We start from the raw sequence: 144,179 nt of genomic DNA on the forward strand, positions 1-144,179 counted from the left end.
CCAAAGAGGATGAACTACAATTCCTAGACCATAGACTACGTTTTTTAGACGACCATTTCTGCTGCGAATATTTCCCCCACTCTGTCAAGCTCCTCTTGAACTTTAGTCCAGGTGATACACATCAGGTAATCACGCTGGAGCAAGGTGGCTACCTGGGTAGCTTGGTATCGGGCAGCTGTGAGAAGCAGGTTAAATGGGTGGAAAACTACTCGAAAAGGCAGGAGGGTGAAGGAAGAAGCAGGAATAATAATGCGGTAGTTGCGCTCTATGCACACAGCTTGTTCTACGCCCGCAAGAACGTTGCAGGGCGTTATTAGGTACAGGTTGTTTTTTCTGCTCCCGGTAAATTGAGCGCTATTTGTCCGGCGGTGGAAAGGCGTGCCACTGGAGCAGCACGTAATTCTACTGGAAGGTAAATAGTGAATCGTGTAAATAAATATGTAGGCTGCAGAACCAATGCTGCGTACTCTATCGCGATTTCATGTGAGCGAGTGTACATATGGCAAAAAGGCCGGTGTATCATTGTAAGACTTAGGGAGCATCACTTGATGTCTCCGCATTGCCGACAACTAAACCACTGCTTAAGAGAGCCATTTTGTTCAAGCATACTGAAGTATCCACTAGATTGGTCGTGCAGGCAGCCTACATTTAGCGGAAAGCTACTCAGCCTTCAATCGCGCTTTCTCAGCAGTAATTAGTGCACATAGATAGATCGATATTGTGATAATATATACGCTGTAACCATGTGTACTGGTTGTTTCCTTCACTTTGCTGAGTGATTGTCTGTGTCGCTTCCTTGGTGTGTGTATCAATAAACTTAGTTGTCAGTCAGCGCTCGTCTTGTGTTCCTTCAATCATCTGTCGCTTTTTTTTTTCGCGCTGTTACCATTATGGCTGCTTACCAACTTGCCAGTCTTTCCATATATATACGCTAGTAATATGCCTGATAAGGACATGACATATCTAATTATCAGTCATCCTGACATTTAGGTATGCAATATTTAGGTAGCGTGAATACGCGAGGCAAGGAACATAGATAGCAACGTCTCACAACTAGGATCATGCGTCAACACCAAGGCAGCGTCGTGCTCTCTTTGCAGTTTCTCTCTTCAGAAAACGTTTAACTGCTGTTCACGGTACGTGCACGCGGCGAGAGAGCACGACCATTTATATACTAAAGTTCAAAGTTTTGCTTTCTTGGTGAAGGGTGGTTAGGAAAAATTACTAGCTGTTTGGAACTTGGCCACTGTTGCATACCAAACACAGTGAAACAAAGCGAAGACATTTCGCCCTTAAGCCTGACCGTGACTCTACATTATTTAACTTTCACGCAGTTGTACTCGCCGGAAGTATTACACAAATCCAATGCTTCTTTGTTTTCATTGGCAGGAATCACATAGAGGATCAGCTCGACAAAGATGTCAACCCTTGCGACGACTTCGGTGCTCATGTGTGTGGACGCTGGAGGCCCCGCGAGGGGTTCGTGCTTTCACGCTCGCAGCTTTCTGATATGTTCCTGTCGTGGCTGTACAAACTTCCGGTGACACTGAAGAAAGGTGTTATTCACTTCCCCGTGGGCAAGAAAGTCACTGCCATGTTCAACAGATGCATACGACAGAGGGGATCACATGTTCCCATCATGAAAGACTTCATGCACGCACGCGGCATTTTTTGGCCGGAGGAGCCAGACAAACCAGTTCTTCCGGTGAAGACCCTCTTCGACCTCTCTTTTAACTGGAACGTGCATCTCTGGTTCAGCGTGAAAATTCTTCCCACCATTCCAAATAAAACGCCAAGACGGATCTTCTTTGAGCCCAACGAGCTTATGCTGCTTTGGAAAGCTACAATTAATCAGATACCGGAGGCGCACTTCCATAATGTCTACGACGGTCTTTACCAAGTATTTTCCCAGAAAACGAACGACACTCCCGAAGTCGAGGAAATTTCACAGACATACAAAATGCTTGTAGACGTCTTTGACACCTTGGTACCGTCGTGCCCTTGCAAAGCACGCATTCCGAAACTGTTCGCCTTGAGAGACATCGACTCTCTTTCTCCGTTTCCCCTTGCTAATCACATGGTGAACATGCTCAATGTCGTGATGGGAATCGATCCACCAGTCACAATGGATGACCTAGTTCTTGTGAGCGACCTGTCTCACTTTATAAATACATTGATCCTAATGAAGAAAGTGGACGACAAGGCTCTACTGCGCCACCTGTCGTGGCTGTTTGTGCAGGTTTATGCCCCAGTGGCCAATCCCACGGCCGTTCTGTTCGTCTTCCATGGCAGTGAGCGTCGTGCAAAAGAAGAGCGGCCCCGTTTCTGCGCTGGTCAGGTTGAGCCGAGCTACAAGCTCCTTGTCGCCGCTATGGCCACCGTAGTCCACTTCTCAAAAAACGAGCGGCGGCACATCAACGAGCACCTGGACGGTATCGTGCAGGTAGGGGAGGTTATACGTATGCCATTACTCCCAGAGACATCCAATAGCATTACACAAAAGAGGCCGCACCATGAATTAGAACAATAGAAACTTTCCCACGTGAGAGGCTAGCTCATAATAATGGAAGGGAAACAATTGCCTGCCTTGTGATTTTCTTTAATAACGGACTTTTAGTCCGGGAACAGCACAGGACAAAACTGCTCCTGGTCCTGTATAAATTATATGCAGTTTGAGAGACGCACGTTACCATCATTATTGAACTTTGGGGCTCCCCACTCGCCTAGACCATGACCTGGTTATGGGACACGCCGTAGTGAAGGTCTCCGGATTAGTTGTGACCACCGTTGGTTCTTTAACGTACGCCTGAATCTAGGCTCACCTTAATCTAAATCACGCATTGCTCCATTGATTATTTTTTCTTTTCTTGATTGTAGAAGCCATGCGACGGCAATTATGAAGGTTATCTAAAGGAAATGGCTATAGAGGTTACTTAAAAGGGTCGACAAAACTGGCTATTACATTTGCGCAGGTTACACTATGTATAGACAAAATCTACAAAAAGTCCATAGAGTAACCTTCACCATGTATTCTTTTAGGCTATAATAACCTACGGAGTATCCCCAGTACCACCGCTTTGATTCCACTGTCTGCGACATCTGCTCAGCTTAACTACATTTGTCGATAGATAATCCACAGGCAGCAATAATATTTCTACATTGTCTGGAATTATTTAGATTATTCACGTGTTTCCGCTACAGGCACTCACGTCTTGCCGCAAGAAGGGACAAAAATAAGTAGATGTCCTAAGTTTTGTCAATGTTCTGTGTATAGACAAGGGATATAGACTAAATGAAAAAGACATTTACCAATACACATTTTTATAGAAAAGGAATTGATTAAAAAATTAACACTTACCTTTTATTTATAGACAGTCTGGACTGGAAATCTACTAAAATGAATTAATCCCATCAATACTTTTGTCGATATTGTCTATCAACTGGGAATCGACTAAAACATCTTATACTTTGCCCATAGCAGGTCTATAGATTTTTTAGACAAAAGAATATATCTATAGAAAGACAAAGCAATAGGTATAAAGGCTTCTAACAGAATACGGGCCGTCTTTATCCATTTCTTTATTGGCGCGTCGTCTCCATCACAAGAAACAGGATAAAACTTCGTGAAGTATATAAAAATTCTATGCATGTATTTCTAAGAAAAGCTGCGCGAACTCTTGCTAGGGTGGTCGCGAGAAATTGTTGCTCTTGAACGAAGCCGCTCACCACGCATTTTAAATCATTCACTTACTCCATGTGATAAACTTTCGCAGGTTGCCGTGGAGAAAACTGGGGCTTCATGGCTCGACAACGCGACCAAACAAGTTGCCGTAGAAAAGCTGAAAAACGTCCACACCGTCGTGTGGCCTTCCGACACATATCTGACGCCGGAGGCACTCGAGGAAGTGTACAAAAACTTCACTAACCATGCGCCATCGTTTACAAAGTTATGGATCGAGACGCGTCGCAGCCAACGCCTGCTGCTCGGCTCAGAGGCAGCCGCAGAGGAACAGCTCCTGGGCGACAACACTCAGCTGCCGTACGTGGATTACGTACACCAACTCAACCGTCTGTCCCTTTCCCTGGGAGCACTGGCACCGCCTCTCTACTATGCGGAGGGCACCAAGGCCATGCTGTACGGCGGTGTCTTGTATCTGTACGCTAAGGCACTCTTGAGTGCCATTGACGATGTGGGAATTAAGGTAAGCGTACAAAGGACAGGGGCACATGAAATTGCGTGCATACGCAATTTAGACGTTGAAATAGTTCAGGTGAACGACTACGATAAAGACGCATTGAATAGTTACCGTTCTGGAGTCCTTGCGTACATTTGCACAGGACTATCAGAAATGACGCTCGGATATGGAAGGATAGCAGTGAAGAAGAGCATATTAAAGGTTTCAACGGTGACTTCTTTGTGAAATTGCTTAGTACGAACGCCTAGACGCAAGAAATGCATAAACGTCGTTAGAGCACGTGCATATATATTTCGGTATAACAGTACTGTGCAAATACAAAGAAATATTTAAACCATTTTAGGTCTGCAGAGGCAACAACGTCGACGCAATTATTTGCGGCAAGCCATCGCACATGGCAATTCGCACGTGGGCAGAGATCACATCGCTATTGATGCTAGCATGCGATAACCACGCGGTTCGCGGTTATTGTTTTTCTCATTTATGACAACAGTCTTGCAGGATGCCCGTGGTGCTTCTGGCATTCTTTCATGATCCTTGGAGTCATAAATCATTGTATTGGCGAAATTTCTTCCCTAGTTACATTTTCATCACAGCGGAATTCGGACGGACATACTTCCCGGTGTCAGGAACGCTGAGGCCAAAAGCACCGATGAACGGGAACGGCAGTCTGAACGTTCTTTGCATACGGCCCTCTAGTGACTTCCTTATTTTGTCTTATTTGACTGCCGCTTTATCACGTCATCGTCTTTAGTGCAGCACAGACGCCGCAACATACTTGCCAAGAGACTTTAAACGCTGATATATAAAGATCCCGCAACACGTAATATGCAATGTAACATTGTCGGATAACTGCGCCTAATCTGATATATACTGTAAAGGGGTGCCTTCGAGGTCATGTTACAACGCTTCTCTGGCAATGCGTGCCAGCACGAGCATGTGTGGCCCTCGCTGAAATCTATCGTTTAGGATCAGGGAGAGTGCTCTCGACTACCGTAACAATACGGACAAAGGTTTGCCGACAAGAAGTAACGGGCGATTCTGCACGCGTAAAATAATATACCTTCATTAGTATACATAAAAGCAACCTACTGAAGTAAAATAACGTTGATAACACACTACACTATTGTTACGAGAGATACTGGGATCGATACCCAGCACCTCCACCAGAATGTTACGTGTAGAAAGACACAGACGGAAGAGGCTATTTACAGGCTATTTACACTAATCTATCTACACCGGACTCGAGCCAGAGCGCAAGGCCGACATTCGCTCGCGCCAAGGGCACAGAACCACTTCGTCGTCGTTCTCGCGGCGCCTCGTCTCTTGAGTATCGTAATATCGTAATACTATGTACAATGTACACTTCGAAGGGGAAAAAAACATGGTTAACGAAAGTCTCCTTTGGTGCATGTACCCATTGGTGAAACACAGTGAGAGCTAAACTTTAAAATTAAATTAAATACTGGGTTCTTTTGTCTGAACCATGATCACCACGATTTGAATATGAGGCAGGTCGCAGCTTTTGTCACCTGGAGGCTTGTAACGCGCAATCGTGGTGCGGTACCCGCGTGTTCTTGCATTTCGCCCCCGCCGATATGCGAACGCCGCGGCCGGGATCGCACACAGCGACAGCTGTTGCTGTTCTGCCAAGTATGTTCAGCTTTGAGCAGTTCCGTTTGCTCTCGCGATATCACGCAACCCGCTCCCACAGAGGCACGCCTGCCGTGATTAACTCGCGCGCAACGCGATAAAGGCGTCGTACCAAGTACCAGTGTACCTACCTGGAAACTACTAGCTGTGATGTTACAACTCCGCATGTAGCTTCCATAGACAGTTTTACGGAGCAGCATGTACGAAACACGGAAAGGACGCTGTCCCCACTGCCAACTCACGCTGGCTTTTCCTCGTTATTTCTTTTTTGAAGGCAGAGGGGGGGAGTCTATTCAATTTAAATGTCACATTACATAACACACATTATTTGCGTATGCTTCTCGAACCTACACGGTGAGTCCCGGTTCAAAGGCGGCACGCAGGACCCGTACCTCGGCTATCAAATGTTCAGCTCTGCCCATTGTTTATCGCGAGTGATAATCTAAGGCTTATTTTGCCTCAATTCTCTTAACTTGGAACAGTCAACTGCTCACGATAGCCTGATGGTCGTCATAGTCCACGTGGAGCGTTCCTCGGGCTACCGTCAACGCGAGGGAAAGGGAACTGAAGCTGGGTGATCACACCATTCAGGTCGCGGTGTTTCACGCCCTTCTCAAGCCCTTCTGGGGCCGTCCTATTTATCAAAAGCTAAACAAATGTCAGTATGAGCAAATTTTGCTGCTTCTAGCATATTTCAGGACACCCAATATTAGATCACTGTTATCATACTTGCGTGTTACAGCGATGCTGTTAGCCTCTAGTTATCGAGATCTTTCGTGGGCTCGTGATCAACCAAGAACATTATCGCCACCTAGCGGCCGCGGCCACTCATACAGACCTCAAACGGCAGCTGGAAAATGGCTTTGTCTTTGAGTTTCCGCGTAACAGAATTATGTTTTCTCGTATATTTGAATTACAATCCGAAGCTCTCATGTCTGCAGCTTGTGTGCAAGTCGTACTTTATAAATTTTCTGTCGCAATTTACTTTGACAAATTCAATTAGTTCACTAAGGCACGTGCGCTTGGCGGAGGGCCTACTTGCGCTTCGCGAAGGGCGCCGAAGTCGTGCCGTTGCCACCACACGATCGTCGTCAACGTGGTCGTCGTTATGCTGCTGGCGTCACAGACATGTATGCTCGCAAGCCACACACACTACTGTTCAATTTACGCGAACACATTGGTCCGCTTGATGTCACTTTTCGGAAATCCATGCAACGCTACATAGCCAGGCACCTGCAAAATGCTTCGCATGACATCGATGTCCACAGTGCGTGGGATCTCTTAATTTTTTACACTAGGACGTCATCTCAATACCGCATTCGTGGCCGAGAATTGAAGCCTCGACCTAGTTTTTTTCAGAAGAAAACGGCCATAGCCACTGAGGCGCCCAGACACAACAGCAACGTTCATCGCAGCAGCTCAAACGTAAACGCTGCTTGTATCCTGAGAGTCGTGCCTTTATCCCTAAATACATCTCCTATAGCTAAAGCTGCAGAAACGCCACGTATAGTAATGGTGGCTCTTCAGGTATCACCGTATCCAGTGATTGATTGTAGTAGCCTTGATTGTCCCAGTGCCTTGTGATTTTACTATGACAGCAATTTCGGACTCTAAACTTGCTTTCCCGTTTCTGCTCTTTGGATGTACTCGACATTTGGGTATCAAACTCTAGCCCCTTTCGCAATGCGCCATAGTGAGCCGTCTGCGCTATCGTGGAGCTTTCGCTCTATTCAATTAGTGCTTCGAGAGATTGCTATGCGGGCGTGTTTTGCATGCTCTGCATGAGAATGGATTGGGTTATGCATTGCGCGCGTTTATTTCTGCAAGCCGGCTGCTTCATTCAGATTGCGTTGAAGCTTCTAAAAGTTGTTGAATACTGTCTAGGACTGCGTCGGGTGCTGTGCCGTGAAGTTCCGTAAAAGTTTTCTTGGTGCAATTGAAAACTCGTCAGGCGAGGGTTGAACGTTGTCACAATCAAAAAACGGGTGCACGCCGAAGTACAAGGAAGGAAAACGGGAAATGTTTCTGTCTTTTAGAGACCGCTATGGAACCCTTGTTCACAGTGAAGGGCAGGGCTTTGTGGTCATTTACATACGCAATTGATGGCGCGGTGCACGTGAGCATATCTGGAAAATTACCCCGTGTCCAGTAACATGAGTGTTTAGTTGTCTGAATAAATAAACATTTTAAATGCATACGGGAAGAGGGACACTTCTTAGTAGCGATAAAGATCCGAAAGCAAATGGATTCTGAAAAGATCACACAGAAACCCCTCTGCAAGCTAAGTACGCATAACCATTGAGCCACTTACTCATCTCCACGCAGCCCGTTGTCAATATATGTATGAAACTTGATCCGACCAGTACAAACGATAGCGCTGTGGCGACACGAACTGCTGCGGACAACGGACAATGTGAATAGATGACGCAAGCAAAGTAGTGCAGGTGGTGGCGCCAGGTGCTCTGATGACGTTCCGTTCCCACGGCCGCTGGATCAAAAAAAAAGAAGGTTAGGGCCTGCCGCGTGCATCGAAAATGGCGTGATCCGCCACGGCGCCACTAGTCGAGGACAGTTGTTGGGATCGGCATTCGAAAAGCCCCAGGAACACGCTTGGAACGCCGTCGCCCGTGGAAGTCGACGCGTCCTGTCCTCTATAGCTAGCGCCGTTCGGGCCAGCCAGGCAACCACAGCTGTCATGTTCTTTCCCCATTCAACCGGCCTGATGCAGCAGGCCGCAATTTTTTTTTGACCAGTGGCCGTGATACGCCGTTATCACTCTTTAGCGGCTTATCAATCCGCGTCGAACCTTTATCCAACGTTATCGACCGTACTCCGGCGACGGCTGTGTATGACGTGGCCACGCGGGCCCCATCTTGAAAGCGATCAGCGATGGGAACCAAGTGCGCCGAGTTGTCATAGCTTCGTGGGCGCTGTGTTCTCGCCGCTTAGTTCGCGCAGAGGCGAGAGGCAGCGCGAAGGTCAATTCGCTCGCTGCTGCGGGCCCTATCTTGAAAGCTGTCGCCTTACGTGACGGAAGGACGGAGACATTGACGGATGGGCTTCCTTGTCGGGTAGGCATGGAAATGCTAACGCAATTAAAGCAAACGTCAGAACTTGTGAGAAAGCAAATAAAATTATGTGCATGTGTTACTTGGCCCGTATTTGGGATTATATTTTAATATATGTCAATCTACGCATATTTACATGGTTGCTTAATTATTATTATTGTTCTGTTACGCACCGGTGACATGTTGAACTTGGCTTGTCGACTATGGTGTGAACAAAATTACGTTTACGCTCCAGATGTAAACCTACTGGACGCAGTTTGTTACCTAGCAAGCATGATTGCAAAGTCTGGGCATTGTCTAATGAAACACGGGCCAATAATTTTTTTTTGTAGATCAATGCGCGAGGCGAGATCGTGCAGACTTGGTTGAGTGACGACGTGAAGCACACCTTCCAGCAGCGCACACAAGGCTGCCTGCCCGGGAACGTCAGCATCTTCCCCGAGGTTCCGGCGATGGAAGTGGCTTACGAAGCTTTCAGGCGAAGCTTCGAAGAAAACGGCACGCAACTATCAGAGGTGGGCGGCAATGGCCGTGGTATTTGAGGTATTAGCAATGCCTGTATTTGGACATGTCAGGGCTAAAGCCCCTGCATCTACGCGCCACCGCCGCTTTCTTAAGTAGCGACAACCTTTGTTGTGCGCCGCCTTTTTCCCTCACACCAAATCCGGTTCCGGTATTTCCGGTTTAGAAATTTCCGGTTCCGGTGTTTCCGCTTCCTGGAGTTGCGATGCGGGAATTTCCGCTTTGACTGCTGTTAGACGATGGTGAGACGCCCGCGCGTGCTTAGCAGAGCTGTGGCAGTCACCATAAGAAGAATGCAAAGGGGTCAAGCTGTTGTATTCCGCTGAAGTAGTAGTTCGCGGTCACTGTTGTCCAAATGCACGAAAAACGGCAGTGGTCTCCAAGCGCCCAGGCACTACATTCCACTGTATGTTGTCGCTCGTGCCACAACCCGTCGCAGGTTGACGGGAAACAGCGAACACGAGCAGATCGCTGGTTACAGTAGGCGGTGGTTCTTGGATGGAATCGCATTCACAGTTTCAACCCCAACTCGTGCAAGTAAAGCCTCTCCAGCGGCGCGAAACTAATCAACGCTAAAAAACAAAGTGTCACTTCCACTCGGAACAGGAAGCTGCAGCTACGTAAGTTCCGCTTGACGCCGGAAGCTAAGGGGGTGAGTGGGAGAGGAGCGTGGAGGAGGAGGGCAGGTTGGCGGTACTTAACCTGGTCGGCGGAAACGTGTATGGAGGGGCTTTAGTCAGGGCGAAAGACGGACACACAACGATGAAATTATTTCACAGGACCAATTTGTGTCGTTCGCGTCATCCACGTCTAACTCATTTGTATTAATGCAATACCATTGTGTTAAGCAGAGCTTTAGCGTGCAGGTCTGTTTAGCGTGAAGAAAACCGAAGCTCTCAATATAGACAAAAAGTAAAGGACAGCGAAGGCAGCTGGTGGGTGGATGTGGTTATACAACACGTTGACGGATATATATATATATATATATATATATATATATATATATATATATATATATATGTGTGTGTGTGTGTGTGTGTGTGTGTGTGTGTGTGTGTGTGTGTGTGTGTGTGTGTGTGTGTGTGTGTGTGCGTGTACGGTTAGCCTACTGAAAGCTTACGTAGATAGGCTTGGAATGTTGTCTTTCTTGAGTCCCATGATTCAACACTCTGAAGCACGCAATTAATTAGACTAGACTCCCATCACTTCTTTGTTGTTTTTGTGCATAAGTTCGCGCACCTGCTTAATTGGCAGCGAAACTATACAGGGAAGCTTTACATGGCTGTGATCAATACACGATAGCACTAGTTTTGTACACTCGACGAGTTCACAAGCTTCCCAGTGTATCTATCGTGTGTCGTCGTTATTTTTTATGTCTTAAAGACATATTTACTTGTCTGATGCTGCTTCTACATTATATAGCAGACCTGTAGTTTGCAATGTCACAGAGCTAGTGCCCTCCGTGATATTGCAAGTCCTGTGCACAAAGGTTTTGTAAACACTCTAGTGTTGCAGATTCAGCTCATTTGCTATATTGAAGGTGCTTTTAAAGTGTTAATTCCATCGCACGCTTCTGCATGCTGGCGCAGCTCGTCTCCTTGTACTGACGTGCATAGAAGTCAGAACGTTTTCGCTTCTCAGATACTAACCCGACCCACCACCGCAGAAAAAAAAAAGCGTTTTGGAACATCAGTAAACACTTCGTTGAGAATGCATGGTTGAAAAAAAAGACGTAGGTGTTAAACACGGCAGTGCGACTGCGTTTGACACTTGTTGCCTGTCATTCCATTCAGTACAAGTGCTGCATCTGCCTAGCACCTCCATTATCTTGCGAGCTCCTATGAAGGCAATATGACATTCAAAATCTGCAGTTTGTACAAAAAGCTGCTCGAGTAGTTTCACAAACTCATACATTTATGACAATAAAATACTGCTGCAGCGGAGTGAAACCACTTATTTATTTCTCTGCGGTGTCGTGTCCAGCTGTGCACGACCAAGGGTTTCCAGTTAAAAGTTCCATAACTTCGCGATACCAAAAGTTGATATCACTGGGATCAGATTGCAAACAGCACTTGGCTCACCTTAGCGACAATTGAAGTCATAGCGTTGGATTGACACGATAACTGTCGTCTTACTTCTCCGTGTCAATCCAGCGCTATGACTTCAATTGATGCAACGAGCCAACTAGCCCGCCAATCTGCTAACCTTAGCGAGTCACGTGATGGTGACCGTCAGATAAGCGCTGACGGCTTCCACGCTGTCTGCTGACGGCACAAACGCTGCTGGGCAAGTGATAGTGGCATGAGTAGCCTCTTTCTACTCAAACCAAGCAACGCATTCTCCTGCGCACAAACTGTCGACCTGCCAACGTGTCAAAGTGGTGGCGCCTAGCTGGCCATACGAGTATGGTTGTTGATTGTACACTTAGCAAGTATGCTGATTTTCGAATGCAACGTCAGCTACATGGGACTTACGTAAAGCCGAAACCCCTGTGTTGCAGTCAGGCGACGATGGTTTTAGGCTGCCATATCGAAGGTTAGACCTCGGCTGGCTAAAGTAGGCGGTTGCCAGACACACCACGTGCTTACATGTCTTGTGCCATTTCTCAAGCGTTTGTTCACTGAAATTTGACGTATTGAGCTACAGCTTGCTTGCCTCTTTGCAAAAATTATACATAAGTTTACATTGCCGGTCTTAACGTACCTGCTTAAAACATGCGTGCCCACAATACGGCGCTCAGTGCAGCGATTTCCCTTCTGAAATCGGCCACTTCGTCGCACGAAGCCCGTTGGTTCGTACTTGTGTACTGCTTGTAACAGTGAAATGCAGCAGCTTTCATTCACCAGTCACTCAGTATATGTAAAGGAATGTTTACAGCGAACTCAGGACAAGTTACGTGTTTTTCGTACCTGTGAGCTACAATAGCGTCCCGATGAAATACGTCACTCGCTTGAAGCATTGTAGGTGCGTGCACTCGCGTTTCTTGAGACAGGTATGACTAGCTCGGCAACGGCAGCTGCGCCAGGTTGACTCGATTATCTGGCCGAACATGTCGTATACTGCAGCTTGCGAGGCCACTTCAGCACTGCTGAAGTGCTTCAGCCGTGCTGAACTGAGAAAAAAAGAGTCGCGCATAAGCAGTGCAAGGCATAAAAATACGTTCGTTTACTGTCATACGGAAGTAGTGTATGACATTCTCCTCTCCTGTGGCCTAATGTATGTGGGAAATACCTGCAGATGCTTGAATGCGTGACTGCAAAGACACTGTCGATGAAGGCACGCACTTTAGAGTGCAGAAGAGTGGAGAAAAGTTTATGGCAATGATATGCGTGCTGCAGGACTGTGTTCCATTGTCTGATAAGACTAATGTCACAGCAAGACATGCAAAACAATAACACTAGGATGATTACAGAACCATGGCCAGAGCTAGAGGCTATCGTGTCAGCAAACCATCGGCAGTCTTGTCCGAAAAGCAATTGTTGTATTTTGAATGGGCGCAGGAGTCCGCGCACCTTCTTAATATGCTTTTAGTTAATTCCTGAAAAGCTTTGAGATTTCATGGTTTTTTTTTTTTTGTATTCACGGGTGCCAGCGCATATGTCTGTTTCGTGACAACAAATTCTAGTTGGAATTCAGCGTTTGTCTCCTTCTTTCATGTCCAATTTTAGTCCGCTGTTGCACTGTTCATGCCATCATAGGTTACACTAGCCCGGTCCAACACTTTGTTTAATTTGCAGTAGTGAACGACACCTTCCTGGTGCAAGCGCGGAATCATGCCTAGATATCCCACCTAGTCCCGTTGCCGCAGGAACCAAGCCTGCATTTGCAGGGCCATTCTATGCGGCCAATATAATGTGTGCAGGTCAGAAACCCACAGCAACCTGAGTTAATCTTGCAGCAGTACACGTGCGCGGCCCACAAACTTTCTCGCGCATCCTGCACTCCTACGTGTCTATCTTTCCCGATGCCGGGGGGACCCCAGCTTGCACATAGGGTTGCTGGCATTATGTAAAAAGTCTATAGCACCTAAATGTTACTCATAGTGGGAATGTTCTGGAAGACAACATAAGAAAATGACTCTGACGCTTTCCTTTGCAGGATTTGACAGAAGAGAGAGTGTTTTTCATCACCACCTGCCTTGCCACCTGCGCTTTGACGCCCGCTGACAATCTCTACGGCGGCGACTGCAACAAGGCGGTGATGAACTTCGCACCATTCGCCAGAGCCTTCGGTTGTCCCCTGGGCTCTAAGATGAACCCGGCGACCAAGTGCTCTTTCTTCGACTGATTTTGTCACCTTCCCATTCGCGGCCGCTATTTTGTGTGTCTGCTGTTGCGCCAGTACTGTGGATTCTTCTTTTTTTGTGTGTGTACGCCTATGTTGCGTAGCGCTAAAGTACACAAGGTGCTTGACAGTGTAGCTTCTGGGAATGTCGCTTAGAGTGGTCCAGCGTTTTCTGGGCCAACTGCTTGATTTACGTACTGTTTCCCGTGGCTAAGTTCTTGGTAGAGCCATCGTTCATCATTCCATTTTGGCTACCTGTCTTTGAAGTGCTTGAGCTTTTCGACATCTCGTACAATGAGTGCTAACTGTAGTTCAAATGTTGGCGATGTTCACTGATGAATTGATTCATCTCTGTCAATCCGCCTTTGTGGGTGACTATCCAGGGTGTATGTACACTTGAGAGTTCCTTTATTTTTATGTTCCCCAACGGCGGATTCGTATCTGCCTTTTATGAAATACATTTTAAACTTCCGTTATGCAAGTAGCTTAAAAATTAGCTTGCGAATTGTAAATAACTTATTTTCGCTCGTTATGTCCTCAGTAAAGCTACGGTATTTAACTTTACAGCAACTTTTCTCGGACTTACTGGTACTATATTTTGCCCCTCCGCCTTCTTTCTTTAACTTAAGTTTCTGGTTCAAATGGCTGAGTTTTAGAAAGGAACCTTTAATATGTTCTTGAAGGACTACGGCAGCTTGTATACAAAAGAGTGAAAGGGTTTTCTGGTGTGACGTAGCTGCAGTACACGACAATGAGATCTTCAAACCGAGGAAGATAACGACAAACCCTGCTTTGCGGACTTGTCATACGAATGCTGCCACTCAAGAAATCGAGTTCGAGACCTCAAGTAGTGGTTATAACGGCACATTTTTCATATAAAATGAACTGAAGCGCTGGTATACTTACTTAGCCGGGCGTGGGCATAAGTGCACCACGGATTGCTTACATTTCTACACCTATACGTACGCATTCTTTGACGTAGGTACATGACAATAATATATAGAAACGTTCTATACGGCCACGACATGACAGCTTCCAAGTAGGAAAGCTTACGCCGTGAACCTGGAAACCTCCATAACGCTGATCGCTAAGTGAGCTTTAGCTGTTGACGGAAAGTGACATATTTCTAAAAGCCTCACAAAAACATTGAGCGCGCACCTGGTTCTGTTAAACACCAGCCTAGAGGACCTGTTCGAATAGGTCTCCTTCTACAGATACGCAGTACTGTGTCCGCTTTATTACACCTTCAGTGGCTTTTTTGTTTACCTATGCCGGAATTATATGGAAGACATTTGTTATCCTTTCTTTGAACTAATCTGATGTCAGTCTTGATCACGTACGCACAATATTTCAAGAAACCTCCAAGAAAGAAATCAAATAGAGAGGTCGGGTGACATGACGGCCAAATTACAGGCCCACCCTTCCAAGCTATATTGCGCATGAAAAGTCGCATCCAGCCAGTTTCATGCTCGGCTACTGCTGTGTGCAGGCGCCCCATCCTGCTGATACCACAGAAGTAGATGTGACAGCGGTACTTCGCTGAGAAACACATCCACCAACTTCTTCAAGTATTTCGTCCACGTAACCCTATCCGGTCAACCTGTGATCGATGAAGATGGGACCGGTTATAGCACCGGCGTAAATTCCGCACCCCACATTGAACGACCACCGGTACTGGTGCCAACTGCGCTTTACCCAGTGTGGATTGGAATCACTTCAATTGTGTGCATTATGTTTAATTTACCTGGCCATTTCTGCAAAACTTGGCTTCATCTGTGCACAGGATGTTGCTCAAAAACTCCGGTGACTCATCAGCTTTTGTGAGGACGCAATTCGAAAAATCTAGACGATTCCAGAAGTCCCTATCTTTTAAGCACTGGTGCTGGTTCAGGTGGCATGGGTGAAACGCCGTCATTTAGAATCCTCCGAACAGATGACTTGGAAAGTGGAATGCTGGAACATCCGTGCGTAGTTTAAGACTCAAAGAAGGAGTCTTACGCCGCTGTTTCTTGAAGCTGCCGGTTTGTCTCAGGTTTTCATCATTTCTTATAATAGTCAATGCGTTTGGTCGGCCGCCACGCTTCCATGACTGATATATATATATAGGCGGCCTTCCTCTTGTTGCCATTTGCAGATCCCAAGACAAGGATCATGTTTACATTCAGCTCATCAGAGAAAGACGTTGCGACTAGGATGAAACCAAACACATCTTTAAACCTTGGTACTGACGTGTTCAATTCACTTTTGTGGGGTAGGTATTGTGGCAAAAAAAAAAACAAAGAAAAAACATCTGTGTACTTTATGCTAACACAACAGCTATCACAGCTTGTTTCGAACTAACATCAAACGCGACATGTTACTCCTGCCGGGGCGCGGCAGATAAGGCACTAGCTCGATCACTATGTTTTTCTTTATTTCCTTTATTTCGTTCTGGATAACTCAGAGGGAGCCTATTCGAGGGCGTTGCTTAACGATTCGGGTGGGAGCGCAGTCATGTGGTATTCTCCATATTTCACGGGGTTTATTTATCAGCCGGGAAAAAAATTAATATGCAAGTAGTATGTCGCTGAGAATACCGCAGTTAGACGTCCCTTGGCTGTGCCTTCAAATGCCTCATTGACACTTTGGATAGTATGTCTCGAGCTAAATAATTAATTACAATTACCTAATAAAATCTCAGTAACGAAAAATTACTGGCAGCTACTCCACTGTACTGCAAACAATGTGCACTAGGTTTTCTTTGAGTAACGCATTGCTCTTTTTGTTTAAATCTAGGTGCACGATAGTTATTTGGGACACCCTGTATATATTTATCACAATTGCATGCAAGTGACGATGTTTCCATCCCTAATACTAAATGTTGTAAATTATATATAATTTATAAATGTTTTTTTTTTCATGAGTCGTTAGCATTGCTTGCTGGAAAGAGAAGCGATACTGAGACACACAACATTCACATGCATTCCACACGCCATTGATAAGACTCTGCCGAAAGGATCACTGAAGGCAAAAATTTTTTGGCTACCTCCAACTCTTTCAAAAATATTATTATATCATCGAGCGATGCTCAAGAGACGAGCCGCCGCGATAACGACGAAGAAGTTGGTCGGTGCCCTTGGCACGAGCGAGTGTCAGCCTGGCTGCCTGGCTCCAGTGCAAATAGCGTGTAAATAGCATCTTTCGTCTGTGTCTTTCCACACGTAACATCTCTGGTGGAGGTCAGCGATCCCCGTCCTCACCACGGAACTCCGAAGTGGTTGGCACACCGAGCTTGTCACCATGTCTCCCGGTGACGAGCCCGCCTCTGTAACGGCTTCGGCTTGTCCGACTGCTCCAATCGTCACGGTTGCACCACGTCGTGACCCAGGTGTGTTCTCTGGCCTGGAGGGACAGGATGTCGACGACTGGATCAAGCTCTATGAACACGCCAGTGCTAGTAACAGGTGGGACCCAACGATTATGCTCGCCAATGTCATCTTTTATCTCGGCGGCACCCCACACATGTGGCACCAAACGCATGATGACGAAATTGCCAGTTGGGACAGCTTTAAAGAAAAGCTACGGGAACTGTTCGGCGACCCCATTGGGCACAAGGCTGCCGCGAGAAAGGCTCTTGCGTCTCGTGTTCAGTCATCTACAGTCATACGTTTCCTACAACCTCGATGTCTTGGCTCTATGCCGTAAAGTTGACAATATGTCCGAAGCAGATAAGTGGCACATGTGCTAAAAGGCATCGCCGACGACGCTTTCAATTTGCTTGTTTTCGGCAACGTCCCGACTATCGACGCCATTATAAAAGAATGCCGTCGCCTTGAACAGGCTAAGAGCCGCCGTATCTCATATCACATTGCGCAGCTACCCAACACTGCTGCTACGTCGACATGCGAGGGTCAACCGCGTCAGACCACCCCCTGTGACGACGTCACCCGTATTGTTCGCCGCGAACTCGAGGCCGCCTGTTCGCCTGCCTTCTCCACGACGCCTCCCGATCCGCCAGCAACCACCATTGCTATGATTCAGGCCGTCGTCAGACAGGAATTTGAAAACATGGGTCTGAACACCGTGTGTTCCACGTCTCGACCCAGCGTTCCCCAGTTATCTAGCGGCCCTCCTCGTCCTCGGCAGTCCTTTTCTGCCACATCTCGCCGCAACCTGTGCGAATGGCGTGCCCCTGATGACAGGCCGATCTGCTTCCACTGCTGTCGCATCGGCCACGTCGCCCGTCACTGCCGCAACCGATGGCCACCACCTCTTAGGACTTACGCCGCCACTTATTCCCGCACCTTCGGACCTTCTGTACCCTATGCCACCCGCCATGAACCCACTACCGCTGATGCCCCTGCTCCGAACCTTCGCGACAGCATCTCGCCCTGACCTCGACGCCACCAGTCTCGTTCGCCCCAACCCCGCCGCTTCTCTTCGCCGCCTATCGCCTCCCGGACCCAGCCGGAAAACTAGGCACTGCAGCTTCTGGAGGTGAAGCTGCGTTGTCGACCCTGCCCTCAAATCCTTTGCTCACGTTACCTACTAACTGAAACCTTCTTGACGTTGACGGCTATCCTGTCACGGCACTCATCGATACAGGAGCACATCTTTCTATTATGAGTGCTGCCTTCCGACGACGACTGAACAAGCTCCTCACTCCAGCGTTGGCACGCGTCGTCCGCGTTGCGGATGGCGGTACTGTGCCTATCATCGGCATGTGTACGGCACGTGTTAGCATCGCCGGCCGCCACACTCCTGTCCTCTTCACCGTAATTGCTCATTGCCCCCACGACCTCATTCTCGGCCTCGATTTTCTCTCCGCCCATTCTGCTCTTATTGACTGCTCTTCCAGTACCCTTCGCCTTGAGTTGCCAGTGCTCGCAGAACCTTCTGACGCACCCCACGGCCGCTTACGCTCCACCGGCTTTCTTCGCCTGCCGCCAGTCCATAGCCTACATTGAACTGTTCTCTTTCCCACCAGTTCCTGATGGCGAGTACCTCGTCACTCCTCTGCCCGACATCCCAATACAGTATGACGTCACCGTGCCTCACAGTATACTTACTATTACTGCGAACCACACTCGCGCGCCTGTCTGTAACTTTGGATTGGTAAAGCAATTTCTACCGCAAGGTATTTGCCTTGCCACCATTGATTGTCTCGGCGACCAATACGTGGCACCGTTATCGACCAATGGTTCTCGCGAGCTTAGCATGCCCCTCGCGCCAGCCTCGGGCGTTGGTCCCAACATAAAGAAAATGGTTGCGACGGACCTGTCCTCTATGCAGGCTGAAGACCTTTGCGAAATATTATCGTCCTACGGCGACATTTTCGACTTCGACGAACGCCCTTTAGGCCAGACGCTCGCGGTTAAGCATAGGATTTTTACTGGCGATGCTGCGCCTATTCACCGACGACCGTATCGACTTTCTGCGTCGGAACGCCGAGTAATTCAAAGTGAAGTGAACAAAATGCTAGACAAAAACATCATTGAGCCTTCTTCGAGTCCCTGGGCGTCACCTGTAGTGTTGGTTAAGAAAAAGGATGGCACGTGGCGCTTCTGTGTAGACTACAGTCATCTGAACAGCATTACAAAGAAGGACGTCTACCCGTTCCCACGTATAGACGACGCCCTTGACTGCCTGCACGGTTCCAGCTTTTTCTCGTCTACTGATCTTCGTTCGGGATATTGGCAGATTGCTGTTGACGATATGGACAGAGAAAAAACCGCGTTCATCACATCTGATGGCCTATACCAATTTAAGGTAATGCCGTTTGGATTATGCAACGCCCCTGCCACGTTTGAGCGTATGATGGACTCCTTGCTCCAAGGTTTCAAATGGTCCATATGCCTCTGCTACGTTGACGTCATCGTCTTCTCGCCAATGTTCGACACTCACCTTGAGCGTCTCACAACTATACTTGATGTATTTCGAAAGGCGAAGCTGCAACTTAACTCGTCCAAATGTCGTTTTGGCCACCGACAAATTACTCTTCTGGGCCATCTCGTTGACGCTTCCGGAGTACAGCCTGATCCCGACAAAACTCGCGCTGTCCGAGAGTTTTTGGTTCCGAAGACAGCCACAGACGTTCGAAGTTTTGTAGGGCTGTGCTCGTACTTTCATCGTTTTGTTCCAGATTTTGCGACAATTGCTAGGCCCCTAACTAATCTTTTGAAGAAAGGCGTACAATTCTCGTGGGGTACGGCAGAAGCCGCCACCTTCTCTTGTCTCGTCACTTTTCTAACCTCACCACCCATTCTCGCCCACTTCGACCCCAAGGCCCCTATAGAATTACGTACAGGTGCCAGCGTTCATGGCGTAGGTGCCGTCTTAGCCCAGCGTCAGCGTGGCAAGGATCGGGTTATTGTTTATGCGAGCCGCCTCCTAGCACCATCTGAGCGCAACTGTTCCATTACGGAACGAGAGTGCCTTGCTGTTGTCTGGGCGGTTGCAAAGTTCCGTCCTTACCTATACGGTCACCCTTTTTCCGTAGTCACTGACCATGCTCTCTGCTGGCTCTCATCGCTAAAAGATCCTACAGGCCGGCTTGGTCGATGGGCTTTGAGGCTGCAGGAATTTTCATATACCGTGATGTACAAGTCAGGCCGCCTGCACCAAGACACCGACAGTTTGTCACGTTACTCTGCTGATGACTCTGACTCCTCCAATATTGCCAGTGCTTCTTGCGTATTCTCTGTATCCCAGCTGCTTCATTTCGAATGAGCAATGCCGTTACGCCTATATCAGAGCACTCATCGACTGTTTTGAACACTCTCCGGCCGATACTGCTCTACGCCTCTTCGTCCTATGCGACGGTACTCTTTACCGTCGTAACCTTCATCCAGATGGCTCTGAGTTCCTGCTTGTAATACCTAAACAACTCCGCTCCACCGTTCTAGAAGAGCTTCACGACGCACCAATGGCAGGACACCTCGGCATATCTCGAACCTATGACAGTGTACGTCGCCGTTTTTTCTGGCAGGGCCTTGCCCGTTCCGTACGACGTTACGTCGCTGCTTGTGAACTTTGCCAACGACGCAAGAAGCCTTCCCAGCTCCCCGCTGGTTACCTGCAGCCGCTGGACATCCCTGCCGAACCCTTCCATCGTGCCGGCTTGGACCTTCTCGGCCCATTTCCAGAATCTACATCAGGAAACAAGTGGGTTGCAGTCGCGGCGGACTACGCGACCCGCTACGCCGTAACCCGTGCTCTTCCGACCAGTTGCGCAACTGATGTTGCGGACTTCCTCCTACATGATATCATTTTGATGCATGGTGCTCCGTGTCAATTACTTACAGACCGTGGCCGCACCTTTTTGGCCAAAGTCATTGACGAAATCATGTGTGCTTGCTCAATACAGCATAAATTTACCACCTCCTACCACTCCCAAACAAACGGCCTCACTGGGCGTTTGAACCGCACCCTTACAGACATGCTATCCAAATACGTTTCAGATGACCACCGTGATTGGGACCTGGCTCTACCTTACATTACCTTTGCATACAACTCTTCCTGTCTCGAAACTGCTGGCTTTTCCCCGTTTTACCTCTTGTATGGTTGCGAACCTACGCTACCACTGGACACTGTGCTTCCGTCCGCCACAGCTTCAACTAGCGATTATGCCCGTGATGGAATCGCCCATGCTGACCATGCTCGCCAACTTGCGCGCGCACGTCTACAAGTGTCTCAAGACAAGCAGAAACAACGCTACGACCTCCGTCAGCGTGATGTCCATGTTGTGCCCAGCGCCCTCGTGTTGCTTTGGTCACCATCGCGTAAAGTCAGCCTTTGTGAAAAACTCCTTTCCTGTTACACAGGCCCGTATCACATGATACGCAAAGTGACCAATGCCACCTATGAAATCGTTCTAGACATGCCCACTACGTCCTCCGCTGTTACAACAAGTAACATTGTCCATGTTGCCCGACTCAAGCCCTACAACTCTCCATGCACCTTGGATATTTAACAGCACCGTGACGGTGCTTTTGCCGCCGGGGGGGTAATATTACGATATCATCGAGCGATGCTCAAGAGACGAGCCGCCGCGATAACGAGGAAGAAGTTGGTCGGTGCCCTAGGCACAAGCGAGTGTCAGCTGGCTGCCTGGCTCCAGTGTAAATAGCGCGTAAATAGCATCTTTCGTCAGTGTCTTTCCACATGTAACAATATCAAACTTTGTCCTGTGTGTATGTTTAAATATATTGTGTATGTGCATGGTGTTTACAGTGTAAACTTAAAATGTTGAAGTGACAATATGGATGAGGCAGCCGCCGCTAGTGCTTCTAGTGTGCATGTCCCCCTACTGTAAGGATTTGCAGAAATAAAGCAAAAGTATGAATTAAAAGCCGTGCACATTCACGCCCACAGTGATGTAGTGAGCTATTAGGCCCAGCAAAATTTCAAGTGAAAAGGTCGAGGAAAGTCAATAGAAACCTGAAATGATATGGGTGACAAAGTTCTGGTAATGGCCCTTTAGGTGCATGTGTTGGGGGGGGGGGGGCTTCGGCATCGCCCGGTGGGGCCTTAGCCCACCCCTCCCCCTCCGGAAAACTCCGGAGGGGGCTCAGGCCCTAAAGCCCCCCCGTAGTCGGTGCCTATGCCTTCATCATTTCATCATTGCCCCTACGTTGTGCACAGTTGCCGCCATGCTCACGGGCAATCTTGTCAAGTGAGTGAAATTAACAAAGTAGGCTGATGCTGGAGACGGTGTATGTAGCACATAGCTGAAGCAATGAGTCTCAAAATGGCCACCACATTTTAAATGAATGTGCCTTCACTAATAGGGTGTTTTGCTAAGTTGCTTGAACACTAATCGTACTACCGTCGACAGTCATCATGCGATGGTTTCTGCCGTAATTTCTAGCATGTTTTTCAAGCATCACCGGTTTCTGTGCTTTGCCTTCATTTACACTGCGCATTCTTGTTTACAATATTGTACTTTCAATTCTGCATTGTATTTAGTGCCCCTCTGCTTCGTAATGCACTACTATGTATCTCGAAGGTATTGCAAATAAATATTGTTGCCTTTTTTAGGCACCTTTGCAAGGGCCTCTGTGCAATGCAGGGCTGACCTTTTGAACCACATCAGTTCTTGGCAAATGGAAGTGCAAGCTTAGCATGTAAACCAAACATGCAATTCTACTTGTATTGGAAGCATGTAGCCTTCGGAGCAAAAACTAAGGCAGCACCACTACAAAAAAGAAATAAGTGTGTTGTGGCTGCGCCATGTATCTTAAGGTGCAGCTGTACAACATGGTATTCTCTCAGTGCACTCCATTGATCTAACACATGGATGTGGACTGTACAACTGCATTTCCAGCTTTGTGCCTCAGCTGAGACATGTTTTTTTTTAGATCAGTGATCTTTACACTTTTGCTTACAACTGCACACTATTTTCTGCAGCCACTATTGCGAAAGCATAGCAAAATCAAGCAAACCGATATGAAATAAATAAAAAATGTCCATATCAACACGTAATGATTACACGCTAATAATGACTATTAGGTATAGCAAAGGCATTTGTGTAAAATGCAAATTTGTAATAACGAGCTACGGTTGTATTTGGCACTCTTCCTTCACAATGACATGGTAGGCATAAAATTCCAGACAGCCAACTATGCAGGTGCTCAACTAAGAAATATGATACATTCATACAAACAAATAGTGTAACATTTATTTACGCCACCATAAGTTATACACTGTGCACAAGTGTCTCATTCCTCCATAATGCCCAACTTTCCACAAGGCAGCTGATAAATCCACAACAGGTGGATGCCACTCAGAGGAAGCTTTAGCCTTTTACTACCTGTTCAAATGCAAACAAAATGCAGATATGTTCTCCCTAATAAAGTGCAAATCTGATCCGAATTAAATCTGTTGCATTTGAAGGAAAAGCTCAAATTCTAGTGACTGTTGGAAGTGGATCATTATTTAAGTCCAGAATACCACTTACTATAACAAAATTTAAAATTTAGAAAATAGATAAGCATAAGATAAACAGCAACTGATGACAGTGCTCAAAGCAGGTAAATTGGTCATATTAATATAAATTGTGCACTAAATTCTTCCTTTAAAAGCATGAGTGTTAAACTACTATAAAGAATAGTAGCAGTTTTTAAAAACTACAGTTGCAGTTTTAGAAATCTGTTTATGTGGTGCAGTTATAACATTCAAACAAGATACTGTTTCTTTTTTAGTTTTGCAAAGCAACTCAGAGCATAAAACCTGCACTTGACAGTCACTAGAATTTAATGCCTCCTTTGCAATGCAGCCAATTCAAATAATTTCGCAATTCACTGGTGGGAATTATCTGCATCTCAAGGTGAGCAGGAGCTTAAAGGCCAATTGAAAAAAAATTTCACTGAGGCTGAGTTGCTATGAGTATAGTGTGAGGCCTTTAAATAACACCTCAACAGACAATGTGGGCACCCATGCTGTCTCAGCAGCAATGTACAGTGTAGCTATGGTTAGGTTCATGTCAGCCAATCTTCAGTTTGTATTGCCCATCGTGCACCGCTAATCCTTTTGTTAAGCATACAAGCGGTCGGCATGGCATGAAGCGCATTCGGATACGGACAATGAAGGGAGACCTTCTGATTCTTTATTCTGCTTGGCTGACAAAACTTCCAGCGTTCGCTGCACTGCACACAGTTGGTAAGATAAAGCGTACTGGTTAAAAGACAACACATGCACCTCGGCGGCCGCCCAATGTCAGCAGTGATCCCTAGGCACTGCGTTAGTTCTCAACACTCAAGCTGCTGCGTCATTTCCACCAAGTGGCAATACCGGCATCCTTAAAAATTTTGGTATCAAAGACATCTACTTTTGCAAGCTTTTTGCAACGCATCCACTTGCATCTTAAACATTAAATTTTGTATGAAGGCTGCTTACATGTATGCCATCTGAAACTAGGCTTTGTATGCAGTCAACAATCTATATGTAGTTGGCCTTTATGCTTCCTTGAGCAATGATAAAAAACACCACATGTGGGCATCATGCAAAATGAAGGCTCATATTTATACATTTATGTATATGCCTTGGTGTGTCCTTGACCTTTTGCTCAAGGACACACCAAGAAACTTTACATTCTTCTAGACTTCGCTCTATCACAATCATCAAGTTTATGAATCAGTTTTTCTCGCAGAGATTCGATGCATAAAAAATATTTGTGTTCCAGCCCCTGACGAAAGCCATCATGGGCTCTTCTGCATGCAAGACACTTGGAACGGTCACCACAAATTCACCATCACACTGAACACTTGGCTCTTATAGTCGGCTCTGTGTGTCCGTTACTACAACTTGATCCGCACGTGAAGGTGACAATCCGAAGATGGTAAAATGACTAAAAGGAACAGAAGCACCAACTAGAAAACATACCGATTCTACGCAACGCTCAGCAATTTGCTGTTTTTTTTCTGGCACCACTTTTACAAGTGGCTTCGAGGAATGTGTGGTCACAGTTCCCACGACAGCACAAAGAATGCAACTGTTGAGCTCGCTCTCCAGTGTGACACGTGAGCACCGTGTGACCCTCAGCAATGCAGAGCTCGGTGCATGGATGAAAATTGCGACGTCTAAGTTGAAGTCCTGTCACGCCTGATGCCCAGAGTTCACTACACCACTCAGCCGTAGCACTTGGTCTGCGTACGCAAAAAAAACACAGGAAAGCGGGAAATCAACTACACCTAGCCGAATCAATAAATATGCAGCGGCAGTAATTAGATCAAAAGCTCAATTCTACCAACACAACAAAAAATCATGCAAATTCAATGCACTGTAGGAATCCGTGCAGCGAAGTTTTGATGAGTTGGCAAGACAAAACAATCCGTCAAGATAAAAACACCCAGAGAATTTCAGCGAGAAATACACCTTTTAACTTGACCGTAACAGTCATCAGCCATGGTGGCATACCCCAGTTAGGAGCAAGGGTAAATTTCATTTAGGGATACTAGCCTCATGATTTTCATTGACAGACACGTCAATGTAAATAGCTGAAAGCATTCCTGGCACTATGTAAAAATAGCTTGACACAGCACAGCTGTCAGTGATATACACCAACACATCTGGTGCCGAGTCACACGAAACCTTGTCAAAGTGTTCGTATTTCCAACAGCGACAGTATGATGGCTAGAGAATGACAGCGTTTACTCAATGAGACAGGTGACGGCATGTTAAATCGCGTGCGGAGTAGAAGGTAAAGAATGTTTTGCTTTATTACTAATATGCTCTAGTACTCCAAGGAACACAAAGATGCGGACGAAGATTAACGCAATGTGATCAGTGGTCATCAAGCAAGGAATGTCTCTGGAGCCAATGTTTTGACAAGGGTACTTCTCTTTGCTCTGACGAAAGGAGGTCCCCTCGTAGAAATATTAGCTTCAGCAACATTCTTTGTTTGACCACTGTTGACTTCTGTGGGGCTGTATTCCACTAAAGTAGTTTGCTAAATGTGTTGGTGTGCAAGTAGCACATATTTCTAAACCAATGAAAAAGAACAATGCTAACTCAACATATGATGCTACTGCATTTGCATGGACAAATCTAGCACAACCTCGGAAGCACTTAAAGCCTCCTTACAGCTGTGCAATCTTGCATAAAACTGTCATATAAAAGGGGCTACATGCAGGTATGTTACCATGAGAATTACCACAAATTTTTTTATTCTTACTTGGGCATAGAAAAATGAGAGTGCACAAGGTTACACATAAGAAAGTGTCAGTCTGAAAACTGCGTAATGTCTAAGGGCTTTTTTTTTTTAGGATTTAAACATGCTATAATCAGTTTTACAAATATCACACAGAAGCAACTTAGCATACCGAAAGCCCCCACACCTTGCTTGTATTCTTTTGCCTACTTTCTAGCGTTCTTTTGAATGCCCATTGGTTTGCACACCCTAACTTTGGGGGCGCAAAACCTCAAACTTCCTGTTGTGTCGATAAGCTGACCTTGTAATGAACCCAGATGAACTCGGCTCTCAGTACTGAATGTAATGAACTCCGTACATGGTTTTGAATTTAATGCAAAGTGATTTGTAACGCTGTAAATCTTTTTTAAAACAAATGTACTTGTGCAAACGCAGTATTCTCTGACCGCTGTGATGGCAGCATCAACAAGTGAGATTTCAAGCAGCTGTCTTCTACCTGGTGCTGTTTCCATGGCCAAAACACGTCAGCAAGCGAATGAAAAGACACTTACTAAGTCTGGCAGCTGGCTTGGCTTTTTTGTGCGACTCCTGCACCTTCTGGAAGTGCTCCAGAAGCTCCTGGAAGTCTATCTCGGACTTGCACCGCTCTGCACTGCTGCTCTCCACAGTCCTGAGTGCAGAAAATGCAGTGGGCAAAAGTGACGATCGTTGATAATGAGAAGACGATGAAATGATGATGAGAAGACGATGAAATGATGACTGCAAATAACAGTTTCAGCACGTCTGCATATGCATCGCACTTCATGAAATACCGCATTAAAAGAGACACAGATGGCAGTAACCAAGCTGGTGTGACATCTTGTGAACTTTTGCTGAACTAGAGCACATTAGAAATATAATTTCATTGTGTGGGTGTTCTTGATGAAAGGAAATGGTAAACAGACTGCATGCTAATGATTATGTCCCTGTCAATGCTTTACATTAGAAGCTAAGTGAAATATGGTCACTGCAAATACAGCTGTGTCTTTTCTGGTGAAACACTATAGCATAAGACGATGCCACCAATGTGGCTGCTTACACCTGTGTCTCCAGTAACCTTGGTACAGTGAAACATCAATGGAACGAACATGGATATTAAGAATTATTAAATATAGTGAAATTTAAAATTTTTCTCACTGATACAGTCAAACCTTGTTACAAGGAAGTCGCACTTGACACTAAGATACTTTTGCTATACAAGGGAACCTGGTTCACATGTTTTAGGAAAAAAAGAAATGCGAGCAAAATGCACTAACCAGAAAAACTTACCATTCAGCGCCACTAAAAAATTTGACATTGAGCTGTAGTTCACAACCATGCGATGCAGCACAAGACACGAACGTGCGTCGAGCTGGTTGGGCCCAAGTGGCCAGAAACGCACACTGTCTTTGTGGTTTTGGCAAGCTTATGTTTCCGCTCTTGGAATTCAGCTTGGATCAGCAGCTTCTACCAGCAGGGCATTCTGGCAGGAAGTTTTGACATTCCCACTCAGCGCGAATCGCTGTTGGCACTAGACACGGAGGGGCATCGAGCTCGTGGGGCCTGAGAGACCCGAGACGAGGTGTGTTGTTTTCCTATTGTGTGGTGTTCTGAAACTGTGACGGGAAACCAAAACGAATTCCAGCCAACGGTCAGTGCTGGAATACAATGCCTCTGAAACTGTCGGGGTGAAACATGATGCTTACTGCGCAAACTGCAGTGGGTAACGGTGGTATGTTTGGGTTACCCTCTGTTAAAGAAATGTGCAATACGCTTCCAATGGCACTACATCTCACGGTCTGAGAAACAGATCGGAGAAGACGCTTCTCCCAATAGGGAGGGCAGCGATAGCTTTGAACGCAGTGTGCAATGACTCCAGAATGGAAAACTGACTGTGCGCCAGCATTTTTACGTGAGACAGACAGGCGAGTATGCCTTGTGCCTTTTCTTGTTTGCAAGGGGTCTAGCGGCTGGAAAACATATCATACGATCGCAGTTTGGCGAAGTACTGAACTTTGGTGCCAGAAGATCGTGTTTCCCGGAAATGTATCAACTGGCAAAAAAAAATAAGCGCAGCTGTATTGGGTCATTACCTGTTTTCTTCATCGCGAGCACTGCACCTGGGAAACTGCACATAACAGGATTGTATCAACGAGGTTCTAAGGTATATGATATTTGTTATAAGCAAACATTTGTTACATGCCGATATCGGTGATGAACTTTTAATTTACAGTCGTCACCCAATAACTCAGAGTTGACGAGGGCCTCCTTGAAATATGAATAACCAGGAATCAGAAATATCAGATTCACCAGAAAATGAGTGGCCTTATTTTACAAGTAGCTAAAAAGGTGCTGTACTGTTGGATGATCACTTTCAGGGATACAGTGGCCCTAATACTTTCACGTAACTATCACCAGAAGCATTGGCATCAATGAAAAACAGCATTTTCGGCACAGTGCAAGAACGATGTCTTTTCACAGTGCCCAGAACACTGTCACCCGTTTACACATTTGGTGCTAGAGACGCATATCACATGGAAGTGAACGTATTATCATAGAAAGTCATAGCCTGAAAATCCATTTCAGTAGCCGTTTCATGCTTACATCTACTCTAAATTAAGGGAGAGCCAGTTTTTTTCTTTATCGTTTACGTGGTTTTTATTTTACGTGGCTCATTCATTTGTAGCCTGGCGAGAAGTCAGAGAGGCGGTAACATGTCTGATGGTGTACTGGAGTCCCTAGTGTTCACAGAGCAGCTGCTTCCCAAGAGCAATAAGCACACCGAGGCTGGAGACAACACAAATGTCCCATCAGATTCAGTGGAAATATCTGTGGACCACGTTTCCTACGTCACCAAAAAAAGTAACGCCTTCCTAAACTATTACATAACTGGCTATGTGGAAAGGAAGCGGATAACATGCATCAATTGCGAATGATGCAAGGCAGCTTGTCGCATCACCAAAGACAATGTGCCCACAAATCTGCCGGCGGATGCCTCTCTGCAGTGGGACTTTGGTGGACTCCTTTATGGTTCACGCACTCTGTACGAATTGATGCAGACACTTGAGAACAAGCTAACCCATTTTTCTTTTAGCACAGCTACCTTCCGCGCCGAGCCCGTAGCAGACATGTGGCGAAAGATTGGGCAGGCATCACAGGTCGGCTGCAGTGAGCATGCTGTTAAGACTAACGCGATCTGCTGTACGCTTTTACTGTCTAACGTGGGTGCATTTCTCTTTGAAGGGAGTCAACCAAAAGGCGGACGAAAAGAAAGGCAAGCAGATTAAGCCCTGTGTTCTGTAGATTGATTTTTGCTGCAAAGTTCAAATAAACTTGTTTCCTGCATGAATTATTGATTTTTTTTCATTAATTCATTTTTTTCTTTATGCAGAGAAATCATACACACAATTTTTAGACCAGCAGCCAATGGCTCGCAATGGGTGCAAATACATGTTTCTGCAAAGGAGCAGGAAAGTTTTTAACAATGGGAATAAGTATGAAAAATGGTTTGAATTAGTTGCAGTGAGTCCTAAGTATATATAATGGGAAAAACAGCAAGACGTTGAAATTCAATGTCATTCAGTACATTGAAATTCAAATCAATGCTAAGCTGCTAAATCCAAATAAACTGTCCGGGATAAAACTTTTTCCTCTGGAAAAAGTTTCGTTAATGAATTTCTCTATAGCTGTAACTACAATGCATAAAGCTAATATATCTTTTCATTTCCACTTCTGATCAGTTATTTATTCTTCAGCAAAACGTGCTTTCGGAAAAAAATACAGGTGGTGCACTCAACTCTTGGCTAAGTGTTACATTGGAATCATGGCGGAATGTAAGAAAGTTTCGTGTTCCAACATTTCTGCACTTGAAAGAAAGATCTGAACAACAAGATCCAACTTGATCCTAATGAATGTGGAGCTCTCCGATGTACTTTCTCTTCTAAATCAGGCGCTCTTTTGCAGGGTCGAACCACGTCATCAAATCCAGTTTCTTGTTGGTGTGCACTACGTCTCACTCTGATTCCCTCTTGCTGCGCATGCTTTCACGGATGTCAGAGAAGAACAAGCTGCATGATTAGAGTCTAGTATATGTTTGTGCACACACACAAGAAAAAAATGCTGAATGCTCAAAACTGAGGCGCACGAAGTAGCGCGAGCAAGATTCCTCAGGCGCGAGTAGTGCTATGCAGTACACCGTATGCTCCATTCTGACGGCGTTCTTCCGGACAGCATCACTTGTGGCACTAGTGCGCTTTGGGGACTGGTTTCTGTGGCTGCTTTTCACACTTCCCAATTCTAGCAGCTTGGTAGCGTACATCGAAGCAGGCGGGCCTAGTGTTGCCATGGTTGCAGCTACAGCTGCCAGTGGATCTGTGTGCGAGAGCGCTTGTTCGAGACGGCAAGATAATCAAAATGGCGGCGGTGGCTTTGATAACGCTGTTTTGGATTTGTGGCCGTGGCGAAAAGCCAGAAAAATCAGACTGCAAAGAGTTCTCTCATCCGAAATTTCAGACGCTCCTATACACTGACTCTATGGGTCATGTGGTGGTGCCACGAAGACTTGCAAATTATTGGGCATGTTCGTAAAATTGGCTGTCTTGAAGATCTGTCGTTGACTATTTTTATTACCCAACCTTTTCTTATTATTTAACAAAGTAATTGCGTGACAAGGCTTTAATTTAACAAAGTTTTCGGCTATTTGAAGCATGTACTCGGAGCTTGAATGGCTGAAAAATTCAGCAAAGAACTATAAAACGTCGGCTGAGGACAAAGTTATTTGCACACATCGTTTCGCCTGAAAAGTTCGAGAGGCAAAAATGCCGTCAATGCGGAAGCGCGCGCACTGGGACGCAGTATGCAGGAAACAGCACTGCCCCATTTATCGCACAACAACTTGCGGAGGCCGCGGGGCAGTTTGAGGAAACACGACAGCTGACGGTTCCTTCGGTGCATTGGGGGGTGGGGATGGGGCGAGGCATGTGATCAAGCACCTGCTAGAGAGGAGAGGGGCAGGGATTTGCACCTATCTGTCCTCTCCCCTAGCGCGCATGTCTCCTCTCTAGTACCGTTGCTGTAGCTGCGCTTGGCTGTCCACATGTGGGCCACGCGCTGTATCTTGGAGGTAATCTTTGGTAAGTGCAAATGCAGAGCTGGGATGATTGGTGCTTTCATGCGCATTGTGTTCCTGCGTGTCTAGTGTTGGCGGTCACGTAATCTCAAGTTTTTAAGGCACAGTGTGAAGAGTTCATTAGTGTTGTGACGACAGCAAAAGCTCTAGGTTATCGCGCGATCTTTGCCTGAGCATGTGTAACACCGATAAAACTATGAACCTTGCTTCATGTAGTTGTCTATTTGCTACCGCCATTAATGCTCCGCTTTTCTGGCAAAATTGTGATATATTTTGTTTTCTTGAAACGAATATCTGTATCTTTTGGCACTTTTGTTTTTAATTTGAAAGTGCCATCTGATGAAGGCTGTAGGCACTAGGTGCAGTCAGTCATGCCGTCCAAGATTTACGGAGCCACGTGATGCAACACGCTAATCTCGGACACTGTAATTCAAGCCGATGCATTGCTCTAGGTGCAATTAGCAGCATGTGAGCTGGCACTCATAAGCATGCTATAGCCGACCTTCTTGGAATTTGTTTATAAGTGATTGCTAACAAGATAATATCCACCAGGGATGTTCTGGGAATTTATGTAATGATTTTGGAGCACTGCTCTTAGGCACCCGTTCCTGTGGCGAGTTTCGGCATTGTCCCTCGTAACCATACGAACGAGTACAGCAAAGCATGAAAGCGATCGCGGAGCGCAACAGGAGATGAAAGAGGGCGACACCAAAGAGAATGCGATGAGAAAAGTGGAGGAGGAGGGTGCAGGAGAATGACGAGGCAGAAAGTGGAGGAGGAGGAGGGCAGGGTGAAAGTGTGAGAAGAAATGTGTAGTGTTATGCAAGATGGGCTTTGCGGCAACAATGGCTATGAGATGGCGCCAGAGTAACGCGCGTGGTCTGTATAGAAACAAAGCGCTGTATGAGCACAGGTCTGTCTGTAGTGGCTGCTGTGAATTGTGACCGCACATCACCCATGTGTGGCCATCACCCATGTGTGATCTCCCAATTAGCAAGGCAGTTGCGCCAAACTTCGCTCCGTTTGCAACGTGCTGAACGAGACAGACAGCAATTTTTTCCCTACGTGTGCAGCCGTGAAGTTTGCAAAACGAGAGCTTTTCAGCGCATCGTTGTCGAAAACACTGTGCCAATTCTACAGTTCAAGTGCCAGTGTTCGCACGCTGTCATGTCCATGCCATTGACAAATGGCTAGGAACAAATTCAATGACCCTACCACGTGTATAGACCGTTTGTCTAAAGTCAGATGATGCGAATCAGGCATGACTGGCTCGAGATAATCTCTGGGGAAACACCAGCTTGTGTTGACCTGCCATGTTGACAGCCTGACTCTCTGATTTTTCATGGCGCTCTGATTTTTCATGTTTTCGGCAAGTTTTCAGTCGATTTGCACCGTCAAAAGTGCAACGAAGCTAGTGGTGGTGTTTTATTGCGATGCAGGCCGATTATGGCGAGCGGTAAGCAAATTTCTAGATCAGCTTCCCCAACGTAGTCTTCGTGATTTGTTAAAGTAGCTCCTCACGTCGAACATGGCACTTATAATCAGAGGGACACTTCTTTTGTGCTCTTTGGCACATTTTCGCGCCAGAAGTACCCTTGAGAGCGGTAAAACTTTGCTCATCGAGCGCACCACATAGAATGCTACGGCGCAAGTCTGCCGCGGTCTTTTGGCCACTTTTCAGCCTCCAAGAGATTGTGATTTTCTTGCATCACAAAGCGTCAGGAAAACTTTATTTTCATGTAGATTCTATCATGGGGGACACTAGCGATGTGGTCGCTACCAAAATGAACGGTTCAGGCGCGCTGCACCATAGAATTTGACAGCTATCATTCGCTCCGCAGTAAACAGCTGGGAGCACTCGGCACTCGCTTGGTACCCGTTACTAGGTGGTCATGGGTTTTGGTACTTTTGTGGCCTATTTTTTTTGCTTGGATGAGACTAATTTATCAGCACCATTAATTTGACACTGTATGCGCAAAAGTGTGGCCGCCGCTCGGCGGCGGCGATGCCTTTTCACCATTTCACTCGAAGTGGGTCAGGCTCTTCGTGCGCTTCGAGTAATGCGGCTTAAAATGCATGCGTTTGGGTCCGGATCAAAAGAAGTTTCAAATAAAGTGCTATTTAGAGTAAAGCAATTTCGTTATAATGAGGGATTAGTGTACCAGGCATCCTTGATGAGGAGCTCTGTCAGTAGTGCAGCACGCGTCACACCTTGCTAATGCAGGACACGAGACCGGGAAAAAAAAACATGTTGATGTTTACCATTTGTTCCGCCGTTCCACTCAGACCACTGCAGGCACCACAGTGTGGTATGCACCCCACAGATGCACAGCAGCAACATTAATGTCCGTGCAAACAATGCTCAAGCCAGCAATGGAAGGGAAAACGCGGCTCTGGCTTCGCTGCAGAGCCAGCTGAGCACTGTGTGACAGTGCGCCTACTTCGCTTGTCATTTTTGCAGTCAAACCACATCTCCTTTCCCACAGACCTGCCTGGTTGGGTTTGCAATGATGTCAATGTCTCTTCCCAAACTTTGATATCAAGCTTTACAGTCTCCTCTTTTCTTCTTGCACTCCTTTGTTTATCAATTTGCGATGATGAAATTATGCATGGGAGGTAGCCTTAGAAATGCTATCACATCTTATATCATCTACCTGTATTTGCTCTCAAATCCGCAACACCGTCTTCCTATCTTTAACCCTATGCCTACAATTTTTAGTTTGACAGCTTGTTGGCAACTCCTCAACTTCTCAAGCTTCTTCGTTAGCCTCCCAGTTTCTGTCCAATATGTCAGTACCGGTAGCATACGTACTATTTGTAAGCCCCAGTAGGTAGCAATGTACGAAGTGGACAAGCTTGGGTAAACGAAAACAATGGAAGTATCTAACAAGCACTCACTTGCGAATGGTGGTTCCGGTGTCCATCTGCTGCAGGGATGGGTGCGGCAGGCAGGCGAGACGGGTGCGCAACGTGTGGAATGCCTCACTCTGGGGCAGCAGCATGAGCAGGCCGTACAGGGACTTGACCAGGTACGACTGCTGCGGGCTGTCCAGCAGCTGCAGGCGCAGGTCTGCATGCATGGCCAGAGGCGGCCTGGTCAGCCCCGTCAAGTAAATGAAACCCCAAGACTTGACCATTTCTGAGCCAATAACCCCTACAGGAATCATAACGTCTTGCAGAAGAAACAATAAAACCAGTATTTTCAGAACTGTGAGTGTCGACAATGCTACTTGCATTATTTCCCGACTTTGCGCCGCAGGTAAAAATGGTTCTCAATAAAATTTCATGAATGTCCATGCTTAAACTAACTCTTTTCTAGTCTTATCACATTGAGGTTAGGCCTCTGTGCTCGATTTTCAGAGCCTGCTGCCTAATGCTTATAGCCTGCCTAGGGTAATGCAAAAGTGGTCCTGAAATAATCAGTGGCCATGTGCCACTACATTACAATTGCAAAATAAGAAATTAAGAAAAAGAAGAATGAAGAAGGAGCAAATGCTGTGTACAACACCGGGTTCTCGGCATTTTATGAGAAAAACTTCAGATTTTTTTAATTTATTGCCAAGAACTCCAGTCGGAGTTTCTTTTTATTTATCGTTAACTTTTATCGTTAGGATGGATGAAACATACACATTTCACTACATTACAAAAATTCAGACCAGGAAGGGCTAACCCTCCAACCATTCCAAGCCCGAACCATACTCATGCTGTCAATGTGTACCGATATCATATAGGTCAAATCTTACTCATATAAGTAGAAAAGTGCTTTTGCATTCTGCTGCCATTGTAATGTTGCACAGCTGGGGATTGAGCCTGTGACTTCATGATCAGTTGCAGGACACCAGAGCCGCTGAGTGACCATGAAAGTATAATCATTACGGTGTGCAAATAGCGAATGGTAGATCTTGAGTTGAATAATAAATTGAATCAAGCAAAAGAAGCCGAATATCAAAGCGAATATCGAATATCAGAAAATTTTTCTCAAAATGTAATGTTTACAAATTTAGGGCAAGACGATATGGTGCATTGTTTAACAAGAATGTAGCAATCTAACATTAACTTTGGTACATATTAAAAACCAAGATATGCAGGACGGTCTACTCTTATTAAACAGACACCAATTAGTATTTCAGCACTTATTACAGCTCAGTTCTAGTATAATAATGTCTGGAAAATATTTTTGTATCAATAGGAATTCTGTTGAACCAAACCGAGTGCTTTTTTCTCTCTGAAACTAACAAACTCGTGACATTCTGTTGTACTGAATACTAATAAGGTTCTCAGTGTAACAGTGAACTGTGTTTTGTGGCAGTCTTTAAATTATTGCATAAAAATAATTTATTTCCAGTTTTTCTGCAAAATACAGGTCTGAACAAAATTTACGGCTACTGGGTCATTGTAAGGCCAATCTGCACGACAGACAAAAGGTCTGAGCATCATGTGACTAGATCACCACTCCATATGTAGCTGGTGCCGTCCGCTCTGTTTCATTGTCAGGTTCAGCATGATTTGCCACCTGTCAAAGAATCAAAAATTTCCAGAGTCATGGCTAATTCGCGCGACACTCGCTACACCCCCTCTGCTTCCCATCCTGTTTATCCGCCGTCTCTCGCTTTCATTTGCGAGGCAGCTTGTTGGCTTTCCGGGTGTCGCGTGGCTGCTGCAAATAGATGTGCATCAAATGGGCACCAAACTGTAGCTTTAGTCGCCAACACCCAACGAAGCAGCATCGATCAGGCCTAGTGGCCTAGCAGTGTGGCAGTGACAAAAAATTCACCAACAATTACGATGCTCCCTAACACAAATTTTTAGTGCCGCTGTTAAAGTGTTTTGGATTCACAATATATTGTGGCAAAGAATTTGATTCTGAATGGCAGGCTTCTCTCGGCAGTGGCACGGAGCCTCTGCTCGGGCTGCTCGTTCAGCAGCAGTGGCACACGAAGCATTTCCACCAGTTGCATCGCTCATTGTTCAGAAAGAAAGTGTAAACACGTGGCTCGTGTGGAGCGTATTCTCTAGCGGCGGCAACGCAGGCGAAGTAGCGCATGCACAGTGGGTCCAAAGCCCATGCCAGCGCTTCGTTTCCATATATGGTATTGCTCGACGTGCTTGCCGCATGCCTGGTCGCTGCCGCTGAGCACGACTCGTGTAGCCCTCCACCTTCTTCCTCACCCTTTTGCCATACTGTCCTCTCCCACTTTCCTCCTTATGCTCTCTTCGCTATTGCTGTCTTTCATCCCCGGCTGTTTTCCACGTTCTCTCTTTCATCCTTCTCTGTGCTCGTTCGCTAGGTTATGTCGACGCTCAACGCAGGAACGGGCATCTAAGAGCTGTGCTCTAAAATTCGCCCCTGGCCAATGTGGTAACGAGATACAAGCCATCACTGAATGCATGACATAAGCATATATTTCGGTGCAAATTAAACAAGGACGAAGAACACAAACAGGACGGGCGCCACTGCTAGGCTTAAATGACGAATCTGTACCAACTAGCTCCCAAACCAAGCTGAACGCTTGCCACTAATATGTGCGTACGGGTGGTTCAACAGTGATAGTTCCAGAGATAATGCATGTAGGTTAGATTGCTGGCTATTGGAGTGACCTGAAGTTCATGGAAGCATATTCAACACGATGTGCCTGCCCATCGGCAGCTAATCGGCGCAATCTTTGCCCATGCTTTCAGACTTCCCGAACTATGTGCTGCTTGTGTTGCCGTTCCCTCTGTCCGAGTCTCGTTATCATTTCGATCGGTCCCGTGCTGCTTGTGTTGCCGTTCCCTCTGTCCGCGTCTCGTTATCATTTCGATCAGTCCTGTTGACCTGGCCTAACCTTGTATCGACAGAGGTGGCCCCTACCGATACGGTGTCGCTCTGTGAAGCACGGCATTCAGACGCTGGTATGTGTGCGATCCCTGCATTGGGCCAACTTTGGGAAACGCTCAAAGTGACAGAGTCCACTGCTGCGTTAGTCAGGGTAACACGCTTGTAGCTTGCTCAGCTCTCATTTTGTACAGAAAATGAAGTGAAACGCTAGCTTGGAGCACAAGTGGCTCCATGGCGCATGCAGAATTGCGTGGTTCTCTACAAAGAATATAACTGAATATTTGAAAATTTCAATAGTAGATATCCGATTCGCAAATCAAATAATTCGAACATTCTCGATTCGATTCGGTGATATTCAATATTTGCATACCCCTAATAATTATAGTATGTTTAGTATACTAATACTAACTGAGTGTAATGAAAGGGAGAATGCCACTTTCATAGTCTCATCAAACTTGGTAGTCACAGACAGGTACCCATGATCTGGGACAAGCTAAGCCAAGCTTCCATATTTATATTTGCATACCGTATTTACACGATTGTAAGTCGAGCACTTTTTTTTAAATTTGAAAATCTGAAGTGGGGGGTCGACTTACAATCAAAACCGAAACATGGCACCGTCAAAAAAGCGAGAACGACGGGAGCTACAACGTAGTTACAATTTTATGTTTGCTCTATGGCTTCACCCGTAGCTTCTTGCTATCCCGCGTGTTTGTTCGCTTTTCGGAAGAGTTTTTCAACATTTTTGAGAGTTTTACAGTGCACACAACACTCATGAGAGGGTGCAGATAGTTGTTGGAAGCTTCGCTGTTCCATTCACGGCGGCACCATAGGCGGCACCATGGAGGAAGTGGGCGGTACCCTTAGAACGGCGACGCTTGCGGGCAGCAACGGTAGTTCATGGAAGAGCAGACACCGCTCGCGGGTTTCTCTTTGCCTGTTGTGCTTAGCTTTCTTGACGAAAAGTATTGGTTTGACGCATTCCACTTGACTGCCGGCTACGTGCTACTTCTATGCTTCCTCAGTCGTCATTAGTGCTCCAGGCCCTCTAATCATTCGGCACTCGTTCACAGCAGCGTTCAAATGGGCTGCCATCCTTTACGCCGAAGAAACAAATCGCTGCGCAGCTGGCCACAAGTTCGATGTTTCTGAACAGGTGGTGCGAGAGTGGCGACTGCAGCGAAGCGAAATTTTCACCTGTGATGGCAAGTGAGGAATTTCCCACGTGCCGAAGTCTGGATGCTTTCCGGAGCTGTAGGCTAAGCTTGCGGCGTGTGTCGCTGAAGTGCGCGATCGGTCCCTGCCAGTGAAGTGCGACATGGTCATGAAACAAGCCCGGATCTTCGCCTTTTAAGGACCTGCTCCGCCGTAAGTACAAGTGGCTGGCGGCAGAAGACCGCGAACTTGCGTTAACCGGACTTGTCAAAAGAGCCTCCCTGATGGCTGCATGTGGTTGGGCGCATTCGGCGTGGGCTGCTGTTCTACAAGATGTCGTGGTGCGGTCGTTTGCCAAATGTGAAATTTCATGGGACAACGGCGCGCTGTGGGAGTGCAGAAACGATGACGATGGCAGCACTAGTGAAGACGAGTGAGCCACGAGTCCAGTGAGCATGTCAGCTACTAATAAATTTTCGTTACCGAATGTGCCCTCAGGTAAGCTCTCCTTTTTTTTCCCTGCTGCACGATATGGGGTGTCGACTTGCATTTGAGTCGACTTACAATCGTGTAAATACGGTATTTCCCATATGCCTCCAGAAAGTCAAACATACATTTCTTTATGTGGTCTTGGGGCAACTTAGCTGTCTCGTGTTACAAATATTTTCACTCTGAATAATAAGGCACCCTCAAAGCTACAGTGCCTTAGCGATCAGCCATATGCATTCACTATGCTTCAAAACACGAAGCAGAGGATAGTCACATGTGTTACCACAAAGCCAAACACAAAACTTCTGCGATAAGGAAGACATCAACAGTTCCTTGTCCCTAGCTGGAAATCAAAATCGCACACACCATGCCTCTTTAAACCATTTCCACAGAGCTTCACTTAACGTAAACTCCAACAACTGCATTCAATCTGCCATAACTTCATTTTTCTGGTGAATTCGATTTTTTTACCCATGTAACTGATACTTCTGGGCTATCCCATTTTAGTCTAAGTACTAATTAGGTGCAGTGCAATCTAGATATCAAAACAAGAGAGGGTCACTCACAGGTGAAGATGGGTGACTCAATGAGCTGTACCAGCTTGTCGATTTCGGTGAGAAACTCGACCGTCACCTCCATGTCGCTGCTGTGATGCAAGCTGCAGCTAAGGAGGGAAGGCGCGCACTAACATTGCACAGTGACCTGCATGGTTATTTCAACTTCAAAAAGTTTTACACTAGTTGCCTTTTCGCTGCAGGATCAAATTTTGCGAGACAGGATCATAGCCTTAGTCTGCATTGTTGAATAAAGTGCATGGCAAATTCGCTTGCCTGGCTTGTCTGGCAAAATGTAAAACACCACCACCACGCACGCCATCATCTTGTCATTAGATAAGCGAGTTTCTGCAAAGGTATGGACAACCTGTGCTGCTCGTTCTAAAGTAAGCTTGAAAGTGCTAGTGAGACAATGACCACACATTCTGTTTCATACCATACACAGGAGGTAATGCACGAAGGCTGCTGAGACTTCTCTCATTGCTCGTATTTGAAACAAAAAAGTTGTGTGTCACTACTCAAGAAAAGCTATAGATATGCATAATCTAACTTAATGTACAGTCGAACTCTGCTGTATCGAACTCGAAGGGGATTAGAAAATAGTTCGATATATTGATAATTCTAAATATAATAATTATGGGTGGCTTTGCTATCGCAAACACCAGATACCAGTAGAGCTGGGGAATGTTAAAGCTTCAGAAAAATCCATGCCCTCTTCCTCTGTTGGGGGTTTCGGTTGGGACGGTTAAGGTGGCAACCGCTGTGCCTTAGCTCTGATGCATGCTGGCTCCGACGCCGTGTAACTGGTAGCTTCTTGAAATCCATTGAAGCGAGTGCGCGGGCTTTTATTAGAGAGCAATGACATCACACCACCTGTGTCCCCGCTGCGCCGCTCCTTCTCCCCTGCTAAGCTCCACCCACCCTCGCCGCGTTGCTACGGTGCACGCTGCTGTTTTTATACTCTGCTTTTACTCTCACTCAGCTCTCTCTCCTCCAGCTTGGAAAATTTTTTTTCATGCGTGCAATGCTATTTTATACTTTGCGAACGTCAAGAGAAATGCAGTGCAATTCTAACAGCTCCACTGTAAAATATACCTACCCGAAGCTTATCTAAGACCTTCAGATGTCTCAGTCAATTTCTTGAGATCGCGAAAAGTGAGAATTTACAGATTTGCTTTTTCGACACTATGTCATATGCACAAAAGATTATTTATTTTTTGCACGCAAATGTCGTGAGTTGCAAGCGCTGTGGCATGGTCTACCAATTGCAACACTAACCCTAAAAGACTGCATCACCCAAATTAGTGACCGTACTGCAGCTCACGCACATTAAAGTGCTTTTTGCACATTTTCATTCAAGGTAAGGTAGAAATGGATGCAGTGCAGAAGAAAACCATCCTGTATGGATATGCTCTGTGCTGCCATCAGCACAATCGTATTGCTAATCACGTACGAACATGCCAGGCCCTGTGTACGCTGTTTAAATGGCCGATCGACACTCGTCGGCAACGAGTAATCCATTTAGAATGTGGCGTCGAGTTTCGGTATTGAAACAGTCCTTCTGTTGGAATCAGCCATACTCCCTTCTCGTTCACACTAAGTCCACCTGTCTCTTCTTGTGTGCCCCTTGGCACTCCGGCATCTCGCGGTCCCTTAGTTCTCGGCCCTTCCGCTCTGGCTGCTGCGTCAATCAGTTACTGCCAACACTAAACAGACACTGCTAGACTCTAAAGTAGCTTTCAGCTTGCAGCATGCTCTAGTCCATTCCCACGTAACCTTAGCGAGAACGAATAAAATTCTTTCAGCACAGCCCAAATTGCACAGCGTGCACGAGTCCACTTTAGCTCCGCTTTGCAAACTAACTCAGCCACACGAGCCGCGGATCTTGGCCCAACATTGCCAGTTGTGCTCCAAATCGCGAGCCCAATCTTCTGCCGAGGGGTTGGCACGACGCCAACAAGATCTCTCCCACTCCCTACTCTCAGCGCTGTTGCTCGTAGGCCAGCTGCTCTTCAGGAAAATAAACGATGCGTGGCCAGAGACTGCTGCGCACACGCTCTAGTGCGAGAGAGAAATGACATCACTATCGGCGTAGCCAATGGCGCACCACACCTTCCGCTGGAGGGTTTCTGTGGTCGAACTGCGCGAGATAACCTCCGTTTCGGGAGATATTGTAGATAACTGGGTGGATGACGCCAAGCTTTGGTCACAGCTTTAGAGAACATGCAAAGGCGCCTTCGGAGCCCATTAAGCTATGTCCAAATGGCGCGAGCAGCCTATATGGTACTTCTTTTAAAAGCGAGGCTAAATATGTATCCCAATTAGGCTATCCAAACTTTACGCTCAGGAATTTAATCAGGATTAGTGGGTTTTGCTCTTCGTTGTTTATTTGGCCAATATTTAAAAGCAGTGGCTTGCCACATTTTTGAATCAGTAAATTTCCTCGATGCAGTCACCATCTGATTATTTCCATCCTATTCACTCGTGGGTGTGCTCAGCTTCAATGTATTTGTTCTTGCTGCACAGAAGGCTTGAAATGTAGCTGTTTTCACACAGTAATACCTTGTAGCAAAGATGTATATTCGCCAGTAACTGGCTTGCTCTTATGGACTGTCACAAAACATTGAGTATCGGCCATTTATGCCCTATCGGTGTAGTCTGTCATTCATTGTGCTTATATGATTCAAGTGTATGCCCATTCACTCATAGACAAGTTGGTAATAGAGTGGGCATAAGGTTCCGTCGTGCCAGTTGGGGTAGATGTGTGCAGACACTGTGCGCGAAACATACTGTGACAGGAAGCTGTGCTACTCCCTTTGTCATTGTTTAACGAGCGGTACTCCCTCTTGTCAACATTCTGCGGCTGAAGCATTTTCTTTGAATGTTACCAATACAACGCTGGCGAATGAGCGAATTTATCTATACTCGAGGAAAATCGTACATCTCGAAGTGCCGGTAACATGTTCAGACAGTTGCAGCAGCAGGCCGCAAACTTGGCCACAAAGATTTGTTCCATTCCTTAATATGCCAGTCACTATATTTGCAGCCAATTACTGTACACGCCTTCAATCCACATGATTCAATCCCACATGATTGGAGCACAGTGCGTTAGCGAAAACTCAGTTGCATTTCTGATAGCTGATCGCACAGAAGCAAGGTGGAAGCGATAATGGTTTCGTATTCATGCGCTGTCGCTGATGCCACGTGCGGCGCATCGCCGACAGCGCCATCTTATGTCTCTAGAACAAACTGCTTCATGAAAAGAGTCAATACAGGTTTGCAGTAAAAATATGCAGCACCAGCCGCACCAATGCGCTAGCGCCACTGCTCCCGTGTTCGTCATCGTTGTGTTCTTCCATAGTTGCCTCCATTGTACAAAAAACTATCATCCGCAATGGCTCGAGTGTCGCCGTCTTCCACAGATGGCTCCGTTGCCACTCATCATTCCAGCATAGAATTTCACTTCTTTCGCCGTAATGGAAAGGTCGCGTCTACGAGGGTATGAGCCATTGCTTAAGGGGTTTCTATGGTCGGACCACAAGCATTTTGCCTAGACATGTACAACTTCACTGTAAAATGTGTCCAACTGGTGGGTAGGGGTCAGATTCACTTCGGCCATCTGCAGAAATTTAAAACCAATTTTTTTCAGTGCAAGTGATGGCATAGCCATTAGGAGAAGTGCACTTGCAGGGGCCTGGTGCAGCACAGTGTTCTATATAAAGTCGAACTGCGAGATAACGAACAAGGACATAATGAATTATCCGATACAACAGAGTTAGAAAAATGTTGGTTGGCCAAGCTTTATTTCATGGGCTAACCTACGGCTATTATGCAACCAAAAGTGCAGGATCCACCGCAACATCGGTTATAGCAAAGTGAATATTTGACAATTCACAGTTAAAAACATGCTTCTCGGGAGGCAGGCATTCTGGAGCAGTGTTCTCGGCCAGTCATTTTCAGGGTACTATTGTATTTGCGTGGCTCAGCACCATGAGCAACAGCGTTCCTGGCACAGTGCCAAGATAGTGTGCTTGTCACGGTGCAAGAAGCGCTACAGTGAAATCTCGGTATAACAAACTTCAGGGGACAGTGGCAAAATGTTTGTTATTTTCAAAGGTCGTCATAATGAAAGCCCCAAAACTGACCATAACAATTACAATTCAGTAACGCAGATGTCCTACCTTTGCAACAGTATGTCGAACTCATTTCTCACAAAAATGCAGACGTGATCATCACATGATGTGATTTCGTGATGTCAGATGATGTGATTTCGTGATGTCACATGACATGTGATTGTCAGACAATGCATGTTTATTTGAAGTAGTCCATGATCTTTTTCTGATGGATGCAGCACAAACAATGCTACACGAATGATCTCAGATCGTCTATATTCTTAAGAACTGCTTCGGGTGGTGTGCAGTTTTTTACCTATGAATATGTGGAGCTTCTAAGTAGTGCAATAAATCTGCGGCCAACAGGAACTCGCAGCAATCTTCAGGTGCTACAGCAATACCATCATAAGTCAACATCACAGACCATGTCATCGCTGCTGCCTTCCTCATCCTGAATCACCATGCCCTGGATGCTCTGCCGGATGTCATCAGTGGTCAGCTCCGCAGATGTCAACGAAGCCTTGTCACACTGGACTTTATCATCAAATGTGACTGAAGGATCGGTGGCTAGCTACTTGCAACCTTGCTCCAGAGCTTCCTTGAAATGCCCCCTGTTGCCTATTCCTCATTCTGTAGTTGGGCATCTGCTTTCATCGAGCCTGCTTTTTTCCAGCAGTTTTGGATGGTAGTCGATGTGACGCTCTACCATGTGCCAGTAAACATTTCCACAGCCTGACGGATGTGCTGGAGGCACAGATTTATAAGGAGCTGCTGAATGAGGCACTTTCGAAAGTGCAACATAGCAGTCCTTATGATGCCCTAGTCCAGTGGCTGCACTACAGATGTGCAGTTCGGCAGCAGGTACTCTAGATACGCATTTGTAAGTCATAAGTTGACAATGCGCGACAAGCAATTATCAGCAATCAGAATGTTCGGCCCTCCTTCCTCATCTTTTTGTGCACCATCAGCAGCCACTTGAAAAACAGCTTGCGGGTCATCCAGGCACACTGGTTAGCCCAATACTCACACAGCAGATACACTACATTCTTCACGCTGTGCAACTTTGAAAACCTCCGGATCACAAGAGGCTTTAAGTTTTCTGTGCCAGTCGCACTGCAGCAATACCGCATGGTAACTCAAAGTTTCGACTCCTTGTCACCTTTCTTGTCTTCCTCCTTATAATGCATAGTCTGGACTGGGAGCAGCTGACAGAAATAGGCCTTCTCGTCTGCATCGAATATATCAGCCACAGTGTAAGGCTCGACCATTTCCTGGAAATGTTCCTCCCTCCACATGGCTGCTGCTTCTGCATCTGCTGCCTTCTCGCCAGACACATTCTGCCAGGTTACTCTGTTTCATTGGCAAAGACGGTGTAGACAGCCAGAAGACACTTCGAAGCTGGTCACATCCAGAATTGCAGCGAACTGGTGCACTTTCTCCAACAGCATTGGGCCTGACATGGGCACATTGTGGGCTCTCACGTCTTTAAACCAAGTTAACACCACTACATCGATATTTTGGAAATCACCAAGCCGCAGTCACTTCCTTGGTGGGGCAAGCTGTGATACGCGCTCATGCTTCAGCATGTTGTCCTTATCCTTGACAATTGTGGCGATCGTCAATTGCGCCACTCCGTGCTCTTTAGCCATGAGAGCTTGTTTCTTTCTTTCCTCTGTTTCGCCAAAAATGTCCACTTTCTCGCTCAAAGCAAATTGCTTCCCTATTTCACGATAGGAAGAGCTGAACTCATGGCAACATGAATGCCGGAATGCACTTCCAATACACGTTGGTACGTGCTGCGTCACGTCTTTCCACAACAAAAGAAAAAGAAAACATCTTACTTAAGCATTTGCTTTTCTGCTCCCACATCGTCTCAATTTTCCGAGTGCATGCTCCCTGCTTTTCTGGAAACAAAACCTGTTGCACTGTTGCATCCGCCACCGAAAGAAACAAGTCACCCGCTCGCATTTTTCTCCTCCCGCACCCTCTCAGGTTCTTGTGGGAAGCAAGTTGCAAGGCATCCGTTCTTTTCCCTGCATTGTCTGCTAGCTTACAGCTCTCACTGCTATGACAGATAAACTAAAATTTAAGAATCCCCGCATTTCAGAATACGAGTTCGCAGCACAGTAGACTTCCATTATATTGATTTTTCAGTTTATTCAATCCCGACCGAAGGTCTCGACAAGCAGCCATGCTTTTCTATTGGCCCAAACTTCTGTTATTTCGATCCTAAAAGTGGCCTTCACCGAATAATTCGAACTTGACTGGTCAGCTTCACCGCAAGACAGTTGTGTTATGTGGCGAGGCATAGGCAATTTACTGCAGTGAAGCATACTACGAAGAATAGGGGCGACTGTCACGGGACATAGAATGCATTTGTTAATAATACAGGTATGCAAGCACCATCTCCAGTCATACGACAAGCAACTAGATGCCTAATAAGCATACTGGTGGCCATTCAGAGCTGTTTCTGATGTTGCTTTGGCGATTTGAGCCCTTGCTTTGCCCTCCATGCATGTCTCCTATATGAGACTGTTAATGGAGCTGATTATGCATTACTTAATTATATGCGCACGCATGCACCGTGCACCGAAAAGCAGACGAAAACCATCCGTGCTTTGGGAGCGCTAATGAAAAGAAAGGCAGTAAAATGGAAAAAAAAATGCTCAAAGCCAAGGGGAGGTATATAGCAAAAAAAAAAAAAAAAAAAACAAGCAGGGATCTATCTAAAACTCTGAAGGCCTGTTAGTAAATTCATTACTGTTATTAGGCGTATCGGCGCTCGTACTGTGACTGGAGAGAGCATGTGTGTGTGAGTAAATTAAGGATCACATGCTATGTCCCGCAACAGCAGCACTTTTTGCCGTTTAATTTGCTTCACCACATAGAAATGAATTATTGCGGTAAAGCTAGCTTTATAGTCAACACTACCAAATAAATTAACAGCCTGTTTCGGCGCTTTTTCTGCCCTTTGTTTAATTCAAAGTGCCCACTAATTCAACCAGTTTTATGGTCCAGCTAGGATTGAATTAAACGAAGTCAACCGTGCTGAGGTGTTATCAGCATTCTGAAAGGTTCTGTATTCTAAAGTTCGTAGTTTGAAATATTTTTACATTGAAATTATGAGCAGTTGGTGCAGAATTTCTTAAATATTCGTTAATCTGAAATGTTTGTTAATGCAGCATTCTTTTAAGGAGGTTTGACTGTATCCCCTCTAGGCGCTGATGTTTACGGGTGATGCTAAGACACTGTCCTTGAAGCCAAACAAGACAGAGTGAAATCCAGTTTTGCCAAACATTTTTGTGAACCCAAACAACGATCAAGCCGAAGGGGCAAATTTGAATGGGTGCCTTGCTATGCTAAATATGCAAAGTTCACAATGCTAAACCCAGGCGATAGTGGGCATATGTAACCCGCAACGCTTGCTCTTCCTGTTCATGTACACTGTTGAGCTACTATATGCTATAATGCACCTAAGGGCTTTGTGTGCACAGTACTAAACTCCCGCATGTTATATCCAATGGAAGACACTTCCCAAACAAACATTGTTGTTATAATGCTGTTGTGGATACAAGAGATGCAGCAGGGAGCAGGTGTGCTCGTAGTTCTGGGTGAGCAGGCACAGGGATATCGTGGCAACCGGGTTGTGGCACCAAGACCGGTACAGGCAGCAAAACAGCGAGCAGCTCTCCTGCACACAAACACAAATAAATTGAAGTGTGGCATCTACTTCAGTGCATGAACTTCATATATGAGAAATAAAATTCAATACACTGTGACACCCAAGAAACAGCAGAGCAATAAACTAGTGTACGAACACCGAGTAGCAGATTTTGAATCACATATTGAATAGAATCGCGAACAAAAAAATGTGTGCAGCTTGCACTAGTGGTGCAAGGCTGGACTCAACAGCGGAGCTTGTGATCACCTAGCTTTTACGTGGTGTGCCTAAGTTGTTTGTAGGTTTTGCGAGGTTATACCAGGTTTTGCTAAGTTGTTGTCTCGGCGGGCTTGACACCAGAAGTCTTTGAGCAGTTGAAGGTCGGGATCGCTTTCTGAGTGACGTCAAGCAATCAGACGCCGACTCTCGCGTTCCCTGGACTGAAATTGGGTATCCTCAGCACGGCATCGCCTCTTCTCAGCCGCACCTTCGGTGCAGTGTTCCAGATCAGCTCAGCAGCGATGCATCGCTTCTCACTTGGCAGTACGGCGCTCTTCCTGGTAAGCCACTTCTTCTTCGGGCGTCCGGCCTTTCTCCAGTCTTCCCATGGCAGTAGCACGTACGCATGGAGTAGAGGAGGCGAGAGGTGTTACTCGAGAGCTTTTACTCGCCTGTGACGTCAGGCGTGTTGGTGCTTATTAGGCGTATCGGTCCTCGTACTGCAGCAGGAGACGGCGGGAGCATGTGTGTAAATTAAGTAACAAATACCGCGTGCCATGATAATGGCCCTTCCCACTCTTAATTTGCTTCAACGCAATGCTTTGCATATGCTTCACCACATAACAAAGTTGTACATAGGCGAAGCTGACTTTCGGAAACTGGCATATGCACTGCGTTGTGCTTTCTGAGCTTCGAAGCCATTGACGAGGATTACAAAGGCAGTGTCAGCACCATTACTCACAGCGGCGAATTCTTTCAATGAAAGACACAGCACCAAACAGCAAGAAGCTTGGTAGCAAACATTGAAATGGCTAGGCCTAGTGTTGTTGTGGTGGTGGCTATGGCTGCCAGCGAATTAACGTGCAAATTTGTGTACAACGCGTATCCAATTAGGCCTAACTAGCTAGACAGTGTGGCTAAAAATCTGGCCGTGACAAAAATTCGCAGCTGGCCGGTGTGATAATGGGCCACAAACCGCCGCAAAAAGCTTGTCGCTAATGTTCCTACAGGTGACTTATCAGTGATCGGTTACACAATCATATGTACGGGTTAGACCAACAGGCATTGAAGTGGAGTTCGTGTCTGTGGTCGACCAGCTGGCAACTACCGCAAGCTTGCATGCAATGTCTGTCTGTCTGCTCGCACGTGGGTAGAAAACTGCGATCTGGGCGATTCTGCATGCATGAACACTAAACTCACGTATCCGATACGATCAGCACATCTTCCTGTGGATAGTTGGCCCGATCTTTACATGTGTCCGTGCTTTCCACACGCGCTGCTTTTGTTTCCTCCATTCGCGCACGGTAAAACCCCATTAATTCGGATTTCACAGGACCGGAGAAAATGTCAGAATTAACCGAATGTCGAATTAATGAGGTTTCGACAATAATAACTCAAAAAATGCCTAAAACATCAACATACCTTTACTTCATGAAATAACTGGTTATTGTCACTTGTTGCGTGCAAAAAATTTGCGCAGAAAGCACAATTTTTCGGAGTTCTTGTAGGTGGTGCAGTCCGCGCAGATTGTTGGGAGAAACGACACAGATGTCCTCCAGAACTTTAAGGGCATCATCGGCCCCTTTAGCAGTGCGGCGCGACGCTAAACTACTAAAGTAGCAGCCGCACTGCTAAACGCATCCATGCCGGTGCATTTTCGCTATCAGAGTCGGGCTCTTCATCGCCTAGTACATCTAGTATTTTGTCATCGTTGAGGCGACCGGCAATGGCACCATCGATGTGGATGTATTTGTCCAGCGGGACGTCCAGAGGCAGAAGTCTATCGAAGCGACTGTCATCTTCCTCGGCATTTTGGCTAACATCCGCATCCCCGGCTTCCCAAGAATCACCGTCATGGACAAAGCCGCTGTGTCGGAAGCAGTTCGCAATTACTGCGGGCAGCATGTTGCTCCACACATGCGCCACCTTGTGCACTGCACTGAGCAGAGTTACATCACATTTTTTCTTTGCCTCCATACACAGCAACATGCGCTTAAGCACTTGTCTTCTGTATTGGCCTTTCACATACTGAATGGCTTCCCTGATCCAGAGGCTGCAGGGAAGCCATTCTGTTAGGCGGCAAAAAAAGCAGCGGTATGTTTGTCAGCCCAACACATTATTTCGCGCACTGCAGTTATCTAGAACAATAGGCACATTGTGCGATTTTGCACAAAAGCACTAATTATTCTAGATAGCTGAGGTTATCCACGCCTTTCAATTCGAGCGATAGTCTACGGGAAGTTTCTTTATGCTTTTGAAGCATCTCGACTTTTCTGCTTTGTCGATTATCAATCCGTGCCAGTCATGTTGGCAGCCAGCAAAACTGTTACAGTCGAATTTCGCTACAACAAAACTCACGGGATGCGCGAAAAATTTCGTTGAAGCGAAAATTTCGTTGTGGCAAAATTTGCCCCAAAATACTGTCAAATTTTACTACACACTAACAAACATCATTTATTTCTGGATAATGTCGGTTACCTTTCGTTGTGACGAAATCTGACCCAAAACACTGTCAGATTTGACTGCACATTCAAAAACGTCATTCATTTCCGAAAAAAGTCGGTCATCTTTGTTCGCTTCCGACCTCTGGTCATCATCGCCTTGGTGCGATGTTCGCACTCGGTCAGCAGCTGCATTGCGACGTCGTCATCGTGGGTGCCAATGAAACTACGAACGACGTCAAAAGCATCCGTTGAATCCAGTGCACGAGGTGGGGCCGATGCATCTTGTTCGCCGCACAACACTTTCGCAACGATGTTGTGTCGGGCCTTGAAGCAGGTCAGCCAACCTGTGCTTGCCTTAAAATCATCAATGCTGAGCATGCAAGCATAGTTAAGTGCATTATGCTTCAGCACACTTCCGCTGATTGGCATTTTCTTGGCATGCATGTCGAGGAATCATGTAAACAATTCCTTTTCAAGATCCTCGTGTGCAGCTTGAGTCAACTTTTTCCGGTTGGTGGACACCCTCGCAGAAAGAGCACTGGTGATCGCGTCCTTTGACTTAAAAATTGTCGACGGTGTGCTGTTGGAGATACGGAACTCTGCTGCAACGTCTCCTTTCTTTCTGCCGCTCGAAGCTTCGCTGATGATTCGAGCCTTCACCTCCAAGGAAAGAAACTTCCGCTTTGTTGCCATGCTGGCCTCGTGCACAAGCACAAACGAAAATCTGCGTCGCCGCGTTGCACAGTGATCGCGTGACCTAGGATGGATATGGATTGGCTGTGGCTCCCGTTTGGAAAAGTGGGTCTGCGCCTTGTCGTAAGAAGGCTAGCCCCATCGTCATCACCACCAAACAATGGCACCCCTCCGTGAGTTTGTTTATCGGCGACAGTGCAGTGGGTGCACGCTTTTGGTGAACCTAAGCAGCGAGGATGCACAAAAATTGCAGACGATTGGGGTTATGTTTATTTTATCGCAAAAGAAATTTTAACGCTCAGCTCAACCGAACGAAAATTTCATTCAAGCGAAAACAAGCCTGAAAAATTGTTCGTTGTGGTGAGAACTTTTTTTGCATTGACTTCTATGGCTAGCTGACGGGGAATTGGAAATATTTCGTTGTAGCGAAAATTTCGTTGACGCGGCGTTCATTGTAGCGGGGTTCGACTGTATTCTGTCCTTGCTTTGTTTACTGCCAATGGGAGGGTCCCCCTTAAATGTGATGGTTTTATCTGGCAGGGCTTTGTAGAAGAGGGCCGTCTCATCTGCATTAAAAATGCCGCAGGCAGCATAATCGGCTACATGTGCAAGTAATCCGGCCCTCCAATCTTTGACGCCTTCATTTACAGCCCTTTTCTCTCCGCACACGCTTCAGAAGACCAGGCCGTGTCTTTTCTTAAATTAGTTGAACCAGCCTTCCAATGCCTTGAAGTCTTCGATGCTGAGCTTCAGCCCGCACTTTTTGGCCTGCACACAGATAAGGGGGCCACTCAAAAGCAGCTGTGCGTTGCGCGAATTGGCAATCCATCTTAACAATGCTTCTTCAAGTTTCGGGTGCGCTGCCGTTCGCAGCCTCTTCCTGTTGTCAGCGAACTTGTTGCTGTCGTACGCCTGAAAAATCTCCGCTTCATTTTTCACATACAGTCGAGCCCGGCTATATCGAACTCGCAAAAAAATGCCTATCAGTTCGATATAGAGCATAATTCGATATAAGCCTGCTAAATAATTGGGTGTCATGAAAGCACGTACCATTTATAAGATCACTTTATTGATTAAACTAGCTTAGTTTCGCACGAAATAGTACTGTATTTTCTTCTGCTTTGGCAATTTCGCTGCCTGCGACGCACGCACTTTTCCACATTAAGGAGTCGGAGCAGCTGAGGCCGCAACTTTCCGCATTCGCGCAGAAGCACCGGACTATTGCGAGCGCACCAATCATTTCGGAGGATGTGGGGCCGTCGTTGCTATCCTCATTGTGCCCACTTTCACTTGTGCTCGGTACGATGTTGGCAATGTAGTCTTCGTTTTCGGGCTCTCCCGTGGTCGCGACAAATCATTTGCGCTCACAAACTCATCCACCGTTGATTCGTCAACAGCTTCCGGAATTTCTGACAGTTCGCTCCAAACTTCGGCAACACTGGCAACGGCTTCGTCGCATTCATCAAAATTTACGGTCATCACCGAGCACGCGGAAGTCGGCACGGCTGAAGCAATTTCAGATTAAGCACTCGTACGCGGCCGTGCGTACGGGTTGGGCACCACGGGCACCGGGTCGCGAGTTTGGACGCTTTAGCCCTAATCTCCCCCTTATTCTTCAAGATCGTGCCGAGAGTGCTCCTCGGAACCTTGTGCTCTGCGGGGACATCCGACTTCTCACTGCGTTCGACACGATTTATGATCGCGAGCTTCACGACGAAAGGCAAATTCTGCCGCTTCATCACGGCAACACTGCGGGAGAAGGCCTACAAAGCGCACACAAAAACAGCAAGACAGGTCGCACTTTCGCCATCTTGCACGACAAGGGCACAAGAGCATCTGATTGGCTGTCTGAGCAAGTGCTGTGGGCGGGCCAGGATCATTTTTTGCAGGGGTGGTGCCGACGGCTTGTCTGAGGCAGCGCGGTCGGGCGCGGTCACGGTAGGGAGAGCGGTTGGATGGAGCCGCGCAGCCGATTTTTCTCCGCCACCGCGAGGGAAAGCCAACTTCCGGGGGCACTTTCCGCCGCTTGACATTCGATATATCGGGTGTCGCTGCTATTTTTGTTTGATGTAAGCGTAATTTTTACGATATATACTCATTGTAACTATATCGTGTCCAGAAATTGTTCGATATATAGAATAATTCGATGTAAACGGGTTCGATATAGTCGGGTTCGACTGTACGTGCTGAGTGTGTTTCTCTTCACGTTGAATTTATTCATTATGACTTGCCAAGGCACCCCTGCCTTCACAGCTTTCAATATTTCTAGTTTCGCTGCCAAATCCTTTGCATCATACTTCGCCCGCTTCGGTGGGGCATGAGAGCACATGGTGGCGCGGCAACAAGGCGACAGGTACATGCACGATGTCAAGAAAAAACAAAGTATAAACAGAAAAAAGAAAAGTGCAAACAAAATTTAACACGCACACAAAAAATGTTTCGCCGTCCTCACACATGCACCTGACACAAACCGATAAACACGATAAAAATGACAATGAAAAAAAGCTGCACAACTCTGCAACCACACAACTGCACAAGCAAAAGACAACGCTAGGAAATGGCGGACAGCAATACAAAGAAAAGACATGTATGTATAGATTAGGGTTGCTAGCATAGACCGATAACTACTGTGCCAATAACCATAGCGATGCAGAGGTAGTGCCAAGTGCCAAAAGCGACTGCATAGCCAGAAGTACGTCATTGCCGCCATGTTTTTTTTAGACGTAGGTTTGTCTATTATGTAGCAATAAAGTAAACATGGCTGCCTTGACATATTTCCGGCCTTTCGGCACTCCCAGCAGATGCAAGCATGGCCTTTGAGATCGGCGCATGCTAATCGGAGATGCCATCGCTGGTGGTGCGATTTGAACACCCCCTAGTGCCACCCAATCCTATATGCCTCACATGCCTCTGAGCTCCGTGAACTGTCCAAATTAACTGAAGTACGACCAAATATGTCCGAATAAACGGGAGTTTTGTGCCATAGGGTTATATACATGTTTGACGGTATCAGACAGCGCCTCCGAATTAATAGAATTTCCGAACTAACTAGGTTTTACTGTACCATTCATGATCTCGATTGGACCGGTCTACCTGGTCGAACCTGGTACTGACCAATAGATATCACTCGCCCTGAGAACACTGTGCATGTCAAGGCACTGACCACGGCAACATCATTCCCTGTGGGTACTGGTTATTAAAAAAATAGAATGATGGTATTTGGCTCTTTTTTCTTGATTCAATTCAAAATCTGCTATTCAGTATTCGCCAACCCCAACTTGTAACACAAGCCTTGGCTAAAGCCAAACAAAAGCAGGCGTTTACATGCAGGGTGCCTAATGAAGCAAATGTGGCCTCCGGTGTTTCTTGGCGTCACTTTATATGTAGAGCCCTGTGACATCATTGGCCCGTGACTCTCATGTTCACAACATTGAAGAGGGATGCAAACAGGTTGCTGCGTTTGTGCAGAGACACGCATCAACACACCACCAACCTTGGTGTTGAGGTCCTTAAGCTGGTTGCGCAGCTCAAACAGTTCGGTGGAGGTGAGCAGGATGGTGTTGAGGGTCTGCACCATGTGTGCCGCAAAGCGCAGGTCCTCCCGGCCGAGCAGGATCTCCGACAGGGACTGGTAGATGTCCTCCGCACTCAGCAAAACGCACAGCTGCCTGGGCCATGCATTAAATGCGCACAACAAGGCGGCAGTCTGGGAAAGCACTTTTATAAACAGAGCTCTTCCATTGTACAGTTGCCAACCAATTTTTTGGATGCTTGATTTTTCGGACATGCCCACAGCACCGCCATCTTGTTCATAGAACCAAACCAATGCATCACGGCAAGACGAGGTTTAATTCGGACGCCGTATGGTGCCTCGCTCTGTTACAAATCGAGCTCTGGGATTTTACATGCCAAAACCAGCCGTTCATGTTGAGGCAGCCGTAGCGGGGGACTCGGGATACATTTTGTGCCTCGCTCAGTTTTTCAAAAATGATTCATGCACATCAATGATGGTGCAAAAACGGAGGTTGTAAACAAAGTCACGGATCATTCAGATTGTCGTTGTACACTCCCTTTTGATTGTGAGATGGTTCTTTGGTTCTATGAGTTTAGAACAGCCACTGTGAACAGAACCAAACCAAGACTTTGCTCGCTAGCAGTGCTGGTTAGACCTAATTGCCTTGGCTGCGTCCATGTGAAGAAAATTTGCTGCTGATAAGCGTGGCGGTGGGTGGCAGGAAGTTGCAGCAAGCTTGCCGCTAATATGTCTGTACAAGTGGCTTATCAGTAGTCAAGCCTGAGATCACATGCAAAAGCTAGACTGATGGCCACAGAAGCCGTGTTCGGGTCTGCGGGCAATTGGCCAGCAATTATCTAACGCATGTGTACCTACCATGCTTGTCAGTGCCTTTCAAGTGAAGTCTGTCAATAAACAGAATTAGCACCATCCTTTGAATCTTACAATCCTTCGAACCCCATGCCGGCACTCCACCATTCTCCCTTCCTCGTGCATAAAAGCTGTGCGCTTCCTCCTTCCTAATGGACAACCGTCATCACGTGACAGTGCATATTTCCTTTTTTTTTGCTGGAAAGAAAAGCGCAGCTCTCTGATGTCATTCACGTTGCAGTTCGTGCATGTGAGTGTGCACACCGCCCGAAATGGAGGGCTTTCTGGAGGCTCCTGTTGTCCATGATGAGCAGCCATGCATACGGTTGTCAGAAACGCTTTAGTAAAAGAAGCATTTGTTTTGCATTGCGGGTAGCAAGGCGTACAGTGAAAATAATTCGGATACACTGGAGTGACTGCAGAAAATTTAACAGATCACCATACTTGGACAGTAAAACCCCGTTAACTCGATGTTGTAAAAACTGGGAAAAACTTGAAGATAAGCAAACTCACGAAAATACACGCCCCTGGCCATGCAGCAGCCATTAAATTTCTCACAAAAGCTCAATGTACCAGGAGCGGTACTTTTGGCAGATCACTTTTGAGAGATATTGTGCGACTCGGCACCCGACACGTTGGGCGTCTATGGGCAACAGCGAAGCTTGCACAGAGCCAAGAAAACACTGTCGCATGTACCATATTTACACCATTGTAAGTCAACCTATTTTTTTTTATTTGAAAATCTGAAGTGGGGGGGTCTACTTACAATCGAAACCAAAACATGGTACTGCCAAAAAAGTGAGACCAACGAGATATCAGGGGAGCTACAACATAGTTACAACTTTATGTTTGCTCTATGGCCCTACCTGTAGCTTTTCGCTATCCCGCGTGTTTGTTAGCTTTTTTGGAAGGGTTTTTCAACATTTTTGAGTTGTACAGTGCACACAACACTTATTGGGGGATGTCGATAGTTGATGAAAGTGCCGCTGTTCCATTCGCGGCGGCACCCTAAGAATGGCGGCGCTCGCGGGGAGTATCGATAGTTCATGGAAGACCAGACAGCACTCACATGTTTCTCTTTCCTTGATGCGTTCGACTTGACTGCCAGCTATGTGCCATTTCCATGCTTTCACAGTGGTCATGCATGCTCCAGGGTCACTAAACATTCGGCGCTCGTTCACAGCCGCGTTAAAGAGGGCTGCCATCCTTTACGCCGAAGAAACAAATCACTGCGCAGTGGGCTGCAAGTTCGATGTTTCTGAACGGGTGGTGCGAGAGTGGCGACTGCAGCGAAACAAAATTTTCACCTGTGACGGCAAGTGAAGAATTTCCCAGGGGCAAAGTCCGGACACTTTCCGGAGTTGTAGGCCAAGCTTGCGGCATACGTAGCTTAAATGCCTGATCGGTCCCTGCCAGTGAAGTACGACATGCTCATGAAACAAGCCCGGGTCTTCGCCTTTTAAGGACCTGCTCCGCCAGAGTACGAGTGGCTGGCGGCACAAGACCGCGAACTTAAGCCAACCGGACCTGTCAAAAGATCCTCCCAGACGGCTGTGTGTGGTTGGGTGCATACGGTGGGCTGCTGTTCTACAAGATGTCGTGGTGCGGTCGTTTGCCAAACATGGAATTTTGCTAAATGACAACGCGCTGTGGAACCATAGCAGCAATGATGATGGCACAAGACAAGTAGTCCAGTGACCATGCTAGCTACTAATAAATTTTCATTATGGAATGCACCCTCGGGTATGCTCTTTTTTTGCCCCTCACATGCGATATGGGGGGGTTGATTTACACTAGAGTCGACTTTATCATCATCAGCCTGGCTACGCCCACTGCAGGGCAAAGGCCTCTCCCATACTTCTCCAACTACCCCGATCATGTGCTAATTGTTGCCATGTTGTCCCTGCAAACTTCTTAATCTCATCCGTCGACATAACTTTTTGCCGCCCCCTGCTGTGCTTCCCTTCTCTTCGAATCTAGTCCGTAAGCCTTAATGATCATCGGCTATCTTCTCTTCTCATTACATGTCCTGCCCATGCCCATTTCTTTTTCTTGATTTTAACTAAGATGTCATTAACTCACCTTTGTTCCCTCACCCCAATCTGCTCTTTTCTTATCCCTTAACGTTACACCCATCATTCTTCTTTCCATAGCTCGTTGCACCGTCCTCAATTTAAGTAGAACCCTTTTCCTAAGCCTCCAGGTTTCTGTCCCATACGTGATTACTGGTAAGACACAGCTGGTTATACACTTTTCTCTTGAGGGATAATGGTAACCTGCTGTTCATGATCTGAGAATGCTTGCCAAACGCATGCCAGCCCATTCTTATTCTGATTATTTCAGTCTCATGATCCGGATCCGCCGTCACTACCTGCCCTAAGTAGATGTATTCCCTTACCACTTCCAGTGCCTCGCTACCTATCGTAAACTGCCGTTCTCTTCCAAGACTGTTAAACGTTACTTAATTTTTCTGAAGATTTTTAGACCCACTCTTCTGCTTTGCCTCTCCAGGTCAGTGAGCATGCATTGCGATTAGTCCCCTGATTGACTAAGCAAGGCAATATCGTCAGCGAATCACAAGTTACTAAGGTATTCACCATTAGCTCTTATCCCCAATTCTTCCCAATCTAGGTCTCTGAATACCTCCTGTAAACACGCTGTGAGTAGCATTGGAGTGATCGTATCTCCCTGCCTGACGCCTTTCTTTATTGGGATTTTGTTGCTTTCTTTATGGAGGACTACAGTGGCTGTGGAGCCGCTATAGATATCTTTCAGTATTTTTACATAGGGCTCGTCTACACCCTGATTCCGTAATGCCTACATGATTGCTGAGGTTTCGACTGAATCAAACGCTTTCTCATAATCAACAAAAGCTATATATAAGGGTTGGTTATATTCCGCACATTTCTATATCACCCGATTGATATTATGAATATGGTCTATTGTTGAGTAGCCTTTACGAAACCCTGCCTGGTCCTTTGGTTGACAGAAGTCTAAAGTGTTCTTGATTCTATTTGCGATAACCTTAGTAAATACTTTGTAGGCAACGAACAGTAAGCGTATTGGTCTATAATTTGTCAAGTCTTTGGCGTCCCCTTTCTTATTGATTAAGATTATTTTGGCGTTCTTCCAAGATTCTGGTAAGCTTGAGGTCATGAGGCATTGGGTATACACGGTGGCCAGTTTTCTAGAACAATCTGCCCACCATTCTTCAACAAATCTGCTGTTAGCTGATCCTCCCCAGCTGCCTTCCCCCTTTGCATAGCTCCCAAGGCTTTCTTTACTTCTTCCAGTGTTACTTGAGGGACGTCGAATTCCTCTAGACTATTCTCTCTTCCATCATCATCGTGGATGCCACTGGTACTGTATAAATCTCTGTAGAACCCCTCAGCCACTTGAACTAGCTTATCCATATTAGTAATGATATAGCCGGCTTTGTATCTCAACGCATACATCTGATTCTTGCCTATTCCTAGTTTCTTCTTCACTGCTTTTAGGCTTCCTCCGTTCCTGAGAGCATGCTCAATTCTATCCATATTATACTTTCTTATGTCAGCTATCTTACGCTTGTTGGTTGACTTGGAAAGTTCTGCCAGTTCTATTCTATCTGTAGGGTTAGAGGCTTTCATACACTGGCGTTTCTTAATCAGATCTTTCGTCTCCTGCGATAGCTTACCGGTATCCTTTCTAATGAAGTTACCATCGACTTCTATTGTACACTCCTTAATGATGCCCGTAAGATTGTCGTTCATTGCTTCAACACTAAGGTCCTCTTCCTAAGTTAAAGCCAACTACCTGTTCTGTACCTTGATCCGGAATTCCTCTATTCTCCCTCTTATCGCTAACTCACTGATCAGCTTCTTATGAACCAGTTTGTTCCATTCCTTCAAGTCTAGGCTAATTCGAGATCTTACCATCTTATGGTCACTGCAGCACACCTTGCCGAGCACGTCCACATCTTGTATGAGGCCAGGGTTAGCGCAGAGTGTGAAGTCTATTTCATTTCTAGTCTCACCATTCGGGCTCCTCCACGTCCACTTTCGTTTATCCCACTTGCGGAAGAAGGTATTCATTATCCGCAAATTATTCCGTTCTGCAAACTCTACTAATAACTCTCCCCTGCTATTCCTATAACTCACGATTGTGTGTCGACTTACAATCATGTAAATGCGGTAGGCACCGACGTGTCGAAAGCCCCATCACGTGAAATATCGTGGATGTCACTCAACATCAGCGATTTGCACTGCTTAGACATCGCCATCATTGCATAATTCTTGAGGTACAATGGAACCCTGGTTATGCGTCCCCCAATTTTGCGATGGCCCGGGTCTACTTCACACGTCCATTGCCGAGTCTTACTAAAGTGAAACTATCTCCAAAAGTGATCACCTGAAAATACTGCCTCAGCACAAATGGAAAGAGAGAAAGCAAGTGTGAGGATCAAACCGATTAGCCATCGGAAAGCATGCAGATTATATTGGATAAGCGTGTTCACACATGCAGTTTTGAGCTTTATTTATGTGCGAGCACACAAGACTTCACAAGGGTCTGGCATTGGGTTTCCGGCTTTGCGCGGTCGTCGCGGCATGCCAACACTGCAATTTCCACATAAACGCTTAACATGAACGCTAGTGCACTTGTGTGCAATGCTCATGCCAACTGTGGCAACATCGCTTTCCTCGCTCTGCTGACAAATTTGACTGAGCAGAGCGCGAGAGCACGTTTACGTGCCTACTTGGCTTCTGGGTAGTTTTGCAGCCGAGCTGATAGCACTTCACTCACGCCTCGGCAAGTAGACGCGAGCAATTTACACCGACAGTAGATGACAAAGTATCATAATGTTACTACAACCTGCTATCTGTGACAAAGAAGATACGACAGCATGATGCTTTCAGACACGTACATCCAAACACAGACATGTGCACATACATGCACATACTTACTTAAACAGATATGCATACACACCTGATGATGAAGGAGCCCCTCTCTTCAAGCAGTTGCAGGTCAGACTGGAACAGGTCGAGCAGCGAAAGCATGAACTTGCCGAAGTAGCCATTGGGCACAGCAACTGCATCACCGGCAGGCACACCGACTCCACCCCCGCTGCTGGCAGCCCGTTTTGTGGCGCCGCTGCCGCCGGCTGCACTCGACGACGAGATTTCTGCCAGGACCTCAAGGTCCAACAGGACCACCTGTGCAAACATTGAGGACGGAAACACTGTGCTACAATCTCACGCCGCTAGAGTAATGAGCAAAGCCTTAAGTAAGAGAGTGGCGAAGTATATTCAAAGAAAACCTTGTTTTCATTCATTCAGCACAAAAAAGTAGATCGTCCAGGCAGAAAATTAAGGCCGAATATTCCCTCATTAAATTTGTGACACCACGGATCTCAAGGTGTCTTCTTGTATTCAAGCTATTTTGGCACGAGAAAAGTTATTCAATCTTGTTACATTGAGTGTGCAGCTCTTTTAGAATGCAATGCCTTTTATAATGCAAACATTGCCACTCATTGGCAATGTTTGTGAAAAATATGTACCCTTATTAATCATAGAAGCTGTAAGAAACAATGAAAGATGTAAGTTATACAGCTGAATCTCGTTAATTCGAACATGCCTAATTCGAACTTCCAGTTTATTCAAACTGACACTGCGGTCCCATCAAAGTTATGTGTATTCTAATGGACGAAAACGCCTGTTAATTCGAGCACGCAAGCAGGTGTGATGGTTAATTCGAACATGCCGCGCTTCGGCAATGTTCTGAGCAGTGCACCAAATCACGTGGTGGCACCTCCGACCAGCATTGCTCTGATCTTGCAATAGAAGAAAAGCTTAGGAGAGACCCCTGAACACTGCATGCGAAGAAAAAAACTATGTAGAAGGAATTTCACGCTCTCTCAAATGGCAAGGTCGCCATTTCTGCATCATGCCGTAACGCCCCAGCAGCACTAGCGGCAAGACGTGTGCCGTGGGAAGGACCGGTCCTGGGCCAATTTTTAGCAGCTTGCTTGCCGCTGCGACGAACCGCGAGCGGAGACCAATAAGAGTGGCCCCTGCAGTGATGTACATGTGGGAAACTAGTGTCATGTGGACCCGCCCGACCACTCTATTCGTACTTGCGTCTGGTTCAGCCAGGCCGCTTGTTTCGCTCTCACATCAGCTCTCGGTCGCGCTTGTTTTGGTTCGCTTCGTTTGGTCTCGTTTGCGCTTGTTTTTTTACAATGACAAGTCCAAACCGAGACGTCCCGACGAAAAGGTTGTTGGAGACAGGGCGCCAGCTCCTATTCTGTAGGACAAGAGAGACCCTGAATACAAGGTCGCGAAGGCGACACGCAGCACCTCATCCTCCTTGTCTTCTGAACGCGGCAACGCCACAACAGAAGGGAGCGCATCAACATTGTGAGCTGTGGGAATGACTTCCTCATATTGATAAGACATTACTCTTGTTAAGAATGCAGGACAAAGAATGTAAACACAGCGCTGATCTGACAGCAGACGAAGGAAAAAGCATGTGAGAACGCAGAAAAAAGCAGCAACAAAGGCCCCATCTGGCCTCAGCAACTCCATTGCCATCAAGCTGGCAACAAAGCTAATCTTCCTCTCTACTGCCTTTCATTGAAACTACACTCCCATCACCTTCCCTCTCAACTCCTCTCACCTTCGACGGTCTCCGCGCCGGTTCCGCCAGCCCCGCCGGCCTAGCATCAACTTGCTCCTTGAAGTTTCATTTTCTGCCGTTATCGGGAAGCGAGCAGTGGCTGGCGTGGGCAGTTTCATTGTCCTCGCTTGCTGCGAGGACAACTCACACCGTTCGTGCACCATGCTATGGTGCAAAGAGTACTTCAAGAACAAGTAATCCTTTTAATTCGAACAAATTTCCGGGCCCCTTCGAGTTCGAGTGATCGAGGTTCGACAGTATTATGGGTTTCGATATCCTGAAACTGCAAAGTGCATTATGAGGGATGACACACAGCTGAGGACTCTGCATTAATTTTGACTATCTGTCCTTGTTTGGTGTGCTCCCAAGTCTAAGTGAACAAGCATTTTTGCATTTCGCCTCCATATAGATGTCACCATGGTGGCTAGGAATGAAATGAAAAGTAATGCCGAAGAAATAAAAAAGTGTGCACTGTACACGCCATATTTGCACCACTCTAATGCGCATCTTTCTTTCAAAAAATAAAATGCATGTTCAAATTTGTGTGCGCGTTACAACTGAAACTAATTCTACTCCAAATGAAAAATGAAACCACTTTTTACTACAAAGAAAGAAAAAAGGACAAAAAAGCTTTATGCAATGTAGCTAGCTACACTGAAATCGAACGGACGTTTTTTTATGCCTTGGTATGTGGTAGCAATGTTCCAGTTTGCTGTACGTGTGGCATTTCTAATGCATTAGACCGAACTGAAGATGACTTTCTGTGGTCAGTAGACAGCGAAAAGGAGCTGTCGTCGGACTCCAATAGCCACTAGCCGCTAAGATTCAGCTGTGTGCGTGTCTGGATACCTTTGTACGTTCCATAAAATTTCTTCGACATAGTATGCGTTGACTCGGTTTTTGTTACTTGATGTGTGCGGTAGAATTGGCACCGAGTTAGTGTTCTTTATATTTGGCCGGTAATATAACTGTGCATTACAAACGGGGGTGTGGTAGAATCGTGCAAATATGGTAGCTTAAATAAAAACCTAGCAGGTACACTGAAAACAATTTCACTCCTCGTGTAAGGAAATGAAAATGTTGTCTAAGCACGTTATTGCTCCCAATTCGCATGTGATGCCTCCCGGTCAACCCTTGAGTTAACTGCTTCATGTGCCTAAAAATGATAGCTTTGTTTTTAACAAGTGACTCTTCACGTCCCAGCACATTTTTCATTCCATACTTTGTACGTTTTGCTCCTGTTTCATGCTGTTTCTGTGAAGCTTTTCATGTGTTTGATAAATAATTTTGCACATTCGCACAGGTCTACTGAGAGATCGTGTAAGTGCTCTTCACGATATCTGAGTTGAGGAAATCAAACAGCCACTTTAGCTTCGGGCTTTCTTTTAATACAGCTTGGTATCGACAGTGATACTGCATGCGACGCTTGACATCAATTTTGTGTAGTGCACGTTCATGTCAAATTCCAGTCAGCATACGGTGCAACACCAGACCGTAGAGAGTGCCCTTACCTCATCCGAGGGATCCGAAAGCGTCTGCAGCAGCTTCGGGAATATCTCTTCCACATGGACAAAGATCTAAAGAAAAAGAAAATGGCAGCACAGTGTGAAGTACTGAATTCGGCTGCACGCTTCAAGGATATTGAAGCTTCGATTAAATCTCAGATGGATCTCACCATTCGAGATTTCCTACGTGCTTGAAAGTTTGACTGATTACTTGTTCTGAGGCAGGGGTTCCCAAATTAGGTTTACAATAGAACCCATGGGTTCTGTTAATGGCATTTTAGGACTCTGTGAGCGGTCAGAAAGAATCTGACCCTACCTGTTTTTCCCCCCCTCTCTCAGACACAATAATTTTCATTAAAATCGACCAAGAGATAATCTCAGAAAAGCACTTCCATGTTCCCATGTATTTAAATAGACGGCATCGGAGTTCGGCCCAAGCTAAATCATAGTAAGCATGTTTATGGAACACCGTGACATATAACAGGCTGGCCATGAAGGCATGTACAATTATTTTACCATTTAATATAAACAAGTCTTTCATCCCACAAAAAAGCTCACTCAGTGTAGTCTCCAACAGCAAGTAAGGCATAACGAAGACTCAAATGCAACATTGGGCACTCTTAGGCTGACTCGAAAGGGTGCTGATAACTTTGTTTAAATGATTCAGTAATTTGTGCACTTTTTGTTAGCATTTCTACATAATATACAGTCTGCAGCCATCTGGTTTCTTTATTGCGACACTTATAGTGAGTCACTGCGTAAGCACATCAGTGGGAAGCGGGAGAAGGTACTGGTTTTGCAGCAGTGGGAAAGCTGGCGAGGTATCCAAAGGCCAGATGAGGACCCCGGTTCCATGGTATGAACTGCCTTGGCAATCTTTATAACTGATGCTCAAATGCTCACGAGCCTGTACGCCTAACTCACGTAGAACCTGTGTAAAGCGCTGTGCTTAACAGAGGTTCTACAGGCCTTTTCATCTATCAGTGCCATCTCTGCACCATAACTAAACAGTACACAGAGGTGTACTGCTGCCCTTTTTGACTTAACTGTTAGTGCCGTCATGAAATTAGTTTGCTGGTGCCACACGGCTTGTGAAGTTGTGCTTTCCACCCTTGCTGTCTTTTGCAGAGAGCTGCTGCCGCAGAGTACACCATGTACAGAGGCTTTCTGTGCTTTGTGCGTACAACGTCGCTCCAACGCCACTGCGAAAGTTGCAAGTGTTACTGAATGCAACATTCCATTCATATTCTACGCGAAAATATAAGGAGTTTTTCACTGCACTGCACAGCCGCATCTGAGAATGGCTTCACTTTTTAATAGCGCTGTAATAATCGGCCGCGTAACCGATCTCCTTGTCAACTGCTTCCAGAATTAACTGCTGTTGACTAAGAACCAGCAAAATTCATATCTATTATGCATTAAACATATGCATTACATGGCTTATTCCGTTGTGTTACGCGTATGCATTCACGACTCCCAGATGGCGCTTAGGACGTCACCCATGGGTTCCATTGTTCGCACATACTATAGATGTTTGTGCAGTGAGCTCTTGGTGCTTCAACGCCATATAAAATGTATGCTAGTGCTATTGACTGAAACATTTTGTTCACGTTTTGCATGAGAACACTGAATCAAATGGAGTGGCAATTTCTCAATGCTCCCAGTTCTGCGTAATTTATGGAGAGTGGTACTGATGGCAGTTTCCTTTAGTTTTGATATCTCAAAGACCTAGTCTCGCAAGTGCTTTGTAACACGTTTGTATTGCATTGACTGGTAATGGAAACGTAGAATTTTACAGGGGGACTACTACATCTATACTACCTGAAACTAGGCCTTTTACACAGTCCAAAATTTCACTGCAGTTTCCCCATTAAATCCAAATGAAAGCAATATACAATAAAACCCCGTTAATATGTAGATGGCAGGGAACATGGGTCAGGTACGCACTAAAAGATGTACTAATTAACCGACAATTGCACATGAGTGGCTATACACTAACTGGTTAAAAAAACATGTTAATTCTCACTCAAACACAAATGAAAACAAGTTTTACTTGTGAGCAGACAGCAAACTCCACATTCATTTGCCATCGTGGTGGCCTTCCAACAACTACAGCAATCTCAAGCTCAGCAAGGCCGTGAGCCAGTTTCTCCATCAGGCCCTACTTTTCTGCGGACACACTCACGAAGGTCAACACACAGCCCCATCAGACACGGAAAGGCCATTCTCCACGTCGTCAACCATGACAAGGACGTGGAAGCGCTAGAAGCTATGGGAGCAGGAAACATGTTGTGGCATGTCACTACTGGTGACGAGTCCGGGTCCGTGCACCACAGTTTCACTACTGACAGTCACCTTTCTTTTAAATGCTCTCCTTTCAACTGAAGCCTGCTCCTTACTCTTTTCATAATACACTTAAACCTCAATATAACGAAGTATTTAACTTCTAATGACCTCTTGTCCATAGAACATCGTGTATTTAGAACCTCAATATAACGAAGTGCACTTGCATGCGATTTCAGTATAACGAACTTTCGCTGCCACCGCAAAGAAATGCTGAGACATTAAATGGAAACTTCCACATATGTAGACGCTCAAATGATTGAATTATAAGCAGCTGCTTGCAAATGCACCATTCAAATCGCATGCCACGTGACAAGAGCGACTGCCGAAGTGGAGCTGCATCATGTTCCGTATAAAGCTCAAGTGTAATAAGATCCTATCGCGCCAGGTGCACTGGGTGCTTTAGGTGCCAGTGAAAGTGTGTGAGGGTGAGACAAGAAAGATGGTGACATTATGAGTGACGCCTTCCCATGCGAGCAAAGGGAAAGAGGAGGAAGGGAGCAAGCTTGTGGTGACGTGATCAAGTGCGCGTGAGGGGCCAGGGAGGGGAGGGTCAGAGTGGGGTTAAGTTGACGCACATCTCGGCCGCGGCCACGCATGGCTGTAAGCATGGCTCCGCGCACAGGCAGCCATGCACCTTGCTTTAGAGGCAATCTGCCGAGTGTGCAAAGAATGGGCGTGCCGAGATGGCGTGGCATCATGTAAGCTGTCTTCCCGCAGGTTTAGTATTGGAGATTGCGTAATCTCAATTTTTGGTGACCCATTGGAGCGAGAGGCAGACGAAGCATTTGCTCCCCACTGATAGTGCTTTCAAAGATAGCGTCATTACAGCGTGGGCAACGCTATTAGCCGTGGGGGCGGAGTGCACGCGAAAGTGTGGCTGGCTTCGCTTAATTCGTACTGCCGATGCCGCATCATTCGCCTCCGACTCCCAATTTAATAAAAATGAATTTCTTTCTCACTGAAATTTGCTTTTATCGATTCCCGATAATTTGGAAAACTAAACGGCCCCTTTCCATGTAAATGCACTTATTTGCATAAAAGCTCAAATTTCAATACAATGAAATTTCGACACAACGAAGCAAATTGCAGATTTTAACAACTTCATTATATCAAAGTTTAACTGTATAGCAGATTCCAATATGCAGCTGCTAACGGCCAATAGCTGACATCAATCAAAAAGGATGTTTGGATCAATGCGTTTTTTCCTACTGTTACTGTGCGTATTTCTTGACAAAGTTTAATAAACAGGCTGAAGTAAGCAAAAATCTGCTTTCAGATTCTGATAACAATTGCATACTTCTGGAAGAAGCCGACTATCATCTGCTCATGCTCGGCCGCAGCCACCCGTGCAGGAATCAAACTTTGGTCACTCTGCTTATCGATGGCGTAGCTGTCGGGTCTTGCTAATTTCGACTGCCGTATTTACTCACATAATGATCGCACTTTCTTGTAAAAAGAACTGACACAAATTCAGGGGTGCGACCATTGCATGAGTTAAATTTCCCACGAAAAGAAAAGTTTTTTTTTCATCCCGCATACAACAGGCCAACAAACAGGCGACTGCCGCTTAACAGTGTGGGACACCAAAACAAAAATGGCGGCCAGCAGGGCAAGCCGAATGCACCGAACGAGATTCTTTTTCTTATTCTTCTCATGAGTACATTACACGCATTGAAACAGTTTCTTCCAAATCAGTAATGAATAATATCGTTAATATTGGCAAGTTTGCGGCAATAATGTAGCCATGTCCACTTTGAGGGGACAAAAATGGAGATGGGCGCACTTAGCTGCCAGTGACAGAAACACATAGCAGGCATGCTGCAAAAACTGCGGCATTTGTCTTCACTACTATCCTACTACAATGCTACTACTATCCTACTAATACGGCACATTTCCGCTAAGGGTTGGCGAATATCTTAGCTGTGTTACAAGTGTCAGCATATGAATAAGGTACACTTCTAACGTATCAGTGTAAACGTGGGTACTATTGTTTCCGCTCACGATTTGTTGCGTGCCCACGAGTGCAGACGAGAAGAATCGAAAGGCGGCTTTTTTGTTGTTGTTGACCACAACCATTACAAAGCCTACAAATAATAAAGCCAAGGCAAGTTTAGTTGTAGCCATTTTTTACATGGAAGTGCAGAAAGTGATGAAAGAAATGAAATGGGTCATCTGCTTAAGAATGTTTAGTGCACGCAGACCGCCTGGTATGTCTTCAAGAGTCGTTCGCATAGCATTCGACAGCATTCAACAGATGGTAAGCGCGATCATTAGCTAGACTAGGCACACGACATATCGCTGCGGCAAGGTCGGGGTGCGATCATTACACGGGAAAGAAAAAAATAGAATTTTGACGACAAAATTCGGGGGTGTGATCGTTACGTGAGCGTGATCGTTATGCAAATAAACACGGCAGTTTTGAATGCTCAGCTAGCCTCGAACCCCTCGAAACTTAAGGTCAGACCATACTCACGCTTGCCAGTGGCACTCCCTCCTGGACGCTCCTAGTTGGATGCCTTGGCAGACTACACATAGCACTTAAATATTCGCAAGTTGGACGTCGCTATTATGCGTTGGTCAAGATGGTGCAGGACAAAGTCAGTCCACACTACGTAGCACATAGCACTACGTAGCACATTGTGCTACGTAGTGCACGATGTGCTACGTAGTGCGATGTGAGTGCGAGCACGCACTGAAGCCCTGTCGTGCACAAAGCAAACGCTGCACATACGCACTACACTTGCATGTAGCTGCGGTCTGCTACATAGCGTAGATACCATGGCCGCCACAGGGTGCCACGACGAGTCCACTGGGTGAGTGCATTGGGACTCGCTGAGGACAACCGTGTTTTTTGGCACATTGTAGACACCAAAATCGGAAATAGCGTTGTCTACGTGAACATCCAAAATCAGATTTGAGCTGCGTGCCATGGTGACGTTCTGTAGGCAGATTGTTGCAGGCATGCCCTGCTCCACCATAGCCTTTGCAGTGCAAATCATCAGAGGAGGAGGGAAAGCATTGTGAAGGGCAAGCTTGATTGCAAGTAGCTCCGCTTCTGCAAAATGCATCGAAGTACTTTTTGAGGCAAAGTATTTCTGAAGTGGCCTATTTTAACTTCAAATGCATTTCTCCACTTCAATAAAGAATGGTTCAGGGCCACCTTAAGCAACAACGGCTTAAGTGGTCAGCCAGTACATTACGTTCAATGGTGACAGGACGGGGGATTCATCGCGACTATATAGTTATGGAGCATTGAGGCATGGTGTGACTATGAACAAAGACAAATATTTGGCAGGGAGAGTGTGCGGCTGGTTCGGGCAGCCATCTCGTGTACATGGTGTTGCCACATTTTGTATATACCTTGTAAATACACCTATGCATTGCAAATTCTGCTCCGTGGCAATATTTAAACCCGAATTACGCATTAATTAAGCACGTGCATATTAAGCTTGTTCAGAGTGTCTACCAAACTGACATTTCCAAATTCTTTGAGTTTTCCAGGTTTTGCCCGAGTGCCTTTGCAAAATTCCCCTGAGCGACACAGAACTTTGTTTTATGTCACGACTGCCCAACACCATGTCGCCTGATGCTGTCACTTTCTAATAAGCATACCAAAAATTAAAAAAAAACGACTTAATACAGTTTGAATAGTAAAGAGTAGCATTTATATTCAAGAAGAAATCAGAAGGGAGGGGTTAGTAAAATGCACATCGAATAAAATATCTTTAAAAAAATGGTAAAACTCATTGCAAATCAAGTCGAACACTTTCAAATACGAATAAAAAGGAGATGCATACAGAAACAAATATTTTAAATATCCCCTTCAGTCACGAATTTTCATCGACTGTTGATATGTGTGTGAAACATAGATGGTGTTTAAGACTCCACTGAAAGTAAATCAAGAGGGTATAATGACTCTGAGCATCTTATGATGAGACATCATAATTACAGAGTAACTAAATATTTGAATATTGTAAAGTCAGTCATGCTACGTTTCTTCATAAAAAGCATTGAATCCCCCACTCGAATTACATGCACAAGTTATTCATTAGCCTCAAGCATTTTAAGAAAGAAAAAAGAAATATTCCGAGGTTGCTACTGACACGCCCCATGTCAAACATCATGTAAAACACAGTAATGCCTTCACCAAAGCAGTACTCTGTAATGATACATATCCCTCAACAGTAAAATGAAAGTACTTTAGGTTATCAGAATGTTCAATTTACCCTAAGCTTAATGTTTGTGTTCTATTCCTTGCTATCACTGCACAGAAGTGACAAAAATAGGTTGCGTCTACAAATGTGGACGCTGTGATTGATGGGGACATGAGCTTTTCTATTAACTGATAGCAAGTTCATCAATATGATGCCTGAACTTTGTCACAAGTGAGATTCTCTCTCAATAGCTGGTAAGTCAACCTCAACTGTCCTGACCTTCATCCCATGCACAACGTCTCAGTGTTGCCATTTCACTGCTTTAAAGAGTTTATTTTGGTTTGGATGAGGGTCAACTGCATCTCGGCGTCAGCCAACACTTCGCTTTTTTGAGCTCAAGCTCCTTCAAAAAAGAGGCAGCACAGTTCCTCTTCCTATCATTCCTCAATGCGACGGTTCTTTCTGTTCTCGTCCTCGTTCTGCCGCACGTTGACCCCACAGACCATTTGAATCATTTTCTTGGTCAGTTGTACAGTCAAAGTCCAATTTTTTGGACTCCCTATGGGCCGCGAAAATGCAAAAAAAAGACAGTTTGAAAAAATGAATGCGTGTCTTTTACTGCCCTTAAGGGCTCAAATCGCCACAGGCACATACGAAGAGGCCTGCCAGTACACTTATTAGGCATATCAGTGCTCGTACTGTGAAAGGAGATGGCAGGTGCACGTATGTATAATTAAAGAATGCATAGTGCGTCCCATGACAATTGCCCCTTCCCACTCTTGTTATGCTTCACCGCATAACAATGCTGAACTGAGGCGAAACTGACTTTTGCAAACCAACATTATGCAACGCGCCGTGCTTTCTACGAAGCCAATCGCGAGGACCACAAAGGCGGAGTCGGTGCCATTGCTGACAGCAGCGAATTCTTTCAATGAAAAACACGGCGCCGAACGGCAAGAAGCTTAATAGCGAACGTTGAAGCAGCTAGGCCTTGCGTTTGCCGTGGTGGGGGCTACGGCTACCAGGGGATCTGCATGTGAGAGCGCCGTTTCGAGAAGGCGAGGTAATAAAAAAGGCAGCAGTGGTGGCTTTGATTAATGCCATTTCGGACCTGCGGTCACGGCAAAAAGTATGGCAAATCGGACGGTGAAGGATTCTTGCCTCTAAAATTTCAGACCTGGTGGTGCTGTGAAGCCATGCAAATGATCAGGCGTCAAAGACGATTCGTTGCGATCCCTCTCTGTTACTCGAGCCAGCATTACCACGACTTTCGTTCCATTTAATAAAATTACGGCTAATTTTCCCTGATAAATGCATAAATTCCCCGAGTTTTCCCTGAGTATTTCCAGACTATTCAAAACCCCTGAGAATTTCCTGTTTTCCCCGTGGGTAGACCTTGATGTTTTACTGTACAGGGCATATTTCAGCACTCTAAAAAAATTCAAGCATTTTCAAGGTCTGGAAATGGCATCTGGATACTCAGATCGTACCTGAAACCCGGTTCGTGCGCCACCTACCTTATTAGGTATCTTGGTGAACAGGTGCAGGAACCAGCGAAGCACAGCAATGCGAGTCTGCATCGACACGTGCATCAGCTGCCGCGTCAGCACATTCACCAGGGGCGTCAGCTCCAGTTCAGTCACAACTGGCATGGCTGTCACAGTGACGCCATCCTGCTGGAGGTCGCCCGCAATTCTCTGGTGCGCGCCTAAGCGGCGTGACGTAGGCGAGTCGCTCTCGCTCGCCGCAGGGCTATGGCACGGCTGGTCATCCTCCTCGGTGACCAGCTGCATCAGCCGCGTGTTCACCGCCTTGGCTGTCTCACGGATGTCTGGGTGGCAAAGTGAACCCCTCAAGTGCCGATGACAAGTCAACTTGCCACGACAAAGCTTGCACTGTCACTTTAAGTTTTACACATAAATAAAAACACAATGTTTTCTTGCTATTTTTTTCAAAAAGAGCAGTAAAAAGCACTGTGAGCATTCCTGGTGCTATGGCCGTCGAATTAATTGTGCAGCATGCCATTCGTTCTGAGAAGTTAAATGTTCAGAACTCAGAACGAATTCATTTTATTGTGCTATATCCAGAACATCAATCAATGACGACACTTTTGAGAAGTCATGTTGTTAAATCTAGGTAACGTTTGCTAAGTAACACTCACAATGTGATACCACTTCTAGACATGGACGGGGGAAAGAGCACAGGACATGCTGATTATCAACTGGATTTATCACACTATCATTCTGACACTCAAAAAGATTACTTTTGTTCACAATGTACCGGAAACCATCAAACCGTGAAAGTGCGAGAATAAAAGAAAAGTGAATGCTAGGGTTTAACATGCTAAAACGGTGATCTGATTATGAGCCATGCCGCAGTGGGAGCTCTGGATTAGTTTTGAATGCCTGGGGCTCTTTGACAGGCACCTATGTCTAAGTACACAAGCGTTTTTGCATTTTGCCCCTATCATAATGTGGCCACCACGACCAGAGGCTCAGCATCGCAAATGCCATAGCCACTAAGCTACCGCAGCGGGTGGCGACAGCTACGATACAGCATATAAACTTGCAACGACTCATGTTTAGGAAGAAGTTTTTTTTATTATCTTACTCTTTCCAGAGCCCCAAGTTGGTGGGGGGAAAGAGGTTGCCCTATACCTGGAGTCAATTTATGTGCAGCAATATGTGGGAGTATTCTGACATCGAGTGCAGACAGTCACGTCCCGTGTCGCACAACAGGCACCAGCAGTATAACATCCAACTCACCTGCGGCATGGGCGTGCGAGGGTGACTCGGGTCGCCGGGGGTCATCATACGAGAGGGTGGGCAGGATGGCCTCCAGGATGCCCGCTGCGTGTGGCAGCAGCGTACGCCCCGACAGCGCCACAAATTCACGCATCCAGCTGATGGCCGTGTACTGCACCAGCTCCTCTGTGATGAGAGATGCGCGTCGACTGTTGTGCATCACAGAAGATGACGGCTGTAACTTTGAATACGCAGCACGAGCTCCCTGAATGACTAACTCAACTCAATTATTGCCAGCGCTCTAAAAGTCAACCTTGCCAAAATTCAGCCGTGTTATGCGGTGAAGCATACCAAGAGTGGAAAGAGGCCACTGTTGCAGAACATGAGGCCACTGTTGCAGAACATTAGTACATGTCCCTTAAATATAGGGGGGTGTGAATGCCGAATGGTAGATTTCGAATCGAATATTGAATCGAATCAAGAAAAAAAAGAGCCCAATATTGATTTTGATATCAAATATCACCAGATTTTGCACAAAATTTCCAGCTACAAGTTTTGGGCGATAAAATATGGGGCTGCACATGCTCGGGAGTCTCCTAGCATTGCATAACAAAAATGTAGCAAGCTATCATTAACTTAGGTACATAGAAATCAAGATGTACAGTAGGGTCTACTTTTATTAAAGGAAACACCGAATCAGTATGCTAGAACTGTTTACAGCTCAGTTCTAGTTTATGAAGGTCTGGAAAATAGCTTATCTTCATGAACACAATTTCTGCTGAATACCAATCAAGTGTTATTTTTTTCTCTGAACCAAATGAATTAGTGACGTATGTTATGCTGAATACCAATGAGGTTCCCAATTTAATAGTGGACCTGTGTTTAGCAGCAATCTATTTATTGCATAGAAAGTTTTGCTTTCTTGTTTTCCTCCAAAATGTGGAAGGCCTACCCAAATTTAAAGCAGGTGGATTATATTAAGGGCAATCTGCATGACAGACGAAAGAACTGCACCTCACGTCACTCAATCACCACTCAAAGCGTAGCTGACGCCTTCCGTACCGTTTCGTTGTCAGGTACGGCATGATTTGCCACCTGTCAAAAATCTGAAATCAGGAAAGTCACAGCAAGTTCGTCCGACGCTCGTCACCCCCCCTCCCCCCACCTCCCTCCTTGTTCATACGCTGTTTCTCACTTTCATATGCGAGGCAATTTGTTGGCTTTCTGAGTATCGTCCAGATACTGCGAATAGATCCGCATCGATTGGGCACCAAACCGTAGCTTCAGTCACCAACACCCGATGAAGCAGCGCTGATTGGGCCTAGTGGCCTAGCAGTGTGGCCGTGACAAAACGTCACCCCTGGCTGATGTGGTAACAGGCCGCTAATATGTTCATGTGGGTAGCTCATCAGCGCTCAGTCCTGAGATCATGCGTGCGGGATAGTTTGACAGATATCAAAGTTAATCGAAGTTCGTCGGTGCGCAGATCCAACACAATCTGCATGCCTATCGGCAGTTACTCCGCTCGATCTTCGCACATGCTTTCACACTTGACGAAATAATTCAACGATGACTGCAATTATTCACATAAAAGGTTGAATTTCAATGCTGTGAAATTTAATTATACAGTAAAACCTTGTTAAACTGTACCCGCCTAAACAGTAGTTTCGTTTTAAAAGTAGTAAAGTCCAATCGCCGACTCGGCAACCATTTAACATAATGCGTTTTGTATTCATATAAACCATACCAGTTTATTACGTACATATTGGTTACCATGCATTGTTTCCACTTTTCGTTGCGTAATCATGGCGGTAGGTCAGACCGGCAGAACAACGAGCCTCAGAGATCAGAACTAACTCCAAGTGCAAACTCAGAGGGCGCTTGGAAGGATGAAGCCACATTATCATCAGCATCATTTCAGCACCGTACCAGAGAGCGCTGTGGCCTGTGTCATGGCATCGCGCAAGCTTGGACGAAAACTGGGTACTGAGCATAGATGAAAAATTAAGACATCGTGCTATCAAACGAGGCACGAAGAAGTCGGCACTGGCACACAAGAGCGATCCTACTGTTGACTAGAGTGTGTGGTATTTGGAATGCGAAGAAGTTGCTCAGCAGTGCTGCTGCGACCACCGCAAAAAGATGTCGGCTACGAAGTTCGACTTTTTCGAGGTTCGGGTTTTCACCATCTTTGCCTCTGTAATTGCCGAAGTGTCGCCTAACGACAGTGATGAGGACACCATGGTAAGCAAGAGCATGGGCGATTCAGGCTCGACAGTGGCAAGAGCTGTGTGTTACGTCGGTGTCATGCGGGTGTTTGCCGAGAAGAGGGGGCTGGTGGAAAAGCTGGCTCGCAGCTAAATTAAGTGAGTTTGATGCTGCTGTCATCACTGCTGGGACGCTGTGACATCAAACGAAAATAGCAGACCTTTGTCGCATGAAGTGAATAAATACTGCATGTGTTTTGCTCTTTCATACCAGTCTCTACGAATTCCGTTTCTGAGAGAGAAGCTGGCGATATGATACTATTTCGGTCAAGCAGTACAGTAAAACCTCATAACAACCTCATAACAGTAAACAGTAGTTTCGCTTTTAAATGTAGTAATGTCAAATCCCCGACTCAGCAGCCATTGAACATAATGTGTTTTATATCCGCATAAACCGTACCAGCTTATTGTGTAGGTATCGGTTAACATGTAGTGTTTCCACTTTTGGTCGCGCAATAACAGCGGTGCATCGTCTTCATCAGGCGGCCCGGCAGAACAATGAGCCTCAGAGATCGGAACAACGGCTTCCAAGCGCCCTGTGCGTTCGCGTGTGAAGCCACATCAACATCAACATCATTTCGGCGGCATGCCAGAGAGCGTTGTGGCGTCGCGTAAAAAGCGAGGACTCGCGTCCATGCTAAAGCTCGATAAAAAACACGCTGGACGCTCAGCATAGAAGAAAAAATTAGAAATGGTTCGTGCTATCGAACGTGACACGAAGTCGGCGCTGGAACGCGACAGGGATCCGTTGTTGGCTACGGTGTGTGGCATTTGGAATGCGAAGAAGTTGCTCGGCAGCGCTGCTGTGACCGCAAAAAACATGTCGGCTACGAGGTTAAACTTTTAGGTATCATTGCCTCTGTTATTGCCGAAGTGTCACCTAGCAACAGTGATGAGGACGACGTGGAAAGCGACAGCACGGGCAATTCAGGCCCGACAGTGGCAGAAGCTGCGTGTTATGTCGGCCTCGTGAATGCATCATCGTGACGAGAACAGCACCCCGCAATGAAAAAGGCGCCCCGCGACTTCTGCAGCGCTACCATGCGCATGCATGGAGAATACGTAACGCCAACGAGGAATCTGCCATGCGAGTGCTTGCTGAGAAGAGGGGGGCTAGCTGAAAAGCTGCCTCGCAGCTTCAGTAAGTTTGAGGCCGCTGTTGTCACTGCTAAGCTGCCGTGGCATCAAATGAAAATAACACTTTTGTTGCGCGAAGTGAATAAATACTGTGTGTTTTTTTTCCCCTTTCATCGCACTCTCTCTGAGTTCCGTTTTTCACAGGTAAATGGTCGATCTCATGTTATTTCGGTTAAACAGTACTGCCGTTTAGTACACACTTTTTTCTGAGCTCTGACAAAAATACAGTTTCACAAGGTTTCACTGTGTTGCAGTAAAAATGCGGATTTTACTGATTTCCTTATATCGAGGTTTAACTGTAGCTCAGGTTTCTTAGCTTTACACAGTCTAACAGGTGCATATAAACAACTATGATAAATAGTACAAACTCGTTCATACGTTGTTGAAAAGAAAAAGAAAGGTGGGGAAAAACGTACTAACTGGGAAAACATACAATCCAAAGTAGCTAAATAGTTAGACTCAACTATAGTTGACACCTGCGCAACGCAAAGCGTGGCGTGTATCACTGCGGCACAAGACGCCGACACATGCCGAGCTGGTGGAGCCTGAGGCTCGTTTTGTTGTTTTTTCTATTGCGCGGTATTTTAGGCAACGAGAAACCGAAACGAAATCGAGCTAGTGTGAAACGATATCGAGCTAGTGGACGACACCAAATGCCGCCGGTGCGAAACGTCACACTTACATTTTGACACTTACAGAACGGCGGCGGGTTTGGGTTATCGCCTACTATAAGCATGCAGTACGCTTCCAATGGCACTACACTCAATGCGCTGTAAGACAGAAAGCTGAAGACTCTTATCACCATAAGGTTTGCAGCTATATCTGTGGATGCGACACGCAACAAACCGGGAGGAGATTTGCTGGTACTGGAATAAGAAACTGAGTGCAAGCCTATGTTCTTACGTGAGATCGGTGGGCAAGTATTGTGAGCAGCTGATGCGACGGGCTGCTATCGTTCTCAAAAAGGCTGCCTCGCGCCTTTTCTTGCTTACATGAGATCTAGCATGAGATCTTACAATCCCAGTCTGCAGCAGGGAACGTTGGCACATTTAGGTTATCGCCTATTAAAAGCATGCAGTAAACTTTCGATGGCACTGCGCTTTGTGAAACAGATAGTAGCCGAAGATGCTTATCACATTAAAGTCAGCGGCAACAGCTGTGAATGCTGCTTGCGATAGATCTGTTGGTACTGGAATAACAAACTGAGTGCGCGCCGACGTTTTCGCCCGAGATGGGCGGGCGAGTATTGTGGTGAAGCTGCAATGGCAGGCAACTACTGCTCTCGACCGCACGTGCCTCGTGCCTTTCCTTGTTCACATGGGACCTAGCGGTCGGAAAACATATAATACCAGTTTGCCGACGCACTGAATGGGGGTGCCAAAATTGTGTTTTCCAGGAACATATGAACCAACAAAAAGTAAGCGTAAATAAATTTGGTGATTTTTTGTGTTTTCAATCGCAAACGTTGGCAGCAGGAAATCATACCTGACGGGATTGTATCAACGAAGTTCTGCTGTACAGTTAAACCTTGTTAATTCGACCCTCGTTAATTCGGAAAATTGGATCATTTGAAATCGCCCTTTGGTCACGGCAGGTGTATGCATTATTTAATGCAATGAAACTCTCATTAATTCGGACGTATTTGGCCACACATCGGTTAATTCGGACACCTGTCGGGGCTCCGCGAGTGCCGGAACACCGCAAATGTGCGACGCAAAAGAGCAAAAGTGGCATTAACGTTCATGGAAACAAAGTGGTGGAGTCCGCATCGCCATAGTCATCAGTGCAAATAGCACGTGAACGACATCAATGCCAGAACGCTTTGTGCTATTTGTGCCTCCTAAGCCTTTATTCTTGCGTTTACTGCCCCGCATAGCACTGCGTTGGCCCTGTGCCTTCATGACTGTGTAGTTGCTATACATGATTTTGTCGACAACGGCTGCAGTTTCATCTGCAATGGTTGCAGCAAACAGTACTTTCGTTTTAACAAGGTTTCTGAGGATGAACAGCACCAGCTACATCGCAACGGATCGTGACCAGCTCACTGGCTGAAAAACAATCAGGATGTGTGTGCGCATGGTAGTAAAAAACCTATCTCACATGAAGACGGGTGCCGTGGCCGCACTGTGAAGGAAGTCACGAGGCTTTCACCGCTGCCAGCGCTAATCAGCCACGAGATGACGAGAACTGCAGCTTCCGCACTGCTTTTGTGCAAAATAGAAACAGGATTGGCTCATTCATTCAGTAAATAAAAGCGTGTTGACGTAGTAAACATTTGTTTATTGCTTTCTTGGTATCCTCGATAATTCGACATTCGATTAATTGGGCCACTTTTCTCGGTCCCTTGTAATCCGAATCAACGAGGTTTTACTTATACGCCTTTTATGCAGAGTTACGAGTATTTAAACATGGTGCATAAATTATTTGTGTAATAAACAATGTTCCACATTTCCTATAAAAAATGCTACCACCTAAAATCAAGCACCTGGGATTCTACTTTAGACACATGAATTCTGCCATGTCTTCTCATTCTGCCATGTTCACGTTTTGGGTGAGTCGGAGACGACGTAGCTGCTTTGTGAACAAATCAAACCTGACAGGATAGTGAATTCGACAACATGATGGAATTTGACAGTATCCAGAAACGCACCTTTGCACGCAAAAATCATTCGAATTCAACTTGTTGTTTAAAGTGCAACAAACTTCATCTTCCAGTGCTTCCTCAAAGAGTGTTCCAGTTTTATGTTGAGAAGCCACTGAGCAAAGAATGCATGCTAGTGTCCCTACCAGAGGAATGCGAGTGGACGATGAGGTTCCGGATCATGGCAGCAAAGTCCACTCGGTCAGGGTGCTTCACTATGTTGCGCAAGAACTCGCTCAGCGTTGTCTCGCACCTGCACACCGGTAAAACAAAATTATTCAAGCACTGCCACTTGAGAAAGGGCCACAATTTCCACAGGACAGACCATGAAAGCATGGGGCACCTCCCCAGGCCCCACAAAAAATTTTGGCTGTACGCTAGAAGTTAGAAAGAGCCATCCAGTGATCGCTTTGTTCTACAGCAAGAATTTTTAGAAAGGGCATGATGGAACATCAACATTTTGGTTTAAAGTGAAGTCGAAGCAAATAGTTCGAATAGTTGAAAGCCTTGCACAAAACCTTGACACAGAGGCACAAGTTGACAAAAAGAAAACATGGAGGAGAGGGGCAGGAGAGGGGGGAGGGGGGGGGCATACTATCTGCGACATATAGAAGCAGTTTCAGGTCCAAAATTAGTTTAGCTTCAAAGTGTTGTTATTTAGATATTTTTGTGCAAAAAAAAGAAATCTGACAATTTTTTACAATCCCAGCAGTACAAAAATTCGTTTAGACTTCGCTCAGTGTTGTGGCACAGGCAACTTGAAATTTCATAATGCTTAAGCCGTGAAAGCATTTCGCATTTGCTCGTCGTGAGGGCTAATGTTTGTCGTGCAATGTTAGGGTGCAGGGAACAGTGATTTAGAGCTGCGCAAGCACAACCACAAACACAAGCACCTAGCTTATGTCACATGCTGGCCTTCAGATTCAATGTCTTGTTCGACAGCCACTATGAAAACAGTGTGGTTTCGTCGACACTGTATATTTCCAATGACACAAATAGGATAAGTGCACTTACAAGGATCAGCACGGTGTTCAACATATAGAATGTGGCAGTGAAAGAGAATTTGATACATGCCTAGTACGGCACAATACTTTTACATGGCATTTCCAAAGGTATGCGCACCCGCCGTGGTTGCTCAGTGGCTATGGTGTTGGGCTGCTGAGCACGAGGTCGCGGGATCGAATCCCGGCCACGGCGGCCGCATTTCGATGGGGGCGAAATGCGAAAACACCCGTGTGCTTAGATTTAGGTGCACGTTAAAGAACCCCAGGTGGTCAAAATTTCCGGAGTCCTCCACTACGGCGTGCCTCATAATCAGAAAGTGGTTTTGGCACGTAAAACCCCAAATATTATTATTATTATTATTAAAGGTATGCGACAACTAGAGTCAACATTCAATTTTTTTTTACTCCTAAGGTACCCAAAAACATTTTTTAAAAAAACTAACGCATTCAGAAAATGCACCATTTTATTGGTATTTCTCGGTTGGAGAGGGTCAAGGATTGAATATCAGCTTTGAACAACTCTGCCAATTGATAGTTGAGGTGGCTTTGCAAAGAGCCACTTATAAAAGTTTTTTTTAATCTAACAGCAAGTAGCCAGTAAATCCGTCAATGTAGCCAGTGCTATCTTCAGCTGGGTCGAGGCTGCCTGTTACTGCCTTAGCAGCACGAAAAAATTGTTGATCCTCTTTTGCATGACATTCTGCTTGAACGTGATGATGCTTGCTTCAATTTCAGCCAGAATCCTATTATTGCTGTACGCTGTTGACAGCATCCCCAATGCTCGCATCAACTCTGAGCTCATTGGCTGTGCAGGTGCTGGCTCTTCACTCTCAGTGTCGGAGATGTCCGAATCCACCATCCCTTAATGGACGATTTCGTCGTCTGTTAACTCCGCACAGAGTTTGAAAGTTTTCTCGGCATCGGCGAATCCTTCAAAGGTTATCCCGGCAGTAATCGAAACGCCAGCGGGGCACGCGCTGGTCGTCGAACACAATGTCTGTGGAAGGAGAGTGATCTCACATGCTGTCATTTTCTCAGAGTGAAAGAGCCGTTTCGGTGCCAAGTGTAAAGCATGCGCGGCGAAAGCAATTGCAAAGCATCTCTCGTGTAACTGCCTCTGTCTGAGCGCAGCACCAAGGGGCTGAGCAGGTGTAACCAGTGCGGAAGCTCCAGGTTGCGGATCACGCCTTGATCCATCAGTTGCAGGATCGCTGCGGTGTTCGGTGACAGAAATTCCATCTGTAAAAACTTTAGGTCTTTGATGTTGCCACACGCAACGCAGCTGTCCACAAAAAGCACAACTTCTCAATTCTGCTGTTCAAACCTTCTGTCCAACTTGCGAATGTACACTTCGAATAACTGCTATATTATCCAGGACTTCTTGTTGGCCTCATACTGAACAAGTAGGGTTGCCCCCTTAAAAGACCTTAGATTCTTCAATTTCCCTATGACGAGTATCAGAAGCTTCCTGCTGCCCGACATGTTGCTGCCGATGAGGACGGTCAGCCGTACTGCGCTGCGTTTGCCACTATGGCAGGGGTCACCAGCCAATGCACGCGTTTTCTCTATAAGAGAAATTTGTAGAACAATGCAGTTTCGTCGCAGTTTAAAATGTTCGCAGGCATGAACTGCTGCAACAAAGACCGTAGCTTCCCATTCTGATACAGTCGAACCCGAATATATCGAATTCGACAGGGGATTGGAAAATAGTTCGATATAGCGAATATTCGATATACAGGTATAGGCCAAAAAAGCACTCGCGATCATAAAAAATTGTGGCTTATCGATTGGAACAGCCGCAAATCACATAGCATGTGCACACAATATGAAAGCGCTTTATTTCACGGAAAAAAAATCACTAATTTTGGGCTGCTTTTTCCTCTGGGAAATGAAGTTTAAAACACTAGTCTCAATCTTCTCGAGACTGTCCAGGTGCGAGAGCCCAGTGCCTTCTATTTCGCCGCAACAGCGCCGAATCAGGCTGAACACTGATGCCAGTTCAGTGGCTGTGCACGGACGCGTTTCTTCGAAAACACAGTTGCCCTCGTCGTCGCTGGAATCCCCGTCTTGAACGCCAGCTATTCCGGCCCCAATGTTCTCATCAGCGAGGTCGGCTACCACTTGAACTTCGCCATCAGCGTTAATGAAGTCATCAACAGTAACTTCGGACGGGACGGCACCGGGAAAATTGGACAAGTCGCGGAACGCGTCCTCCAAGCACTCATCGTCATCTAAAGCTTCCGGACATTCATCTCCGGCCACTTCAAGGCCTGCCTTGCCGAAACAGTTGGCTACTGTGGCCTGCTTCACGTCGCCGCAAGCGCCGGCAATCATCTGGAACGCACCGAGCAGGTCAATCTTGAGATCGGTTCCCATGTGGAGGTTTATGAGGAGCCGTTGAATAAGTCACTTCCGATAGCCTACCTTGAATGCCTTTATGATACTCTGGTCGAGGGGCTGCAGTCTCGCTGTGGTGTTCGGCGAGAGAAATTTCAATTCGATGTGCTGCAGCTTGCAAGCCGTTTGATGGGCCAAACAGTTGTCTACCAGAAGGCAAACTCGGCGGCCCGACTTGCCCAACTCAGCGTCCCAAGCCTGCAGCCATTCAACAAAAAGTTGACGTGTCATCCAGGCCTTCCTATTACAGCCGTAGCAGACGGGAAACTGTTTACAGTTCTTGAAGCAGCGCGGTGACTTGCTCTTCCCTATCACGAATGGCCGTAGCTTGCACGAGCCATCCATGTTGGCTGCAAGCAGCACCGACACACGCACTTTGCTCATTTTACCGCCGTGGCATGAGGTTCCACGAAGAGCCATCCAGTGATCGGTGATTCGCCAGTGATTCGGCAACATTTGCCAAAAGAGACCAGTTTCGTCTGCGTTGAAGATTTCTGCAGGCGAAAACTTCTCAGTGATCTTCGGCCACTCCTCAGAAAGCCACTGCTGCATTTTCCTACAATGCCATGGCGGTTCTTAAACCATTGCAGCCATCCAGTGCCACCGCAAACGTTCTCTTCGCCAAGAGCCGTAGCAAACCATTTGGCTTTTTCGATTAACATCGGGCCATCCACGGGAATATTTTTCGCTCGGATTTCAAGAAACTACGAATAGAGTGCCTTCTCCACTTTGTCAAAAGCAGCAGGGTGCACACGACACGCTCCCGAGCGACTTGCCTCACCTGCTTTAAGCTTGATGTCCTGCTTGTTTTTTAACAACATACTTAAAGTACTCCGCGGAATGCTGAGTGCAACTGTCACAGAGGACTTCTTTTCTCCATTCTCGACGCGCCGGATTACTTCAAGCTTTCTTGCAAAGTCCAGATTCCTTTTTTATGTCCGCGGATGCCATTGCTCACCAGATGACCGCAATCACACACGCTACACACGGCACGTTGAAACAGAGGTACGCACAACAATGAGCGCAATGCGCAGATGGAGCAGTCCGAGCGAAGCCTGTTCGAGCGGCAGTCAACGGGGCTGCGAAGGAATGACAAAGGGAAAAGAAAGAAGAGAGCGGGGAAAAAGATCGGCGGAATATGCCGTCGAAGGCGCTGTGTTCGTTTTTTGAGCCCTCTCTGGCTCTCTTTACTCCCCTGGCCCATGAGCGACCATGCCGACCCCTCACTCTCTCTCTCTTTTCCCGGGAATCGTGACTTGGAAACGTTGCCGCGTCTCCATGCCGCGCACTCTCTTCGCTGAGCTTCAATGCCCTTGCCCAATGCACACGCCGGCGGTAGAGGAGGAGCGAGAGAGCTCGCACCGGTGGGGCTCAAGAACGGGGGAAAGACTCTGTGTCTCCGTTGCTAGGCGATCGCCATGTATGCCGCAGAGGAGGAGCCTGCTGACTGACTCTGCGGAAATGTTTTCCCCTGAGGACCAGACACGAATGTCTTTGGGAAAAGCGCACCTACCAAAGCCGCGGCGCGGCGTGGCGTTCAATATATCGAATGTCCGTCGAAAATGGAATTCGATATACTACGCAATTGTCCTATACTTTTACACTGTATTTTCAAGGGGGTAATCTGTGTGTTCGATATAGCCAATAATTCGAAATATGCGGGTTCGATATATCCGGGTTCGACTGTAATGCATGACAGCTGAATCGTCGACAGCTCCAATTTCCCTTCTTCTTCAACTTGAGGTCATTGCGGTTCTTGAAATTTCTCAGCCACCCATCTCTGAACTTGACATCCTCAACCTTCATTTGAAGCGCGAAAGCCTTTGCTGGTTGCTTCAATACGTGACTTGAGACCAGGATTTGCTTTGCGATCATGGTATTTTGCCACACGAGGAGCACTTCCTCAAGCTTCGGGCAAACAACCTGACTTGCATTCTTTTTTTGAGCCCCTGTTGACTTTCCAGCCACTTCCGAAATTTTCGACTTGTTTTTGAAGAAAGCCAAAACCGGTTGCTCTGAAATTCCGAACTCCTTGCCCACGTCGGCTTGTGACCAACCGCTTTCAACTTGCTTGAGCATGGTGGCTTTCTCTCCCATCGTCAGCCTAGAGTAGGACTTTGTGCACTTTGAAGCCATAGGCGTAGCCAGCACCATTGCTGTTAGCGGTGAATCCGCTCAATGAAAAAAGCGCAGTACCAAACAGCGGGCAGGTTTTAGCAAACATCGAAGAGAGTGCACAGCAGCGCAACACGATAGCGCCACCTATCACAAAGCTAAACAAACAACATGCGGACAAATGCAAAAGGCTATGGCCATAGCTTAGCGGCTGGCTACAGCTGCCAATGGATTGGCATGTGAGAGTGTTGGTCTGACGATTTGATACGATACAGTGGCTGTGGTGCTACGGCTGGCTATGGCTAGCAGATCAGTGTGCAAGAGTGAGGGGTTCGAGGCTGCAAGATAATCAAAATGGCGGTGATGGATGCCGCTTCGTGCCTGCAGTTAGTGGTTGAAGTCCAGAGAATCGGACAGCAAAGGACTTCAGCGTCCGAAATTCAAGACGTTTTTATGCATTGGCTCTACATGGTACGTGACGGTGCCGCGTAGGAGTCCAAGTTATCGAGCATGTCCAAGAAATCGAGTGTCTGAGAAGTTGGACGTTGACTGCATTTGATATAGACAATAACTCAATACGGTCGGGTTTGATATATCTGAATTGACTGTAGCAAATTATACAATAGGGTTTCGACATAGCACTTTGTGTTTTATGCTTGCATACAGTGCCACTGTAGCTAAAAGGCACACCTGCAATGAGGTATAGACGTAAAACACTGTGCTACGTCAAGAAGATGTGGTGGTGGTGTTGTCGGGATCGACTTTCGCATGGTAGGCACTCCGACGCGGTGCCTACCTCAGCATCTGCTGGGTTTGACAGGTGTGGAAGCAATTCAATGTGTGGGATTCTTATTCTACGGTTTTACAACAAAGGAAGTGCAGTAGGCCAACAAACTGCATTGCACCCAAAGAAGCAAGAGACTCAAATTTTCGTAGGTTTCCGGTTTATGAAAACCGTTGCCGACAATGGGCTGCCGTGGTAGAAAGCAAGAGTTGCATTCCGATAACCAGCTCATCGATTAGGCCCCAAGCATTTCACAACAGTTAAGCTTCTGCATTATTTCAGATGGCGTGCCTTATCCAACAAGGATGCTTAGGATCGTTAATACAGTAAAAGCTTGTCAATTCACAACCAGTGAATTTGAAACTTTTGATAATTCGATATAGCTACCATGGTACGTCCAACAATATAATGAAAGCAATTATGTAACGCATCCCGCTAATTCATGCTGAATCTGCACTGCCACCGATAGTTCAAACTCCACGCCATTGTGTATGGGGACAGTGCTAGTGCGAGGGAGCAAGTTGGCGAAGCTGGTGTCACCGCACAGGCCACGCAGCTTTGCTCTTTCCATCTGCGGCCCCTTTGTGTAGGCCTGACTAGTCGGAGAGAAACACACTTGCACCTGGAAAGGCATGGCCAATGCCTCTGCTGAAGATCGGTTCTCTCCTTCTCTCAAGACCTTCAAGATAAAAACACGGACGCTGTGCTGCGCGTTTCTTTTTTTTTTTTTTCTTGTTACATCTTGGAGGCTATGCTCTTTCTCTACGAGGCGTTCTGCCGAAAAGTGACATCAGGTAATGTCTGAAACATGGCTGCCGTGACGTTTATCAGAGCTCGCAGTACCAGAAAAGCATAGCTTTTGACATTCATGGCTGTTACTCAAAGGAAAGCATCGCTGGAATGTGTTTGACACCACCTATGTGTATTGTGTAACTCAGCAGCGTGCAGCCAGTGCAGCTACGAGAGTACAACGGAGACCAGCACCGCAGCAGGTTCGGTGCGTTTCGCGAGACCATTTTAGAGTGCAGCTCTCATTCCTGTGGTGAGCGTCAGCGGTGAAAGGGTGCGTTTATAGTCCAACAGCGCGTGTCGCTGGCCGCCAGTCATGCTATGCCACCTGTGCTGTGCCAGCCGAAATGCCATCCTCTCTAATATGCACGTTCCGTCGGCTGCTCTCTTCATAGCATGCGCACAACAATCGCCGACCTGCGTGCTGCCTTGAACAGCTGTCTGCGACCACCGGCAAAGCAGCGTGTGTACCTTTTTTCTTTGCGTCATGCATTGTGGGTTGGCGCAGTCGGCGAGACTGAAGTCCCCAGATATTTTTCGCTCTTTACAAAAGCGGAAAATCTAGGGACTTTAGACACGATGAACGTGTGGTTGGAGCAAGAGCCATCTCAACGTTGGGCACGTTGGACCGCATTGGCCGCGTCTGGTTACGTTCGCTTCACTAGTACATCAAACTATAGACGTTATTCTTGCCAAAGTGACGTAGCGTGTGCGCACGTGTGTTCATGCTATGTCGGACTATATATGCGCCTTAACAGAGCGATTTTTTCTCTGACTTTCATTAGCTTGAATTTCACATAATTTGAACTTTCAAAGCATCCCTGTGGAATTCAAATTAACGAGCTTTTACTCTAGTGCGTCATTACAATTTCTTACCACACTGTGGGAAGGCTAGATTAAAATTAGCCTTGAATGTAGATTGAGCTAGCACATGCACCTCAGAGCACGTCGCATTAGCAGCATAGATAACCTAGCACACGTTCACATACGCAGGCAGCACGGTCACAGCTGCATTAATTTTAGTGTGGGTGTCATAAACACACACAAATTAGCTAACGAATTTCCACATGCAAAATAAAATGTACAGTATTGATACAGATTCAGAGCAATCGGATGGCCACAGCCAACAGCCTAGATTGCGCGGGCCCACACAGCCGGCATTACCGTAGAGCCAGTGCCCCGTCAGTCCTATCATCAGGCCGAGGCGATTGCTCCTATCACAGCTCACTCGGCTAGTTTGTTTTTCACATGAAATAGTACATAATTGAACAAAATTATGTCGAATGTGCGCATGTTCCATAAAGCAGCACCCATACTAAACCACTCTCGCGACCGCGAGCAACAATCTGACGGCATTTCGTCTCGCAGTTGAAAAGTAAACACAGGCCGCCTCAGCAAGGCGGCTCGGCTACTGTGCAAGTGGCATGTTTCATTTACTATTCGCACCGACAACAACGAGAAAACTAATTTATTTAGGCTCACGCTAATCATGCTGTCAAAAATAAGCGCACTAAACTGAGCTTGTGGCCAGATCACAAGCGCCGTCGGTCGCACTGCTTGTGGCGGTAAGCGAGCTAGGCCTACCATCGCGTTCGGCCATATTTCGATGGGGGCGAAATGCAAGAACGTGCGTTGGGTACATGTTAAAGTACCCCATGTTGTCAAAATTAACCCGGTGCCCTCACTACTGCGTGCTTCACAATGAAATTGTGGTTTCAGCACGTCCCCGTACCCACACCTCATTCAAAAATTAAAAAGAGGCATTCTAGCATACAAGCGAGAGTGGTAAATGTTGGCGGAGCCTACGTGACGGTGCTATAGGGCCTAAAATATATCAACGGCCCCTACTGCTGTTTGCAAACATGGTGTAGGTCTCCAAAGTTAAAACAATATAGCACTTTGTTCACAGGTGTTTCATTGTTAGTATTGCTTCTAAGAATTAATACAAGCACAAATATTATTGCAGTAAAACATTGTTAATTATGAATTCATTGGACCACATAAAATGTCCAAGCTATCCACATGTTGATCATTCCAACGGACCAATACAACAATAAGAAAATAAGCACTGTATCAACATGCTTTTATTTATAGGAGAAATAGCATATTACCCATGTTTCTATTCAACAGAAAACCTGCATGCTACTTAACATACCCAATAACTTGCACTAGCACATCATACACATGCCACAGATACAAAATAATGTATAGAGCATGAATGGTGATGAGAATGCTTTACATACAAAATATATTTATGTTTTCGCACATACGCTGTTCTGAACCTCTGTTTTGCTCACAATCAACTGAAAGAGGCCGACTGTATGCTGAGAAACCCCACATAGCATTAAAACCACTTTCACTGCTCTAGGGACAGCCAACTGCAAAAGTTAAAAGGTCATGGTTTGACATAAACTTACATTTTCTTGAGTTCAACCGAGGGATCTTCAAGTATGTGGAAGAGGCCATCGAGGATCTCGGGCAGGAAGATGAGCATGTCAATATCAGGCACCGAGTTCATCACTGACACCTGGAATCAAGGAGACGAGACAGAAATGAAGTTTGTTGTCAAAATGGCTCGTGTCAGCGTAGATTAAGTCAAAGTGCTTTGATGGTTGAATTTTATACTTCTCACAAAGTTTGCAGGGAAAGAAATTCATAAAAACTTGAAATGCCTACTAGAAGCGACTCTGTTTCTAGGTAGCTCTCAAACATGCAGATTGTGCTTCAGTACAGTTCATCCACATGAATGATGCTGGTGATGGACGCATTACAAAAATCAAACCTTGTGCATGCTCGCAAGCCATATATCCCACTACGGCATATTTATTTATTATTTATATAAAGATACTGTCACCCTCTCAAGGGCAAATGCAGGAGTCGGTATCATACAAATTTAATAACACACAAACTGCAATAAACACCAAATACAGTGAAGAAGCAGAGAGTACAGAAACCAACCAAACAGAGATTCAAAAATGAATGCAGTTAGACCTAGACATAATGAACTTCAATTTAACGAAATTCTTGATATAGCAGCTGACCGATTTTCCGGACCTCGTGGGGACTGAAAAATAGTCCGACAAATCGAACAGTACGAAAAACTTGTTCCGCCAAAAAAATAACGTTTATTGAGCTTAGAGCAGCTTTAAAAAATCTCTAATAATGCCCTGCCTCATACTACCCTTGGAGGCGATTATATTTGCATGGTGCAGCCACCTGGCGGCCAAACACAGTAGCAGTAACGAAGTGTGTTCTTCTTTGCTGTTGGTGTACATTTTTCGCAGGAGCATAATCGGGGACACATTGTTTTTGTAAATGTTTAAGATGTTTTACACTTGGTTAGAGCAACATCAGTTCTTTGTTTGGCTCGCTAAGCTCTGCACCACCAGGTGGCTGATACTTCCTAACCGATCAGGCGGCTCACGTACGTCTACGCTAAAGCTCCTTCCTCAGCTTGAGTTTATGCCTCCACCCATCCACTGAAATACACAACTCGCTTGCGGTTACGGGAACACCGGACATGGCTGGCGCTGTGACAGAATGCTCGCAACGTACACAACTTCGATAGCTCTCGCTTGGGGTCGACTGCCAAGCAGCTGGCAAAGAGGTTGGAGAGGCTTTGCAAGCTCGCTCCTAGACAACCGGAAGTAAACAACACGCTGTGCCATCATGACGCAGAGCCAGTGAAGGTGGAGCTTAGCCCCGATCACTGAGCGAACAAGTTGAGGAGAAAAAGCACAGCTATGGGGGAGGGTCACTTGTAATCGTCCGTAGCTCTCTTAATACGAGACACTTCACGCAGACTGTGGTGCTGTAGCTGTACCGTACACGTCTACAAAATTTGCCTGAACCATTTTAGGGACCCTTTAAGCAATGGCTCATACCCCCGTAAACGTGGCCTCCTCATTACGACAACAGATACGAAGTGAAAGTCTAGGCCGGAATTATGTGCGGCAACAAAGCCAGCTGTGGAAGAAGACGATGAAGTGTGAGCAGTGGCACTACCGCAATTGTGCAGTTGGCGCCATGAATTATTTTAACGCGTATTTTTGAAAAAAAGTACAAAATAATTCTTCAAAAACATCTGTTTTTACTCTTGTGCCTGGGACCAATTTGGGTCCCAATCTGTTTAACAAAACTAAAGATCAGAATAAATATAAAGATTTTAAACTTTATCAAAATCATTTGAACAAGGACTTAGCAAAAGTGCGACATGAATATTTTACAGATCTTCTACATTTTAAAACAGGATCTACAGATGTCACATGTAATAGATTAGCTTCATTAATGAATAATAAGGCCTCCCTAAATGTGATCCAGAAACTCATCATAAATGGTACTGAACTAACAGAGAAACCACTTGCAGTTAATCTTAAGATACAGGATACCGTTCATAACAATCCAAAAAACCTTCGATAAGCAAGGCTGAAGTATTTACAACAATAGCTAGCCTAAATAACAGTAATAACAACGATGTCGATGGCTTTAAAACTAAATGTCTTAAGTATATCGCTGATCTCCTTGCACCAGTTATAAAACGTATTTTTAATCTTGGTCTTAGTCAAGGTGCCCTTCCGCATAAAATGCAGCTTGCACGAGTAACTGTTGTTTATGAAAAGGGAAACAAAAATGACATGAACAATTATAGACCTATCTCTATTATACCTATTCTATCTAAAGCATTTGAAAAAGTTATATTAAGCCGCTTTAACAAATTTGAAGCGAAACACAAGATAATAACTAACTCTCAGTATAGCTTTCGGCGAGGGCCAAGTACAGAATTTGCCCTTCTAACACTAAAGGAACATATTTTAATGCATTTCGAGCAAGGTAATTTCGTACTTGTATTATTCTGGACTTTTCCAAAGCGTTCAACCTCATTATTCATGAAATATTATTTCGAAAATTTGAGCGGTATGGTTATCGTGGCAAAGCCTTAAGTTTAATACAGTCTTACTTGGAACATGGAAAAAAAATTGTTAAAATAGCTGACTCTATCTCCGAACAACTATAAGTTTCTAGCGGTTCATCTATGGAGCGGTCCATCTATCTATGGAGCTATGGAAAGAAGAATGATAGGTGTAACGTTAAGGGATAAGAAAAGAGCAGATTGGGTGAGGGAACAAACGCGAGTTAATGACATGTTAGTTGGAATAAAGAAAAAGAAATGGGCATGGGCAGGACATGTAATGAGGAGGGAAGATAACCGATGGTCATTAAGGGTTACGGACTGGATCCCAAGGGAAGGGAAGCGTAGCAGGGGGCGGCAGAAAGTTAGGTGGGCGGATGAGATTAAGAAGTTTGCAGGCACGGCATGGCCACAATTAGTACATGACTGGGGTTGTTGGAGAAGTATGGGAGAGGCCTTTGCCCTGCAGTGGGCGTAACCAGGCTGATGATGATGATGATGATGATGGTGTACCTCAGGGCAGTATTTTAAGCCCATTTCTGTTTGATATGTATATAAATGATATTACAAACATTTCTTCTATAGCACAATTTATTATATATGCCGACAACACGAGCACTCTCCTAACAGGAAAAAATATTGAAGAATTATTTAACTCCGTAGAATCCACACTGCTTGCTTTACAAGAATGGACTGTCTGATGGACTGTCTGGACCTTGTCTGATGATATGTGTCCAAGATGAAATGCATATTGTTCAGGTCAAAGGGAAGAAATATAACTGTAAATAGAAACATAACCTTATACTTTATTCCGATCGATATTGTTTCTACATTTAAAACATTAGGAGCAATTTTCTGAACAAACCTTATCATGGGATGATCATATTAACCATCTAGAAACAAAACCATCTCAAGCTATAGGCCTCACATACCGCAACCGTAGTATTCTGGCACGGAAGATTATGCTGGTAATCTATTACACTCTGTTTTCCTCAAGGTTAAACTACTGTCAATTAGTGTGGGCGTCTACAACGAAGGCAAATATACAAAAGCTCCATACACTTAAAAAAAGGTTTCTTCGTACAGTAGAAAACTTGCACAGTCGTTTTCACATGCACGAAATATTTCCCAAATACAACGTTATGCCTATTATGATGATATACGATTACCGACTAAGTAGGCTTTATAGAAAGGAAATAAAAAATGGCGGCACGTTCTTAAAACAGTTATGGAAAATGGAATTCATTTATTAGGGTGTATTGTGTACTGTACTGTGTATTGTCTTTTTTTTCTTCTGATGTAAGCAATGACTACTGCTGGCCTCCAGTGTCATGTACCCTACATGCGACACAAATAAAGTTATTATTCACCTGAAAAAAAAATAAGTGTGACAAGGGCAGTTCAAGGGCGTGTTACAGGTCCTCGAGCCCACAGGGGTATGTGCCACTGAGCTTGGACCCTTTCTGCACTAACACCAGGATCAGCCCACATGATGATTTGTTTTTGTCGACATTTTCAACACTCTTTTTTTCAGACCCTAGCCATAGGCAGGTTCGCTGTAAAAATGACTGTAGTTTTCTGCTGCACTGATGACAAACGAGAATAACAGAACAAAACAAATGTTATCAAATATTACTGTATCATAATTTACCATAATGACCAGCTGACATTTTTTTATCATTTCCACCGCACACTAGCGTGCTTTCTCACAGCCAAAGGGATTGTCGCCAGTTTCAGTACAATCACCTTGCTGCAGCTCGTCCTTGCACCACTATGACTTCCCTTCAAACGTTTCCGTGCAAACTGTATGATGTCACACACATTCTACTCTCCCTGGCATGCAGTCGCAAGCGCTTTTAACATAGACACTGGCACCTATGATGTCATGGCTGCCATGACCTGTTTTCAGTTGTTGCAGTCGCTTCTGGCGCCAAGAAGTATAGTCTTCGAGGTTTGCTTTCAAGGTAACCGTCGCAAGGGGTGGGATTAGGACACCATCAATTGCTTCTGTCCAATGCAGCATCAAAAAGCATAGTCTTTAAGATTAGTTAATTCCTGGCACTCAGGGAGAGCTGCTGTATGCAACCTATAGAGAAACTCGAGGAGCTTTTCCGATTATCCAGCCCTGGCAGTCCTGGACTGCCTGAACCGGTGATTTCAGCCAATGAGTATTGTGTAGGAGCCATCTCGGGCACTCCTGGAAAGCCCGGAACAACAAGCCAAAGAGGCCCACTGACCATACGACATAATGTTTTCATCTCCTGGATTTGCTTCCGCCGCTTGCAAAACACAAAAGCATGGCCTTTGAGGTATAACTTTCGGGCTGTCACGTCAATCAGGTCATTGCAGGGCGTACGATTTGGACACTACCTGCACCAACTATCACCTCCAAATGTAGCCAGAACGTAGCCAAGTCGCCAACCAGTAATGTAGCCAAAAATAGTCAATCTGGCGAGAAGTCACCAAACCTGGAAACCCTGTTCCATTGCCCTAAAGTAAGTGTGGCAGAGCACAATTTCACGTGCAACACCACTTGCCAGTGCACTCACCCAGGAGACCACAAATGCCCGGGCAAAGTGGTTCTTGGTGTAGACCCGCTCCCGCAGCAGCGGCATGAAGGCCACCAGGTCGAATGACGAGCTCTCCGTCACAATATCCTGCACAGAGGAGGCGAGAGTCGTGCTGTTGACCCCTCCTGGTTCAACTTCTTCAACATCTCGGTGACCAGAGCAAGCAAACAAGCGACGCTCGAGGTTTCAGTGACCTCCTCCACAACAGCTAGTGCACCTGCAGACTTGCAGCATTCACGGCACGTACGGTATCAGATTCTGTGTTTGAAAAAATAAATAAAGCTGCTTCAAATAAAGTGATATTTCGCACAAAGTGAGTTCAATATAATGAGAGTTTAGGCTGGAAGCAACTTTGCTCTGAGCTGCAACCAATCAGAAACAAAAAGGGCACTCCACATGGCTGAGTAGAACCTCATTGATACGTTCCCATTATGCATGTTTTCCCGGTGCCAATGTTCATAATCGAGAACACAACATATGACCCAATAGAGTTATGAACATTTTTTACAGGTTCATACATTCCCAGAAAACACAATTTTTTGGCACCAACATTCAGTACGTCGCCAAACTGTGATTGTATGACACGTTTTCCAGCTACTAGAGTCCATTCAAACAAGAAAATGCGCGAGGCACGCACGATCAAGAACAGTATATAGCTGCCCACCGTGGCAGTTTCACCGTTATACTTGCCCGCCCATCCCACATGAAAATGCCGGCGCACACTCATTTTTTGGCACTCATTTTGGCACCAGTAAATCTTCTCTGGGGTCGTCGCATGTGGCTTTCACAGCTATAGCCGTTAACTCTATTGGGATAAGCATCTTGGCCTATCTGTTTCACAGCGCGTGGTGCCATCGGAAGCCTAGCACACACTTTTAAGAGGCAAGAACCGAAACGTGCCACTGTTCGCTGCTGCAGACTGCGATCATAGACGTCTCGCAGCCACTAGATCTTATGTGAACAACAAAAGACGCAAGGCAAGCGTGATCGAGAACAGTATATAGCTGCCCGTCTCGCATAAAAATGATGGCGCGTACAGTTCCGTATTCTGGTACCAGCAAATCTCTACCCGTTAACCCTGTATTGTGTGCCACATTCACAGCTATCGCCACTAAACCTATACAGTCGAACCCGGCTATATCGAACTCGCAAAAAAACGCCTATCAGTTCGATATAGAGCATAATTCGATATAAGCCTGCTAAATAATTGGATGTCATAAAAGCACATACCATTTATAAAATCACTTTATTGATTAAACTAGCTTAGTTTCGCACGAAATAGTCCTGCATTTTCTTCTGCTTTGGCAATTTCGCTGCCTGTGACGCACGCACTTTTCCACATTAAGGAGTCGGAGCAGCTGAGGCCGCAACTTTCCGCAATCGCGCAGAAGCACCGGACTAGTGCGAGCGCACCAATCACTTCGGAGGATGTGGGCCAAGGACCGTCGTTGCTTTCCTCATTGTGCCCACTTTCACTTGTGCTCGGTACGACGTTCGCAATGTAGTCTTCGTTTTCGGGCTCTCCCGTGGTCGCGACACATCATTTGCGCTCACGAACTCATCCACCGTTGATTCGTCAACAGCTTCCGGAAATTCTAACAGTTCGCTCAAAACTTCGGCAACACTGGCAACGGCTTCGTCGCATTCATCAGAATTTACGGTCATCACCGAGCACGCGGAAGTCGGCACGGCTGAAGCAATTTCAGATTAACCACTCGTACACTGCCGTGTGTACGGGTCGGGCGCCACGGGCACCGGGTCACGAGTTTGGACGCTTTAGCCCTAATCTCCCCCTTATTTTTCAAGATCGCGCCGAGAGTGCTCCTCGGAATCTTGTGCTCTGCGGGGACATCCGACTTCTCACCGCGTTCAACACGATTTATGATTGCAAGCTTCACGACGAAAGGCAAATTCTTCCGCTTCATCACGGCAACACTGCGGGAGAAGGCCTACAAGGCGCACACAAAAGCAGCGAGACAAGTCGCACTTTCCCCATCTTGCATGACGAGGGCACAAGAGCATCTGATTGGCTGTCTGAGCAAGCGCTGTGGGCGGGCCAGGATCATTTTTTGCAGGGGGGGTGCCGACGGCTCGTCCGAGGCAGTGCGGTTGGGCGCGGTCACAGAAGGGAGAGCGGTTGGATGGAGCCGCGCAGCCGGGTTTTCTCCGCCACCGCGAGGGAAAGCCAACTTCCGGGGGCACTTTCCGCCGCTTGACGTTCGATATATCGGGTGTCGCTGCTATTTTTGTTCGATGTAAGCGTAATTTTTGCGATATATACTCATTGTAACTATATCGTGTCCAGAAATTGTTCGATATATAGAATAATTCGATGTAAACGGGTGCGATATAGTCGGGTTCGACTGTATTGATAAGCATCTTCATCCATCTGTTTTACAGTGCGTGGTGCATATTACAATCAGTAGCGTACTGTACACTTTTAGTTGGTGATAATCCAAACACGCCGCTGTTGCCTGCTGCAGGCGACGTATCACATTTCACTTCGTCGCCATTTGGCATCGCCCACCTGCTTGATTTCGCTTCGGTTTCCTGTCGCCTTCTTAAAACAACATGCTATAGGAAAAAATAAAACACCTCTCGGGCCACCAGAGCACCACTAGCTTGACGTGGGTGAGCGTCTCATGCTGCAACGATCCGTGCGACATTTCGCATTATGTCAACAATAGTCGAGTCTGTCAAATTTTTTTTACTTCGGATCGTACATTTTCCCTGTTAGTAAGTTTTTTCTCACGGTCTTTTTTGATATGTATCAATAAGGTTCTACTGTACATTGATTTCTTGTGTTTCACTACACTACTGCTGCAGCAAAGCATGCCGGTAGTAGTAATCATTAGCATGCTGAAGGGCAATCATGTTAAGTGTGCGGTATTTGTACAACAATAAACCCACTTGCCCCCCTCTCAAGGTTGAAAGGCAGGGAGGTGAGAATAATCTCCTGTATTCAGAAATGCACCTTAACTTGAAGCCCATGCTTGACTTGGTCAAGCCCGACTCAAGATAACACCTGACGTGAGTGTGCCCAAAATGCTTATCACTTTCTTAGGGTGTGTTGATGTTAAGCATTAATTTGAGCCGGACTTTACTGATTTCAAAACAATACATCAGAGAAAGAGAGAAGGGAGGAAGTAAAGGCAGGGAGGTTAACCAGACTGAGTCTGGTAACTTTCATTATAGACTTCGTTATACAGTCAATCCTCGTTACAATGGACCCTCATAATCTGACAAAAAACGTCCGTTTTATCCGAAGACCATAATGTTCAAGACGCCTCACTTCCAAAATTTTCATCATGATGCCTAACAACTTTATTGCAAAGAGTGAGTGAGTGAGTGAATTAAGCAAGATAAGCGTGGCAGCAGCAGCGAGCGGGCGAAGTGACCTTCGTGCTCTCTCACTTCAACGCGAACTAAATGTCCAGAGCACAGCACATACGAAGCTACCGGCACTAGGCGCAATTAGTCCCCATTGCAGATCGCTTTCAAGGCACCCGCGTGGCCGCGTCATTAACAGCAGCCACTGGAGTAGAACACCCCCCCCTCTTTGATTTGCCAACGTCCCCTCCCCCCATGCCTTGCATGTGATAGACGGCACGCTTCTGCCCCGCTTTCCTCCCTCTCTTGCACGCAAGATAGTAGAGAGTTATAGCTCAGCGAGCCAGTGGACGCAGCGGGCCAGCGTAGACACCAGTGCACATGCGCGGTACAAGTGCAGTGGCATCTACGCTGGGCCCATCACTGAGTTATAACTCTGCATTGAGCGGCGATCGCTGGCTGACCCTCGCAAGTGAGTTGCCAGCCTGTGTCGACACAGCAAAAATCCATTTTATGCGCCCGATTTTGACAAAAATTGGTGCTAATTACGTCTGCTGTAGCTGGTAGTCCGTTGTACCGCAGTCCGTTAAAAGCAAACTTCGTTGCACTGATAAAAGAGGTAGAACAAACTAAGGCTGAAATATAGTCCGTTATGTCCGAAAGTCTGTTGTATACGGGTCCATTGTAACGAGCGTAGACTGTACCTGCTACTTCATTATACCGACCATTTCCCTTTACTGCAGCGTATTCCCAATGGTGTGCACAACTTTAAACATGGAAAGAAGACTACGGCTCCGCAGCCCACCGAACCGAGACGCAGCCGTGTATGTGGTGAAATTTGAATAAAACAATAGCAACAGACCCTCCGGCACGTGCAAGACGCGACTTTTCAACTTTACGATAGCCTCCTTCCGTTACAATGTGATAGTCTTTTGCTTCCGCTTTCCCCTTGGCTCACTTCCATTGTTGTGAAACCAACGAAATGCCGACGCAGTTGAAGGGCACAGCGAGCACACTGTGATGCAAACAATGTCCATCGTGTTTGAACAGCGCGTGGCACACAATGTGGTGCGCCGACTACGCAGCTGGGCTGGTATTCTTGGGTGACCTCAATGGCTTTCGGAGGTAGCTTCACCATCACGAGACGTCGTGAACCCATCAAAGTGTACAGCTGATAGAGCTTATCAGAGTGCCAGAAACAATGTCGGTCATATACATGAATGTGTTCAACATGTGAGAGCAAAACAGTCCTTATCAGCCGTTCTCTCGTGGCCTCAAAGCTGACGCTGCTCCACTGCGTGAGCATGCCAGTTTGGCTTAGCCGGTTCGTGCCGGTTTCACACAATCTTGTAGGTCACCCTGAGCTGCATCAGCCAGTGTGGCACACCGCAGAGAAGTAGAAGCACTAGTTTTTTAGTATGCCACTTGCAAGCATCATCATTTATGTGTGGTACGGTGCAGCTAGGCATTGCCTCCGAGATTGCGATCTCCGAGGGTGTACCTAGCTTCACCAGCTACATACACTATAGCTGCATGCTGCAGCAAGAGAGAGGTTTGATAAGATAGAGGTGCTGCTTGTGCAGGGCTACTTGCAGCAGTGATAAAGGCCGGTGTTGCTTGACAGTGTTTTTGATGGGCAAATTTTGAACTATCGCGCTGAACGAGTGCAGAACCCAGTTGAAAGCAATATGCTCAGTGCACAACAGTTGATATTCTTGGTTTCAGGGACCAATTTAGCTCGTTATATCCATCGTCAGCACAACAATTTTAGTTCATTAAAATGAGGTTTTATATATGTGGATCTCTATGGGGATTTCAAGGGAAGTTGCATTTACTTTGTTATCTCCATTATTTCGTTAGATCCTCTCTCGTTTCAAAGAGGTTCAAGAGTACATCAGGGTCACTCTCCTGTCATGCCCCGAGCTGTACGATGAAGCAATCATTTGCCCTTCCTGTATGGCCGATCATAAGACATTGGGAGTGATAAGCCACCTATGCTGCTGCATCCACTAGGCGCAGGTTTGGTATAGACTCTGCTAACACCTTCACCTTAATGAATTCATTTTTTTTTTCAGAGTTCAGATATTCACCTTCACCTTCAGGCGTCAAGGTGAGGGCGAGCGGCTGTACCGAAGGTTCAGAGCAGGAGCATCAGCGGCAGTGGATTCATGGCGGGTGGTATAGGGAACGGAAGGTCCAAAGTTGCGGGAATTAGCGGCGGTGTATGTCCGAGGAGGTGGTGGCCATCGGTTGCAGCAGTGACGAGCGACGTGGCCGATGCGACAGCAGTGGAAGCAGATCGGCCGGTCATCAGGGGTAGGCCAATCGGATGGGTTGTGGCAAGATGTGGCAGAAAAGGACTGCCGAGGACGAGGAGGGCCGCTAGAGAACTGGGGAATGCTGGGTTGAGACGTGGAACACACGGTGTTCAGACCCATGTTCTCAAATTCCTGTCGGACGACGGCCTGGATCATCGCAATGGTGGTTGCTGGCGGATCGGGAGGCGTCGTGGAGAAAGCTCGCGAACAGGTGGCCTCGAGTTCACGGCAAACAATACAGGTGACATCGTCACAGGTGGTGGTCTGACGAGGTCGACCCTCACATGTCGACGTAGCAGCAGTGTTGGGTAGCCGCGTGATGTGGTGTGTGATACGGCGGCTCATAGCTTGTTCAAGGCGACCGCATTCTTTGATGATGGCGTCGAAAGTCGAGACGTTGCCGAAAACAAGCAAATTGAAAGCGTCGTCGGCGATGCCTTTTAGAATATGTGACACTTTATCGGCTTCGGACATAGCATCGTCAGCTTTGCGGCATAGAGCTAAGACGTCGAGGATGTAGGAAACGTACGGCTCCGTAGATGACTGAACACGAGACGCAAGAGCCTTTCTCGCGGCAGCCTTGCGCCCAATGGGGTCGCCGAAAAGTTCCTGTAGCTTCTCTCTGAAATTGTCCCAACTGGTTATCTCGTCGTCATGCGTTTGGTGCCACACGCGTGGGGTGCCGCAGAGATAAAAGATGACATTGGCGAGCATAATCATTGGATCCCACATGAGCACTGGCGTGTTCATAGAGTTTGATCCAGTCCTCAACATCCTGGCCCTCCAGGCCAGAGAACGGACCTGGGTCGCGATGTGGGGCAACCGTGACGATTGGAGAAGTGGGACAAGCCGAAGCCGTTGCAGAGGTGGGCGCATCACCGGGAGGCATGGTGACAAGCTCAGTGTGCCAACCACTTCCGAGTTCCGTGGTGAGGACGGGGATCGCTGACCTCCACCAGAATGTCGCGTGTGGAAAGACACAGACAGAAGAGGCTATTTACAGGCTATTTACAGGCTATTTACACTGGAGCCAGGCAGCCAGGCCGACACTCGCTCGCGCCAAGCGCACCGACCAACTTCATAGTCATCGCAGCGGGTCGTTTCTTGAGCACTGCTCGATGATATCGTAATAATACATTTCATCAGCTGCCTTCAAGTAGGAATAATTATTCTGAAAGATTGTCTGAAAATTTTATCAGTGGGGTACGCATCTTGCGGATAATACATACTACGGATACAGGCAACACGCCTTATTGGATTACGGGCATCTGTTGTAATGAGGTTTCACGGTATTTTTCCTATTTTTCCAGAGTAAAATGAGTTCGAAAAAAATCTAGCACACAGAATACACTCTTGTGCCTTAAGGCTTCAGATGTTACACCATGCAACATGAATTTGTGCTCCTCCAACCTTGAGAAGGCGATCGAGGAGCTCCGAGCCATTCTTGACATTCTGGTCAGAATCAGCAGCCAGCTGGTGTGCAAAGAGAGAAACCAGGCCGAATAAAAAATTTTAGTGGCATGACACGATTCAATGCAGTACAAATTAGACATACAGCTTGCACTTCATTTACTTCACACATCCTCACAGCACATAAATGTACTACAGCAGGGAGTAGAACATAAAACTATGTAATCACATTTCAAAACGGAATCATCTTTAAAGATAACGAAAAGAAGACACAGTAAGAAGTGATTTTAAATGCACAAAACAACAACAGCCAAACGTAAAGACATGGATGCAGCCGAACATCAAGAAGACGAACAGAGCTAGTATATCATGAAACCATTGCGGCTCAGAAAAAAAGAGCATGAAATACTAACACAAGCAAACATTTGAAAATGACAGCAACAGTAGAACTTTTAAACTTTATTCCGTAGAGGCAATCCAGCCTTGAATGGTCACTGCCTACACTAGACGAGCAAGCCGACGTGCACTGAAATACCCCATTTGCATGATTCTACTGCACTCCCAATGCAACGCAGTTATTTTACCACCAAAATGCCAAGAAAATAATTACTTGGTGCTGATTCTACCCCGCACATAAAGTAATGAAACCTGAGTCGACGCGTAACATGTTTAAACGATCTCATGGAACATACAAAAGCGCACAGACACGTACACAGCTGAACCTTAGCGGCTAGTCACTTTCAAAGTCCGATGACACCTCATTTTCCCTGTCTCCCGACCACAGAGAGTCATGTTCAGTTCTATGTAATGTATTGGAAGTTCCTTTGTCACTGCTAATTGTCGACGCATGTCTCAGGAACGCTTAAAACATGCAACCCTACACGGCTGCCCTATTCTTCTGTCAGAAGCGTTACCATACGTTTCAGTGATGCCTTGTAATGAAAACATATTTTTTACATCCTGCCACTAGACGACCTCGACAAAAGGCAGCTGAGCAGAAGCGCTACGACAGGCATACAGCAAACTGGAAAATGGCGACCGCAAGCCAAGGCATAAAACAACATCTGTTCGATAGCAATGTGGCTAGCTACCTTGCAATTAGGTTTTCTTTTCTTTAGTTTCGGCATTGTTTTTGAGCAGAAAAGAAATGGCGTAAAAAAGAAAAGTAGAGTAGAAATGGCTCTGATTCTAACACGCACGTGAATTTGAATGCACTTTTTATTTAAAAAAATTGGAGGACGCTTAAGCTTCGCCTTCAAGAGTGGAACGCGACAGCGTTCCCGTCGACCCGCCAAGGGGTGTAAGACAATGGGCTACGGCGCAGCGACTACGCGCCCCGCATCGGATGCGGTGAGCGTCGAGCAACGCAGCGTTCGGCGCGACAACGAAATGTGCGCCTGAGCAAGCGACGCACGCCTGAGCCTTAGAAACAGCTCGTTTCTAAGGCAACACCGCGTTCACTAGAGGCACTTTTGTACCGTTTTGAAGCATCGAACTCGTGGCTCAGTGGTAACGTCTCTGTCTCACACTCCGGAGACCCTGGTTTGATTCCCACCCAGCCCATCTTGGAAGTTGCTTTTTATTTATGAAGTGCCTGCCATGATTTATCGCTCACGGCCAACGCCGCGGACGCCGACACCGACGCCGACGACACCGGCTTTTCTGCGACACGAGCTCCTTAACGCTATCGCGTTAATACGTGAGTGTTAGAATCATGCAAACATGATACTCATCTTCAGGCTCCCATGTCTAGGATGTCAAGAAACAAAAATTTCTCAGAGCATGTGGCCTTCAAACATTCGTTTGAGACTGTACTACATGAAAAATAACCTCACTAAAAAACAAGATGTTATCTGCATTTGCATATTTGCATTCAGGAACAGAGCTTTCCTCTACAGCTTTTCACAGTGGGAATCGCCTCTAAGCTATGTTTTCGCATTTACTCTGCTACCGCAGCCAATTAATCCTTTGAGGGTAAATGACATAAATATACGGCGCCGCGAAAAAGTCCAAAATGGTCGACACCATATATTTATGGCGCCGTCTGTACATTTTAACACTCGCGCCAATTTCCAAACCTTTTCTTTTTTGGCATATGCTGCCACTATGTGGGAGTACGGGGAATTTTTTTCTCGCGCCTCCCTTTCTTGGTTTTCATTGCACGGTTTGTTTTAGAGCTAGTTTTCTCGGGTGCGTCTATATGCTACCGCTCGCGTATTCGCGCGCGAGCTGTAGCATATAGCGCTCACAAAACTGATGGCTACCTCGTTACTAATCGCTCAAAGGGTGACCGCCTGTTTCTAGCTCGTTTAGTGCTCACAGAGGTGTGCATAAGAAGGATGCCACTGTGCATGCGTTTCGTATTCTTTTTTTGGAGACTCGCAAAAACTAATTGCCTCTGGTTGGCGATAACATGAATATTACCAGAAGTTTGTCACACGTTTTGCTTTTCTGACGGGCACACAAACACAGTTTTCTTGAGTGCGCTCACCTACACAGTTCAATTATGCTATGGACATAAATATTAGTGTAAGAGGAGGAACATTTGACACTTGCAAAATATTCTCGTGTGCACATTTTCTAAGCCTTATGTGCATCAAATTTGTAATTCTTATACATTTATTTTTTTTATTGTTGTTATTCACAAATAAACAGTACATATATACCAAAGCAAAATATTTTTTTCTCACTTTACAGTCACTCTAGAAAAATTACGGTAAACTTTTTCGGAAGAATTGGAATTTGCAATAAAAAAGAATCGGCCCTGGGCAGTCGCATATGGCGAAAAAAATTGACCCTCAAAGGGTTGAGCGCTTGCGCATACTGAAACCCCGGGAACTGAACTCTACAGCCATGGCTCGATAATGTGACTGCTTGCCCCGATCAATCAAGGCACCCTTACTTGCTCTCCACCCACTTTCCTCTTCTCGGCACTGCCTTTCTCGCTGTCTCCACCCTCCTTTTCACAGTCCAACCATCACCCCTACTATACCAACCACAGCATGTACCACAGCATCTACTACAGCATCTAATCCCATCCGACTCCACACTTAGAAAAGCTTTGCCTCAAGAAGAAAGTGAGGCACTTTTGCAGGAACCTCCCTTGTCCCCATCCTGGCGACAGTGACACACCTTGCTGAGGCAGTCAAAGATGTCATTGAAGTTGGGGAGGACGGCGCCACGTGCAACCTTGACAACATTGTAGAGTGCCTCACAGGCGTAGTACCGGACACGACTCTCGGAGTCGCTCAGGCATGCCAGGATTGGCTTGACCAGTTCGTCCACGTACAGCGCCGAGTCCTGCGAGCAGGTGCATTGCGCACCAGCACCCGTGCAGTGTGGTGAGACAGAGAGATTTGCTTCCCAAGCAGTTTGACATTTTCTGTATAAATGCATTCATTCGCTCGAAGTACTTGACTGTCTGCTACCAACCCACGGACCCCCAAAAGTCCAGCTTTTCCCCATGCATAGAAGACTGTGGGAAATCGATAACCAGAATCATTCTCCACTTATTTGAACTGACTTTTCAATTGTACTTGTTGGCATTGTGTCCTCATCACTTCAAATTTGGTTCATATTTGCCACACATATTTTTCCGGTGCCTTACAAGTAGCACAAAGCTTTGAAAAAAAAAAAAAGAACAGACCATTCTATGTGAACAAGGCAGTGCATTTTGTTTGGAATCCTGTTGAGAAACTACCAGTAATCTTTTAGTCCCTGACATCCAATTATTTAATTAAAAATAATTATCTCGTTTTTTGATTGCTGCTCTAATTGTCCAGATGTCAATTAGGGAGTAGTATAGAATCGTATGAGACGTCAAAACTAAATGTTCCCAGCAAGTTAGACATCATGTATACATCTTTTAGTTTTGACAAACAGAGATAAGCCTTTGAAGTATGAAAAATACTGTGTCACTAAGCACACATGCACATGGGGTAGCAGCACCATCAAACAGTTACCGTGGGAAACTTGTGGTTCATCTCAGGCCTGCCACTAGGGGCAGCACACTTAAAATAACATAAAAGGAAGACATGCTTGCAAAGAAACCCAGTGCAAGTATAACAGTATACACAAGTGATACTGGACAAAAGAATTGGTGCATGTAGTAGAAAAATTTGTATTTGTTACAAATGTTGTGCCTCTGTAACCCGTGCATTTAGAAAATTTTAACATGGTATCCCTATAACTCATGGGCTTTCTCTCTTCAGCAGAAGAAAACAGAGTTATGGATCAGCAGGTTTACGGGACAGTGGGCCCAGCAGACGAGTGGAGACGACAGCGAAGTGTCACACGAAAGTAACAGTTTTTAGCTCAGCGATCACTCGCTCAGTTGAACGGAGTGCTTTGCTGCACCACCTGTCGAACAAGGTTGGAGTTATACTGAGAAAAGATCAGCATGCTGACTTCAGGTTCTCGATCGCGGTCATCCACTTTAAATCCTCGCCAAACAGCCTCATTGCTGAAACTTCTAGAAGGGGAGAGGATACCAGTGAGCAAGCAACCCACTCCGTAAAAAACGCTGGCCACCCCCAGCATAGTGCACATGCGCAGTGGTGCCTCCGCTCGCCCACTGGCCCACAAACCCGCTTAGCTATAACTTTCTAATAAACAAGCGATAATAGCTTGCAGGAAACCACCTCATTCTGACCTCTCAAGATTTTTACAACTGCCTAATTACCATTCCAATCATTAGAACAAATAAAGCTTAGCCGATTATTTTTCACTAAAATTTATTTCCAGTTTCTCAACTAGAGTTCACTCCGAACAACATACACTTCGTTCTCTTAGCTTAGAGTGATCCGCATATTTTAAAAGCTTTGTGTATGACAGCCGGCATGCCCTGTGTATAAATCTCATGTGTTACTACAAACTACAACTTTTTCTGTTAGTACTATGCTCCCCCTCAGCTACATTACTTCACTAAACATTTTTGAACTCATATTGCCCAGCCTTGCAATAGCTTCTTCCGTGAAGCTGTAGTACACACGAATAATAAAAGAACAGCTCGGTTCGTCCACAGAAGCTTTCAATCTCAAAACAGACGGCTTGAGCTTGTGTCTGATATGTGCCTCTTCACTGCTGCTGCTGCCAGGAAGTCCAAGAAGAAGCACAGAAAGGCTTTCATCTGAATTTTTAGCTGCAAGGTATAACATTTCTCTAAGGTTTAATACCTTGCAGAAATGATTGTAACTGTGCGATATGCACACCACGCTCTGTTTGCAATGCCCAGGGAGCCGCTTAATGTTTCCTTGTAAGCCAACCAGAAAGTGGAATGGGCTTTCAGATTTTGTTTGACTAAAACTAAACCAGTTCGATGAATTTTCAAAAAGTACTCATGAAACTAAAGGGAGGAAATTATTTTCTTCAACAAATTTCCTTCCGCTACTTCTTTGTCTACATACAGAAGTAACAAAATTTTCAGCATTCGATTAGAAAATATTGCTATCCGAATACCCCTTAAGAATCATGTGCTGTGCAGATAATCTGAGAAAACTTCTGAGCAAAGTTGCACACATCATTGAACACACTTCTCAGCTGACCTTGCCTAGGGCAATGGCCATGGCAGCAAGCCCAATGAGACCTCCCTTGCGGCTGTTGGGATTGTGTGCCAGTGTAAAGTCCTGGCCGAGGAGCTTGAGCAGCTTACGGATCTGCATCACGTTGTCCTTGCTCATGAAGTCCTTAACCATCCTGCGCAAGAAAGCAATATTGTCCCATGACTGTGTTATTCTGAATGTCAAAAGAAGCCTTCGTCAAGCACCCTCTTGTGGCCATGCCCTGGCCTCAACTAGATCAGATGACGTCACATGCATGCAGTTGACCTTCATCACAGGAGACTAGACTTTGATGCTTGGCTTGATGGTCACCTCACTGAGAGCTACCAATGTAGATTGCTGAAGCCAGCCTGCATTTGTATACAAATATAATTATACATGGTCTTTTTGCCATCATAAAAAATCACCAAAGGCGTGGGAGTGTTGGTGTCGATTACCTTAACAATGAAAATTAGCTTTGCAGCTGGATTGCAGAATACCTAGGGACATCTGCACAAGCATTACTGTTTTTTCACAATTATTTCCATGTTACTATGCTTATAATTCGAACTCAGCATTAAAAATTTAGTTGATTGTTTAGCAATATGTTGTTTCTTTTTTTCATCTTCTTCTTGTTGTTAAGCATGTAATACCTCTGTCACACAGCACGTGTAATGTCATTCACAGTAAATGACATTCATACCGAATGTCATGGCGGCCTTGCGTTCCGTCGACACGGGTATACAAGATGACATTCGCAATTGATGGCAATGTTTATCGGCACCTTGTGCACGCAGGCACTCTGCAATCAACACATACACCTTAAGGCTGCGCAAATAAGTGAAGTGGTCTTCCCATACTCTCAGCAGCGCGCGTGTCTCGTCGTCGTTTCGATGTGCTTTTCACTTCTCATTCTCCACTGACAAAGCAGCCGAGTTGGCTTCCGTGGTTGGTGTATAGGCTTTAGCACATACACTTTGAAAATACACTTTGAAAATAATATACAGCAATGAAAAAAAAAAAAACTCACGGGCGTTTGTAAACATGGCCGAAAAGAAGGTGCTATCGTGCAGTCGGAGACTCGGTACAAGAATATATTTGTACAAACTACTTCAACAATCATGCTGTATGTCATAAAATTATTTACAAAGTTCATGCCCTTTACTTTGATTACATTTCATCTTAAATTATTGATTTCGTAAACTTTTCTGAAGGCCCTGTCATCGAGATTAAACAAGTTGCGCTTGCATGAGTTTGGGAAACTCATTCAACTGGCGAATGCCATTAGCTGTGAATGTCCCTCACTATGCCAGTGTAGAAGCAACAGAAATGGCATTAATACATAATCTCATTTGCTGAAAATGACATTACACATGCCGTGTGACAGGGGTATAAGTTAGCTCACGACCATCTTGGAATGCTCAATGTTTATAAAAAACACATTACTATTTTTTATTCAGGAGTGCTAAGTCTGACACAGAGTCCAGTTGGCAGTCTAGAAACGAGTCATACTTATTTTTGGAGTCCTATCTTGCCTGCACAGCCTGCTTAGTTAAGAAAAGTGCTTTTGTTCTTGAGACTATTGTTGGAACGATGGGTGACATGCACTGCTGCGAAATGTGCGTCTTGCTTTCACTTTGTCCTTGTCAGAAAAAGAAATGGCAGGTGACATAAAAGTGGATAATGTTATACTTAAGAGACCATGTGAACTGTAATTCGTAATGCTTAGCAGTTTGGCAATGACTTCTGGAAAATAGGCACTCACAAACAGCACGAGATCTTGCCGAGACCTCGCCAATGGCCTACACCTAGCAAGTGCACAGGCCCACTGGAGTACTTATTTGATATTTTAATGAGAGTATGTTGGAAAAACTTGGAGAAAAGAGTGGTAGCTTAAGAAAAATGTTAACTGACTGTGGAGAGAAAGAACCAGGAAACTAACTAGTAAATATCCAATTAATGGTGTGGACAGCGGCGTGCACTTATACTGTATCTGTGATAGGGAAAGGTGAATGAATCTGCAGAGGAGAATAATGAAAGGTGGCTGGAATATTGATGACATCAAGGTACAGGGAACACATAAAATGAAAAGGCACTGCATTTCAGGGCAATAACTTACTCCAGGATTTGACGGTTCGTCAATAAGAATCGCATATCGATGAAATTTGACACAGCACAAAGCTGAATATTGTGAGCATGGACAGGATGCACATATGTTGTGTCCATCCAACTTGAGGACAGCAGGCACATTTAGGCCCCGTACTTAATGTGGAACACTGAAATACCATGTTATCAGAGGCTTGAATTTCGAATTTCAAAATTTGCCACAGAGTGAATATTACATTGCCCCATACAAACTTTAAAAAGCACATTAAAGAAACAGAAGAAAACAGTGCGAGGGTCTGTGCTATGCCTATTTTGATTGGAGTCTGAAATTATTTTTGTCAGAGTTCCTCTCGCAGAATGCTTTCCTGCAAAATTTTTCTGTCAGCAAGAAAAAGAGATCTACAAGCGCTTGCACAATACCCTCATTTGGAGCTGCAGCATTCCCCCTCAACATCTATTCCGTGTGGCCACGGCTATGTCATGCCTCCTAGGGCACAATATTGTGCGGTGAAGTGAATGTTGTCGACTTCTGGTTGTGTTGAACTGAGCATGCTCCCTCGTTTCTTACCGACACATTTTTTCTCATTCATCATCAACAGCCTATATATACGTCCACTGCAGGACGAAGGCCTCTCACAGCAACGTTCAATAACCCGTCTTGTGCCAGCTTGTTCCGTCTTGTGCCAGCTTGTTTTACCTTATGCCTGCAAACTTATTAATAACAAAACTACCTACTTTCCTGCCATCCTCGACTGCGTTTCCCTTCCCTTGGATGAACGGTTATCTGCCCTACACATTAAGTGGCCTGCCCAACCCCATTCTTTTTTTTTTTCTGTTAATGTCAACTGGAATATTGACTACCCTCGCTTGCTCTCTAGTCCACACTGCTGCCTACCTGTCTCCTACCGTCATGCCTAACTTTTTTATTCCACCACTCGCTGCGCACTGCTAAATGTTTCCTCAAGTTTCTTTGTTAACCTCCCATTTTCTGCCCCATATGTTAGCACAGGTATAATGCGATGATTGTACACTTCTTTTCAAGGATAGCAGTAAGCTTCCTGTCATGACTTTGGTAGTGCCTGCCGTATGGACTTCAACCAATTTTGATTCTTTTGAAAATTTCTATCTCATGGCATTTCCATCGATGATTCGCAGTCAGCCTCTAGAAACTGTGCAAGAGTAGGTTTAGCAAGGTCAATTACTCACAGGGTACCCTGATCATGAGAAGGAAAAAAGCTTTTTTCTTCTTTTTGTTATTGCGGTGATAATGGCCCTGAAATAAAGTTTATGCGCAACGCTCACATTTTCTACAGCATGCTCCCCTAAAAAATCCGAGCTACTTCTTCTGCCATCCCACCGGGGGGCCGGAAAACACAGGTCTAGTATAGAGGTAATCCTAAACCACATCCCCGTTACTAGAGTGGACAGGCTCCGGGTGCTCGGTTTACACATTCAAAGCAACCGGCTCAACACATATACCCTACATACACTCCACACAACAGTCGATCACACCCTGCGTCTTCTAGGGCGAGTCTCCAATAAACATGGCGGACTAAAGGAGGCCGAACTTCTCCGCTTGATTCAGGCCTTCGTTATCAGTAAGATTACATTCGCAACACCATATCTACATTTCCTTAAATCAGAATCAGATAAGATCGACACTCTTTTACGCAAAATATATAAATTCACTCTGGCAGTCCCCATACGTACCTCCACTGAAAGGCTAATGCTTACTGGAACTTTCAACACACTTACAGAACTCACAGAAGCCCACCTCACATCCCAATATAGCAGACTTTCTAACACTGCAACAGGTCGACACATTCTACAAACTCTTTCTATCACTCCTGCACCCATCATCAAGACTAAATACACCATTCCACATCACATACACGAGAACCTCTGCATCCCCCCACTTCCTAAAAACATGCACCCTGTGGATCACAAACAGCACAGGAGGCAGCGAGCAAAGGCTCTCCAAAAACAATTCTCCACCTCTAAAGACGTGCTCTATGTTGATGCCGCCGAATATTGGAACAGAAATCATTACGCAATATCAGTCATTAACTCTCACGGCCAGGTCGCTGCGGCCGCCTCCATTCCTGGCTCTTCCTCGGAGGAGGCGGAGGAAGCGGCCATAGCCCTGGCCCTCACAATTCCAAATTCATCAGTTATCGTTAGCGACTCCAAAGCAGCCATACATAACTTCGGAGCGGGTAGGGTCTCTAAGCTAGCCCTTTCTCTCCTCTTGGCCCATCCTTCCCATCAAACTGTGGCATTAATCTGGACTCCCGCGCATGCGGGCCTTGCCGGAAACGAGGCGGCTCATGCCAGTGCCCGAGGATTTACAGTCCGGGCTCAGGCATCAGATGTGTCGGACCTCGCCACGGAGGAGGCGCCGTTTACAGCGCGGGATCGACTTATTACTTACCACGACATCTGCACACACTACCGATTAGACCGCTTAACCTTTCCGCCACTCATGGGCAAATCCCCGCGTAGGTGTGAAGTTCTGTGGCGACAGCTGCAGACTCGCACCTTTCCGTCCCCTTACCTCCTCCACCGCATTCATCCCGCCATTTACCTTTCTCCCTCTTGTAAATTCTGTATCTCTCCCAGAGCAGACTTAAACCACATCATGTGGGGGTGCCCTAAGCAGCCCCTTCCCCCTTTCCTCAAGCAATTAATATCTAGTGAGGAGCAGTGGGTGGCTGCCTTGCGCAGCTCCAGGCCCGATCTTCAGGAGGCCATCCTGGAGTGGGCCGAGAGGATAAAGGAGGCCTACTGTAAGTAGTTCCTCCTCCCACCCTCTATTCCATTGCCCCCTTCCCTTTAAAGAGGGATAAATAAAGTTTTTCATCATCATCATCTACAGCATGCAGTCACTATCGTTTACTCCCTGCACGCATCGGTGATGCAGGAAGGTGAGCGCAGTACAGCTATATTATCAATCATGTTTCTGCTGCCAGAAGGAGCCATTTTCTCCACCTCTATTCATGGCGACATAACTCGTCTACATCCCACCAGTGGTGGTTGCCGCTCTGCTTTCATTTACCTTTGTTGAGTTCTTCATTACCCCTCACCTTTGAAGTTTGCTCCGAAAAGCCCAGCTTTTCGGAGCAAACTCTTTGTTCCACACCTTCCCTTGAGCATGCGCGCACATATGCATGTGTATAGACAACAGCTGTAGCTGACGATTTGCATTCTCAGGCAGAAGTGAGCCAGAAATTTGAAGAAATGTCTACACTTACTTGTGTTTTGCTTATTACAGGTATTGAAATTACTACGCATACATATGCTATTACAGAGAAGCTTAACGGAGCAGCACGCTTTATGTATTCTTACGAAATCAAGTGGGAAGCCAGTCCGATCGCTCGCTCAAGTGACCTCCCTCGCCCGTTCTACGTAGAATGGCCAGACACGGCTGGAAACTATGGAAGTGATCCTGCTGTGATCTGTATCGATGCAGATGTTTAAAGCCTAATAATAAGTGAGACGGTTTACATAGGGCACCTACAATAGGCTCTTAATGATCACGAGGACCCAACCTATTGACTCGGTGCAATTGTACAAAACCGTCAAGACTGTTTCTGGGCTCCTTTAAGCTGATTGATTATATACTCCTTTACACTTAGTTTTCGTTGATCCTGCTTCTCGTTTACAATATGCTAGTGCTGTACAGCATACTACTGTCTCAAGAAAATTAAAGCCAGACTGGCATTTTCCAGTTACTACAGTTTGAAAATGTGGAGTTTCCAAATGGCACTGTGAATCTGGTCTTACTAGAAAATGAGCCAACAAAAACCTTTTCTTAGGATAACCTTTAGTTACAGTTACTCGCAAGACTTCAGTGGGTCTAGGTGTCTATGGATTTTGCTGCAAGAGTAACTTGCATCTTAAGATACACCATACTTGAAGCATAGTATTAGAAACGCATATTCATACAAGTTTTGCCCATTGTGTCGGCCATTGATAAAGATGTACACAAAGAATATCTTAGGATAGTAACTAAGATACATTTATCTTCGTTGCTGCCCAGCCATTTTTCTTCACCTTTCAGATCATGTTCGGGCTGTGTGCAAAAGACGTGGGTAGATTTAGTGCGTTTAGGAATGTGCTACATCATTTTAGGCGCCTGGTTTAATCCACTTAGCAGCTAGAGGTTTCTTCCAAGACATCAGGAGAATTCACGATAACGCATCTCGATTATAGTAAGTGAACCACGGTTGGTAGTAAACTGTAGCATATCTAATTGTGCGCCAGAGTTATGACAGCCGAGGAACCTGTTAGTTTCACGTGTTTTGCAAACGCTGTCAAAAAGCTGTACCAATCTAAACTCGATTCTTTTCTTTGTATCATCTAGTGTATATTTTATGTTAATTGCATGTGTTTGTGATACCTTAATTGTTTTAAGTTTCATTACTAGGAAGTAGACATGTACTAAATTTTGTACCTGCTGATATATGCATATTCACTATCGGCCCACACTAGCCTTTGGCTACGGGCCCAACAGTTTTTTGTGCAATTCATGTAACAATGAGAAATAGACGAATGAATGAATGAACCTAGAACGTGAGTGTAATGCCCGGAAACTCACGCAGAGTAAATTTTGCGCTTAGCGGCACTGCTGGTTGGCAAACGCAGTAATGACACTAATCGGCCTAACTGCTACAATAAAGCGATAGCACTGCGACAGCGCATGTTCTTCCCGATCTGCTGAACTTTTGAATTATCATTACGATGCCATTGTCACACAGCGATTTCGCGGTATGATGGCCGGCTGAAAAAACTGTAGAAGAACCATACTGTGCCTCATTCGCTTTTTCCCCAATAACAATCACTGCATAATGATCGCACGAATGTTCTTTTTGAGCGCGCAAACAGCAGTGAGCTACGGTGATCGAGGGTCCTTCGGCAACATGATCAAGCGACACTCCGACTAATTGATGATAGGCAAAACAGACTTAGCACTTTCATACTACGGCTGTGCGCTCCCAACATCCTGGCATCAAATAACACCGAAGGAAACCGCTGCCCGAATAAGCTAAACGAGAACCACTGGTGCGACCGACGAGCAACTCCCATATTTCTACCGCGCTCGCAACTCACTTCTCAATCTCCAGTGCTGCTGTCTTGCGCTTCTCGTACAGCTTGTCGTTCAAGGCCCTCACGCAGGCCGCGCTCAGCGGTGCAAAGTCTTTTTCTGTCAAGTTAGCCATCGCGAATGAAACTTGGGAGCGCTGCTCACGCGCGTTCTATTGGAGCCATGACACCCACGAGCCATTCCGAAAGTCCAGAGCCGGATTGACTTGGATAGTAAAATTTTTTTACTAGCTTTGAACATTAGTAAAAAAACGGTGGCAAAAGAAATCAAGAAGTGTTATGAAATTATCATTGTTTTATTACGCGTTGTTGAATGCGACAAAATTTTGCTTATCTTGCTTGAGTTCTGAGATTTCAGTGTTCCGCTGTTGCTCCGCGCGTTGGGCATAGATCTCGAAGGCCATGTTTTAGACAACCTCACAGACAAGCAGACCGCCCTGCATGAAATGTGCAGTGAATGTAGAGATCCTTCTATTGAGGTTAATTTAAAGCGTCACAGGGCGAACAGGCGTATCTCTAAAATATCGTCAGCATGGCTTAAAATTCTTTCCAGCACCTGCAGTAGCCAGAAACAGGAGCTTCAAGATTTGCTTTTACCATTATGGGGAAGAAGCTTTCCAGGAGAGTGACACGACAACAGCGGCCATTCTTTAGCGATCAACGCCGACGTGTAGCGAGTTACAAATTAATTCGCAGGTCACGAAGAACTGATCGTTTAATTTCTTCGCGCTTTGTTTATCGCACGCACTTCTGACGTTCACCCCGAACATTTTTTCATTATGCAAAAAAGGTGAGGCGTGCAGGCAGGACACAAGAGAAGTGGACAACATGAACGCCGACTATTAACTGAAGGAAGCACTCAGACGAAAAAAAGAAGAAAGGAGGCACAAAACTGATCTGCGCAAGCTCCGGAATGGCATCACCACGTGTCAGTCGGGCACATGTACCGGTCTACGTGAGAGATAGCTGTTAAGGCACTTAATCTCTTCCTTATGTAAAGTAATCGAAGGTTGACTCACTCACGCACTTGCACCATTATAGATATGTCATGCCTCGACCATAAGACGCGTATCTTCATTGTTGTGCCTGTACAATATCGCGCATTCAGCTAACTCTGGCGTGCAGTTACAATCTTGGCAATGTAGGGAAATATTAGCTGTGGCCAGTTTTACGTAGGGCAAACGGAGCGCTGTATCAATCAGAGGCTAATGGAACATAAAAGGTCGTTAACCGGTGGAATAGTCTTCTAATCTTTCCCTACATTGTCAACATTGTAACTGCAGGCCAGACTTAGATGAATGCGCGAAATTGTACAGGCACAAGAATGAGGTTACGCTCCTTATGGTAGAGGCATGGCATACTTATAATGGCGGAAGTGCGTGCGTGAGTCAACCTTCGATTAGTTTACGTAAGGATAAGATTAAGTGCCTTAACAGCTATCTCTCACGTAGACCGGCACATGTGCCCGACTGACACGTGGTGATGCAATGCCGGAGCTTGAACAGATGAGTTTTGTGTCTTCTTTTTTCGCCTCAGTGCTCCCTTCAGTTGGTAGTCGGCGTTCGTGTTGTCCACTTCTCTTGTGTCCTGTCTGCACGCCTAACCATATTTTTTTCTTTTTTTTTGCATAATGAATCCTTACCAACTAGCTCAGCTTTCTGTCGTTCTAAACCGAACATCTTATTTAGTGTTTGTTGGGGAGTAACGCTAGCTTATTTTGAAGAATGCACCAAACAATAAGGAAAAGCTTTAATTAGCTATGCTTTGTTCCGTTTCTAGGCCACAGTCACGAAATTCCGCGCCCTGTTTGCCGACGCATGGAGCACCGCACAGACTAGAGCAGGGTTTTGCATGTTAATCTTCAGAATGGTAATTTCAGTCAACAAAAACAAGCATTAAATGAGGACAAACTTAGTCGAAAGCTTGGAGGGAATAGCTTGAGAAGAGCTTTTTTATTTGCAATGGAGGCCTTTTCTCTGTTCGCCAGCCGGCAATTCGCATCTCTTGCATAAAAATGCATGCCAGTCACAATGACGAAATGCCGCATCTGGCATGTAAAAGTGGCCATGGGCTCTGCACATCCAAGTCGAGCAAGGTTTACCAATGCCAGATCGTCTGGCACGTCCTAAAATAAATCCCCCAAAAAGGGACTTTGTCTTAAGGCAATAGAAACTGCTTTGTTTGCAGTATTTGTAAACAGTAATCATGCCTTTGGTGGGATGCTTTAGGCACCCTTGCTTGAAGCTCTTGTACACCGTAAGGTATGAGTCACTGCCAACAACTGGTACTGAAGAGCTGATATGTTCCATACAGGAAGGGCAAGTTGAGCTCTTGGAGAATTTGTGCACCTCATAATTTTTTTTATTGAAATGAATATTAGGAGAGGTTGGCGCCTGTATGGCGGCACCGGCTACACCTTGTCACTCAGCAAAGGAAACAAGTATGCGCAAAAAGGGACAATAATGACACAAAATATGGCACTCAGTAGAACACCAGATTGATAAAAACTACACAGTCTAATAGTACATGAATCGCAAAGACTTGTGCATGACTTCAGTACACATTAGAATATACAGTGAGATATTTTGAGTAGCCAAACACATATGTAATTAAACTGCAAGCACAGAACACACTCATACACTGCGTAAGATTACGATCATCATATAAATCAACATTTAACCAAGAACAGCACTCATATCACTCATTTAGCTTATTAAGCGTTGGTGTCCTCAAAAAACTTCTTCAAAGCAAGGAGTGCTCTTTTCTGAAGGCCCGCACTCGGCCATGGACCAAGTATCATTTTTAGAGTGAATGATCTTCTAGCTAGAAGCAACAAATTTGCTGGTAATACCTTTCGTTGTGGATCGTACTTAGTCAACACATCTACCTCTGGATGGCCACAAAAACACTTCGGACTAGAGGCACGTTTTATCCTGTATAAGAAGTGTCTCGTAAATGCAGTTCGAAGCCGGAGGCGGTGCACCAATGTTTCAAATTTTCAGTTTTCTCTTAGATCTTCCGGAATTTATAGGTTTATACATGGGTCTATAAAGTATAACTCCGAGTTCTTAGATTGCTGATCCAACCAGGTAGTTTTGCTGAGACGACAGGAAATCTGTCTCAGGAGCAGACGGACTTCAGTACGCAAAAGGGAAAGATTGATTGTTTCTGCGTTACTGTGCGCCCAATTCGCAGCTGCGTCCGCTGCAATATTACCAAGAATATTGCAGTGTCCGGGTATCCACTGAAATGCAATTACGTGATTCATTGCGCTTGCTTTTGTATGTTCTTTGAGCGTCTCATATACAATAGCAAAGTGTTCAATTAATTTTTCTTATTGCTTTGTAGCAATGTGAGAGCGCCTTGCGAATCGCTAAAAATAACCGATTTTTGCGAATTCTTTTCTTATGTTATGAGACGCAAAGCACACATGATCGCAGACATTTCTTCCACGGTCGAAGATGCCTCTCGGGATAACTTAAATGTTTGCTCTAGCGCCAAATGTGGAATGACGAATGCTGAAGTCGAGAAATTTTTATGACACGAAACATCTGTGTATACGTGGATGTACTGGGGATATAATAAGTAAATTTGGAACGCATTTTTAGGACACGGAACACCTGTATATGCGTGGATGTACTGGGGAGATAATGAGTAAATTTGGAAGCACACCGTCGGAAGCAAGCTCGCCTGCATGAATCGATAGAGTCCAGAATGCTCGAGTTAACTTCTGAAGCTGACTAGCCCAAAAACAGAGACAGGGACCACATTTACTCCAAGGGAGAAGTGTATGACAGCATCTTATACTACTTTCAGGGTTGTGTACCACATAGCCTGTGAGGAAGAAACCGTTCAGGCACCATAAATGGATGGATGGATGTTATGAGCGTCCTCTTTGGAACGGGGCGGTGGGTTGCGCCACCAAGCTCTTGCTATTATACTGCCAGGGGCGTAGCCAGGGGGAGGGGGACTTATGGGGCTTCAGCGCCCCCCCCCCCCCCCCCCGAAATTTCTTTCGTGCTGTCCATGCACCACCGAGAAAAGCAACCCCCAGCGTCGGAAATCATTCTGGATTTTGTCTAGAGCGTCTTTGTCACGCTCGAAAAGCCATTTCACCGCGAAAATTGCGAACTCGGGCTGAATTTCGCGGCAACGCCAATGCACCGGGAGTCACATAACGCAAGCAGCCCCATCCGAGCACAAAGTTTCAAGGATGTTTTCATGACGAACGGGCTCGCCGCAGCATCTCGCGGAGGCCGCGGAATCTACACTGTATCATGGAATTTACGGAGCGCGTGGATATCAATTCGAAAACTTTATGGGTATAAAGTTCTCATGAAATTTTGATGTGAAAGGTGCATTGACATTTTCAAACGTGTGCATTAGATTTTCAATTGCGGAGCTTTGTAAGTTTATTGCTCCCATAAATATTTGACGCAAAGGCGCATTGACTTTTCCAAAGTCGTACATCGGGCCATACAACGAGACAAGCCAAATCAGCACACTATCAGACAAGTTGACAAAACCCGCAGCGAGGCCCGGTGAGACGAAGCGTTGTTGTGGTTCATTCGTGCCGTCATGTCACATAAAAAAATATCAACATTTTTTTTCACCTTCGCCAAAGGATACCAGTGAAGACACTAAAGCCAGCCAAGGTAACTACCTTTTATTTATTTTTTCTACTTTGACTTTTAATCGCGAGGACACATTGAGCCTCTTGAATTTTTTTGTTCTCGCTCCCCTACCCGCGTGCTGCCAGAGCCAACCAGAGCGCACGCGTTTTTCTCGTCTTGCCCCGACCACCGCGCGGCGCACTTCGGTGCGCGTTCGGTTTTCGATGGCCGAGTGCATTTCCGCCTGGCCGAGTGCATTTTCGCCTGGCAGAGCTTTGGACTCTTTCTAGCTAGCAGACGAGAAAAAGAAACAATGGTCGCTAGCCGCCATCACTGTGTGGACTCGACGGATTGCAGCGCGTTCGCTTGAGCGCAACCTCTCCAGAAAGTCTTGTCTCGCCTGTGTAGGATACCGAGCAGTATGCGTATGGTTCTTGGTGGACCATGCGTCTCGTGTTTTCTTCGATATTCCTTTAATAGCCACATTAGTTGCCCAAAGTAGGCATTCGACTGTTATCAACATACTTTGCGTTTTTTTTTCATTACGGGGCCCCCGCCTCACAAAAGGAAAAAAAAAAGGAAGCGTTGTTGCGGTGCAGCGAATTGTCGCATGGTGAAAGTGCTATTTTGTTACTTCTCTTGCGGAAAGTAATGGGCCATGGGACGCTTCAGTTGTCGGATATGCTTATTATATTATTGCGATAGCAATTATATGGACACTGTAGGCGCATTCCTGCCGTCGTCGTCGCCCTCATGCTCCGCATAAAGTCCAAGTGCGATAACATCGTGACCCCGCGCCGCATGCTCTATGTGCGAGTGAAAGCGTGTGGGGGGTGGAGGAAAATGGGTGAGCCGACGATGGTGGCTCAGTCTTGTGTGCGCAAAGGAGAAAAGCGGGGAGCAAGCGCGCCGCCTTCCGTCGCGCGCGATACATCTGGGGGAGCGGATGGAATGGAGGCAGGATCTAGGATTCTGTGAATCTGTAATTGACTTGTAATTGACTTGTAATTTGACTTGTTTGACGCATTATATACCATGACTTTTTCTTAGATACGTAGATTTATTGGAGACTTACTCATCCGTATGTTTAAATATCTTGTCGCGAGGTTTTGTGTTTACGTGCAGTGAACTTTGTTTCCAGCGGCACTTCTTTGCCCTTTATCAAGATGTATCTTCGCATTTGTATACTCCATTGTATCTTCGCATTTCTAATGTACGAGGGCGAGTCAAATGAAAGTGAGCCTACCCACCCCGCGGAATTATGGTTCTGTTCATTATCTGAAAGGCCTGCGCGTAGCACACAAGTGGGATGCTTGTGTGCCTTCACACGCAGGTGTGATGATAAACGTTCTTTAATGCTCTCATACACTGGGTTGAACATGGTTGCGTGCCGTAATGGACTCTCCAGAAGTTGAGCAGCATGGTGCCGTCAGGTTTTTGACAGCTGAAGGTGTTTCCCAAAAAGAAATTGGTCACCGTATGGCTGTCGTATACATGGAACATTGTATTTCATTGGCCGCTGTGAAGCACGTTGGAACAAATGGTTCAAAGAAGGACGTGAAATTTGCAAAGACGATCCCAGACCGAGCCAAAGCCATCGTGCAATCACCCCTAACAAAATTGCAAAGGTTGATGAGTGGAGACGCGAACAGAGGACAAGTATCGACGAACTGGCAGATCGTGTGAACATCAGTCATGGTTTGGTTCACGCCATAATGCATGAACACCTCGGTTATCGGCTTTTGTGCGCGCAATGGATGCGCAAGATTTTGAACCACCGCCAGAATACGGAGATGATCGGTGCTGACTTTACTCATCTGATTCGGTATCACAATAAAGGTGACGATTTCTTGTCTGCAAATGTGATCGGAGACGAACCATCATGCCACTACTACGAGCCTGAAACACGACGGCCAAACTTACAATGGAAACATTCAAATTCACCACCCCCAGATAAAGCAAAGGCCGTCATTTCCGCCAGAAAGGTGTTGTTGACTTTTACTTTTCGATCGTCAGAGGCCATTACTGATAGAATTTTCTAAATCTTGAGGGACTATCAATTGTTTCCAATATTGTGAAACGCCGCATCGGCTGCGTGTCGCAATCAAGAACAAACTAGGTGGAAAATTGACGAATGGGGTCATCTTGTTCCACGACAATGCCCGTCCCCACGTCGCTGATGTGGTTAATACAAAACTGGCAAAGTTCAAGCGTGAAACGCTGCAGCATCCGCCATACAGCTCAGACCTGTCCCCTTGCGACTTCCACATTTTGGGGCAACCGAAAAAACAGCTCATGGGAACCAGATTCGTCTCGGACAATGTCGTGAAAGTCAGTTGCAGATGTTTCGAAGCACCAACCCAAGGAGCTTTATGAGACGGGAATTGCGCTACTCGTTATTCAATGGGACAAATGTCTAAATGCTCATGGGGGCTACTTTCAATTAAAGTACCCCGTTGGTCATATATTCGCATTGGCTCACTTTCATTTGACCCGCCCTCGTATATTCTGCAGAACTCCTGCTTTCTATACCTGCTCTCTCTTGCAACTATAACTTTGGTGCAATTACTCACGATACACGACCGGTGACAGCTGCTGCTGCGTAATACATTGGAATAAATGGCGGCGTCATTGAGATTTTTCACTGGCCGTTGCATATGTAGAAGAATGTAAACAAAGATCTTGAATTACAAAGTGTCATTAATATATTTGCCCTCAACTTGTTCATTTCATGGCCTTTACATTTTTCATATCAGCGGCATGCACTGCTTTTCTGGCTTCGAACTGATGTAGTTCTAAAGTTCGTGTGCTATTTTCTTTACTTATTAAATAGACAAAAACATGGAAGCATTGACATCAGTTATGTTGGGCACAATTTTTGGCACATACGAGTATATTCTTTTATGAAAAAATACATATTTTACTTGTTTTGACAGTGCGTAGCGTTCAGCAATTCGTTTGATGCATCTTTGGCAATGCAGTTATTATTCGTGTATTTGATCCCTAGGCAAATTGTTTAAGAGGAAGCTTAAGCTGGGGCCGAACTCCGACGCGGCCTATTCAGATACATGTAAAACGCCGAAACGCTTTTCTGAGATAACTCCTGCATCGCTTTTAATGAAATTTGTTGCATTTGAGAGAGTAAGTTGAATTCTAGTGTCTGTTGGAAGCGGAATTTCGATTTAGGGCCTGAATTTTGTTTAAAATATTTTGAAAAATTCCAAAGTTCGAAAAATATAGTAGCGCGAAGTTTACAAATTAAGAGCTCTGCATCAAGAACAGATATCGCGGTTCTGTAAACGGCATCCACTGCACCATTCAAAGCGGACAAATTCGATATGTCAATTTGTATTTTACGTGAATTTATTGTGTTTTGTACAAGGGTTCTGCAAAAGCCGTGTTTCCATAATACTTAATTTTTTGAGACTCATGTGTAACATTTCAATTTTGTCCGGTGTAGACGTACTATTATGTGCAATTCACAGAATTGTGATATCAATTTTCATTGCCGATTTAGAGAGTTGTAAACTTAATTGTTTCGTTTGCTGAAAATTTTCGATTTTGCCACTTTTCAATAAAATATTGACGACCAAAATCGAAAATTCAAAACAAACAGTCAGTAGAATTTCAGTTCTTCTTTTAAATGCAACAAACCTCGTCAAATTTGGTGCAGTGGTTGCCGAGGAAAGCGAATTCTCCTTCTACATGTATTTAGATAGGAGCACCCGACCTAATGTTTCCTCTTAAGGAGGAGGCCCATCTGCAACATGAGCCCCCCCCCCCTCCCCCCGAACGAATTGTATACTGCCTAATGTCCTACCTAGGTTAAACAATGAAAAAAAAAAACACTATGAACTACCACGCCCAAATTTTCTGATCCCCTATTGCGAACTGTGCTTTTGTACGTCTCCGTCTTTTGTCGTTTCTGTACTTTTCTTCCACCAATCCTCCAATCTCCTCTTACTAATGCCTATTGTGGACATGTTTGCTTTACCACTTATCCCGCTGAACCCGAGGGCTTCAAGGAGGCTAGTGGTGCCTAAATTGACCGCTGGGTAGACGTCTTCACATTCTAATAAAACATACTTCCTCGTTTCCCCAGCTTTACCGCAGCAAGCACATGCTTCTTTTTCCTTCTTATATCTCGCTTTACAGGTGCGTGTTCTAAGGCATCCCGATCTCGCTTCGAAAAGCAATGAGCTTCCCTTTGAGTTATCATAAAGTGTTTCTTTCCTGATTTCGTTTTTTCTCTTGAGTAGTTGCTCAATGCAGGTTACTTTTCCATTTCCGCCATTCTTGAGATTATTTCAGCCCCTCTGACTTTCCGTTTCGGCTTCTTTGTTGCTGTGTTGCCCACCCTACAGGGCGCATACTTGCTGGTACGCTTCCTAGCTCTTTTCCTCCACTGTGAATCAATGTTTTTCCTGTACAGATACCCGAACACTCTCCCAGCCCATTTACGTTCTTCCATATTCTTCAGCCGTTCTTCATACTCAATTTTACTGCGAGCTTTCCTCACTTCAAAACTAGTCCAGCCCATATCACACTGCACAGCTTCATTTGTAGTCTTCCCGTGAGCGCCCAATGCGAGGCGACCCACTGACCTTTGGTTCCCGTCGAGTCCTGATTGTACCCCTGATTTAAAGCAAACAACCGCATTTCCAAAAGTAAGTCCTGGAACCATTGCACCTTTCCATATACCTCGAGGACCTCGTACTTATTGTATCCCCATAGCGCTCTGTGCTTCATTATGGCTGCATTTCTCTTCCCCTTTACAGTTATGGTTTTTTCCTGCGTTTCCATATATCTATTACCCGAGGTATTTCTTGGCCCTGTATCTCCACTGTCTGTTCACTGTTTTCATTGAATACCATAACACCCGATTTTCTAACACTAAATTTCAAACCTAAATTGTTGCCTTCCTGTCCAAAGATATCAGCCAGACGTTGCAAATCACTTTGCTTGTTAGCTACCAACACAATGTCATCCTCATAAAATAAACCTGGGAGTTGCTGCTCTACTACTGTACCCGCCTGTCTGTATGAGAGATTAAACCCGGTATTACTTCCTTCTAGCGCCCTCTCCATCCTCACCATGTACATCATAAACAGCAGCGGGGATAAAGGGCACCCCTGCCTCAGTCCTTTGTTGATATGAACTTTCTCCTCGCTCCTCATCGCTTCCCATTCAACGCAAACGCTATTTTCTAGGTAAATCCCTGTCAAAAGCTGCAGACAATCGTTACCTAAGCCTTCCCCTTCCAGAATATCCCACAAAATGTTGCGGTCTACGTTGTCGTACGCTCCTGTAATGTCTAAAAAGGCCACATACAGCGGTCTGCTTTCTGCTTTTGATATTTCAATACACTGAGTAAGAACAAACAATTTATCATCCAAACGCCTACCTATTCTGAAGCCATTCTGAAGCTCTCCCAAAATGCCATTATTCTCTGCCCATGCTTGATGCTTTAATTTGATTGTCTGCATTACTAGCCTGTATATTACCGATGTAATGGTCAACGGTCTATACGAGTGAATTCTGTCTTTCTCCCTCTTACCTTTATAAATTAAATTCATTCTACTTTGTCGCCAACTGTCTGGTATTCGTCTATCTTTTAAAGTTTTTTCCACTGCTTTCACCAGAGCGTCCTTACCTTTTGGTCCTAGTTCATTTCTCAGCCTAGCGGGAACGTTGTCTAGCCCTGTGGCTGTGCGCTTAGGAGTTTTCTCTTCCGCTTTCTTCCAGTTTAAATTTGTCAGCACCAGCTCCTTTCCCACTTGGGTCTCTCTCACGTTCTTTTTTTTTCTTCAAACACAACCTCGTCATTGCCTTGGAAAGATTCGACTGTTACTTTTCGGATGTAATTTATTTCCGCTTCTCCTTCAAGTCTGTTTTCATCTTCGTCTAGGATATGTTGTTGACTTCCTGCCTAATAATTTTATGTGGTTCCAAAATATTCTAGGTGCGGCCTTCTTTTTCTGACGTATTTCTGACAACCAACGTTCACTTTCACCTTTTAATTTGGCTTGCACCAGTATTTGAACCATAGAATTTTTCTCCCGATATATTTCCCATTTACTGGTTACTTCCTGCTGCGGCCTTCTTTGCCTGCCTGTGCTCTCGAGATGCTTTCTGTCGTTCGGCGATCACTTCTAGTATCTCCTTGTTCCACCAGCTTTTCGGTTTCTTTTTTCCTTTCCAACGAACATGTTGTTTCTCTTTCCGTATTTCTGTCGTTATTACACTTAGAAGCTCTCCATATTGTCACGTGGTAGTGATGTTAAAGAACACAGTAGCAATACTGTGAAAGACAAAACTAGCTTTTATTGGGCGCACCTGGGCCCACAAAACAGGCTACACTTAAAGCACAATGACAGCGGCGAACACAGTCGGCGATTGTCGAAAATATAATCAACTGGTCAAGCGCGTCGGCTTTTATACATCAATCAACGAATGTTCCAGACTTATCGCTGGGACCCGCGCGCCTTCCACAAAGTTCTACATTATTCACGTCGCGCGCACATGCAATCAGATTACACAAGTTTCGGTCACAGACAGTGGATGGAACCATCGATAACATTCCAGAAACTTCCCACACATGCAAGCGCGTCCTGCGCTGTGCGATAACATTTGTTAGGCGGTGAAACGTGTCGCCCGATAAAGACAAGTACATGTGTCAATATGCCCACTCTTTACTTGGCCATTTACCAAGTTCTTCCTCAATTCTAGTGACTATATTTGCTATTTGTTCAGCGTTCATGTTTGGACTGGCCATATTGCTCTGCCCTCTTTCCCAACTACATATCCCATTTTCAAAATGATGCGTTTATGGTCACTCCCTATGCTGCTAAACCCTTCCTCAACGATGACCATTTCTCTCAACTTATCATGAATTCCTTCTGTCATCAGACAGTAATCAATGGTCGATTGCTGGTTTCCCACTTCCCACGTGATCTGTCCTTCACACTTAGGCCCTGTAATCACGATAACGAGGTTATCTTGCTCACAAAGGTCTAGCATTGACTTCCCGTTATTGTCGGTATAGCCATCTAAATCCTGTATGTGGGCGTTCATTTCACCTGATAGGACATTTTCAGCGCCATTCCCGAAACCCTTAATATCAGCGCTTATGCATTCCACTAACTCTTTATTGTTTTCTGTGCAATTTTTTCCGGTCCCCAAATACGTAACGCCCAGCCAAGTTTCTTTCCCACTCACTGTACCTGATAACCAAAAATGCTCTTGACGTTGTGAATTTACTCTTTTCCATTTTGCTTCCTGATGGATGAGCATTCCGACTCCCCCTGCCTTTAATTCTTTCCGACTTACCTCTGTTGAACCCTTCCCAAAAATAATTCTCAACAATTGGCGGCTCTTCTGAGTCTCTAAGGTGCGTTTCTGTAACCGCGTACACCCCTATTTGTTCTATATGTAACTGCTCAATCTCTGCCCACTTTTTCTTTCTTCTGCCGCCCTGCATGTTTATGTAGCCTATTGCATGGCGAGCTCTTTTTCTTGCTTTCCTCTTTTTTTTTTGTTACCGACGGCGATGCTCTTCTGTTGTTCCCCTAGGAGACCTTCTTCATTACTATCTACTCTGACCTCCTGAGCGCCCGTGGGCCCCCTAAAAAGCAACAGCGCGACCAGCAAGTCGCCAGCCCACTTCTCATGGAAGCCTGTATTTCAAGTGGATCACATCTCTTTCAAAACCACCACACCTTCTCACCTCCCTGTTTTCTTCGATAACCTCGAAACCTTTCTCTCTACTCATTTTCCATATTGCCTCATTAGCAGCCAATACGGCTCTTTGTACTTGACTGTCACGTACAGGCACCTCCGGCACCGTGCACACCACGATCTACACCTGAGTGGATAGCTCGCGCAAGTCGTCCACCCCCTTCGCCGAGCGCTGTGCTAGTCCTGGCCCTTTCCTGTTTAGGACGTCATTTAGCCCACCTGCTACTGTGACAAAATTGCGCACGTGTGTATTTTCCGCGAACTTTTCTTTTGCTCGCTCCATGACAGAACGCAGTGTCCGCCCTGGAAATGTCCCTACCGCCACTCTTTTCTCGTCTTTCACCCTCTCCACAATGGCTTTTGAGCACCCAGAAAGGTTTGAGTCGCCAGCGATAATCACCCTTTCACTCCCTCCTACCTCGCCCTGCTTCCTTTTGTCCTTTTCCACATGATTCGGACTCGACAAGGGGCATTGTCCCCTGGGCTCCTGCTTTTTCCGCGTGGAGGCCTCAAGGTAGGTGCCGCTCTTTCCAGCTAACCCTTCATCACCCAGCATGCATTCCACGTATTTCGCTCGCCCCTCGCCTGTCGCGTGGGGGTTCTGTGTTCCATTGTTACGTACATTCTCGTTCACAATGGAGGCCCTGTTCAGCTTTTCCTCGACTGCTTCAAGTCTCTTTTCAACTACCTTCCGTGCATCACGCTCCCTGTTTAGCTCATTTTTGAGCTCTTGCACCTGTTTGAGAAGCTCTTCCTGGAAAGCCTCCATTTCCTGCAGCCTCGTATCGACATCACATTGTGCGCCGGTTGATTGGATGCCCTCTCCATTCTCACCGTAAAGCGTAGCGCTTTGCTGTGCCACCTGTCGACCAGGGTTGGAGTTACTGTGAAAAGATCAGTTCGCTCGTTTCAGGTTCTCGATCGCGGTCGTGCGAGAGGCTTCAAGAACATCGCCAAACGGCCTCGTTCTTGAAACCTGTTGCAGGATAGAGAGGTCCCCTTCAGTGGTGAAACACATCCGAGGCTTTTTCGCCTGCAGGTAAGCCAGCGCCGCGATCGAAGACGACGCCGACGACATCCCGCTGCTCGTGCGTGGGGTCGCCATGTTTTTTCACAATAACGCTGGTCCGCTGCGCGCGCTCTGCTGGGTAGAGGCAGTTGGTGTTGGTAGAGGAAACGAGCGAGCGGCCCAACGACCTGTTGGCCACCCTAGCGTACCGCACATGCGCAGTGGCGTCTCCATTAGCCTGCTCTCCCGTAGACCCGCTGATCTTCCGTTTACCAAGTTTCGTTAAGGCTCGTGGCCCACAAGAACGTCAGCGGCGCTTTTGTGGTGCGTAACGCGCAGGTGGTGCGTTGCCATGGGCCGGGAATGCGCCGCAGTTCTAAGCTCGAGTCCCGTTGCAGGTGTAATGCCACCTTCAAAGGCTGTCTCTGACGCGCAGCGGCAGAAATCGCACAGAACATGTTGCACGTCTTCAGGGGCGTTGTATTCAAAGCACATTGACTAGCGAGTCCGTCAGTTGAATCTTACACTTCAACTCAAAGAAGTCGCACCATGGACCACACGGTGATGAGCCACATGACTGATCGACGTAATACGCTGTGTGCTGCAACAAAATGACGTAAGAGACGACGTCTGATACCGTCAGTGCAGCAGCCTGCACGGTCGGAGAATTTCACCGAAAACGGCCCTTGGCTGAACCTGTGGCCGAAACGCTTCGGAACTGTTTGTCGAAAAAGTTCCAATTTGGATTCGTTTCTAAGATGGCGGAAGCAAATTGGTTAGGTTCAGTTCAGTGCAGCTGAAAATAACGGTTAAACTCCAGTTTTCGCTTCAGGTGCAGTTCGGTTCGACTCCCTGCATGATAACAAGAGGTATTTTTCTAAGGCCGGTAGATGAATTTGTTGTTCGACTGAATGGAATTGCTTTGTGTTAGGATTTGCAGTGTTCTTTGATATGCCGTTTCATTGGGCGTTTGGTGCCTGCATAAAAAAATTTCCCTGCTAAATTTTTGACGTTCGGCGAAACAACGTACCACTTGAGCTGGATGATTCCACCACATGATTTCTTTCTCATCGCGCGCATTTTTTTCGTGAAGTTTCTTTATTTGAAGACCGAGAGCTTCATGTGTGGGCAGGTGTTCAGGCATACTTGCAACGATTTAGATGTCCGATACCTAAAGAAAGGTTTACAGATCCAATGCGTGCATGTTGGATTCCTCGATGAAGCGAGGCGTCAGTCAAGTGGTGTGTATTAATAATATAGAACTAACGCTGACACGTTCAATTGCACTTACTTTTATCCTCATCGCATGTAACCTCACTCAATGCTTCTGTTTATGCACCAAGCTGATTACAAGTTTAATCTCGTGCAATATTTATGCTTGTGCAGTTATAGCACACATAAGCGGTGCCGAAATGAAAACACCGAACAGTGATACAGAGCGATGCCACAAGTACGAAGCTCATATGTGTATGACGCTTGTCGAGGACAGATTGGCGACGGCAGGTGTAGGCACAGCGAAGTACGATAGATATGCTGCTACATTTAGGGATTCTGTTGTGCTTGTGCCCCGCACAGTGGCACACACCCGTTCTGGAGGATTGGCCGAGAATAGGTGCACACTCACATACGGAATGGCTAAATAAAAGAAAATCAAATATGTCACGGAATTCCTGGTATATAACACGCTATTTTCATTAAGAAGTTTGTGTGCTTTAGGGCACCTATGAACCAACATATACAGGGTGTCCCAACTATCATGTACCAAGATTTTAAAATATGCATATTCCACGTAGCCGGACAGACCCAAGGTAATATTTGGGGTCGCTAGGAGGTACATAATTTTTTGTCCTCCGCCTAATTAAATAATTAACCTTAACTGTTGTAGGGCACAGCCGGAACGTGAGTCAAATCCCCGAATATTGGCATTAGAATCAGAAAATCGGAAATAAAGGCAAGAACTGTCTGAGCTCAGGGAGGCTTTCAAATCCTTTAAAGAAAGGTCCGAAACGACCCGTAGTCAGATGGAGACAACGGCTCCAAAACCCTTGGCCGGCAAACCTAAACGTAAAGCCCCCCACCCTGTTCCCATTAGCGAAACAGAGGAGGAAGATTTAGAAACCTCTGAGGCAGAGGAGATGGGAGAGAGTGAGGCACCCCCCAAACACAAAAAAGTCAGAATAGCCGCAAGGTTAGCCACAATAGACAGGACTCTGGCCAAAATCATGGAGCTCATCACTAATCTAGATGCTCGAGTGGGTCAACTAGAAAGGCCCAAAGTTAAGGCAAAGGCAAGCGCAGCGGCTGCATCGGCAGTCCACGGAGGCACAAACGTTAGCCAGAGCGCGGGCTCTAGGGGTTCGGGTAGTCAAGCAATGGTATCATAATGTCTTCAAACGACAAGAATAACATTAAAATATGGCAGTGGAATTGTGCGAGTTTCCGAAGACGCAAGGCTCCCCTGCAGCAGCTCATTAGATCGGCAAAAGTTAAGCCGCACGTTATTCTCTTACAGGAAACACTAGCTAAGGAGGATATCTCTCCACCGGGTTACAACTCCGAAACCTTGACCATTCCAGGGGGTCGGGGAATAGCGACTTTGGTTCGAAAGGGTACCTCCTATGAAACTCACGAGGTTGGTCTAGAAGCACAAATGATCGAACTCATCCTGAAGAACAAAAAAGCAGCTAACGTGTATATAGCTAACGTTTATAGCTCTCCGCAAGATAGGAAAAGGAATTTTAAGACCCTCTTGGGCCGCATTTCCAGTAAGGCAGATACAGCCCCACTCGTAGTGGCTGGGGACTTCAACGCTCCCAACAAAGAATGGGGCTATGGTCATCAGAGCGTCAAGGGTACTAATTTAGCAACCACGGCAAGTGAATTAAAATTTGCTCTTATTACAGATGTTAACTTCCCCACGAGAACTGGTACCTCCAATACCAGAGATACAACCCCGGATCTAACATTCCATCGGGGAATTGAAGGCTCATGGGACAATCTGCAGGAGAATTTAGGAAGTGATCATTACATAATTGAAGTCATCTTACAGACGCAACCACGACCACTAAGGATATATGAGTACGTGGACTGGGATCTCTTTCGTAAGTTGCGTAAGGAAACCAGCATAGATGACGAATCTTATGAGGAGAGTTTAGATCAACTAAAGGCAACGATTAGGAAAGCTACTAAAGCAGTCTCAACAGAAATAGAAGTCCCAAAAAGGGACTCCAAGCTAGCTCACATGCTGGAAGCGAAAAATTCCCTTCTAACCAGATGGAAGAGTCACAGACTCAATAGAAGACTTAGAGCCAAGATGGCCCAAGTTAATCGTGATATCGAAACATACGCGGCTCAGCTTTCACGTCAACAATGGGACGAAACTTGCTCAGAAACAGACGGTAGATTGCGCAGAGGAGGCAAATGGAATCTATTGAAGAGCCTACTTAATGACAAGCTCTCCAGAGGTACTACAAACCTCGCCATAAACAGACTCGTCAATAAACAGATAACTATAGGGCGGACAGCAAGAGAGGTCGCAAACGACCTCGCACACGTGTACCTGCCACTTAAAAATGAATATGAAAAGGAAGAAGAAATAAGCCAACCTTACTCCGGAATATCGCAACCGGACTTGGACAGTGACTTCACTGCAGCTGAGATAAGGAATGTACTTTTTAATTTAAATGGGAGATCTGCCCTGGGTCAGGATGGCATCATAAATAAACTTTTGCGAAACCTGGACGATGATGCCATAGACATAATCACGGTCAAAATTAATAGTCACTGGAGATCCGGCATTGTCCCACCGGAATGGAAGGAGGCCAAGGTGACGTTTATACCGAAACCCGGCAAACCACTAACAAAGGAGTACCTCAGGCCCATATCACTTACATCCTGTATTGGCAAAGTAGCCGAACATGCTATTCATAACAGGATAATAGAACACATAGAAAACCAAGAGCTTTTCAGGCACAATCTCATAGGCTTTCGGAAGGCATTATCCACACAGGACGGCATGCTCATGATCAAACGGGCTATTATTGACGACCCTAGCAGGGACGTAAAGGGCCTCGTGGGTCTGGAGCTTATCAAAGCATTTGATACGGTTGCACATAAACATATCCTACATGAAATCTCAACCTTGAACCTGGGAAGCAATTTTTACAATTAGGTGAGGTCCTTTCTATAGCTAATCGGACAGCTCGGGTCAAACTCAGGATAGTCACAGGCGGTCCATACAATTTAGGCAACAACGGCACACCACAAGGTTCAGTATTGTCCCCACTCCTCTTTAACATTTGCATGCACAGGCTCTCGGAGGAATTGTCCAAAATCCCGAGCTTGGGGCACGTCATATACGCTGACGATATCACAGTGTGGGTCCCAAGGGGGTCACTCGCAGCACTAGAGCAGACACTACAGGCAGCGGTAGACACCACAGAATCCTTCCTTAAGGGCACCGGACTCAGGCTATCACCTAGTAAATCTGAGCTGCTGCTCTTTAGACAGGGGAGACAAGGTGTTAGAAACCTTGCGCCTTTAGAAACTCTGCCAATTAAAATCACAGACAACACAGGACGGGTCATACCCAGAGTAGAGAAAATTAAAATTATGGGTCTTCTCATTGACGCAAGGAGCTGTAACGCTACGGCCCTGAACCGTCTCACAGGTCAGGCCAACAGTACTTTAAAGCTGCTGGACAGGGTCTCAAATCGAAATGCAGGCCTCAAGGAGGACAATCTCGTCAGAGCATATCATGCATTTTTCATCAGTCATGTGACGTACATTGCATCATACCTGAACTGGGGGAAAGGAGAGAAGGCTAAGCTAAACGCACTTATACGCTCCGGACTCAAAAGGGCTCTGGGACTCCCGCACGGAACGAGTACCGAACTCCTCAACAAGTTAGGACTTCATAACACTATAGATGAGCTCATTGAGGCACATTCGATGTCACAAATTGCAAGACTCTCCAACACTAAGCCAGGGTGTAAAATTCTAGATGAAGCCGGAATACTGCCTCGAGGAGGAGACGTCTCTAAGTTCAAAATACCCAAGGAGGTAGGGACACAATTAGTTGTAGACCCCATACCAAGAAATATTCATCCTGTCCACAACAAGGGCAGAAGGGACGCCAGGGCCAAATGCATTCTGGATAAACTGCACCAACAACACAGCTCAGCTCTTTTTGTCGATGCAACTAGTTATGGATCGGGCAACCGCTACACTATGCCGTGGTCGATGAGAGCGGTAAATTAATAAGCGCGGCGTCACTAAGAACGAGCTCCATTCATGCCGCCGAATAAGTAAGCATAGCACTTGCAATTACAATGAGGAGAGGCTCCACGATTTTCTCCGATTTCCGTACAGCTATTAGGAATTACTCAACTGGCTTCGTCTCAGTGGAAGCACAAAAGTTACTTATACACAGTATTAATACTCATAATTACGACCAACTGGATAGCTCACACCTAGTCTGGTTTCCGGCTCATCAGGGCCACTCGGTCAGCCCCAATGGCTGCAATACTAATGAGCAAGCTCACTCTGCTGTGCGATATCTCACATGCCGCACATCAGATCAGGAACTGCTCCAGGATGACTGCGGCTCCTACAAAGACCCACTTACTACTTTTCACGAGATCACCTCACACTATAGGGACGGCAGGAGGTCTTTTCCTCCCCCGCATCAGAAGCTCAACCGAGCTCAGGCAGTCACATTAAGAATGATTCAAACTAAATCTTATCCCACACCTTTCGTGCTTAACAAAATTGACCAGGATTATCCCGCGGAATGCAAAAGTTGTGGACACACTCCATGTCTATTTGATCATATGTTCTGGCTGTGCCCCAACCAAAGGGCTTCGGATCTCAACAGTGAGGAGGACTGGAGTCGACACATAACCAGCGAAGTCCTCCAAGATCAACTCCTGGCCGTCCGGAGAGCTCACGACATCGGGAAAGCCTTTGGCCTACCGGTGCCTACGTGGGCGGAGCCACCGACTTAGCCTGGGGGCTTGTGCCCTCGGATCCTAGTTTCTCTGGACTAAAATAAAGTTCTTGCCATGCCATGCCATGCCTAACTGTTTATGAACTTGTCAAATAGTTAGATAAAAATCGCTAATGATCAATTTTTGAGCAACATGAAACGCTCCTGATACAACTTCTTGTTGCTGAATACGCGCTACACAAGAGTGTTTTTCCGAGCTTGGGAGAAGCCCGAGAATACCCGCAAATTGCCTCGAGCGGCCAGTCGCACGGTAATTTGCGATAGCAATTGTTAGGATATTACACGAAGTGTAAAACTCGTAGCTGTAGTGGCAGGATGAACTGAAGTAAACGTAAGCTGAATAAGCTGTTGTGCGTAAGCTGAATGAGCTGTCGTGCTAGTGGGGAAGAGATCACGATTCCTAGAAAAATATGAGCTTAGACAACACCACGCACTCCTGCGAAACGCTCGCTAGGCATATTAAAAGGTCAACACATGCGCGCGCTCCCCATGCTAAGGTTTAAAAGTGACAGCTGTATTAACAGACGCTTTTCTACTTAAAAGGTCAAGTACACATTTGTCGGGAGGCAGTATTACTTTCTAGGGAGAGAAGCCAATTTCGCAGTGACGATAGCAGCGATCCGCGCGACTTGTGTGTCCCGAGACTATACAGAATGAATTAAAATACAGCGAAATAAAGACACGTGAAGATATGAATTTGAAAAAAAAAAGAATTAACCGACGATTACGATACTCCCTGATGCGACGTTTGAGCGCAGCTCTATACGAGTTTTCATTTTGCGATATATTGAGGCAACGAATTGGACAGAGAGATGTAGCAGAATTGGCGATCGTCGAACATCTGATCTGCAGGTCGATCACGTCGGCTTTTATACATGACTCGTCGAAGGTTCCGATGTAATCGCCGGTGCCGCGTGGCTGCCAGAAAGTACCACACAATTCGCGTCGCGCATGCAATCAGATTACAAAACAATCGCAAACCATGACAATGAAAACAAGCGCGAACGATTCCAAACCAAGCAAGCCAAACAAACGCGAGCGAGAGCTGACGCGAGCAGACGACAGTACGAAACATGCGGTCGGGCTGAGATCCGTTGCGAGTTGGGCAGGTCTGCATGACAAGTTTCCCGCGCGCAGGTCACTGACGGGGCCGCTCTCATTGGTCGCCGCCGTTCGCGGCTCGCGTCTTTCATATCCCGCTCCGCGTTTGCTCTTTCAACATTCGCTGTGCTCGTTCGCTCGGCGCCGCTGCCGCCGCCGACGCTCGCCGTAGGAACGGGCGCCTGTTACCTCCGAGAGCTGCGCTCTCAGAAGAAAACATAAGGATAAGGTCAATATGGCTTGAAATGCGCAAAGTACGCGTTTTGTCTTATAGAAGAGCTTTCAGAGGGGGGAAACTTGCATGACAAGATAAATGCAGCCCATGAATGCCGCAAAGAAGCTGAAGACCGCGTGATTCCTTAATGCAAAACGTCAATATGAGTGCAGACGTAGGGTTCCTTCTTTAAAGAGCGAGCACAAAATTTACATCAGATGCTCTTATAAGGTAGCCCTGACCTTATCTTTTCTAATAGGCACGGACGGTGGATCGCAAGGATCTGCAAGACGACCCCGCAGTTACTTTTCATGGTCCCTGTTCCAAGTCTCATGCGTCTCGTAGAGATGAAGAAATCGACGTGTTGTGGGACTGCGACTTCATGTCTGTTGTTGTTTTACTATTGTGATGACTAAGAGGTTCCGATCAATATTCGCTTTAGTGTGGTTCTTCGGTCTCCTTCCGGCTGTACAAAGAAGGCAGTGTACAAAAGGGGGAGTACCGTAGTGTTATCCGGTGCTCTGCATGCAACCAGTGACAAGACCGTTCGCTACGAGCTCATCAAGAACGCACCGGGAACATCAGCTGCAATTTTGCGTACGTCTACGGGGGCTGCAGTCCGTGATGCTAATCAAGAAAGGGCAAAATGCTTTGTGGAAGGCACCGTCTCCGGGGCAAAGAATCTGGCATGCGCCTGTAAAAAGGGCTGGAATGGGCCGGACTGCTCCGTTCCCGACGCTGTGTGGTTTACAGAGGCTCTCGAAATGTGGTACTCGAAGGGTCTCATTAGACGCCGATCGAGGCCACGCGATGTATTCAATCGTCTTCAACCACGTGCTAGACCTCCTGGAAGTCCGCATAAGAGAACTGAATAGTGCTGTCGTCTACTTCGTTGTAGTGGAGTCGACGTACACTAACTTCGGCGCGATAAAGCCCCTCTATCTTCGGTCGTATTTGAGTGCGGTATTTATGCGGGAACATGCGCACAAGACTGTCCCGATAGCGGTGGACTTCTACAACTATACGGGGGCGATCAGTGGGGTCCCGAAAACTACATACGCACTTCCGTTTGGTACGCAGGTCAGCGACGGCTCAAGGACGTCTGAGGTGACGACCTTTTCATCATGTCCGATGGCGACGAGATAGCGAGCCGAGACGTGGCGTCTTTTCCTGAAGCATCATGACGGAGTAGCAACAGCTTTATTTGAGCCAGTTGGTTCGTCTTGAGTAAGACTTGAAGAAGTGCGAAAACCACGACGAGAGTTATTTTAAAACGAACGCAACAGGACGGGCGCTGTAATGCCATCTGCAAAATTTATTGAAAGATCGACCAGCATCTATAACATGTTCAAAAAAAGAAGATGCAAACAATAACCAAAACGGTTGAAAGGCGTGCGTACTGCCGCCAAGTAGAGGTGCTTATCTAGAAAACTTATCTCAGGTTTTGTTAGATTGAGTGACGCGGTGTTAACACATTTATCTCCTGCTTTGGTAATGTAATAAGCTTCTACCCTGTTAGGCAAAGGTACACCTTTTGAGGTGTATCTCTGCCACACAACGATAATCGTCATCTGTGTTGCTTGCGTTTTCTTTCTTGAAAACGCCGCGCCCACTACTTTCCTGTCGGGAATGCTATGTCATGCTAATAACGAGCATGACGTTCGTTACTGGGAAGTACCGGGCTCGCCGCGTCAAAGAAAGGAAATGCGGACATGACAGATGAAGATGGTCGTTGTGTGGCAAAAGGGTGTCATTTTGCTTAAGAGTACACAATTTCTATTTCTTTTTTGCTCTTTCGAGCACGGATAGCCTGGTGGCGCAACCCACCGCACCATTTCAAAGGGGACGCTCATATCATCCATCCATCCATGCATTCATCCATCCATCCATCCGTCCGTCCATCCATCCATCCATCCATTCGTCATGCAGGCGCTGACGATTACAAAGAAAACAAAATGCAACATAACAGTTTTAATTAAATGCACGAGCTATCGACTGTTGCTTTAATCGGTGTCTTTGTCTTTGGCTAAGATTTTCGTTGACATTTGTACTTAGAAATTCGGTGGACGTCCATGCGACCGGCCGCTTCGCCATAAACATCTCCCGGCAGATCGACCACCGATTGCGTACACCGCTAATGTTTTGGCCTAGCGTGATAGCGATCTAAAGAATATGCTGCACGGTTGTTTACGACACTGTTACTCGTGGGGTGAGACCATGAAGAATCAATTTGACGTACATACCCTTCAGTGCTCCGCTTCAAGAACGACTGGATATGATCGGCTTAATGGCTACACCAATGGTATATTATTTTTTTTTTCGGACAGATTAGAAGAAAAAGAAGTATGTATGGAGAATATAGCCCAATAACGCCTGCTCTGGTGGATTAGCTCGTTTGCCACCTGACAGGCTTTTCCTCGCGGTGCCGGCTGCCGGTTTGACCGACACACCAGGCCGCTATTTTACGGTTTTCTATTTCTCCTTAGATCAGCAATTAATTCGCATCGTAAGTCCTCTGACGAGCGTTCACACACAGCAAGCAAGTGAAGGCCAATATCGTTTCCTTCATTCCCTGCGTTCAATCTGTCAAATCGTTTTTCCTCTGCCTGCGCGGACGCGCATACTGAACATTATGAATAGCTGCTCGTCTGTGGCAGAGGCATCACCGCGAGGGGTGTTTTTCTGTCACAGCGTTCACCTAGTTATTCAAGGTCGCCGTTTGAACGCTTTATAGTTAGCACGAGAAGCAGCTCACGAGCAGCCTGCGAAGACCCGGTAGCGAGGGGAGGCTTGCATCACCTTTCGAAATAGAGACCTTGGTACGTACTCTGCAGCCTCGTCTGTAGCAGTGGGTTTTGGGAATGTGCAGTGACACCTCTTCGCCTCCCAAGTGCCTGATTCACGGGAAGCGTGATAGCCTTCCTGATTGTACGTGCTTCTTTTTCCCTTTCCACGAGTCTTCGTAGCACGTTAGCCGCATACAGATTGGGTCTGCGCGGTGAACGGCCGAGAAAAGGATCCCGTGTTCGCTCCGCCACAATTACTCGATCTCGTCAGTTGTTTTTCTCGCCTCTCGAGTTCAGCTTGCGATAAAACTGGTTATATAATAAAGCGGCGCCAATTCCGAGGCCTGACATCGCAGGGTGCGTTGTAGCTTTCGCCAGAAGACAGTCGAGATGATGATGGCACCGCAACAAGTCGCCGTTGGTGTTATGCTGCTCGTGGTGTGTTTTACAGGTGAGCCGCTTTCTTACAATGCAGTACGCCTTCAAAGAGAGAGTAATCGTGAATAATACACAACTGAAAATGCAAAAAACAAAAAGAAAAAAAGGAAGATATGCAACAGTTCCTTCTAGTCATTCGTTTTAAATGTTCATATCTTATTCATTTACACGCAGGGGTGTATCACGTGTCTGAATTGCGGTGTAGGACTATATACACCTAGTGTTCTTCAAGCGCAATCACTCAATTTAGGTTATTATTCCAGTGTTCTCGATCGGGCTTCACATTTCCACGACGATATACGCTTGCCAACGATATTCAGTCTAAGTTTCAATTTTTCTTTGCGTAAATAGAAGGTTTCGTGAATACGGCGTGTTACACATATATTTCTGAAAGTTTGCGCCCTGTATATTTACACGGCGCATATTTATCGATAATATCTTGTATATAGTCATTAAGAAATTGATTTCTTAACAATACACTAAGTTGACCGCATGTGGCCTACACACATCACTTATTGCATAGGGTTTCACACAATGATTGCTAGAGGGAACGGTGACGGTTGTGTACACAGAAGATAGCAGGGGAGTTAAGTTTAACCATGTTTATCTCCCTTCTGCGCTGCCTTAATATAGGAAGTGCGCTAAGGGAATGCATGTAGCCACAAAAGATTCAGGGTGGGAAGGCATTTAATGTGCTAGTGTCTATTGTTAAGCCTTGGGTGAGCGGCGCGCTCCAGTCAGTTACAGCATGCCAGCGCGTTCTGAACTCTCTTCTACACCGGCGGTTTCCTAACATGATGGCCGCTACATCTGTCTTCCTTTCTCGCTTGCATCAAGTGGCACAGCCTCCGGACATTTTGAAACAACGTGGTCGACTTATCTTTACAAACGCCTTCATGGCGCTTCACTCTACACGAGTGTCAACCGGTGTAAGGATCACTGTTTTGTTCGTTATGAGATGAAGTGTAGTGGAAGTTCGTCCAATATGTACGGTGAGAGAGATTTTATTTACTGAGCAGGCAGTGAGGTTGACCTGAGCTGGTGCGTTCTGGTTTTCTGCCCTGCATTTGGGAAGAAAAAAAAAAGGAAGCGAAAGTGTAGAGCCATGATAAAAGGTTAGGAGAGTAAGAGGAGTGAATAGTTAAGTATGTCAGACAGCGACTCTACAAAGACGCTCGTATAATTCCGTGTCATGCTGGAACTTCAACAGCGCTTCCGTTGTCTGCTTTGCAGTTGAAGTATGAGGCCATGGGCCGAGAGCAGCGCCCTCCGGCCACGGTTGTCAGCCAGTGCAGCTAGAAAACAATACATTTTAATAACTTTACGCAAAAACATGTGTGCACTTGTACCTTAAGTACTTAGAAGCCACATGAAATACGAACAGAAGACGCAGAAGAGCTTTACAGAAAAAAAAAAGAGAAACATCTGGTGAGAGTAATGCTTGCGTTGATTTGTACTACGCCAACATTCCTCTATATTTCAATTTTTTATGCGGGGACATCTACGTTCAAGTTCTGTACAATGGTTTTTAAAAAAGAAAAAAAAAGGAAACAACAACAACGCCGACGACAACAACTACAAGGTCACACAGCATTCCGGTTCACGCCACTGTAGGGCTGCTGTAACACGCAGTGAACGATCTAATCCTGCCCGTGAAACGACCAGTCTCGCTCATAAATATAACATTTCGCGTGCTTCGAAGGTCGTCGCTACGTTGGTGTGAGCATCGGGGCTCGCCTGAAGCGGCTTGCGCGTAGAGCGCTCACCGGAATTGTTTACAAGTCTGGTCACGCAGTGCGCTTTCACTTCAAGGGTCGATTAGAGACATTTTCTTTCTCGTCTTTGCGGCCATAACGTGCCACGCGAAGCAGCAGCTATGCTTTGAGGCTTCATGTCACACACCCATTCGCCCGACACCCCTCCATGTCCCCCAGTTCCGTCTTCCACTCTGCGTTTACCCGACCATGAGAACCTTACAGGAGATTCGGATCGTCGGGACAAAATCAGGCTGTCGGGTTCTCGCAAACTTCAGCGTCCCGAGAGGTTTGGGCCAGATACCGTCGGATCGCGGGTTGGGACAGCCCGACCAGTTCCCTCGTACCCCTACCGACCAGCTGCTAGGTCGGTAGGGGTACGATGGATAGTCCCGGGCTGTTTACATACTGTCAGCCTACCTCGTTCTTTCCCTCCATCTTGTGTACGCCTCTTGGATTCGAGACCCGCCATCTCTCTTTTTTGTTTTGTCGCATCTTTTTTTTTTATTTTTGCGCGACTGCACAGAATTATTGTCATTCTACAATACACAAAAAGCCCCTAGTACCGTGATAGGAGACCAGAATTATTGTCATCCTACAATACACAAAAAGCCCCTAGTACCGTGATAGGAGACGTGATAAGCCAGAAAGGACGCAAAAAAAAAAAAATAAATAAGGCGGGTTACGAAGCAGTCTCAAATGCCCGTAACGGATCGCCATGAGGTGATGGAATTAATTCGACGGCGTCTGCTCAAGTGTACGTAGGTGATTTATTTTCGGTAACGATAAGGCTGCATTGTATTCCCAAGGAGCCGCAGAGCGAAGTTCGAAATTTCGAGAACTGTTACTGTACCCGAAATTCCTAAATGCGGCAAAGTACTTTGAGATCCGTGATGTCATGCTGACGTACCGGACATTGTTAGACTGCGCTAACAAACGGACCACAGAGACAGCATGGGACAAGGACGGGCGCAGATCCAGCGCAGTTTAACAATGTTCGCTATGTACCAACTCGCCCAACAACAAGTTCTTCTAAACTACGAATGACGTACCGGTGCTAAGATTTTGGCACAATAAAAAAAAATAATAAACCTTGGCCTTCTTTCTTTTTTACTTCTGATTGTGAACCTAATGCAGGAAGACTAACAAAAATTGAGTTCTGAATAGATATTTAGTCCGTTTAAGATGACCTATAGGGTTTCCTCTGTTGCCCCTCTGTAACACGCCGTGTTTCCATCTTCCCTCCGCCGTTTAGGTGGGTGCCGAGCCCAGCTCAAGGACGGCTGCAAGATAGAGACCCTGCGTGAGTGCGGCGACGACTTCGTGCCCTACGGAAAGCATACGGAGCTTCCCGCCACCGGACAGCCGTTCACGCAGAAGTGCGAGTACGTATTGTGTACGCAATTGTGCCAGATCGTCGCAGTGCCGCGCGAGCTCTCGCAGTGCGATAGCAGCGCGGCAACTGTGCGCCTCATTCTGCGTGCAAATGAAGGAGAGAGAGAGAGATACCTCCACCTTACTTATCGAGTAAGCACAACGTTCAAATGAAGTCCATGGGGGAAACGGTTTAAACGAAGGATGACATCCGCCTCGACGACATCGGCATGCAGGGGCCAGCGGAGCGGATACCTTCTTTAGGTATCTCTACTATCGTATGTAGCTTTAGGGAGAGTACGATGGAATTGGTGAGCTCACGGAGCGAATGCGGGCATAGCGAGTGTTTTGGCTGCGGTAAGAAACATTGATTTGGTCCAGTTTTCATACGTAGTAAAAATGCGGGGCTACTCGGACGAAAACAAGGGAATTTTCTTTTTTTCTCGTGCATACAAGTGACGAGTGTTCTTGCGTCTCATGTATTCGGAACAGTTGCGCTGGGTATTTACCAACGAGGAATTGAAGTTGCGCCGGTTATGCAAAGCATATCAGTAGCGAACCGGCGCTTTATCACAACGGGCCTACGGTCACCTATAGCGTTGCTGTGAATGCCAACGCAGGAAAAGACGACAAATGTACAATACGAGGCCAGTTGAAGTGCAAGACGAATGTTTATGTATGTATGAATTCCTGAGGCATGATTCTTATATTCACACAGCGTGCAATTGACAGCCAATTCCTCTGCTCACGTACAAATATTACTGCAGACAATCCAAGCCTCAACGAACCGGCTACATAGAGCGTAAAATGATGCGCTTACAACGTCGCAGCATAAGTGCATGCCTTGTCATTGTAATCAACAATTAATCCCGGAAAATTATACCTATATACATGGCGTCCCAGCTAACTTTAGCCAAAGGTTAAAAATGCTTGAGTTCGCAACAAGGGGACGCGACTAAATGTATGTTTGTCACTATGTGTAGCGAATCACACAAATTTTGCATTTGCCTTAGTTGCTTAATTACCGTACAAAGCGGAATATAGGTCGACCCTGACATCGACTTGGCAAGACTATGACTCGTGATGCGCTAAAGGCCACCATATAAGACGAGGAGCCACATTAACTGCCTTATTGGGGAAAGAAATCTCGACCTATATTCAGGTTAATGCACTAGTGCAGGTTGGTTAAATAATCTTAAAAGGCTTCGAGTGAGCGAAAAAAAAATAATTGAGAGAGTTGTAGAGCGCTTGTAAGGATTGGGGGCTAATCCCACCGTTCGTAACCAGTTGTCAAGATAGGAGTCGGGCATGAATAAAATGGTAGCTGGCGCATGCCGTCGTCGATGCTGAGGACGTTGATGAAGGGAAGGACTGCTTCTCATCGAAAACGAGGAATATGGGTTTATTTACAGTATCTACATAAGGACGTTGCAGTTCGTCAGTCTAGCATGACTGCGAGAGAAAGTACCCTCGAGCAGTCGCACAACAGCGGTTTATAAACACTCGGTCCTCCCTCGATCCCAAGGTGAGGGAAACGTTCGACCAGTCATCGTAAACGACTCGCACGAGGGATTACACACACACTTCAGCACAGGTTCACTGTCCTCAACCGAGGTCAGGCGGTCTTCGCCGAACTCGGGGCTTACGTCAGGAAAAGTGCCTTTTATTCCCCGAGGTGACCCCCGCAGCGCGGCCGGTTGCCCATTGTCTTGCGTCTTGAACGGCGCGTTGGAAGGGGCCCCGAACTACGTTCCCTCGGGGAGTGCCCCGCTCGCGGAAGGTGGTGTCGTGTTCCGGCACAAAGCCTGCTTCGTCGAACTCATCTCGGCTCCTGCGACGGAGAGTCGAGGACGCGCGTATTGTCCTCCGGACGCAGTGACGCTGTGGCTAGAGGGTTGCGGCGGCCTTCCAGGAAAAGTCTGACGCCGCTGTCGCAACTGGCTGGCAAGACTTGCACCTCAGAAGGCCGTTCTTAACACGCTTAAAGAAACGCCTCATTCAGTATCCTTTAACTTTGCATCTATAAAACAATGTTTTCTACGCGTCATAATGTTATCCCGGAAACATGATTACCCACTTGAGCGCCGCGATTGGAATGCTATCATTATGAACGAAGATAGATAGATAGATAGATAGATAGATAGATAGATAGATAGATAGATAGATAGATAGATAGATAGATAGATAGATAGATAGATAGATAGATAGATAGATAGATAGATAGATAGATAGATAGATAGATAGAAACAGAATCACGTCTGGTTTGGAAACCTGTGCTGGCAATATGAACGAACAACGCCATTAAGCTAGAGCGCCGGAACTGAGAAGTCGATCGGGCGGCAGCGTTTTAAGGTCTTTATTCCGCTTGTAGCTATCATAAACGGCGGCGCCTGTTGCCTTTCTCAGTATAATAGATAGCAATCGCTGCCGTCAATTTCAGGGGCAACGCCTTCGTCATTGGCCGATAAGTTTCTCAAGGCCAATGCGTTTGGTTAAAAACACAATTCGTTCATGCCTGGAACACTTGAGAGAACTTCCATCGCACCATGCCAAGGGTTTTATATATTGAATTAAACAGAAGGAAAACTCCAACCAAAATTTATTTTAAAAGCCCGACGTTTTGGAGCCCAGCCGGCTCCTTTTTCAGGGGTCAGATGGCGTGAGACGTTGCAGTGCTTATATGCGTTTACAGGGGCAGTGCTTGACGTCGCTCACGTTGGTGATCGGTAGCCTCCTCCCACGTCCAAAAGACTGCGTTTCTGTCGAAAATGCGCAGGTACGTTGTGTACAACATTACCTGCACCGAATGCCCCGCGTTATATATTGGCGACACCAAGAACTTCACGGAAAAGATTCGCCAGGACAAGATTGACCTTCGCCGCCTAAACAGAGAACACACGTGCGGAGGCAGGACACTGCGAGCTGTTCGATCGTCATATTAGCCCCGACGGCGCTGTCGTCTCAAGAGAGCAAAAGAATCCACCGGCGGCGGCTCCTTTTGGAATCCTAGCACATCAAGAAGACGCGGGATAACATCGATATGGTCGCCAGGAACACTTCCCTACGTTTACTCTCAGGGTCTTATAAGAGCGTCGTAGCTCCTGTTAAAGCGCCATAAACGCACATAAGCACTGCTACGCCTCACGCCATCTCGATCACCCCTGAAGAAGGAACCGTCCACGCTCCGGAACGTCGGGTTTAAAAAAAATAAGTTTTGGTCGGAGTTGTTCATCTCTTTAGCTCAGTTGTCCCCAAACAGGCACGTATGTGTCGAACTTTTGTTTTCTATAATGCACATATCACGGCCTTTCTGTATGTCGCAGGAAAGTGATTGTGCGATAGGTGGCAAATACTGCTATATCACGTTTCTTCCCGAAATGCATTATAGTAATCTCATAGATTTTTTAAAGCTATTACTTGCGAACTAATAAGATGATTTGACTAACAGCCTAATTCAGTGAAATGAAAAAAGGAATATTTGCGCAGTAGCACGGTCAACTACCAAAGCGAAACAGGAAGTCCTCGGCCCTATCTTTTATTAGCCAAAGTAAGGTACCTACAGGTAATTACTTATATAACCTACTATTTATTCTACGTACCTCACACTATTTTTCAACATAGCCCCCACACTGCTTCAGGGATGTGTCCCTCCGCAGCACTGAATTTGAGATGCCCCTGCGGTAGAATTCGTCGCGCGGCCTCCCCGAACGCTAATTGTCATGCAAGTCTTCACGCCCTTTCGCGAACTCGAAACATCACTGCCTCACGCTTTTCAAAGCGAGACACCTCCCTCCATACGTGGGCTGCATTGCTCTGTGAATTACGATGGGCTTTCGTCCCTTGTTCCATAGAAAACGAGTCACGCTTCGTTGCTCGTACGCCGTGGACGAGTGGCGCCCAACCACCATCTTCAAGAACTGACAGTTGCGTCGTGCCGCGGAGCTACTGGCAGGTAAGGCCGGTCCGGTCCAAGAGAGAGAGAGAGAGAGAAGAAAGGGGAAAGGCAGGGAGGTTAACCAGATGGGAAGATCCGGTTTTCTACCCTACTCTGGGGAGAGAAGGGAGGGGAAGGTAAAATGGTAGCAAAGTAGAGATAAAGAAACAAAGGAGCATAGACATACAATCACAGTCGGTCACTGTCATCGGTCCAAGAAAGGTCCACCACTGGGAATGGATATGTTGACTTCGCATTTACAGCCGAAATTTGGCTAAAAAAATTGAGGCAAGGACTTTCAATTCGCCCTCGTACAAAGTTTTAGTCATGTCCTCCTATAACACACGAACATATTTTTTTAAAACT

The 144,179-nt window shown here is 46.0% G+C and overlaps 1 protein-coding gene across 1 annotated transcript; it reads right to left on the reverse strand.

The window, feature by feature from the left end:
- Positions 1-23,359: 23,359 nt before the first annotated feature.
- Positions 23,360-113,025, reverse strand: LOC142587552 (protein VAC14 homolog). Its single transcript, XM_075698656.1, has 17 exons — positions 112,853-113,025; positions 105,644-105,794; positions 103,233-103,400; positions 100,101-100,163; positions 93,022-93,129; positions 87,981-88,090; positions 78,621-78,727; positions 72,451-72,615; positions 71,203-71,516; positions 63,192-63,257; positions 59,992-60,218; positions 54,136-54,310; positions 47,198-47,316; positions 39,526-39,605; positions 34,396-34,567; positions 26,903-27,021; positions 23,360-25,347 (listed from the first exon to the last, which is right to left on the reverse strand). Exons 1-17 carry the CDS (start codon positions 112,960-112,962, stop codon positions 25,298-25,300), a joined length of 2,304 nt encoding a protein of 767 aa, XP_075554771.1. The 5' UTR covers positions 112,963-113,025; the 3' UTR covers positions 23,360-25,297.
- Positions 113,026-144,179: the final 31,154 nt, after the last annotated feature.

Source organism: Dermacentor variabilis, chromosome 7, assembly GCF_050947875.1.
Source record: "Dermacentor variabilis isolate Ectoservices chromosome 7, ASM5094787v1, whole genome shotgun sequence".
Classification (NCBI taxonomy): domain Eukaryota; kingdom Metazoa; phylum Arthropoda; class Arachnida; order Ixodida; family Ixodidae; genus Dermacentor; species Dermacentor variabilis.

Bases quoted from the DNA above. Each gene is read 5' to 3' on its own strand.
- LOC142587552 (XM_075698656.1), bottom strand. From the start codon at position 112,962: ATGGCTAACTTGACAGAAAAAGACTTTGCACCGCTGAGCGCGGCCTGC. The intron at 71,517-72,450 runs GTGAGTTGGATG...TTTGCCACCCAG, and splicing joins CTCGCACGCCCATGCCGCAG to ACATCCGTGAGACAGCCAAG. The intron at 34,568-39,525 runs GTGAGTGACCCT...CCATGCATGCAG, and splicing joins TGAGTCACCCATCTTCACCT to ACCTGCGCCTGCAGCTGCTG.